The 144,179-nt window shown below is 35.8% G+C and overlaps 1 protein-coding gene and 4 non-coding genes across 5 annotated transcripts; 1 reads left to right on the top strand and 4 right to left on the bottom strand.

The window, feature by feature from the left end:
- Positions 1-37,956: 37,956 nt before the first annotated feature.
- TRNAC-GCA (transfer RNA cysteine (anticodon GCA)) lies at positions 37,957-38,028 on the bottom strand. Its single transcript has one exon. It is a non-coding gene; the product is annotated as a tRNA-Cys (tRNA).
- An 11,282-nt stretch (positions 38,029-49,310) lies between these two features.
- On the top strand, positions 49,311-49,382 carry TRNAC-GCA (transfer RNA cysteine (anticodon GCA)). Its single transcript has one exon. It is a non-coding gene; the product is annotated as a tRNA-Cys (tRNA).
- An 8,183-nt stretch (positions 49,383-57,565) lies between these two features.
- On the bottom strand, positions 57,566-57,647 carry TRNAS-CGA (transfer RNA serine (anticodon CGA)). Its single transcript has one exon. It is a non-coding gene; the product is annotated as a tRNA-Ser (tRNA).
- A 6,663-nt stretch (positions 57,648-64,310) lies between these two features.
- Positions 64,311-64,392, bottom strand: TRNAS-CGA (transfer RNA serine (anticodon CGA)). Its single transcript has one exon. It is a non-coding gene; the product is annotated as a tRNA-Ser (tRNA).
- A 1,246-nt stretch (positions 64,393-65,638) lies between these two features.
- On the bottom strand, positions 65,639-116,674 carry LOC141397730 (probable peptidoglycan muropeptide transporter SLC46). The gene is made up of 7 exons (XM_073974381.1): positions 115,969-116,674; positions 72,912-73,189; positions 72,445-72,846; positions 72,115-72,383; positions 71,943-72,044; positions 66,476-66,854; positions 65,639-66,408 (listed from the first exon to the last, which is right to left on the bottom strand). Exons 2-7 carry the CDS (start codon positions 73,178-73,180, stop codon positions 66,087-66,089), a joined length of 1,743 nt encoding a protein of 580 aa, XP_073830482.1. The 5' UTR covers positions 73,181-73,189; positions 115,969-116,674; the 3' UTR covers positions 65,639-66,086.
- Between the last annotated feature and the right edge of the window lie 27,505 nt (positions 116,675-144,179).

The following is a 144,179-nucleotide window of genomic DNA, read 5'->3' as shown; positions in this document are numbered from 1 at the left end:
AAATGAAAAAACATGTAGTTTCTGAGTTATGACCAAAAAACCAAAAAAAGTCCCAAAATTTGACCTTTGACCCCGAATAACTTTTTTTGCACACATGGGATCGATGGGGACTTTTAGGACGTTGCTTCTAATGGCCAACCCTAGCTCTCCACCAAAATTCAGCTTTGTGGGAATTTTTGCTATTTCCCCCTTATACGCATGTCTATTTTGACCGGACTATATGTACATTTCTACTTTTGTGAATGTGTGCAAGTCATGTATTGGCATGCGTCTATGTATGAATGTATGTATGGCTGTGTCCTTGTTTTAGATTGTGGTCATTTTTTATGATAATTGTTTTTTGGTTGTAATATCCTTTTGTTGACTGGATGGTTGGCTGGCTGACTGACTTGACTGTCTTGCGGAAATGTCTTTACATATGTCAGCATAAGTGCAAATGTACCGACAACATGATTATGGTGTGGAAGAAGTGTTTATTAGGGTGCTAAGACGAACAAACTTCGATATTTAAAAAATCTGGTATTGAATGCAAATGTAAATGTTTTGGTCTCTGGACAAATCTAGATGATTGGACAGATTTCCTGAAGATATTTCCTTTGGAATGCTCACGTTCCAATAAACGGGTACACTTTCCCTGGTTTAATAGATGTACTCAAGGTTATAGGCCTCTCATTAGCCCGCTTTTGGAAGGTCATAACCGACAGGTTTTAGGGATATTTAATGCTCATCGTGAGTTGTGGCCTTCGGTTTTAGGTAACAAGCAGTAGTGTAATTCTCTAACTCATTCTTTGAGTTACCGACAAAAATATGTAAAATAAATACTCAAAATTATGAATAAAAATTTCAAATAAAAGTTGACAACACTCTTGCTATCTGCAACTCCGATATCACCGATCGATCCGATTGTTCTGAACACCACAGTTTTATCAATTATGGGAAAGCTAATTGGCTTATTTTCAGAGATTTCTCCATATACCATTTCAGAGCTCAACCGATCTGATATTTGGGTAGCAGAAAGGACGTAACGGAACCTCATCACGGTCGCAACCACTCGAAATATATCTGCTGCAAGGCAGCGGGATTGACAAATGAGTGTAATGACTTTCGGTGAGCCACTAGGATAGGGAGTTATGGAACTGAAACCGGAAGTTAATAGGTTGGTCGGTGAGCGCAAGCGGATCATCTGAATTGTTGCAGCATTGGAGCCGAATCATCAGCATGTGTTCCGTAAGTAGCACAGCACGACAACTGCGCTGCAAGCGATCTAATAGCAAGCGACATAATACTAAACCAGAACAACCAGATAGAACAGTGTTGGTGCCGCTCGACTTATCGAAAGTCTTTGATACTGTCAAGCACTCCACGCTGTTTGAGGACATCGAGCAGACTATCCTGCGTAGAAGTTTGAAACATTGGCTAATCAATTAGATGTGTGGACACCAGTCGTATGTGGAATTTAGAAAAAGGAAGCCCCATTAGAGTAGAACAGAAAGTTCCCACTATCATGATCTAGCGAGAGGCCCAACCTTACGAGAGAGAACCCCTAGATCAGCAGATGTGAATATCATTCACACATATGTCATAAACAACAGCCGTCCTCGAAGTTCATCCCTCGTATATCGTAGGCAAAGAAAGTCCGCTGCCGCGAATAAAGCTCTACCAACCCATCGAAACAGCCACATTACTAGACCTGCAGATATGCTATTACCACAAAAACAAATTGTTGGTGTTGTAGCAACGCAAATATGTTCGTTCGTATATTTTGTTCAGCTATTTCGTTCAGGTTCCTCAGTATCCAAATTAAACAAGTAAAAAAGCATTAAGTTCGGCCGGGCCGAACTTTTCATACCCTCCACCATAAAATATTCTGAACTAAAATGGAATAATTACTTTTCATTCCTGTCCCCAACTTTAAGTGGGTACGTTAAAATGTCAGATAATGTTTATGTACATTTATGCTTCATTCGGGAGGCCCTTTTTTATGGTGCCTATATCTAACTATGTATGTTGACAATTTTTGGTGGGCTAGAAATTGGGAGGTACTGTTATATAGGGGTTATAATAAAACATGGGCCTATGTTGACAGTTTTTGATGGGAGCCTTTAATGTCAAATAACTCCTAATTCGGTTAAAAAATTTAGCTAGAATCTTCAAAATATCGAAAATCGGTACATAACGTGGGAACTTCAAATGTCATTAACAGCTAGTTCGGAGGTATCTGGGCTATACGAAAATATGAACTTAAATGAACCGTTATATGGGGGCTATACCAAAACGTGGACCTAAGTCCACAACTTTTGTCATATAAGTTTATTGACATTTAAGAACTTTAAATGTCAAAATATAGGTAAATCGGTCTGAAAATGTAGCTAAAACTGTCAAAATACCGTAAATCGGGGGGTACCGTTATATGGGGGCTATACCGAAACGTGGACCTATGTCCACAACCTTTGTTATATAAGTTTATTGACATTTAATAACCCTAAATGTCAAATTATAGCTACATCGGTCTGAAAATGTAGCTAAAAACGTCAAAATACCGCAAATTGGAGGGTGCCGTTATATGGGGGCTATACCAAAACGTGGACCTATGTCCACAACTTTTGTTATATAAGTTTTTTGACACTTAAGAACCCTAAGTGTCAAAATATAGCTAAATCGGTCTGAAAATGTAGCTAAAACTGTCAAAATACCGTAAATCGGGGGGTACCGTTATATGGGGGCTATACCAAAACGTGGACCTATGTCCACAACTTTTGTTATATAAGTTTATTGACACTTAAGAACACTAAATGTCAAATTATAGCTATATCGGTCTGAAAATGTAGCTAAAAACGTCAAAATACCGCAAATCGGGGGGTACCGTTATATGGGGGCTATACCAAAACGTGGACCTATGTCCACAAGTTTTGTTATATATGTTTATTGACACTGAAGAACCCTAAATGTCAAATTATAGCCAAATCGGTCTGAAAATGTAGCTGAAAACGTCAAAATACCGTAAATCGGGGGGTACCGTTATATGGGGGCTATACCAAAACGTGGACCGATATATCCCATCTTCAAACTTGATCTTCCGACGGCTAAAAAAATGGTATTCCCCAATTTTCAGCGAAATCGGTCAACAAATGCGACCTGTATGTTGCGAACGGACGGACGGACGGACATGCATAAATCGACTCAGAAAGTGATTCTATGTATATCCCTAGAAGAAACTATGGGTCTATCTCGCTTCCTTTTGTATGTAACATACAAATGCACTAACACATAATACCCCTTACCACATAGTGGTGTAGGGTATAAAAATTCTGCAACCTGGACTGGCTGCGTCCATAAAGATTCAAGTGATAGGTGATTAGCTGGGCAGTTAAACAAATGCAGCGTGTCGTGTGGTCCCAATCCACGTGCAGGGCATGTGTACCGGTAAAATCTTCGTATCCTCATGAAGATGGTTCATTTTTGCAGCTTTGAATATTCTTCTAAGCCGTAGTGCTAACATTGGCACACCACACTGGCGTCGATTAGCTTACTACACACTGGCATATTGTTTATAAGAGGCCAGCGACTTGAGAACCTTCGAATTTAACGTGCTGTCGAACGTTACAACCAATATCTTGGGGTAGTTAGTGGTTGGAATCAGGCCACCATCGACCAATATTTTAAAGTGGAGCCTCATTTCATCCGGCCACACGGTGAACAGTGTAGCAGTGAATTAAGCGGCTGATGTTTTTAAATTCCTCAGATGGAAGCTACCATATATGTATATTAGACTGGTGTAACGTGACAAGATGATCACGTACATAATACCAACAACAGCAACGCCCCACTACCCAACAACATCACAACTAGCCAACCAACAACAAGGCCCCCACTACCCAACAGCGTCACAGCCAGTCAACCAATACACACTGTTGGGTGTACATGTGTGTTATAGTGCGATTGGAGGTGATCGACAGGATATCGACCGAAAAACCGAACCGAGTGGTGAATCACAGAGTAGCCGAACCCCTACAACACGAGAGTCGAGGGCCCGAACAACCATACGAACACCGAGTGGCCGAACTCCGAACATGGAATCACCGAATGGCCGAAGACATACGGACACCGATTAGCCGAACACCGAATCACCGAGTGGGCGAACACATATCTCCGAGTAGCCGAACATCTACAACTCGAATCATAGAGATCCCGATTATCTTCAAATCGCCTATTACCGAACAGCAAATCTCAGAGTTCCCGATCATTTATTTACTGCAGCAACGAATCCCCAAGCCGGTCGTTGTTCCGTCTATTACTGAACACTGAGTCATCCAGCTCCAGGGCATCTGCGAATCGCCGCATCCGAACGTAATAACGAGCCGTTGAGCCTTACCACGCCATCAGCCAAGTACTTCGTATGAAGCTTCCAAACACAAGTACTGAATCCAAGTTGCCGATCCCCAGATAATTATCCGATATACCATTTGTTATCTAAACACTTCTTATCGTATTTAAACATCAGTAGATTATAAATTAGTTTATAGATCAATGATTTAACCCCCCAGGAAAGGGAGATTACCCGTCTTATTATTCCGTAAGGTTTAGTGGGCCCTTATGGCGACCCTGGATACGACTAAGTCTACTCCAGCCTACCACAAAACCACGGTATACTGGTTTTAACTCAAAGAAAAAAATCGATGTCGGATTTTTTTATGTTTAGTTTTGTTAAATTAATTAAGTTTGAGCACAATCGGAATATATTAACACGTGTTACTAGGGCCTCAAAATTTCCATAATGATTTCTATGGGACCAAAGGTGAATTTTCACGAAATTGCTCTAAAGGCCATATTTATTGTCCAAGAGAAAAGTTTACCAGTTCATTTCATTCATTCATCAAAATCTTACCAGATTTACATAAATTGTTGTAGTATTTTTTTCTAGCCACAGCAAAGAATTGGTAAAATGTTCTCATCGAATGTACAATAAATGTTGCTTTTAGGCATATTCCGCTTGTGCTCAAACTTTGGCAATCTTACAATCTATGAAAACAAAAAAAATCCGACATCGATTCTTAAAACCACCCTAATGTACATATGGCCACGACGCCAAGATTGAACAATCATCCGCATACATTACGATCTCTTTATAGTATGAAGGATGTGACATTTCAGAACGGTTGAGGTTAAGTATTTCCGCCTTGGGGAACTACCTTTTTCGGTTTTGGACTTCTTATTTCTGAATTCTACAAGCAACAGGCCTTCGCACATATAAGTAGTTGATTATCCAAATTTTCAAACATGGCTGGAGAGAAGTTTTTTCTATATCCTTTTCCCGTTTGGGATGACGTATGCAGCATCGCCCATCGTAAATTGTTGTGGTACTTCCTCGGCTGGGAAACCTCTTCTTATAAGGCGTAGCCCCATCACTAACGGGGTACTCATTAAACTGCCGGTTAAAATAACACGCGCACCTTTTCGGATAATTTACTATTACGCCGTTAAAAGTAAAAGCCATTCTATCATCCTTCTTTCCCGGATTCGAAAGCGATTTTACCGTTGCGCAGAATTTACTTATTCATGTGGCAATTTTACATTGCTTCAGGTGGTCTAGCCACTTTGTTCGCTTATGTTCGCCTACTGGCCTGTTAGTTTCAAGAGTAAATTCTCTAACTCGTTGGTCTTCAGGGTTCATGCGACGAAGCTCATCACACTCATTTGCTAGTCACGTCATCTCGGCTGGGAAGTTTGGAGTGATTTCGGCTATTCAACCAGCAGGTTTGTAGTGAGCAACAGCATTGATGATATCCCGGAAAATTATCTTACCTACCCGAGGATCTAAAGCGGTATTGGTAAATTCTCTGAACCCTTTCCAATCAACTTTTTAATGATTCAAGTATGGCGGCCAGAGGTTATGAAGTCGGGTGTTCTGTTTACGGAGACGATGACACACGTCGCCGGGTCCTACAATGGTGATGTCTGACGAGCTGTGGCAATCTCATAATATCTTCGTGCAAAATGTAGAGCTATATAATTGAAGTCCCCTAGCACCAGACGGTTATTGCCCACCTATAGCGAACTATTGGCGAGTATACAACGCCAGGTACAGCTATTTATTGTCGGTATGTACACTAGGGCGGCCTAAAAAACGAAACGTCTACCCCCTATTTTTTTCATTTGATCCAAAAACCTTTTATATGAAATTTTATGGCGATCGGTGGACGTTAATCCGTGCTACAAGAGGGATCTTTGTTTCCATAGTAATTTGTATAGGGCAAAGGTGCATTTTCACAAAAATTCTCTAAAATTCGCATTTATGCTCTAATCGATGAACATTTTTTACCAGTTGATGTTTAGCATCAACGAATCCTAGAAAAAATTGAGAAAATGGGATAATATTTTCGTATATCTCCGATAGACCTATTTTGGGAATTTTGGGCCCCATATAGCTATACCGAAATCTGATTTAATTTTCAAAATTTTTTGTTTGGCGTTGCAAATAAACTATCTTTTTTGGGCCGCCCTGATGTACACATTCAGCAACTCTATCTCGACAGTCTCACACTACGGCTACCCCCATACATTCCATGCATAGTTCCCTAGAGTCAAGCGGGATAGGTTTTGCACTGGACAGACTGATTAGGAAGGCAAATCCTCCTCCTCCGCTTCTTGTGTGATCCTTTCGCAAACCTTCCGTTGTAATCATCGCAAGCTACAGGTAACGGTTAGTTTCCTGGATCGCGGCGACCATTATATTCTTTCGACTCATAAAGTGTACTATTTCGCTGACTTTATTGTGGAGATCGTTGCAATTGAATGTCAGGAATGATGCATTTCCGGAGCGCTAAACACTAACATTGAATGTTAGATGCTTCGTTTGTTGTTTTTGGGGAAGTATCTCGTATTCCCAGGACGACAATGCTTCGAGACACGAAGGGAGATGCTCTGGCGTAGCAAGCAGAAACATAACTCCTTTCGCAGCAGTCCTGGAAGCGACTGAGACCTTAGCAGCCTCAAAGTACACCCATTCTCTACACCCATAACATTTCACCGAGAAATTACACCGTAGTTAATGGTGGATGCGGATCTGGCAAATGGAACAGATAGCTCCATGGCTGCGGGTTTTCACCTATCCCGACACGGACTAAATGGTCTAGGAGCAGGCATCCTGGAATATATTGCCGCTCCCATGTTGAAAAAAGTATACGAACACAAACACATGATTGATTCAAGCAGCTGCATAGAACCGGTCGCCGCCATCGAAGATTGTGGAACTGATAACTGATGTTGTTGGTTGTGTTGAAACTAAGAACGGGATTTGCGGATCGAGGAGTGTTTTCGTTAAGAAACTACACAAATTGAGTAGAATATGCTGAGGCTACGTAGGATCACACCAATATCCACTTAAAATGATAATGTTTATGCTAATCAAAACCGTATCTTCTGTCCTCTAAGCCACCCGATGGCACATTTTTATGATCACTTTAGATTGGGGACATCTGTAATGCATTTCACGTAAGTGGAGAGCTACTCCTCCTTCTTGGCTTTTGAATTTTTCAGATCTCTCGCTTTCTTAATTTTTCACGAATTTTATCTACGATCCATCCTTATAAATATCTTCATCGAATACATATTCAGCAATAGGGGTAATTTGTTCCTGTACGGCTGCGGAAATGTATGAACAATATACACACATGTCTACGTATATACATGTGTATGTTTATATACGTATTCAAGTCCCGTTCCGCAAATTTATTTTAAATAATTTATTTTGTTATTTTTGCTATTTTCGTTCGGACACACACACATACATAGATTGTTTGTTGCCAGTATTCTGGGCTAATGTTCCTGTTGCTGACTTTCTAATGGATTTTATGTTGTGGTCGGTGACTGACTTCTGGACTTTTTCAGCTTTCACTAAAATTGGGCCAAATATTTGTCCCAACACCACTATCCCACTAACTACGAACAACAGCAACAACAGTGTGAAGGCTTTTTAAAAAGTCCTTCCAATACCATTTACAATTGTTTTAACATTTTATGTTTGAAAACATTCTGCTTGTCCTCGTGTTGGGTTGGTTGTTTGGTCAAAACTGTTAACGATGCATGAAATTTCATGTCGTATTGGGTTATGTAATAACACATATTATTACAACTAGTTTTATTGTTGTGTTTTGTTATTTTTAATAATATGTAGTATGTAGTGGCTGTTGTTGTTTTTGACTTGTTGTTGTGTTTATGCCATTCGTTGTTAGTTTTAGCCATTAATTTTGTAATTTTGTAGTCCTGAATGTCCTCTCCTTGTTATGGTTGTAAAATAAAACTAACAACCCTCCCTTAAGTGGAGAACAATAACAACCACAATTACAACAAAATTATGGTAACACAATGACCTTTTTATTTGGTCAAGGATAAAATGTATTCTTGAAACTTGAAATCGGGGTTTAGTTTGTTAAATGAGACGGCAAATTGAAATGTTATCACTTGTCATTCCGTTACGAGGTAGTTTTTGAATGAACAAACATAATTGTCAAATTTTAAGCACAAGAATAAACAGAAGCGTGAATATAAATTAACTTTGTTTTAATCATCATCACCATCATCATAACATGGAGAGTATATTAAGTTAATTATTGCGATTGTATTTCCTCAGGAACGGTTCAGATTTACTATAGCATGGCAAAGTCAAAATTTAATATTTTTTCTTCTTTCATCTCGTGTGAACCATCGATCACATTGAAACATTAGATTCCTGTCTTTTATGAAAGACCGATTTCATTGAAAAAATTGCATGAAATTATGCGTCACCAGATCGAATTCCATAGTAGAGTAATATTATTAGAGTAATATTTTTCAATGAAATCGCTCTAGTGTTGATTGGGACAACTGGAAAAATTATTTTCCTCTCGTTGATGAAAGTACTAAGCTCTTCTGGGTTATTCCTAGGAGAAGTGGAATATACTAACTGGTATAATTTCAATGAGACATCGAAGTTTTCTACCCATTGAGGATCCGAAATAACCGGTTTAAGTCAATTCAGTGGAAAAATCCTTTAAAAGTCTTCATATCGGCTGGTATAGTTTACCTTTCAATCTGAGAACTCGCTACCAAAAACTGAACACAAAATTTCCGCCATTTCGGTTGAATATTGTGGTCAAAAGGGAGGCAGGTTCTATTGGGACATGTTCTGTATCAAAATGTAGATCTATATCGTCAATTCTCTGCAGGAATGTTTTAAGTTCCCAACGACGACTATTTACGGAATACCCTGAAGATACCGAAAATCAGGCGGCAGAAGAACAATCAAAAGCTAAATTTTTCAACATCAGTCTTATTTGCACCCACGAAAAAAACAAGCAGGTCATAGATATATTTACGAACGCTTTGGCGGTTTTAATGCCAAAATTGTAAAGCAGGATATGCCGAAATTGTAAAGCAGGTCCAACAATCTGAAAATTTAGTCTCCTCAATGAGACTAGTAGACTTCACAGTGGCATGGTTAGTAGCAGCACCAGATTTAGGATGAAAGAAACCAAGGAGCGACCCTGACCGGCTTTAACATGACAAAGCCCAGGCTTTTATTTGGGTCCCTCTCTCATCTCAAGTGGACACTGACCTCCTCGTGGTGTCACCTAGGGAACTGTCTTTAACATTCGTTAAAGGTAGTGAGCTAACATGTGCCGCGCGTTTACCCATAAGAACGTTAAAAACTTGGGTTTGGTCGAGTCCCGCAAACTTTTTAAGGACCATCATCTGCGAATCTGCACCTGGAATGTTTGCACTCTTTATGGGGAAGGTGCAGTTTACGCTGTCATGACACAAAGCATGAGTTTGGTTGGTTGGTAAAACATCTGGTCTCCAGCTTCACCCCAGTGTATGAACCACTTGCTACAATACGGATAAAAGCAAAACTCTTCAACATTAGCTTTATCTGCGCTCATGCTCCAACCGAAGACAAGGACGTACAGACCAAAGATATATTCTACAAGCGCCTAGAAGAAACATATGACCGTTGTCCTGCCCTGGACGTTAATATTTTTCTAGGCGATTTTAATGCCATAATTGGAAAGGCGAATACCTCTGGCACAACAGTCGGGAAATTCAGTCTGCACAGTGAAATATCTGGCAAAGTTATGAGGCTGATAGACTTTGCAGCTGCAAAAACATGGTAGTTAGCAGTACCAGATTTAAGCATCTCGATATTCATAAGGTCACCTGGCTTTCTCCAGATCAAAGAACAAGTAATCAAATTGATCATGTTGTGGTAGATGGAAAACATTCATCGAGCGTGTTGGATGTACGATCGTTCCGAGGAGCAAACATAGATTCGGACAATTACCTCGTTGCAGCAAAGGTACGTACCCATCTTAACGTTGCAAATAAAGCACGGACAGACACAACACGAAAGTTGGACATCGGTAAGCTGCAAAGACAATAGATAGCCACAGCATATTCCACTCAACTGGCCCAATTGCTTATGGAAAGCACTCCTCGTCCCGATAACATATCAGCGCAATGGCAAAATATTGCCCACTCCATGCAAACAGCCGCAAAATCCATACTTGGATACCAGAGACCTCCACCAAGGAACCCATGGTATGACCAGGAATGTCGTGCTACTACCAAATATAAAAATGCGGCATATACGGCTACTCTACAATCAGTAGCAACGCGTATCGCACGGGAGAGGTATCGGGAGAAAAGGAGAGAGGAAAAATGTCTTTTCCGCAGCAAAAAGAGAGAAATGGAAAAGCGGGAGTGTGAAAAAATGGAGATGTACAGGAGCCAGAATGAAGTCCGAAAATTCTACCAAAGAGTGAAGCATCAAACTGATGGCTTTTGTAAAGGCACCTCCTTTTGTAGGTAATTTGGTAACTGATACAAATAGTGTGCTCGCTATATGGAAAGAACATTTTTCCAAACTACAAACTAACGAAGACAATCCCAGAAGATGGTATTGCAAATATACCGCCCGGCCAAGATGAGGTAAAGACAGCAATAAACCGGCTGAAGAATAATAAGGCAGCAGGAGCCGATGGCCTGCTAGCCGAGCTGTTCAAATCCGAAGGTGACACGTTGATAAGGTGTATACATCAGCTAGTTAGCACCATCTGGCAGGAAGAACGAGTATACGACGATTGGAACGTGAACATCCTATGTCCAGGTCACAAGAAGGGAGATAAGACTGTGTGCTCCAATTACAGGGGCATAAGTCTGCTCCCTATTTCATATAAGATAGTATCTGGCATATTGTGTGAGCGAATAAAGCATATGGTCAGGACCGGGCTTTAGACCGGGCAAATCCACCATTGACCAGATATTTACCTTGAGACAAATCCTGACCCAGAAAATGCAGATCGACACCTTCCATCTTTTTGTCGATTATAAAGGTGTTTCAAGCCATGTCTGATTTTGGTATTCCTGCAAAGCTCATTCGGCTTTGTAAGATGACATTAAATGATACTCCATCCTCAGTTAAAGTAGGAAAAAAGCTCTCCGAAGAGTTTATTATCAAAAGAGGTTTCAGACAAGGAGACGGCCTGTCGTGTAATCTCTTGAACATCCTGCTATGTTGTTACCTACAATTTTGAGGTAGTAAAGGACTTCGTCTACCTCGGCGCCGCCATAAACGCAACAAACAACATCAGTAGTGCGATTCTCTAACTCATTTGTCGGTAACTCAAAAAATGAGTTAGAGAATCTCACTACAGTTATGGAATACGAAGAAGAATAGTGTTGGCCAACAGATGCTGATTTGGGCTGAGTAAGGAGTTTAGGAATAAATCCACATCTCGTCAAATAAATGTAACTCTTTACAAAACACTGATAATGCCCGTGTTAATGTATGGTTCCGAAGCATGGGTACTTGCGAAAGCAGATGAGGCAGTGCTTGGTGTGTTCGAGAGAAAAATTCTTCGAAAGATCTACGGGACAATCAGCGTTGACGACGAATATTGACGCCGTATGAACAAGGAGCTGTATCAACTATACAACGACATCAATATAGTTGAACGAATCAAGATACAACAATTGCGATGGCTAGGCCATGTCATAAGAATGAGTGATGATGAACCCGCTAAAAAGGCATATAAATACGAGCCACATGAAGGTTCACGCAGTTCTGGAAGGCCAAAGCTTCGTTGGAACGAGCAAGTGAAAGGAGACATCAGAAAGCTACATATCCCAGATTGGGAAAATACAGCAGCAAACAGAGATGATTGGAGATCTTTTCTTAGTTAGGCTTATGGAACAAATGTTCTGCAAAAAGGGAACCTGGCTGTCACCAGATCCAAAAACAAGAAATGAAATGGACCACGTTGTGGGAGACGTTCACCGAGTGAATTGGACGTATGACCTATCGAAGGGAGAAGCCATTCTTCCACTGGGCGCGTTTTCCCGTGTGGCGGATGGGAAAGGTGTTTTGTGATGTGTTGAATCAGAGCCCCCAACAAGCTGACTCAACATGTCTTTTTAACCTTGTCTTGGAACCTCCTTATGCTGGGATTAGAAAAGTGGCATCTAAAATAGAGTAATCTCCAAAGGATGTTCGCTCCTCTTCCCTATGCATACCGTGGATCCTATAGATCCCTCGTAGAACAGAAATGGGTCAGAGTAGTTCCCCCAAAATAAACAACTGCGATGGGGAAGAAAAATAAAAGGAAGAAAATTAATAAATAACCCAGTACTGGGCAGTAAGCGCTGGTGAGAGACGGTAAAGATACAAAGTACTACAAACGTGCCGTGATGTATCTTCGCAAATTCGTAGGACTAGATTCGAAGTTGCATTCTGGAAAAAAGGTGCGGTGTACAACTGACAGGAACGATGTTACGGGACTCTTAAGACTAGTGTAGATAGTTTAGAACGTCAAAGTAGAAAACTCTTCAATTTAGTGGAAAGTCTTGTTCCAGAAGAGTAGAACTCAAATGCCCAGAGTAAAATCAGATGCTCAACTGACAACAATCCCAGCTCCATCTGGTCCAATATCGGCACATACCGCAAATAAATTGCAAAAGCAGGATGTCACAGGGTCATTGACTGACAATGGAGAATACAAGGAGACTCCAACAGAAGTCAATGACTTTAAGGGCAAACCTACCAGAGAGATATCCGGACTAGATCCGGACCACCCTCATGTACCTCTGCGCGAACTGCAGGTGGACAACATCGTTCTTCCAGAAAAGAAGAAAAAAGAAGATAGAAAAGACGAAATCTACTGCCTCAAGCAAGTAGGTGGAGTCAATCTCTGTTCCGAAGGCGAACCCAACAAGGAAGGGAATGAAGAAGCCTAAAGAACCTACTCTTAAACCAAACGACATCCGTAAAGGAGATCCATTGATTAAAGGCAAGGGAAAAGCGACATTCGTAAAGGAGATCAATTGATTACAGGCAAGGGTTATCGTATAGTATACTTCAATAGGCTTCAAAAAATCAAGGTGACTAGACCGACTAAGATCTCTTCATCATCTGAGAAAACGAACAGAGTCTAAAAGCAGAAAACTGTGAAACTGATTCCTTCATCCTAAAGCCTACATACTCCGCTGAAGAAGACTATGGTTTCTCTAGAGATGGTATTAACCGGGTATTTATTTGGGTACCCCGATTTCGAATATTTACCCAAAAGTTGGGTAAAAACTCTTTAACTGTCGAATCACTTGACGTAGGCCAACAAAATTTGGATCAAATCATTCTTATATCAATAGAACGCTAGTTATTGAAAATTGATTCCTTGGGTCCATGTTTTGATTTAGCCCCCATATAGCCGTATCTCCCGATTTAAGATATTTTTCCCCTATTAGCCACATTTTACAATCATGCTGACTGTAATTTGGTACAGTGAGTTCCCAATATTTATCCTTGCAAAAAATTGTCGACGTAGGCCCATGTTTTCTTGTAGCCCCAATATGGGTTTCTGAAATCGGGAGGTACGATTATATGGGGGCTATATCAAAACATGGACCTAGGGACGCTTTATACTTGTTTGAATATTAAACTTTTCTTAAAGAGTTCAGGTTTTCACTAAAAAAAAAAAAAAAAAAAAAAAAAATCATCATTTCAAAAACTGAAAAGCCAATTGATAATTCCCTTCGCCGGGATGAAATCATGATATTGGTAGCGATCAGTATATTTTGCAAGCTGTCAGTGCGTTTTGTAAACATTTTTCTCTGCAAAGAGGAAAGTGATGAAGTTAAGCCAATGGGGGAAACTCCAGACTTAGCAATCTATTAAACTTTTCTCTAATATTTTTTTAATATTTTGCGGAGATTTATATAAAGAATCTGAGCTGCGACTTTTAAGGACCGTTCTATTGTAAGCTATATCATGGTTAGGTAATGGTCCCGCGAAATTTCATATATTTAGATGATGTACTTACAGTTGTCATCCAGTTTTAATTATTCTTTTTCTGATCATATTTCTGACTTTGTTCTTTTCCAGTTTGACCCATCCATAGATACTGATCCCGAGTTTTCAAGTAATCAAAAGGCGAAGTTGTTAAATGCTTCTTCAGTACACATTTTCCAGATGATTTGGATTTAAATGGAACCTCTTCAAATTGTAAAATTTTCCCAGTTTGTCAATAGATAAATTGAATAAAAAAATGTTTATAAAGACATAAAAGTCACATGCTATAGAAATGTTTTTGAAAATTTTATTTTATTGGGGTTTCCCAGCTATTTTTCATCGCATTTTATAGGGTTTTCACTTAAGAAAAAATAAAACCGCCATTCCGAGTGTCACTCAGTTTATGAACTATGACAAATTGTCACGTTTAATTATGTTCTCTCACTTTCCCTCCCTCTCCCCCTTTGTTCAACATTGTCATCTTTTGTTATTTGCCGCAGATGACATGCCGTGATGCCAATGGGAGGTCTCGTTAGGCTCGTGTTAAGCTGTGTAAAAAAACACAAGAAAATTAAACAAAATTGTTCATCGATGAAGAATTTCCATAAACACATCGTAAATGTGTCGTACATGTCTCGAACCACCGCTGTTTTCTGATTGGATAGACACAATGCAAATAAAAAATAGCTGTCAACCTCCTAAAGAGTGTTCATTCGTTGGTTATTATGTATGAAGAAACTTAGCTGCGTGGAAAACTTAAATATCTATTAAAAATTCAAAATTTCCAAAATTAAATGCGTGTGCTGGCCATATCTACATGACCATGTTAATATGTAAATGCCGACAGAAAGGACATGTAAAGCATGTCGGTTGTTTTGTTTTGTGGACAAGCCATTAAAACTGTTAACAAATTGCATGCTTCGTGGGCAACAAACACATGTTTTACATTGGAAATGCATTTTCCATTTTCTGTTAACTTTCTCTACTTGTTAATCATTGCATTGTAAAGCAAATCAACATTGGACACAAACGTTTACAGTCCTCAGTCAGTTGAAAGCAAGTCGCGTGCCACTGATGGATGTATGTAGAAATGCAACATGTTCTTAATTGCAATATGTTGAAGGTACAAACATAAAACGTTGCTTTTTTGTAAAAATGTTTAGATACTAAAATAAGATGTTTACAACATTCAATGAACATAAATCCAAATGTTGCGAGATGTTGTGCAAGATTGTTAACAGAGAATCGGGTAAACTTTAACATTGTTGTAATCCACAAAATGTTAAAAATGTTTATGGGGCATTTAAGAAATAAAGGCCTCGACACATAAGAAGCATGGCATTCTTGCTGAAGTCATATCTGATAAAAGACTAAAGGCCAAGTTCGACCTAATAAAAAGATTTCTGTATCACATTTGAATTAGGTCGAACTTGGTCTTTAGTCATTTACCAGATATGACTTAAGCAATAATGCCATGCTTTTTATGTGTTGGGGCCTTAACAAGTAATAAAGCATCAGTCGACTTTGCCAACCGAGATATGCCCTCAGTCAATCATATAAAGGAAAGAAGTGAGCCCAAATTATTTATTCCTGACAACTATAAAATAAGTATATTGATTTTAATTATTGAAGGGTTCCATGATTTTTATAGACACCGTAAGAGAACGGATATTCATCAGTTATTATTAGACAGCGGACTTTTATGCAACACCTATTTTTAGTCCGATTCATGTCAAATTTTTGGACTGGGCCTATTTCTGGCTTCTGATTAAATTGCAATCGAAACATATGAAATATGCAAAATTATGCAAAATGCATAAATTTTTGCATATGCAAAATGCATAAATTTTTACATATGCAAATTATGCAAAATGCATAAATTTTTGCATATGCAACAAATATTTCAATAATATGTACAAAAATGTTTGTATGTACAATTTTTCTGTTTAAAATTCTTTTCAGACAAGTCAATAAAATAGAGAAATGTATAAACACCAAACTTTACCAAATTTCACCCATTTCGGAGGGATATTGGGGCCACAACCTTCAAAATACCAGAAATCCGGTGGTACCGTTCCATGGGGGCTATATGAAGACGTGGACCCATATCGACAAATTTCAGGTGGAAAGTTTTATACCCCCAAAAAAGACTTTATAACAAATTTCACCCATTTCGGAGGGATATTGAGGCCACAATCTTCAAAATACCGAAAATCGGAAGGTACCGTTCTATGGGGGCTATATGAAAACGTGGACCTATACCGAGACATTTCAGGTGCAAAGTTTTATACCCCCAACGAAGACTAAATACCAAATTTCAGTCATTTCGTTGGGATATTGAGGCTACAACTTTCAAAATACCGAAAATCGGGAGGAACCATTCTTTGGGGGCTATGCGAAGACGTGGACCCATATCGACAAATTTCAGGTGGAAAGTTTTATACTCCCAACGAAGACTTTATACAAAATGTCAGCCATTTCAGTGTGAGGTTGAGGCCACAACTTCAAAACACCTAAAATCGGGAGGTACTGTTCTATGGGGACTATATGAAGACGTGGACCCATGCGGACAAATTTCAAGTGTAAAGTTTCATACCCCTAACGAAGACTTAATACCACATTTCAGCCACTTCGGTGCGATTTTAAGACTACAAATCCTTGCATATATTTTTGCATATGCTTATTTTATGCAAATATGTCAAAATATGCACGATATGCAAAAGTTTCTGGGCCTAGTACGTTTTATTTTGTGATAAAACTAGTTTCTATGCATATATGCAATTGCATAGGATTCCGCTGTCTAGTTATTATTTAAAGTCTACATTTTAGACAAAACTTATCCCAACCATCGCCGTATGAAACAGGTTTCTGCTAGAAATTAAGACTAAGATCGAATATTGGCTACATAACTTAATCATTCTTGCCCAAACATAATTTTTAGGAGTTTTCCAGAATTGTGTGGTCCATTTCAGGAAGTATGCACTTGACGAAAAATGTAGGGCGTTTGTGGGCGTTTTACTTGGCGATTGTTCATGTTCGAATAAATATGTACTATTGTCAATAGAGTTGATAGGGTTATTTCCCGTTCATAGGGAACTCGATATGCAAAATTGCAGGTAATTCGGCTGGAAAAATTGTCTAAGATATGTTGACAACTAAAACCGCTATTCAAATTTATTTATGCGGCTCTTATTTATGCGGTTCTTTGAGAGAAATTTTACTGAACACAGATAACTCTAACATCTGAATTAGAAGACCCTCAAAATACGTAAAATCAAAAGGTAATTTTATTGCTGATGTTTCCTGCCCCTAAACAACCCGAAATGCTAATTTACAGCTAATTCGGTTAGAAAACGTGATAAACCCATTAAAATCTTCGAGTACGGCCTTTACCTCCAAATTTCAGCTATTTCGGTGGGTTGTTGTGGCCTTCAAAACCTTCAAAATACCACCAAAAACTTCGATACCAAGTTAATAAGTACTATCTTAAAAATTGCAAGCTGTAAATATTTCCATTCCTCTCTATTTGTTGCTTTATTTCTCCAATTTGGAATATCGCGTTTTCCGATTTCGTCTTCGACATCCACGTCGACATCACCAAGGTAAAAGGAGAATTATGTGTAAAGGAGATTAGAAACTTTACAAACTACAAATTGAGAACAAAGACGGCAGACCTGCTGATGCCAATCACCCATTCAAGCGATGTAGGTTTGGAAGAACTCTTACGATGTTCAGTTTAGACTCCCGTCGAAGTTATCATCCGCACTAGACATTTTAGATGCTGCTAGGAGGGTTTTTAGAGCTTTTGAACCATTATCAAAATGTACTGCCGTAATAGGACACCATGCTATTAAAATTTAATAAAAACGATCCAAGACGTGTCCTTATTCAGCATTTTTGCGAACATTTTTGAAATTTTGTATGGGTTACCGATATATTCCACAATCGAACTTGATCTATATCCACGGTGCTCTTCAAGCAACTTTAAATGGAAGGTGCTTACACCTGGGAAGTTTTTGCGGATTCTGAAACTACAACGTTCATAAATGAGAAAAATCAAAAAAAAATCAAATAAAATAAAAAAATAAAAATGAATAACTCGCGATTCAAGTTAACATTATTAGTGGTTTTTAGGTTTTCACGATAATTTTGTAGGTATTGCCTTTATTGAGATATAAAAGTTCAAATTGGGACAATGCATTGAATGTATCGCTACCTTATAAAACAATGTCATACATGGTGCGCCTTAACTAAATTTAAGTGAAAACCGCTTACACCTGGGAATTTTTTGCGGATTTTGAAACAGTAATGTTCGTTCATATGTGAGAAAAATTAAAAAAAAAATCGCTGGAGGGGTTTTTAAATAAATCTCGATCAAAATTCACATTTTCAGGTTTATTTTAGGTTTTCGCGATCTTGCTTGACAACCGCCTATCGAAGTCCTATCGAAGTGGGGCTAATGTTGTAGCTGCTAAAATTCTCTAGAGGAGTGACCGTTATGATTTTTTCCTAGGTTTTACCATTTTTGAGATATATAGATGTTCAGATCACATTTTTAGCCTTTTTGTTAGGTTTGCACGATTTACTTGAAAACGGTAAGTCTTATCGAAATGGAACTAGAGAGAATCCTTTAGCTGTGAAAATTCTTCGGTAATTTTTCCTATTTTGTACCATTTTCGAGATATATAGATGTTCAGGTCACATTTTTAGCTTTTTGTTAGGTTTGCTTGAAAACTGTAAGTCTTATCGAAATGGGACTAGAGAAAATCTTTTAGCTGTGAAAATTCTCTACAAGATTGGCTTTCGTAATTTCTTCCTATTTTGTACCATTTTCGAGATATTTATGTTTATGTTGGGAAATTGCAATCATGACATTGTTTTATAAGGAGGCGATAAAGTCAATGCATTGTCCCAATTCGAACTTCCATATCTCAATAACGGTGACACCTGCGAAGTTATCATAAAGGCCATTCATGTAGTGAAATTTCATAGCTACAACATTTTCTTCAGTCCTATTTCGATATGAATTGTAGCTTCCAAGCAAAATCGTGAAAACTTAAAACCCCCTAAAAATGTCAATTTGAATCGCGATTTATTTAAAAAGCGCTCCGGCGATTTTTTTTCTACACTCAGCATTTATGCTAACGAGGGTATATGACCGCTGCGCTTTGCGGACATAACTCCCAAAATTCGTTGGGAGTTATTTCCGTGAAGCAAAGCGGACATAACACCCAAAAAATCGCCGACATAACTCCCAACGATTTTTTCTTAATTTATAAATTATTTCTTTGCTTAATTTTGAATATTATAGTTATACATTTTTTTAAATTTTAGAGTAGAAGTTAGAATAGAATGTAAGCGGAATAATACATTTGAGAAGGCCTAAGTGCCAAGCAATACCGAAGTATCCACAAAATCCTCCTGATTTCCTAAAATTATTTAAAAACGAAATTATGCCCGAAATTATGTAAGTAGCAGTTAGTAAAAGTTTTAAATTCTAAAAATATTTGTCAAAAAAATCGCACTATTTTTTCAAAAATATTTTCGTTTTTCAGAAAGTATTTGAATATTTGTACAAACACGTTTTATCTTCTTAAATTGTGAACATATATTTGTAAAAAATCGCGCGATTTTTTCAAAAATATTTTCGACTGCTGCGCTTTTAGTTTTTCAGAAAGTATTTGAATATTTTTGTACAAAATTTTAATCTTCTAAAATGGTGAAAATATTTTTGTAAAAAATCGCGCGATTTTATCAAAAATATTTTCGCTTGCGGCGCTTTTCGTTTTTCAGAAAGTATTTCAATATTTTTACAAAAACTTTTTATTTTCTTAAATTGTGAAAATATTTTTGTAAAAAATCGCGCGATTTTTTTTTTCAAAAAAATGTTCGCCTTCGGCGCTTTTCGTTTGTCAGAAAGTATTTGAATATTTTTACATAAACTTTTTATCTCCTTAAATTGTGAAAATATCGCGCGAAAGTATTTGAGAATTTTAACAAAAACTTTATATTTTCCTGTAGGCAGCATTTTTTGTTTAAAATAGGTTTGAAGGCAAATTTTGAATATACATAGTCCGATTTGAGATGGCTACTACTTAAGGTAAGGTCACATTAGGCAAATATTTGCTCCAGCGACCGGCATTGTGCGCTTACTGAGATCAAGTGAGTGTTAATAATACATTGAATTTATGTTACTTGCTCTCAGTAAGCGCACACTGCCGGTTGCTGGAGCAAATATTTGCCTAATGTAACTCGACCTTTATTTTGTACTTAATTTTCTTAAAAATTTTAAATCAATCATAAATTATTTTGTGAAATGAAAAATGCATATGAACTAAAGTTAATTTTTATTTTTTTTTCTTATACATTTGAAATAAAAATTGTATTTAAATAAAAATCACTTAAATTTTAAAAAAGGGCATAACTCCCATTGGCACTTATGTCCGGGGTCGGATATAGCTTCCAAAAAGATTGGGAGTTATGTCCGCCTTGGATTGCGGACATAACTCCAAAAATCGTTTTGGGAGTTATGTCCGTTGGGAGTTATGTCACGGCACCTCTTTTAAGTGGATTTCTAGTTGTTTCGCGGGGTAAATCGCAAAACTGAATATGAGGCATTAGTCATGGAATACTTAGCAATAGAATTCAACACGAATCTCCACTAAAGTTCCCATATTTCGCCCTGTGCTCCGCAAAACTTTTGAACTTTAATCCTAATTCACATATTTGTCGGAAAGTTCAAATGTCCGACTGATACTTCTTTACTTCTTTACTTTTTTTTTTTGTTTTTGAAAGTTTGACAGTTTTTAGCCTAATGCTAAGTTTACATTTACGAAATCCACTCGATTTCAACTGCCAATTCCATAGCTCAAACGTCAAATGAAATCTCATCTGAAATCTATTGGATTTCATTTGACGTTTAACCTATGGATTTGACAGTTGAAATCGAGTGGATTTCGTAAATGTAAACCAAGCATAAACGTAATCAGGACAGTTTGACATACGATTTTTACAGTGATTTAAAAAAATCACTATGCAAAAAAATAGAATTTACTTGTGAACATTACTTGTCAACATTCCGATCACTTTTCACAACTTTCGAGGTGGATAACCACGGCAAGAGTGCATCGAACAAACTAAATCGTTGTATGTTGATAAAGGACCATCCTATAGCGCTATGAAAAACTGGTTTAATTGTGCCAGAAGGAAACTAAGCCGAGCTTGAACGAATAATGCAAGATCGCCACGTTATATACCATAAGATAGAGGCATCCTTTGGAATTTCTTCCACCAACTAACATTTTATATTGCACGAGCACCTGTCCGCAAAAATGGATTTTTCTCGTTAGATCAAGCACAATTGGACAATCGCTCAAAAAAGACTATTGTCGATTGATGCAAAGGAATTTTAAATAAACACGATCATGGTGCTTCAAACAACGTTTATAAGATCGTCATAGACGACGAATCTTGGAACTATGCATACGAGCTCGAAACATACGAGCCTAGCACAAAAAGCGCGGTATAAACAGAAAAAAGTTAAGTGTTTTGGAAACTTCCATCTCTGTTATGAACACATGTTAAATTTTGTTTCGATCTGGCAACTCCTTCATACAGAAACACGTGTTCAAAAAAGACGCATCCGCAATTTTTTTACAATGGACAAATTAGAAATGCGTGCTGTCATTAAATATTTAGATAAAAAAGGTTTATCGCGACAAGAAATTCATAATGATATGGTGAATGTGTTATGTGAAAGTGCTCCTTCATATGCAATAGTAAATATTGGGTTGCTGAATTTAAACGTGGTCGTACAAGCATTGAAGATGAACCAGGCAGTGGACGTCCAAAAACAGCAACAACAACAGAAATTGTAGCCAAAGTGCATAATATGGTATTAAATGATCGATGAATAAAAGTGCGTGAAATTGCTAATATCATGGGCATCTCAAATGATCGAGTCCATTTAATTTTGCATGAAGAACTACAGATGAAAAAGCTTTCTGCAAGATGGGTGCCGCATTTGTTAACAGTCGATCAAAAACGCATAAGAATGAACATTTCTCAAGCTTGTTTGGATCGCTTTAAGCGAAATAAAATGGATTTTAAGCGTCGTTTCATAACTGTTGATGAGACATGGATCCACCACTATACTCCAGAGACAAAAGAACAATCCAAACGGACTGAATGGACTGAAGCTGGAGGAAGTGCCCCAAAGAAGGCAAAAACAATTCAATCAGCTGGTAAGGTTATGGCATCTGCAAAAGGGTAAAACAATAGATTCAGAGTACTATTGGAACCTTTTGGATCAATGAAATGTACAAATTCGAGAAAAACGTCCTGGCTTACAACACAAAAAAATAATTTTTCATCAAGACAACGCACCAGCGCACAAGAGTGTTTTAACAATGGCTAAAATCAACGAATTAAAGTACGAGTTGCTTGACCACCCACCTTATTCTCCTGATTTAGCTCCCAGTGACTTTTACTTGTTCCCAAATCTAAAAAAATTCCTTGCTGGCAAACGTTTTACCTCAAATGAAGATGCAATTACAGTTGTAAACCACTATTTTGAAGACTTTGAGGAAAACTATTTTAATCAAGGGATAGAATTGCTAGAAAAGCGTTGGACTAAGTGTATTGAAGTTTCAGGAGACTATATTGAAAAATAAAAATATTTTTGAAAAACTAACTATTCTCTTTCATTGATAGGCTAAGAAGTTTCCGAACCGCCCTCGTAACAGCAATCGACCGTGGGTGTCTTCGAAGAGGAGCCAAATCCAACGAAAGTTGTTTACGCAAAAAGCAATTCGAATCAAATGGTCGCCTCTTTCATCTGCTAAACTGACCATGTGGCAACTATACGGCCTGAGGAATTTAGGACGTATTATTCACCACAATTTGTTTGCCTGTAGTCTCATGATATTCAAAATAACTTAAATCGGGAGGTTCGGTCACATGGGGACTGTATCAAAACATGGACCTATGTCCACACTTTTTGTTGGAAATGTTATGTGACCACTAGGTTTTGTGACCCTAAGTACCAAATTACAGCGAATTTGCTACGATAGTGTGACTTAAATCCTCAAAATATCGAAATTCAGGAGGTACCGAACCAAAACATTAGCGATATTGTCCATATTCGGCCCTTTATTATTAATTTCGCGCCGTTAGATCAGTGGTTTCGACCACAGTGGTTTCGACCACTTGTCTTGAACAAGTCGACCAACTATTTTTTGCAAAAAAAAACCGACATTTAGAGACAAACTGTATATAGAAGTCCATTGTGCTTACACATCGAATACCGATCCCTTCAAAGTTAATGAATTTTAAGAATGTTGCACGGTCTTACAGCCCCATATATCACAGTTCTCTCCGGATCTAACTCTACACTGAATACTAGTCGACAAAAACTATTGTACTGCTGCCTACAAATTTGACCTTGCCGAAAAAGAAACTTGAGAAGAACCACGTTCCCATGTGTGATAAATAAAATAATCACATACTAGTGTAATTAATAAACACATGTCATAATTCATATCACCCAACGTGCGATCATTTTGTCACAAATTGACCACGTGCAAGCATTGCTCGTTACGTGAAGCAATCTGATAAATGACGCACCCTACTCCACCCGTGATTCATAGGCTTCCAGAAAACAACCAAAAGTATGTACGTGACAATACAGTGCAGACAAACCTAAAAACAACAAAATTCTGACAATAAATATTACATAACAACTCTTTTTGTAGAATTATTTAATTAAAAATTTATTATAAATTATGTTTGATAGTAGAATTTATTACACGTATCATTTAGTATTGTACCTCAGATTCTATAGTTTAGTCAAACTGGAACTTTAAAAGAATAGAATATGCAGTAACATTTTGGGATCCTCATCATCATGACTAAAGACTTTGATACAGTCAGCCATCCTAAGCTGTTTAAGTATGCCGAGAATACTATCTACTTTACTTCATCGTCCTCATCATCAGCCTCACACGCAACGCCAGTCCGCACCTTTTCAATTTCCCAGACTAGAGATAGGCAAGTCGACTTTCGATTAGTCGACTTTCTGCAGTCAAAAGTAGTTAATCGTAGTCAACTTTTGGCTGGAGTGAAAATCACACAATCGATTATTTTGTGATCGATTTTCGAGTTTTCCCATAGATTATTGCAGGGACGAGCTTCTTTGCTTAGATCATATAGTGAGGGCGCCCACTGAGTTGTTTTTGCATTTGCTTCTCTCTCTCACGTACAGTGTAAATGAATGAAAACAAACAAAAACATAATGTGGTTGTTGCTTTTTTCACTCATACGTTCATACATGTCTTCGCTTTGGTTGTATTTCTGTGGTCGTCGCTGGATTATTGACTTGGCGGTTTTACACATTTGGCTGTTTCGCAGTTTCAAAAGAAAACTCGATTATACTCGATTTTCTGTGGTTAAGAAAAAGTCGAGTTTTTAGACAATAATCGCCGAAAACTCGCATTTTAAGGTTTAGACCAAAATCGAAAAGTCGACTATTGCTTTTCATTACCTATCCCTAGCCCAGACAAACCAACTCACCTTACTTCACTCTCATTATGGTGGAAATTAAATTTTCCAATATGTTTTTTTTTCTCGAATCTTAAATCATAACCCCCTTAAAAATCCAATTTCGTAATCAATGACCACAAATACCTAATGATTCTAAGAAGAATCTAACTAGGAAAATCTTAAATGTCATTAATGTTGAAAACATAAATATTTAGAACGTTTAGATAAAATCAGCATCGACATTAAGATGTTTATCAAATTAAGAACAAAATACAAATGAAATCTTAACCTTTTCCTAACTTCAAAGAAAAAACCATTCCTAGTTGTCCTTTGTCATTGATTTTTATTTGTTAGTTAGTTTAACATTCTTGGAAAACATTAACAGCGTACCTAATGACTTAATTTTCATCGAATGATAACGAATAGAGAGGGAGATAGAAACTGCACGAGGAACATTTAAACTCCAATTTAATCTAAATACCCATCGTCATCTAGTCAACTATCCAACTATCTACCTAGTAATAGGAGCAGCATTATTGGTGGCTGTAGCGGTGGCGGTAACGAAGCCGACAAAATAATTGGCGGCGCTATGTCTATGAAATCGTTTCTAATTACACACTCTACCCCCAATATTGAGTCGAATGCCCCTGAAGTCAACGATGGTGCACAGGAGATGTGGATAAAAAACAACAATGTATCGCATACATATCGACCAAACTGACGTTTCGCCTGCCTGACTGTCTGCTGTCAGACCTGAATGTATGTACATATATGTTAAAGTTGAAACCAATTTACATCGAAAATAAACACATTTTACAAATTGAGATCAAACTCTTCTATTATAATCAAGAAAATAACTGAACAAAAACCTGACCATAACACACATGGTTCACGTACTGCGACACAGTGTTTCGAGAATGACTAAAGACTCTAGGTAGAAGACCTCCCAAATGTCTTCTACAGAAAGAAGACATCCTAAAATCTGCTGTAGATGTACGACCTCCTAAAGGTATATGGAAGCACCCTTTCCTACAGAAAGGGACTATAGAAGCACCCTTTCCTACAGAAAGGGACTATAGAAGCACCCTTTCCTACAGAAAGGGACTATAGAAGCACCCTTTCCTACAGAAAGGGACTATAGAAGCACCCTTTCCTACAGAAAGGGACTATAGAAGCACCCTTTCCTACAGAAAGGGACTATAGAAGCACCCTTTCCTACAGAAAGGGACTATAGAAGCACCCTTTCCTACAGAAAGGGACTATAGAAGCACCCTTTCCTACAGAAAGGGACTATAGAAGCACCCTTTCCTTCAGATAGGGTCTATAGAAGCACCCTTTCCTTCAGATAGGGTCTATAGTACCCTTTCCTTCAGATAGGGTCTATAGAAGTACCCTTTCCTTTAGAAAGGATCTATAGAAGTAGCCTTTCCTTTCGAAAGGGTCTATAGAAGTAGTCTTTCCTTTAGAAAGGGTCTATAGAAGTACACTTTCCTACAGAAAGGGTCTATAGAAGCACCCTTTCTTACAGAAGGGGTCTATAGAAGCACCCATTCTTACAGAAGGGGTCTACAGAAGCACCCTTTCCTACAGAAAGGGTCTATAGAAGCACCCTTTCCTACAGAAAGGGTCTATAGAAGCACCCTTTCCTACAGAAAGGGTCTATAGAAGCACCCCTAACTACAGAAAGGGTCTATGGAAGCACCCCTAACTACAGAAAGGGTCTATGGAAGCACCCTTTCCTATAGAAAGGGTCTATAGAAGTACCCTTTCCTATAGAATGGGTATATAGAAGTACCCTTTCCTACAGAAAGGGTCTATAGAAGCACCCTTTCCTACAGAAAAGGTCTAAAGGAGCGCCCTTTCTTACAGAAAGGGTCTATAGAAGCACCTTTTCCTACAGAAAGGGTCTACAGAAGCACCCTTTCCTAAAGAAAGGGTCTATAGAAGCACCCTTTCTTACAGAAAGGGTCTATAGAAGCACACTTTCCTACAGAAAGGGTCTATAGAAGCACCTTTTCCTACAGAAAGGGTCTATAGAAGCACCCTTTCTTACAGAAAGTGTGTACAGAAGCACCCTTTCCTACAGAAAGGGTCTATAGAAGCACCCTTTCCTACAGAAAAGGTCTAAAGGAGCGCCCTTTTTTACAGAAAGGGTCTACAGAAGCACCCTTTCCTAAAGAAAGGGTCTATAGAAGCACCCTTTCTTACAGATAGGGTTTATAGAAGCACACTTTCCTACAGAAAGGGTCTATAGAAGCACCTTTTCCTACAGAAAGGGTCTATAGAAGCACCCTTTCCTACAGAAAGGGTCTATAGAAGCACCCTTTCCTATAGAAAGGGTCTATAGTAGTACCCTTTCCTACAGAAAGGGTCTATAGAAGTACCCTTTCCTACAGAAAGGGTCTATAGAAGCACCCTTTCCTATAGAAAAGGTCTATAGAAGTACCCTTTCCTACAGAAAGGGTCTACAGAAGCACCCTTTCCTACAGAAAGGGTCTACAGAAGCACGCTTTTCTACAGAAAGGTTCTACAGAAGCACCCTTTCCTATAGAAAGGGTCTATAGAAGTACCCTTTCCTACAAAAAGGTTCTACAGAAGCACCCTTTCCTATAGAAAGGGTCTATAGAAGCACCCTTTCATACAGAAAGGGTCTATAGAAGCACCCTTTCCTACAAAAAGGGTCTATAGAAGCACCCTTTCTTACAGAAAGGGTCTATAGAAGTACCCTTTCCTACAGAAAGGGTCTATAGAAGCACCCTTTCCTACAGAAAGGGTCTACAGAAGCACCCTTTCCTATAGAAAGGGTCTATAGAAGCACCCTTTCCTACAGAAAGGGTCTATAGAAGCACCCTTTCTTACAGAAAGGGTCTATAGAAGCACCCTTTCCTATAGGAAGGGTCTATAGAAGTACCCTTTCCTACAGAAAGGGTCTACAGAAGCACCCTTTCCTATAGAATGGGTCTATAGAAGTACCCTTTCCTACAGAAAGGGTCTATAGAAGCACCCTTTCCTACAGAAAAGGTCTAAAGGAGCGCCCTTTCTTACAGAAAGGGTCTACAGAAGCACCCTTTCCTAAAGAAAGGGTCTATAGAAGCACCCTTTCTTACAGATAGGGTTTATAGAAGCACACTTTCCTGCAGAAAGGGTCTATAGAAGCACCTTTTCCTACAGAAAGGGTCTATAGAAGCACCCTTTCTTACAGAAAGTGTGTACAGAAGCACCTTTTCCTACAGAAAGGGTCTATAGAAGCACCCTTTCTTACAGAAAGGGCCTATAGAAGCACCCTTTCCTACAGAAAGGGTCTATAGAAGCACCATTTCCTACAAAAAGGTCTACAGAAGCACCCTTTCCTACAGAAAGGTCTACAGAAGCACCCTTTCCTACAGAAAGGGTCTAAAGAAGCACCCTTTCCTACACAAAGGGTCTACAGAAGCACCCTTTCCTACAGAAAGGGTCTATAGAAGCACCCTTTCCTACAGAAAGGGTCTATAGAAGCACCCTTTCCTACAGAAAGGGTCAATAGAAGCACCCTTTTCTACAGAAAGGGTCTATAGAAGCACCCTTTCCTACATAAAGGGTCTATAGAAGCACCCTCTCCTACAGAAAGGGTCTATAGAAGCACCCTTTCCTACAGAAAGGGTCTATAAAAGCGCCCTTTCCTACAGAAAGGATCTATGGAAGAACCCTTTCCTACAGAAAGGGTCTATAGAAGCATCTTTTCCTACAGAAAGGGCCTATAGAAGCACCCCTTCCTACAGAAAGGATCTATAGAAACACACTTTCTTCTTACAGAACGGGTCTATAGAAAAACCCTTTCTTACGGAAAGGGTCTACAGTAGTATCCTTTCTTACAGAAGAGGGTCTATATAGAAGCACACTTTCTTACAGAAGAGGGTATATACAGAAGCACCCTTTCTTTTAGAAAGGGTATATATAGAAGCACCCTTTCTTACAGAAAGGGTCTACAGTATTACCCTTTCTTACAGGAAGGGTCTACGGTCGTACCCTTTCTTACAGAAAGGGTCTACAGTAGTACCCCTTCCTACAGAAAGGATCTATAGAAACACACTTTCTTCTTACAGAACGGGTCTATAGAAAAACCCTTTCTTACAGAAGAGGGCCTATATAGAAGCACCCTTTCTTACAGAAGAGGGTCTATACAGAAGCACCCTTTCTTTTAGAAAGGGTATATATAGAAGCACCCTTTCTTACAGAAAGGGTCTACAGTAGTACCCTTTCTTACAGGAAGGGTCTACGGTAGTACCCTTTCTGACAGAAAGGGTCTACAGTAGTACCCTTTCTTATAGTAAGGGTCTATAGAAGCACCCTTTCATACAGAAGAGGATCTATATAGAAGCACCCGTTCTTACAGAAGAGGATCTATATAGAAGTACCATTTCTTACAGAAGGGGTCTATACAGAAGCACCCTTTCTTTCAGAAAGGGTCTACAGTAGTACCCTTTCTCACAGAAGAGGGTATATACAGAAGCACCCTTTCTTACAGAAGAGGGTCTATACAGAAGCACCCTTTCTTTTAGAAAGGGTATATATAGAAGCACCCTTTCTTACAGAAAGGAACTACAGTAGTACCCTTTCTTACAGAAAGGAACTACAGTAGTACCCTTTCTTACAGAAAGGGTCTATAGAAGCACCCTTTCTTACAGAAAGGAACTACAGTAGTACCCTTTCTTACAGAAAGGGTCTATAGAAGCACCCTTTCTTACAGAAGATGATCTATATAGAAGCACCCTTTCTTACAGAAGAGGATCTATATAGAAGCACCCGTTCATACAGAAAGGGTCTATAGAAGCACCCGTTCTTACAGAAGATGATCTATATAGAAGCACCCTTTCTTACAGAAGAGAATCTATATAGAAGCACCCTTTCTTACAGAAGAGGATCTATATAGAAGCACCATTTCTTACAGAAGGGGTTTATACAGAAGGGTATATATAGAAACACCCTTTCTTTCAGAAAGGGTCTATAGAAGAACCTTTCTTACAAAAGAGGGTCTATATAGAAGCACCCTTTCTTATAGGAAGTCTCTATCATAGAGGACCTCCTGAAGGTCTTCTGTAGATCGAAGGACTCAAAAACGGTCTTTTGTAGTCAAATTAGTCTAAGGGTCTTATATTAAGAGAAGACCTCCCAAAAGTCTTAAAGATTTTCTAAAAATTGGAGACCCCCAATGGTATTTAAAGATAGAGGACCTCCTAAAGGTTTTCTGTGGATAGAAGAACTCCTAAAGGTCTTTTATATAGGCCATAAGGGTTTTCTATACATTGAAGACATCTTGTATAGATTGAAGACCTGAATACCTGTATTTTATAGATGTAAGACCTCCTAAAGGTCTTTTATCGATAGAATATCTACTAGTGGTCTTCTGTAGATCGAATACCTCCTAAAAGTCTTCTATAGATAGCAAACATCCTAAACACTGTGACTCTACCACAAACGAACATCGAAACTAGGCACTGTGACTACGTAGTTAATCGCCAATCTGTATGCCGTGATAAATACTTACATTACCCATTAATACGTGAGGTTCACATCTATAATAAACGAGAGGATCTCCATAGAGTTGACTAGGCTATCCCCCTAGCCGTCTAACCAACTAAAATAACCACACACGTCACAATGAAAATTGCTGATACCGAAAGAAATAACAAAAAAAAAAAACAACGAAATGGTTAAATGACGGCTATTTAACATGTACCCATCCTGATGAGGTTGATTGCTGTATATGTGTGTCTATGTGTTGTTGCTGTTGTTTTTTTTTTTTCGAAACTTCCATGCGAACCGAGATCATTGGATAACGCATCGACACAACCTGTATTTAAACCTGTAACGATTGTGTTGCTCATGTTACTGATAATTGGCGTTTATGTCGCCAGCATTTAAACGAAAAACACACATACACAGATACACATGTGCCTATTTACACACACACACACATGAATAGTTACCCAGCAAACCAAATGTCTGATGTCCGACACGTCTGAACAATTTCGGAAGCAAAGTCGTTCAGATTTCGTTCCGATTTCTAAACGATTTTTCGGAGAGGAAATAGTTCAGATTTTGTACCGATTTCGTTCAGATTTCGGAACGAATGTCGGATAGAAATTTCCTTTCCGAATTTCTTAAGGATTTTCTTCAGATTTCGTTACGAAATCGGACCGAAATCGATCCGATGTCGCTGCGACATTTTGTTCCGAAATTATGTCAACCACTTCATACAACTTTCGTTAAGATATCGTTACGATTTCGGACGATACGTCCGACGTTTTGTTCCGATTTCGTTACGAAGTCGGTACGATTGGTTTGCTGGGTACTTTCATTGACTCGTGATAGCGTCTCGTGAAAAAAAAAATTCTAAAGAGTATTGCATGTTGTCCAGATGGTTTAGTTTGCCGTCCACCAAAGTCAGGACAGATTATTTGCTGCCCAACCCAAAATTTTTCAACAGCAATTGTAACAAAATCACGATTGGACGGAAAAAATAACAATTTTTGTGATAAGCAATCAAGCAGTGAATGTGAGGGAACCCTAGTACTACACGTAAATCACTTTGATACACTGGCAAAATATTCCATAACCGAAGGAAATTCTAAACTATTTGCATAGTTATATTACATTCATCGGAGAACCCATAAAGTATATACAACATATATTCTTGATCAGGGTCAAATTCAAAGTCGATATAATCATGTCCATCCGTCCGCCTGTTGAAATCAAGATACAGGTCGCAATTTTTATACCCTCAGCCTTTAGGCTAGAAAGGGTATATACACTTTCATACGGGCAAAATGTGCCTCATCGAAATAATGGTTTTAGACCCCAAGTATGTTTGGACGAAAAGTGTTTCAGACAATTTGGAGTTGATTTAGCAATGTCCGTCCGTCTGCCTGTCTGGCTGGCTGGTACGCACAATAACTCTCGAACGGATGAACCGATTCGGTTCAAATTTTGGCTTTTGTAATATTTTGTCCAAGCTTAGTTTAAGTTCGAAGATGAGCTATATCGGTCCACTCCTTCCGGTACCTCCCCCACAAAAGTTCCAAAATGTTTGGAAAATACATACTTTGCACATCGTGAAATTTCTACCAGACTTAGATGAGGTTCCAATATGGACTCAATCGGCCCACTCCTTTGGGTACCTCCTACACAAAATTTCGGATAAGTTCAGTTTAGGACCTGCTCTCGAATCGCTTTGATTTTTGTTGCAACCACTAGTATTCACTTCTCCCCATACGACGCTACAAGTTTCATCAGGGGCAAGTTCATACTTCCTGAGAAAATTGCCGGAAAGGTGCAAAAAGCCACTATGACACCTTATGTAGTGGATGGAGCGCAAAATAACTCTCGAACGGATCTGTCGATTCGGTCCAAAATTTGGTATTCGTAATATTTTATCAAAACATACTTTAAATTCGAAGATGGGCTATATCGGTCCACTCCTTCAGGTACCCCCCACAGAAATTCAAAAATGTTCGGAAAAATTTTGCGCACGATAACTTTTGAAGGGAGTAACCGATGTAATCTATACTTTGCACATCCTAATATATCTACCAGATATAGATGAGGTTCGAATATAGACTATATATGTCTACTCCTTCTAGTACCTCTTACACAAAATTTCGGATAAGTTCACTTTAAGACCTGCTCTCGAATCATATTGGTTTTTGTTGAAACGATTTGCATTCGCTACCTCCATTACGACGGTAAAGGTTTTTTCAGGGCAAGTCCATATTTCTTAGGAAAACAGCCCGGAAGGTGTTAAAAATCCCTATGTCACCATACGTGGCTGTCGGAGAGCACGATAACTCTCGAACTGTTCAACCGATTTGGTCCAACATTTGGTCTTCGTCATATTATATCCAAACTTAGTTTCATTGGCAATACCGGTCCACAACTTTCGGTACTTCTCCTCAATATTTAAAAAATGTCACTAAATCGCTAGGACGATATCACTTGAATGGGGCAACCAATTTGGTCCAAACTTTGGATCTCCTAATATTTTATCAAAATTTAGTTTAACTTCTAAAATGGCCCATATCGGTCCTCCCTAAGGGTACCTGCCCTACAAAAGTTCAACATTTGTGTCTTAGTGCAGTTAATTCCTAATCCACATTTTTGTCGGCAAGTTCAAACGTCCAAAAATGGCCACAAAATTCTGAAGAGACCTTAAATACATTCGATCTGTCCGGAGGTGAAAGTTTCGCTTCACATTGGCTTTAAATAGAAATTTGTAATTTGGTATAGAAGTTTCTATTCCTAGGATGTATGGTATTGCAAATGGGCTATATCGTTCCACGTTTTGATATAGCCCCTTTAGAACGATACCACCCGATTTTCAGTATTTTGAAGGTTTTAGCCTCATTATCACACGAAATGGCTGAAATTTGCTACTTAAACTTCATTGGGGGTATAAAACTTTCCGGCAGAAATTGGTCGGTAGAGGTCCACGCCTTCATACAGCCCCATCGAAATGGCTAAAATTTTGGTATTTAGTCTACGTTGGAGGTAAAAACATTTCCGACTGAAATTCATCGGTATAGGCCCACGTTTCGATGTAGCCCCCGTAGAACGGTACGGTGTGGCGTCAATATTAAGTCATCCATGTGGTTATAAAATATTCCAGAAGAGAATTATCAGTATAGGTCCACGTCTTCCTATGTCCCCCATAGATTTTCGGTATTTTGAAGGTTTTAGTCACATTATCCTACCGAAATATCGGAAATTTGGTATTTAGTCTTCTTGGAGTCTAAAAGCTTTCCGCCAGAAATTTGCAGGCCCAGATCGACGTCCTGATATTTTCGTTAGTTTGAAGGTTAGCCACATTATTCTACCAAATTTGCTGAAATTCGGTATTTAGTATTCTTCATAAACTAAACTTATTGTTCCATTTTATTTCAACACAACTTGTGGTGGAGTGTATAAAAAATTTGGCTCGGCCTACTTTAAAGCTGTTCTTACTTGTTTAATTTTCAATGCGGACAAAATTTGACATTCGACACTATTTTTGTACAAAAAATCAAGCCATTTTTAAATTGTTCCAAAAGTTTTAACAAGAGTCAAAACAACACCTACAACAGCCACACTATGGCTGTCATGATATAAAACACGAGTTTAGTTGCGGATTTGTAGTTAGTAGGAGATTAAAACATCTGGTCTCCATTTTCACCCCGGTGGGTGAAAGACTTGCCGCAATTCGCATAAAAGCTACATTTTTCAATATCAGTACTACTTGCGCCCATGCCCCCACCGAAGACTACGACGAGCAGGTCAAAAATATATTTTACGAGCGCTTAGAAAAAACATATGACCCTTGTCCTGCCCATGACATTAAAATTATTGTAGACGTTTGTTATGCCAAAAATGGAAAGGAGAAATATATTTGGTCCAACAGTCAGAAAATTTAGTCTGACAGGCTACTCCGCAGAAAAAACATGGTAGTTAGCAGCACCCCATTTAAGCATCTCGATATTCATAAGGGCACCTGGCTGTCACAAGATCAGAAAACACCAAACAAAATTGATCACGTTGTGATTGATGGAAGACATTCATCGAGCGTGTTGGAAGTACGATCGTTCCGAGGAGCAAAAATCGACTTGGATCACTACTTTGTCGTGCGCAGGCCAACGTAAAATAGTATATCTTTGGTCTGCTCGTCCTTGTCTTCGGTGTGGGCATGGGCGCAAGCAAGACTGATATTTAGGTGTTGTTGGGAAAACTTTCCCAAACCATCGCATTTCTTGTATGGCAGTAATATCGGTCTTGTACTTTACAAGTACATCCGCCTGTGCGTAAACTGCATTCAGATGCAGTTTCGCAGATCAGGGACCTTAAAACGTTTGCGGGAGTCGTCGACACTTTCCTTCGTTTTGCTCATAGTAGGATGTCTTTTTCTAGGGGAGGGTTCCTAACCCGACGCCCAAACCCAAGTTTTTATCGTTGTTATGGGTGAACCCTCGGCACATGTTTTCTCACCCCAGATGGCACCACGGGGAGGTCAGTGTCCACTTGAGACGAAAGAGGTGCCAAGATAAGTCCTGGCGTTTGCCATCCCATCAAAAAAACGTCATTACTAAGTAATGACTTTATTCAGTAACCCAGCAAAATGTTCGATGCCAAAGATGCTATTCAAGAATGGGTGCAAGTGAAATGGAATGTAATTTTTTACAAGAGCGTGGCCCCCAAAAGATGCAATTTATTTTCAGATCCTAAGCATGTCATCTTTACTAACTCGATGGAATGGCATCTTTAACAATTCTTTAGCATGGCATCTTAACCAATTCCCAAGAATAGCATTTTCACTAATCTTTGGCATGTCATTTTCACCAACCCTTTGGCATGTAATTTTCACGTCTTGTTCCAAAAATGAAAAATGCTGTATTGAAAAATGATTTTCATTGTTTTATTTTATTAATTCAAAGGAATTAATGAAATAACTATAATTTATTTATCATCATAAAGTTTACATCTATAATTGCAGTTTGTTCTCGTTGTTGTAACAGTAGTTAATATGTTTGTATTCTCATTTTTCTGCTTAATCTGAATCTGGGTCTATCAGTCGTAAGAATGTGGCTATTTCGCTATTTATATGGTTTGTAACCACAAAGCTGCAAACTTAAGTTTCTTAGCAGGATTGGTAGGGCAATTGAAAAGGAGCAGTGTGTCGTGGGAGCCTGTGCTGTATACTGGGCAGATGTTTTCACGGTGTCATCAGTACTTGCCCTATAGGAATTTTGACGGCTGCACCATCCCGAGCGTATTGACCCAAAACTACTCTGGTTTGTCCTGACAGCTGACGCTTCTCAGCTGCGATAGATGGTGGTGTTCTCCAAGGACCGCATTCACACGATAACTGTTTACTGCATCTGCGACTGCATTCGTGTGAATGCTACTTAAACCTGGTTGAAAGGCTTGTTGATCTCGAGGTTCTCTCTTGTAACGTTAGACTTCTCTTTCTAGATTATGAAGACCCCCTGGTTGTCTGGGTATGTGGTCTGAATTCTGCTATCATCGACCATGACATTCAACTCTATTGTTCCCAACTCGGCCGCCCAGGTAGTGAACAGAGTGGCCGTAGATTTATTGTCTTTCACAAATGTCGTCAGGGAAGGCACCTGACGCCAAGATAGTACAATCATTCTCATACGTTACGATCTCAATGCCGTCTGCAGCGTTTGAAATTCAGAAGAGGTTTTCTTCACTCTACAGGTCTTGGACTTCTTGATCCTAAATTCTACGTACTACTGTCATCCACACTTAAAATTTATCATCCAACGTTTCAAACTTGGACGGTGCGTAGTCTGCTTTGCTAAATCAAGTGTCACTATCACTGTTCTATCGTCTATCGAGTGAGTCCTCGACTAATATGGAGATGGAGATGGCCTTCAGCGCAGTTGTTGTGCTGCTTACGGATCCTATGCTATTGATCGGCAACTGGAAAGTTATTTCTGATGCTGGAAGAACTAAATCGGTTTGTAAGTTTCACCTTTTCTGGCATCCTTTTCGGGCTTCAGTAGCTGGCATATTTTCCAGACTTCGGGAACGATGTGTTTGGCAAGCGACAGGTTGTAAATTTAAGTGAGAAACTTGACTTCCGGCCGTCCCAGGTGTTGCAGTCTAAACACCGCCGCTGCACACAACAAAGTTTACTTCCTCCGCAACAGGTTTTGATTCATCTTACAAAAGGATTTTACTTCCCATCAGTGCAGTGCAGATTTCGACATTGACTCCAACTGCAGATTACTATTTCGTGAATTTTATTTTACAACGTTTTGAAAATTTTTGTTGTTTTGTAGGGATCTACAAATCGACTTGTTGAGCAGGGTTCTCTAGAGCAGGCAAGGAAACTTTTATAATTGGTCTGTTCCTTTACTTTTAAAAATGGTAATTGTTGCAAAAATGGTAAAAGTGGTGAACTGCTCTCATATAAATTGTATGCTTTTAAAAGTAAGGAAACACTTTGTGGGTAAAAACTAGTAACCTCAGGCACGTAAAGGAACACGACTAATACCAAAGAGGGCAATCCGACTCTAATTTTGATTGGGACTTCCTAGCATAATAAATCTTACATTGTTTTAAACGTACATATTTAGATAAATAAAAAAATATATACATGTGTAAAAATAAAAGCACAATATTCATCTCTATTGGATCGATGGAATGGGTTCAAATGCTAAGGAAAAGATCGGATCTATCACGACTTCCTTTGAATTGGTTCAAATGCTGATGAAACGATCGGATCTTTCACGACTTCATTTGAACCAATGCAAAATATCCAGTGAAATCATGGCATCTCATGGAACCACTTCCATAAAATTTTGCTGGGTAAAATTTGGCAGTGTAACTACTTCCAAATATACCGTAAAAGTCTTTATTTTTACATGGGGATGTCATATGAAGGAAGTACTTCCTTAAATATTTTTTTAAGTACATACTTAACCACATACAGGCAGTCGAAAAGAAGCTAAAAATCGTTGTTCTATTTTTAGAAAATATTAAGGTAAAATTATATTCAAATTCAACACTACACATTTTTTGTTTTGTTTTTCATTCGATACCTGACAGTTTTGAACACACGAACTTCTGATTTGTAGCCAAACACACTACACACTAGGCCACTCGCACGAACAATAACGCCTGGTTTAACTCATCCATGTACATCAACATGTTTTTGTAATTTTGTTAACAAAAAACACCCACACAACTCTAGAATTTGTAGTCGGACACACTAGCTCTGTGCTGGGATGTTAAATCCTGTCAGGGTCGTTGCTTGATATCTTTCATCCCCTACGCAACCCATTTTAATATACGCAATTTTATAAGTATTATAGTACGTTTATATATAAGAGGATTTAACAAACCCACTGGGTTTCAAATGTCAATTCCTTTACGTATATGTCAAGTAAATCCTAATAAAGAAGGTTAACCCGGCAAAATGCTACAATATAAACATGGCCTTATGAATATTAAATTTCCTTTCAAATTATAGGAGTAAGTTTTAATTTACTCAATGTACTTATTTGAATGCATTAGAACGTACATATTGCCTGTATAAAGAGAAAAAGTTGATATTTGACATAAAAATAAGGGGACACCCGGGTTTGAACCGGGGACCTCTCGATCTGCAGTCGAATGCTCTACCACTGAGCTATATCCCCTCTCGTATCTAGATTTCCTTTATTTTCAGTTTTGTAGTAAATTGTTCGGTTATTGTTTTTGTTACATTGTTTTGATTCCAAAATCACTTACCGACTTCCGACTTTTAAGATAAGATTTAAGACTACAAATGCAGTTTTCAGATTTGAAAAAACATTTTTTTATCAAAATATTTAATTTCAAAGTCTATTTTAAGAATAAAATGTGTGGGTTTGAAATGTAATTTGAAACAGTTTTTAATTAGGTTCTTGTTTTGATTTCGCACTATCATTGAAATTGTGTTGTTTGTTGGTTGATCTATGTTTGATTAACATCAACAAAACATACTCGTACACTATACTACAACAATATCGAGTTAGGCGAACTGGTAGTAGGGTAAGTGCACATGTAGTCGACACTTCAAACATTTGCCTAACTTCAATCATTCACCATTTCAAGTAAATTTTTCCAATTGAAATTTTGTATACTTTTCGATAAAATAAAAAAAATTTTGAATTATTTCTTATAAAAGTTGATAAAAATGTGAATTTTGTGAAATAGTGCGTTTTTGCTAGTAGTCGGCATCGTTTCCCAATTATCGACATGACATGTTCCAGGAGTCGGTATATTTTTTGTTCACATTCCAATTATTTTTGTATCAAAAAGTAAGAAAATTTAAAAATATTGCTTAAATAAATTAGTTATTTTTTAATTAATTAATTGGATTAATAATTAGTTATTGTCTATAGTCGGCAACTATAACCAAATTGTCGGCCTAAATGGCCTAAAATCGCAGTTTTTACAATTTCGAGCTAAAAATGCCAACTTCTGGCAAACTTTACATTTTGTTATCTCTAAAGTCGGCATCAATAATTATACCCTCCATGTTTCATCACGGGCAAGTCCATACTTCCTGAGAAAATCGGTCCACTCCTTCTGGTACTTCCCTCACAAAAGTTCTAAGCTTTTCGCTAAAATGGTGCGCACGGTAACTCTCGAAGGTAGTAACCGAGTTGGTCCATATGTGCATATCGTAATATTTCTACGAGACATAGATTAGGTTCGAATATGGACAATATATGTCAACTCCTTCGGGTACCTTTTACACAAAATTTCCGAAAAGTGCAGCTTAAGAGCTGCTCTGGAATCCCTTTGATTTCTGTTGTAGCAATTTGTATTCGTTGTCCCCATTACGACGGAACAAGGGTCAAGTCTATAGTTCCTGAGAAAATGATCCGAAAGCTGTAAAAACCCCTACGACATCAGTAGCTGGAGCGGACGGTAAGTTTCGAACGGATTAGCCGATTCGGTCCAAAGTTTGGCCTTCGTAATATTTTGTCCAAACTTGGTTTAAGTTCGAAGGTGAGCCATATCGGGCCACTCCTTCGGGTACCTCCCCCACAAAAGTTTTAAAAATGTCACTAAAATGGTAATATATCTCTAAAACGGGCATGCCGATTTGGTCCAAGGGGATCCAAAGATCTTCTAATATTTATTTTATCCAAATATAGTTTAACTTCCAAAGTGGTCCATATCGATCTTCTGTTTAGGGTACCTTCACACAGGCAGACTGAAACTTTTTTACTTGTTAAGATAGAGTTTTGCAATTTGGTGTAGTAGTTTTGATTGCTCCTAGGATGTTTGGTATTTGTATTGTTTGTACGTACTCTAGACATAACCCTTAATGATTTTTCATACTCATTTTTAGAAAAATAACTTCAAAAACTAGAAATGTCTATCGAAATTGCCTACAAAGGGACACTAAATACGATCATGTCAAAATTACGTCAGGAACATCATTCTTTCTGTCGGAATCAAGACAAAACTAATTAAAACGATAGGGAACCAATTATTCCACCATTCCTTTTATTAAACTGGCATAAAAAGCCAAATTATTAATCGATTATTGTAGTGCATCATTTTCAATGCTCAATTTAAAAATGCCCATTTTTTGCTTTCCAGTAAAATGTTAGTATAACGGTACTGTAAACGGAATATTTTTTGTATGTCATCTTAAAGACAACTTTCCAGCCTACAAAATTGTTTTTTGAATTGTTAAAAAAATCTCAACTAGTTTCCAAGTTATAGCCGTTTACATTTTTTATTTCAGGTTGCATCATTTTCAGTTACAGTCACAGTATGCTTACAGTGATTTCAAAAAATGTCCTAAAAATATAAACAAAACTGTAGAATCGACCATCTCCATCAAAATATGAGATTGAAATATGAAGATGTTAAGGCCTGGGTACATAAGCTGCCTCGCCTGATTGCCTTGCTTTCCTGCTTAATTTCTTTTATTAGAAGCAAGCAGGCAAGGTAGCTTATGTAGCTAGGCCTTAAGGTGTGAACAGAATGAAATACGCCGCTTTTTTCACGCTCAGTTTCATGTAAAAGATTAAATGCCAAGTATTACCTAATTAAAATGCTGACTAATTCATTTTAATTAGGTAGTACTTGGCCTTTAGTCTTTTACATGAAACTGAGCGTGAAAAAGCGGCGTATTTCATTGTGTTTCTACCTTTAAAGAAGTCATCAACCTAACCGATATATCTTTGTTAGCCTGAGGACTGAGGGTATAATTAGTTAAAGAAGGAGAATTTTTGTGATCGATGAAGATATCCGAGAACCAAAGTTAGGTCAGACTGCAATTAATAGACTGGTTGAAAACAAGTCAGCAGAAGCTTCTGTATTATAGACGAACTGTATATTACTTTCCGTAGCAAAAGAAAAATATACGACGATACGATTGTGTCGTCCCAAAACTAACATTTTAAGAACCATCGAAGCCCATAAAACTTTGATTATAAATCAATATGAGTAACTTATAAGTCAAGAATACTAGCAGTGGAATACGCCGTATCGAATATCATGTGATACAATACAATGTACCTTTGTATTAGAACAACACTTTAGCATGTCTATAGGTCATAAACCACCATTAATTAATCACACACTATGCTGTGGGAGGTTACAATAATTTATGGTTAGAGTTAATTTAGCCTTCCAAATTTTACAAGTTGGATTCATTGAAATAAATTTGTTTATAATGCAATAAATCTTTATGTTATTTCACTAATTAATTTCCATTGGAAATTTGATACTCTATTACAGTAATTTTTCGGTAAATTAATGTAAAATTTCTTTTCGGTGTCTATTTTTCCATTGGTAAGACAATAAAATATTTTCCTATAAAAATTATCCAATGGATAGGATAGGATGGATGCATGGTGCATGGTGGGTTATAAGAAATATGTTTACTAAGAAAATAAAAATAACCCTAAAATAACACTATGCAACACTGAAAATGCAAACAACTTCTGGTATGCGTTTTTTTGAAAATACATATTGAGACTACAAAAACCCTGGTAGGGTTTTGTCCTGTCAGATCCAGTTCGTATTTTATGGCCTCATTTAAACCAGGCTAAAATTACAGTTTTTTGCATTTATCGGACCTTTATCTCAGGAACGAAAAGGAATTTGGCCTTGCTGTCTTTGGCAATAATGTAGTCCTAGGCTAGTAGAACTAATCTTTTTTAAAGACCACATAAGAAAAATTCCATCTATGGCATCAAAATCCATAAAATATAGAAAATGTTACATAATTGCCGAAATTCTGATCTGTATCAGCTAAACTATTGCGAGTTGAACCAAGTAACCTTTTGCAAAAATCTTCCAAATAAAGTTCTCAGCAATTCTTCAGAACATTCTGAAACTTTAGAACGCTTACTTCATGTTGTTTCAGCGGTATATTGCATCATATCTTTTACAACACGTATTTCAACACAGTTCACACCAACAGTTTATTCTTACATTAGGGATTTCACCCAAATGTTGTACAGTGTAATCCAACCATTGAGTGAAGATAAAATATATAATATACACTGCACCCCTGTTATCTACCTTTCTGCTTAACTGCCTTTCCCGTTTAATTGCCTCACAACTTAAAACCCCTAAAGTTTTTTCATATAAATGAGTTCAAACTTTCCCGGTTAACTACTTTTCTATAAGTACCCAATTCGGATATTTGCCCCTCAAATATTTTCCCCAAAAGGAACATACAATAATACTTTTATCGGTTTATTACCCACGCTGGAGTATTTCTGAGATAATCAATTTCGATGTCTACCTGAATTGTGATAAAGGTGTCCAAAGATATGTTATGCTCACTGATGACTAAATTTCTTATGGGTTAAATAATATAACTTATATATTTTTAGACTTGAAATTAACTATTCTACTATACACCGTTTAGTTTTTTGATGATTATGTTCTAATTGTTGTCATTATTTGTAAGGTTGAGATGAGATTTTTATAACTACCCATATGAGGTAGCTATGCGGGATTTTCGTAACTGCCTTTCCCGCATAACTGCCTCATTTTTTTGGAATTTTATGAGAGTTAATTAACCGGGGTGAAGTTTATTTTTATAAATTACCGAAAAATAGATGGTAACCCTATGGAGGCTGTGGTCAAAAGTGGACCGATATCAAATTTCATTTATTAAAACACATTGGGTTGAATATTTTCTTAACATCTACCGCAATAAATCGAGACAAAAATTATGTGGGAGTATACCAAATCATGGACCAATATAGACAATTTTTCGCGGATAGGTTTACTATGCAATAAGAACTTCTGGCACCGGATTACAGCATATTCGATTGAACAATGTGTTGGTAATTTTAAAAATACTTCAATTCAGGATGGTTCGTTACATGGGAATCACGCGAAAACTTGGACCTAAGACTACAATATTTTTGTTAGTCCACTAGGACCCATTGATAAAAATTTCAGTTCGATATATTATCTAGAAGTATTTTTGTTACACCTTCCTATGTAAGTGCCACCACTGTACGTTGTCGTCATTTAAACTACGAATAAACTAAAAAAATACTTTCGACTAAAACAACATCCAATGCCTCCAAAAAGAAATTAAAAAAACACATATTAAAACATTTGGAAAAGCACATCCAGGAAAACCAAAAACCCACCAGCATAAGGTTGATGGTAACAACAATATGGGCAAATATAGCCGGTAACCGATACAACCACACTTTAAATGTTTGCAACATGACACAACCAGCGACGTCAAATACATTTATGTGGCCATTCGAGGAAGACAGACAAACCCAACATTTCATTCAAAAAAAAAAAAAAAAATTTATTCAATGGTCAACTGGCAGCCTTGCTGCCAATCAACGTAACAACATCATCAAACAGTTTTTGATGATATTTTTGGACAAAGAAGTATCGTACAAGGCCTTGGAGAAACTTTAATATGCAGAGAAAGAATAAATGTGAATGCTCATGATACGACCTGCTTATAGAAATGCTATGTTTACATTAATGAAATCCACTCTATTTGAACTGTCAATTCCTTTGCGTATACGTCAAATGAAAACTCATTTGAAATCGATTGGATTTCATTTGACATATGAGCAATGGTTGAAATCGAGTGGATTTCGCAAATGTAAACATAGTATAAGGTAGTAGATCAACTGTCTAAAAACAAAAGTGAATGAAGGAAAAATAAATAAATTTACGCTGCAGGGCCTAAATAACCCAGTACCCATGTACATAGGGTCGGTATATAAGTCGTTCAATGCGCCGGTCCATTCTACCTTCTTTAGAACAACTGTGGCTTATGTGGAGGTCAATTTACACTGGTAATGAATCACTATACAATAAGTAGTGATTCTAACTCACACCACATTTCGTGCGGTAGTACCAATAGAAGCCAATTCCTTTTAAATTATTTGAATACTATCAACCTAATAACACTTAACATAGGTAATATGGGCACCTCCGATAAGTTCCTAAATCAAATTAAAGAAAGGCTAGGGTAGGATAATTATGATTAAAACAGAATACAACTAAAGGACGTAGACTAAAGATCTTCCGAACGTCTTTTAAATCGTTTAAAGGGCTTATATTGGTTGGTTGCTTGGTTTACGTGGTGGCTATACTTTATAGCCTCAATTAGTATGTAAGAGATACCGTTTTGAAAACCACACCACTCGTTCAGAGATTGCTGTGTCGTTGTTGCGTGTTGGCAATTAAATCCAGCCTGATGAATTTAGGAATCGCAGAAGGTCTCCCAGACCTACTTCTGTTATCTCTGTGATATCATGAAGGAACGGTTGTCCAAGAGCTTTAAATCGTCGTTGCATTTGTGCAGGGCAGGAACAGAGGAGGTGCTCAACAGTTTCCTCCTCTTCTTCATTCCCGCAGTGGTCATTGTGTGGTAGATTTAAGCGTTTTGCATGGTTACCAATGTTAACACAGTGACCGGTTAACACTGCAATAATTCTTCCAAGGTTCCGTCGAGTTTGATTGATCAGGAACTTAGTGCGTTTGGCGTTGTAATGAGGCCATGTGGATTTTGATATCTGGCATGTTACCGTTTTGTCCTATCTACTTTCAGCCAGTGATAGATAGTGTTTGAAGATATCCCCTTTAACTACTCCCATTGGTATTGCGACTGACGCCTTTGGGAGTTCGTTAGAGGCGGATCCTGCTCTATCTAACTCGTCTGCTTTTTCGTTCCCAACAAGTCCCTTATGGCCCGGGATCCAAGCGATAACTACTCTTGACAGACGCCCTAGTTTAGCAAGTTCTTCTTTGCAATCTTTCACCAGCTTTGATGTGACAGAGTTAGATTTTAGTGCAAGGAGCTCCGCTTGACTGTCGAGTTTGCTGTGGGATGCTGTAATAGTTCAGTACAGACCTCCTTTATTGCCAGTAAGTTTGCTTCTTCCGACAACACACAGGATCCAACTCCACATATCATCTTGGAGCCGTCCGTGTATACTTTAGTGTCATAAGCCGTCACTGGTAATCCATTATTCCATTCTCTTCTGCTTGGAAATTTGACTACAAAAGGCTGATCAAAATTCATTGTAGGAAAGCAATAATCAGCAGTGGTTGCTATTTCTTTCGGAAGTTTTTGAAGCACGCACGCATGTCCGTAAGCCCTGTCTCTCCACATTCCTAGAGCTGTGAGTCTTACCGCATTACATGTTGCTGTTGCTTTGATGTGTAAATCAATTGGTAAAATGTGCATCATTATATTGAGGGCTTCGGCCGGACGCGTTCGTATCGCCCCTGTCACCCCGATGCAAGCAGATCTTTGTTTGCTGTATAGTTTTTTTTCTGTATTGTTTTCTTTTCCACTGTTGGCCAACATACTAGTGCTCCATATGTGAGAATTGGTCTAATTATGCTGGTGTACATCCATAACACCATTTTAGGTTTGAGGCCCCAACTGCTTCCAAACAATTTGCGATAACGGTTGCTTTGTGAGCAAGGTACTTGGCATGATCTGATAGGGGTATTACTCGACCTCGTAGTCATGGTAGACTGAGTATTGCATATTTGGTCTTTGTAGTGAATAGCACAATCTCAGTTTTCCCTGGGTTCACTCACAGACCACCTCTTGTGGCCCAAGTATCTAGTGATCTCAGGGCTCGACTCATAATGTCACATATTACGGTCGGAAACAAACCAGATACGAGTATTACCACATCGTCCGCATAGGCAACCACCTTAATCCTTTATTAAGAATTTCATTGATGACTAGGAGCCAAAGTAGTGGCGAGATAACTCCTCCCTGTGGAGTTCCTCTGTTTACGTGCTTTGATAGCGTACTGTTTCCCAGTGTGGCATTAATAACTCTGCTTCGCAGCATGGTGGTAATCGAACTACCGAGGAACGGTTCCACGCCGAAGTTATCTAGAGCTTGTTTTATCGCTGCTGTACTAACATTGTTAAAGGCGCCTTCTATATTTAGGAAAGCAGCTAAGGTAAATTGTTTGTGCTCTAAGGACTTCTCTATAGTCCTAACGACATGGTGTAGGGCTGTATCTGTTGAGCGCCCTTTTATGAAAGCGTGTTGGCTGGAAGATATGATGTTTGAGTTGTCTATCTTTTCTCGAATATACACGTAGATGAGTCTTTCGAGCGTCTTAAGTAGAAATGATGAAAGGCTTATTGGTCTGAAGTCTTTAGCATTTTCATGACTACGCTTTCCTGCTTTGGGTATGAAGACAACCTTTACATGTCTCCAGCTCGTTGCAACGTAGTTAAGGGATATATGTAGATGTATACTAGGCAAGGATTTATTTTTTTCTCTGCACATTGTAGCATTTTTGGTATGATTCCATCTGATCTTGGAGATTTGTAGGCAGAGAAGCTGTTTATAGCCCATGTGACTTTACTCGGACTTATTATCTTATCAACTTCAATGTTGTTTTTATCTGCAGCTATAATGGGTCGCATTTCGTCAGTTCCATCCGAGCAGCCGGGGAAGTGCGTCGTAAGAAGGATTTCAAGAGATTCGGCTGAGTTTTCTGACCAGTTGCCGTTGTTTTTCTTTATATAGGTAGGATTCGAATGTCATTTTGCCATAACTTTGTTTAGTTTGGCTGTATCTTTGGCGCTTTCTAAATATCAATCCATGACTGCTTTTTTGCTATGGCTATTTTGTACTCCTTTAGCTAATCCTTGTATGACTGCCAGGATCCGCTTTGGTAGCTGGCGTTGAAGGCTTTCCGTGACTCTTCACGCAGTTTAGAGAGCTCAGATGTCCACCATGGTGGATAGTGTCTTTTCGATCGTGTCATTGGACAGGATACTTTTAAGGCTATGTCTAGTGATTTCTCTAGAATAGATACAGCTTTTTCAATACATGTTGTAGTGTCGCCTTTGTGTGAAATGCTGGAAAGTTTATATTTTAAACCCTATTAAATTTCTCCCAGTTCGTTCTTTTGGGGTAACGAAAGTATTTTGTTGGCGTTTCTTTTTCAGATATATTAAATAGTATCCAATTGAGATCTGAAAAAGAAATCTTATCGGATACCACACAATTAGTTAGGTCAATGACGTCTTGCCATCTCCTAAAGTTATCCGAGCTTGGAAATACAAAAGTTGGGTTAGTACCTCTATTGCATATAGTGAGATTGTTAGTATTAATGAAATCTAAAACTGGGCGATTACAGACCATTCGTCCATTGGAACATCTTTGTTCATTTTCGCCAGACCTTGCAGTAATATAGGCCGTCGCAGTCTATCTTGGGCAACCAAACTCTGGCTTCTATAAACAAAAGATAATTGAGGGTGTTATATACACAATACAACTGTAAGATTTTCTATTGACAGAAGACCTTTAAACGGACTTCATAAACAAAGACTTTGAAAAGGCCCTCTTTTATGTTTTTAGAACATTATTACACCGCTGCTGTCTTTTGTTGAGCTAAAAAACTATTTTTGCTTGCTCTGCTTTGTATTCAATTGCTGTGATTTTCATTTAAAATTCAAACCAAAACACCTCCTATGTTTTGTTTTGCATAAACCCGACAATACTTTAATTAGTTTTTCCATTAATGGAGCTTTTATAATATAGTTTGGAGTGGTTAGAATATTGTTATAATTTATAACCAAGTATATAAACGTAAAAACATCTTTAATGCATTTATATACTTGATGGATGGTTTTAACTCATTTCACTTGTCACTACATACAAAAGACAAATTAGTTTATCAAAGTTAAGCTTTCAATTGAAAAAAAAAAAATAAGTAAAAGAAACCAAACCATATTATAAATGCATACGTTTCTTAAAAAGATAATCTAAACGATTAGCTAACGGCATCTACAGTCGATCTTCTCTATAACGTAGCACTTGGGGACCGACGAATTACTAGGTTATAGAAAGTGTATTTTGAGAGAAGTATAGAAGAAGTATATAGAAGTTACAGGAAGTACCTTGCAGAGAAGACGATTGTATATATACAAAACAGAAAAATGTTTCTTTGTTTTTCCCTTATGGACACAAGCACCACTGAACATCAGGGCGATTGGGTACCTTGAAAACTGTTGACGAGCAAATGCAATTTTCTCTGATTTGTTCATTCTTTTGAGAATATAGGTACGGACACCAGAGTGGTCTTGTTTGCGTTGGCTAAACTCTGCAATGACAAGTTTGATAATGCAAAAAGGTTTCAACTTAGAACTTCTTTTCACGTTGCATTTCACTATTTACTTTGGTGTCGTAAGGATCGAGAAACAAATAAAATTTCGATCTGCTTTTACATAGTTATTTTTAGCGAATTTTCGCAGAAATTCGATACATGCACATTGGCAGAGATGTATGTATGTATGTTTCTTTTGCCTTGCACACTGCTTACCATTTGCAATTTCTCCCAAAATTACGAAAATATTTTATTCTGAACCGTATAAAATATTAATAATTATTTCTTAGACCATTTCTTATATCGGAATTTAACTTTTTGTTAGTGAGTGTTTTTGGGTTAATAGGGGGTTTTGTAAGTAGTTTCGGCTGCCAAAAATCACTTACAAACCCCTTTTTTGGGAGGATTTTTTTTGCTGGGAAGTGTTAAACACCTAAGAAATCCTTTTTGTTTAATAAAAGCTTTATTCCTTTACGTTAAAGTTTCTTAAAGTTTTACCATTTTAACTCGGAAAGCGTTCCTTAACCCCAAAAAGTAGTAAAACTTGAAGCAAAATTTAAGAGAGAGCATGCTAAAATGACTTTCTCTTTTACTACTTTCTGCTCGACAAATTTCGGGGTGTAAAAAGTGGAAAATCTGCTGATTTGACATTTATTTGACAATTAAGGCAAAAGAAAAACGAAAACAACTCACATTGTCAAAGCAAAATAAAAAGAAATAAAATAAGTATGTATAAAAAACCAATGAAATAAAATATAAAAAAATCAGTGACATTTTGTTTGTGTTTATTTTTCTAAGCAGCCATGTTTGTTTTTTTGGCATTGCTGCAAGATCTACTATTTTTCCGTTCCTTTACTTTTGTGCAAAACTTTTACGTGAGAGCAATTTTGGCAGTTTTCTCTTTTGATACTTTTACTATTAAAAAAGTAAAGGAACAAAGCTAAAACTTTTAGCGTGGATACTTTTAACTGTGAGGTAGAAATCGATGTTATTTAACATTTTTATTTTTTATCTAAATTTACCTGAATTTTGCTAATTTTATTTAATTAATTTTAAGTTAAGACACTAATGTAAAAATACATACATATTAAAAACAAAAAAACTTTAATTAATTTACTCTTTGCAAGCGCAGTTTTAACGAAAGAAACTGAAGTGGATAATTTTGACTGTGACTCACTGTATTTTGATAAAAAATATTTTAAAATCTGAAAACTGCATTTGTAGTTTTAAATCTTATCTTAAAAGTTGGAAGTCGTAATGTGATTTTGGAATCTAAACAATGAAGCAATAACCGAACAATTTACTACAAAACTGAAAATAAATGAAACCTAAATACAGCGGGGGATATAGCTCAGTGGTAGAGCATTCGACTGCAGATCGAGAGGTCCCCGGTTCAAACCCGGGTGTCCCCTTATTTTTATGTCAAATATCTCTTTATACAGGCAATAAGTACGTTCTATATACATTGAAATAATTACATTAAGTAAATTAAAACTTACCTCGATAATTCGAAAGGAAATTAAATATTCATAATTTAAAATTGCGTATATTAAAACGGGTGACGTAGGGATTGAAAGATATCAAGCAATGACCCTGACAGGCTTTAACTTGGCAAACGCGAGGACTTATCTAGTGGACACTGACCTCCCCGTGGTGCCACCTGGGGAGCTGCGTTTAACACCCTTTAAAGGTAGTGAGAAAACATGTGCCGCGGGTTCACCCATTTGGCTACTTTTATTACCTGCCTGTTATATACATTTTCCCTGCAAACATTTTGAAGATTGTTGTACGATTTTTTGATCATATTATTCTTCTGCGCTTCTTTCCGGCGCTCTTTTAGCGAATTTTTATGTAAAATTCACCCACGCGAGTTGTTAGTGCAAGCGAATAATATATAATTCTTCCAAACCCCGATCACGCGATTGTTACTAATATTTTTGATTTGGTTGTATGTAATTCTCACATATACATTTTACATAACTTTGATATAACCCTGCAAACATTTTGAAGATTGTTGGACGATTTTTTGATCAAATTATTCTTCTGCGATTTTTCCGGCAATTTTTTAACGAATTTTTATATAAAATTCACCCACACGAGCAATTTGCCATTCGTAGACGATTTTCAAAAAATTTTTGTTTATAATCAATAGCTACGGCGAATCTTCTGCTCTGCTTATTGGCGATCTTTCAGCGAATTTGTATTACGTTTCGCTGTTGTTAGAGCAGGCGAATAATATATAATTCTTCCGAACCCCGATCACGCGATTGTTACTAAAATGTTTGATTTGGTTGCTATAATATTAGGAGTATTGACAAACACAACTCATGCCCGGGTTTTGACAAGTGAAATGAAGAAAGTGAATGAGAACCAGTATACAACCACTATAACATAAAGGAGTAATTAAAAATTATAACAAATCAGAAAAGAAAATAAGAGGGGTAAAAATCAAAGACAACAAATGAAAGAAACAAAAAACAATGAAGAATGGAAAATAAATTTCATTTAATTTTTTCTTTATATTTTCTTCTTCTTAAGATTTTCCATATGATTCGCGATTCGCATTGCATAAACACTTTAGGTTGGTAATTAATTAATCTTCCAGGAGAATCGCGAATTATTCTTACGCGATGGAAAATGTTTGCAGGGTTATGACTAAAGAAACAATAATAAATAGATTTTAAAAAATAAAAATTAGCTTTTGACTACTTTTATTGTTGTTGCTGCCATATTATGACCAAAGAAGCAACAATAACTAATAATAAATAAATTTAAAAAAATAAAAATTTGCGCTGAATCCCCCCTTCAGGGGATTTTTACACTTTCGATTTCACGCAGCCGGTAGGATTCCCCAGAGGGAATCTGATTTCGAGTCAGACGCCTTAACCACTCGGCCACGACTGCTTGTGGATGGCGCATGACTAAGATGTGATAACATTGCTATGCTGTTTACATTGTGTTAAGGTACATGTCCATGTTAACAAGCAAATTTTAACAGAATACCTTTGCTACTCTGCAAACAATTCTTTTGATTATTGATTTTATTAACATAGAAATGTAACTGTTTGGATTTTTTTGGTTTGCTTGTTTTACAGACTAGATGGGGGATTGTTGTTGGGCCGAAATAAGTGAGTACGTTTGGGTATAAAATCGCCGTACGTCGTGTTGTTATAATGGACATTGTTTATGTGGATTTTTATTGTCTATTTTTAGGCGTGTTGCTTTAATTATAATTTAATACAACGTGGAAAATGTGATGTAACAAGTAAAACAGTATCAATCGGCTTTGCCGACGTCCATCTATTGACAATATATCGAATCTACGAATTTCTGATTTTGTGACCATTTTAGGAATTTGCCGACAAAAATATATTCGGTTTGAAGCTCAAACGTGTTGCGGAGGATGTACTTGAAGAAATGGACAGAGAATTTGAAAGTGAATCTTATTTTGGGAGTCATTCCTTTTGATACCTAGATATTGTGCCCACCAATAATTTCAGTTGGTCTGAATGCATGGAATGGCACACGAAAAAAATAATATCGAGCGTTTTTACAGCTTTCGGGCTATGTTCTCAGGAAGTATGGACTTGCCCCTGAAAAAACTTGTATCGACATAATGACAGCGAATAAAAGTTGTTACAACAAAGAAACAAAGATCAAAACGATTCGATAGCATGCATTAAACTGCATTTTTCCGAAAATTTGTGTGAGAGGTATCCGAAGGAGTGACATATATAGCCGATATTCGAACCTATATGTCTCGTAGAAATATAACGATGTGCACCATTATAGTGAAAAGTGTTGAACTTTTGTGGGGTAGGTACCTAAAGGAGTGGACCAATATGGCTCATCTTCGAACATAAATTAAGTTCGGACAAAATATTACGATGGACAAATTCCGGACCCAATCTGCAGATCCGATATGACCCATCTTCGAAGTTAAACTAAATTTCGAAAAAATATTACGAAGGCCAAATTTTGGACCAAATCGGTTCATCCGTTCGAGAGTTATCGTGCGCACCAGACCGACAGGCAGACGGACGGACATCCATAGTGTCTGAAACGTATTTCGTCCAAACATACTTGGGGTCTAAAACCATTATTTCGAGGAGCACATTTCGCCCATATAAAAGTGTATGTATATACATACATACCCTCGTTAGCATAAATGCTGAGGGTATAAAAATTAAAACTACAGTCGAACTCATCTAAAACGACGTCACTATAACGAATTATTTATTCTCTTTAACGAATACAGATTTTCTATAAAAGCTATTTACAATAATAATATGCTCTGTTCCAGAAACTGCAAGAAGCTACTATTTTTTACTACGACAACATTTTTTCCTTTATAGTAAAAATTAGTATATTCTTGCAGTACTGGAACAGACCAATAGTTTTAATTATATTTTAGATAAATAAATCGAAACAAACCAAAAGCTTGATGACATTCGGATAACTTAAAACGAATACTTGTATTGTATAATTTTGTAACTATACAATATCTCCAGACAGCTGCGGGGAACATTTTTTAGAAAGTTAAAAAAAAGACAGAGACCCTTATTATTATACTCCCACGCTTTAGGTTATAGAGGGAATATACACTTTGATACGACCAAACATGTGTCTCATTGAAATAATGGCTTTAGGTCACAAGTATATTTGGACGAAATTCGCATGAGACAATTTCGATTCTATTTAGCCATGTCCGTCCCTATATCCGTCTGCCTGGCTGGTTGGCTTGCGCACACGAAAACTCTCGTACGGATCAACTGATTCGAACTAAATTTTGCACCTCGTAATATCTTTCCCCTCCTTTGCGTGATGTTTAAAAGCTCCTCCCAGATACTTTTGAGATTTTCAGCACGTTGTCCTTGAGGCTCCCTTCGGGTACCTACCACACCAAAAAAAATTTTTGGAGAGATATAAAACGATTACTTTGATACAGCGGTGGTTGGTAAAAGTTTAAATGCAATTATTAGAAAATTCATGAATTACCAAATGATATTATTTTATCTCTCCTGAATTTTATTTTTTAAGATACAAGGTCAAGTATACGTCAAATAGTATTATTTTAAAGTAAATATAATGCCATCAACCACAGGACGAAGAAGCATGAGATCAAAAAAAATATTTGTAATCATTGTAAATTGGAAATAAAAGAAGGAAAAGAGGATTTTATTGAGTGTGACAAGTGTTCTAAGAACTATCACGTAATTTGCACAAAACTTGATAAGAAACAATACCAACATCTTCTAAATGATGATGATGAAGAATATGTTTGTCATTTATGTAGTGAAAATGAATCTTCCATCCAAGAGCAATTGAAACTCATGAACGAGAAGTTTAACAAAATAGACCGTTTAGCAGATTCAGTCGATTTTATGACCTCTAAATTCGACGATCTAATGAAAAATGTAAACATAAATGCGAGAAGAATTGAAAAAGTGGAAAATGAAAACATAACACTTAAAAATGAAGTATCATCATTAAAACAAGAAATAAAAATGTTAAATGACCAACGAGTTAAAAACGATTGTGTTATCAATGGAGTTATAGCTGAAGAAAATAAAAGCGCCATAGAAACTGTCATTGAAATATCGAACAATGTTGGTGCTAAAATTAGCGCAGATCATATTGAAGACGCATATTTTGCAAAATCGAAAAATTTAAACAACAAAAACCAATCAGTTATTGTGAAGTTTACTTCAAAACTAGCAAAAGACCGTCTCATGGAAGCCAAGAAAAAATTAAAAGAAAATGTTGAAACACAAAATATATATATAAATGACTTTTTGTCTAAAGAATCTATGGAACTGTTTAATTATGCAAAATCACTTAAACCTGTGGGTTATATGTATATATACACACGTGGAAACAAAATCTTTGTGAAGAAAAATGCCATTAACAAGCCAAAATTAATCCGTAGAAAAGAAGACGTTGATGACATACTCATTGAAGCAACAACCAACAACAAACAATCCAGAAGATCAAAAAAGGTTGTACAACCGACAGAATCCGAAGATAGTGAGAAAGAAACTGAAGGTCAAGCTGATTATTTTTCCCCAGTAAATCATCGAAATTGAATACTATATTGCTTTTATTATAATTTAAACTTTTATAACAATATTTTTCAATGTCGAATAAAAACAATTATTTTGAAAATTTAGATTTATTCATTGAGAATTATGATCATAATAATCTTTAAAATTTTAACATAATGTCTGTAAACATCAGAAGCGTTTCGTCATTTAGTAAATTTAATAAATTTAAATCATTGGTAGCAATGTTGCCTAATCTACCGAATATTATAGCTATCCAAGAAACCTGGTTTCAACAAATGGTAACGCAATTATACAACATTCCCGGATATAACGCTATACATTGTTGTCGTAAAGACGGATATGGAGGTACATCTTTGTATATAAGAGATAATCTCACGTATACGTTAGAATTATGTGAAAGTACAGATTACGTTGAAGCTATTCGCATTTCTTTGGATGATGTTACAATTAGAGGATCGCCCCTTAAATTTACATCATTTTACCGCTCTCCCAAATGCAACATACATACATTTCTTGAGTTTTTAGAACATAGTTTGTGTGGACCTTGTCGCAGTGGATCGATAGTCGTTGGGGATGCAAATATTAATCAATTAGATTCTTGTAGCTCCTCTGACATTTTTTCTGTTCTGTCATGTGTTGACTATAAATCATGCCATGCTTTAATTACTCGTCCAAGTAGCATGAAATCACTTGATCATGTATATAGCAATATTGAAAATAGGCTATGTATAGATTCAGTTGAATGTCCAATGACGGATCACAACATAATATGGTGCGGATTGGAAAGCAAGGTTCGTAACGAACATAAAATACGAAGACGAATTAAACACCGCAGTTACAATAACATAGTTGCAACAATTCAGAATCACTTGTCAAATAACACTCATTCTGGAAATCCTTCGACTGATATGGATAATATTATTTCTTCTATTACGGAAATCACAAATAAAAACACAACTTATAGTGAAGTCAACATATTATCAAAATCGATGCTAACACCTTGGGAGAATGAAGAATTGCAGGCACTCAGAAGGTATAAGGAAAAAATATTGTTAAAAAGGAGGAAACGTGGAAAAAACACTCATACAGAATTCACATTGAAGCATATAAGCCGCATCACTAAAATAGCAAGCCGCATTAGTATGAACTCTTATTTTAGTTCCAATCTGGCAATATTTGACCAAAACCCAGGTAAATGTTTGGACTTTATAAATGAGTGTTTAGGACGAAAGGAGAAAAAGGTTATTCAATTAAGAAATGACGCCAAAGAAATCATTAATGATGACTTATTAAAGTCTAACTTGTTTAATGAATATTTTTTGAGTATCCCAAAGACCTTAAAAAATGATATTACATATAGAACAGGAGATAACATAAACAAATTAAATACACTTACTCAATCTGAGTTAAGATTTTCTGTTAATACTGTAGATAGATCAGATGTAATCGATGTGATAACAAACCTTGATACTGGCAAACGTCCTGGCCATGACGGAATCGTAGGCAAAGTTTTGATTGCAGTAAAAGACTCCATTAGTGAGCACCTGATGACAATTTTCAACAATATGTTAAATCTACCTGAGTATCCTGAAATTTTAAAAATAGCAAAAGTTGTACCGATACCCAAGTCGACTAATGCATGTAGTACGTGTGATTTTAGACCAATTTCTTTGTTGCCATTTTTTGATAAAGTGTTCGAGAAATTATTACACAAACAGCTCTCAGATTTTTTAGACCGAACTGGACAAATGTATCGGAAGCAGTTTGGGTTCAAAAAAGGAAGCGGCACACAGGAAGCTGTGGTAAATGTGGTCAACATAATATGCGAAGGTCTTGATGCAAATTTTGGTGGGGTAGGCGCAGCTTTGTATGACTTTTCAAAAGCTTTCGATTTAGTCGATCATCAAATATTGTTCTTGAAACTTTCATTCTATGGTATTCATGGTAAAGAATTAAAATTATTGAAGAGTTACCTAACAAACCGAAAGCAATTTGTTGAAATTAATGGTGTAAGAGGTGAAGTTGGTAGAGTGGAACATGGTGTACCACAGGGAAGTGTCCTGGGACCCTTGCTATTTACGTTATATTTAAATGACATATCGAATTTACCTCTTTATGGAAAATTGGTTATGTATGCAGATGACATTTCCCTTTTATATCCCTATAATCACAATGCTATATTAAAAGGACAAATGGAGCATGATGCTGAAGCTATTATTGAATATTGTAAAATAAATAAATTGGTAATAAACTCGGAAAAAAACAAAAATTATTCGGTTTCAACCACGCCGTCATCAAAGCGATACATCTTTCCATATAATGATTGGCGGAACACAGATTTTTGAGTGTCATTCGCTAAAATACTTAGGAATACATATGCAAAGTAACTTGGCTTGGAACGAACATATGGATTACTTAAAAAGTAAAGTCGCACCAGCAATTGGAATTCTTCATAAGTTTCAATATACATTCGATTTAAAAACATAGTTATTGTTATATACATCTTTAATACAAAGTCATTTCAGCTATTTGATTATGATTTTTGGCTATAAGAATAATACGAATTTGAAATCCCTGCAGAGGTTACAAAACAATGCACTAAAAACTGTATTTAATTTACCAAGATTATACCATACGTATGAGTTATATACTAATATTGCAAAAGATATCCTGCCGCTATATGGAATACACAAATTTCAGCTTCTAACATATATGTTCAAGGCTATTAAAAATTTGGGACCACATTCAGTGGAATTTGCTGTTAACCAAACTGCTATCGATACAAGAAGTAGTTCAAATTTAAAACTAAAGAGATGCCGATTGGAAATAACAGAGCAGCGAATAGAGTATCACGGATGTTTAGAATATAATAATATGCCTTCTCACTTAAAGACGTTGAATAGAGTATCTTCTTTTAAAAAGGAACTAAAATCATTTTTATTACAAAATGCCGATTTGCTTCTGATGTAAAACTAAATCTCCTTCATTATTATTTTTTTTTATTTTAAATATTTTGAAACACGTTCTTAAAAAAATGTTCTTATTTATGAATTCGTCCCAATAAAGCCTTGAAGGCGCTGGGACATCAAAATATAAATATTGTAAACTAATAACCACGAATAAATGAATTAATAAACATAAAAAAGGTCGAGGAAGTAAGGCATTGATATGTTCAAAAATAGTTTGGAAAATGAACGCAGCAAACACCGGAATATCGAAGCAACCACACGAATTCCGGATTAAATAAACTCAATCTTTAGAATTTCTGAAAAATATCGAAAATATTCATATTTTTCTTTTTCTTTCTTTTAGAGTTTTGCCCAAAATCTTTAAGAAAATATACATTTTCTTTCCGAACTCTGAAATAATACATTATATTAGTACACTCTGAGCTCGACTGTTTTTAGGTGGTTAGTGAGGTGATGATAAGTATGGTGGTTTGTTGTATGTGTTTCGCCAAATGGTTGCTCCAAGAAATTATAATGGGAAAAATGAAAATGCCAAACTTTTTAAATAATTGTGCATTATTACGCAGCCGGTAGGATTCGAACCTACGCTCCCAGAGGGAATCTGATTTCGAGTCAGACGCCTTAACCACTCGGCCACGACTGCTGTTTGAAAGAAATGGGAGAATACATTTGGGTGTGTAAACTTAAAGGAATTGAGAAATACAATGGGTAAAGTTAAGCAATTAAAAAGGCAATAAGTTCGGCAAGTTATACCTTCCAGGGAATCGTAAATCAATCTATAGCGGAGTTGGGGTGGAATTAACTTTCCAATATAAAATTACAAATGGAAAAAATCAAATAACAAATGGAATATTTTAAATAAAAAATAAAAAAAAATATAAACGAAATAATTAGAATTCTCAAATTACAAATTAAATAATCCGAAATTCAATTAAAATTCTCAAATTACAATTGAAATCTTTCGAATTACACCTAACTGATTGAAATAGGTGGGTAAAATTTTGTTCAAATGTATTGTAGGTCGGTAGAACTTTTGGTATTTAAAATGTGCTATATGGTTTTAATTTGGGATTTTGTTTTTTAGAGGATACAAAACAATATTTCAACCAAATATCGTTTATATGGGTCCATGTTTTGGTATGGCCCCCATACAGCGCAAGGCGTCTATTTTAGGTATTTCAAAGGTCTTGACCACATTTAACCACTGAATTGACTGGAATTTTGCATTTAGTCTTTGTGGAAATACAAAACTTTCCCTCAGTAATTTGGGCGTAAAGATTGTTGTTTGATATAGGCCCAATAGAGCGGTACCTCCCGATTTTCGATATTTTCAGAATTTCGCCCACATTCTACCGACATATCACAAATTTAGTATTTAGTCTTCGTTAGGGGTATAAAATATTCCGGCAGAGAATTATCAGTACAGAACCAAGTTTTTGGGAATTTCGGACACATTGTCCAACCGAAATGGTTAAAATTTTCAGCCACATCATCCAACCAAAATGGGTTAAATCTGGTTTCAATATAATTTAAGGTCGAGGGCACAGAAAGTTCGCCCGATTTGAGGTATTTGGTGCGACAAATAAGCAAATTCGATACATGGACAAATTCCGGACCCAATCTGCAGATCCGATATGACCCATCTTCGAAGTTAAACTAAATTTCGAAAAAATATTACGAAGGCCAAATTTTGGACCAAATCGGTTCATCCGTTCGAGAGTTATCGTGCGCACCAGACCGACAGGCAGACGGACGGACATCCATAGTGTCTGAAACGTATTTCGTCCAAACATACTTGGGGTCTAAAACCATTATTTCGAGGAGCACATTTCGCCCATATAAAAGTGTATGTATATACATACATACCCTCGTTAGCATAAATGCTGAGGGTATAAAAATTAAAACTACAGTCGAACTCATCTAAAACGACGTCACTATAACGAATTATTTATTCTCTTTAACGAATACAGATTTTCTATAAAAGCTATTTACAATAATAATATGCTCTGTTCCAGAAACTGCAAGAAGCTACTATTTTTTACTACGACAACATTTTTTCCTTTATAGTAAAAATTAGTATATTCTTGCAGTACTGGAACAGACCAATAGTTTTAATTATATTTTAGATAAATAAATCGAAACAAACCAAAAGCTTGATGACATTCGGATAACTTAAAACGAATACTTGTATTGTATAATTTTGTAACTATACAATATCTCCAGACAGCTGCGGGGAACATTTTTTAGAAAGTTAAAAAAAAGACAGAGACCCTTATTATTATACTCCCACGCTTTAGGTTATAGAGGGAATATACACTTTGATACGACCAAACATGTGTCTCATTGAAATAATGGCTTTAGGTCACAAGTATATTTGGACGAAATTCGCATGAGACAATTTCGATTCTATTTAGCCATGTCCGTCCCTATATCCGTCTGCCTGGCTGGTTGGCTTGCGCACACGAAAACTCTCGTACGGATCAACTGATTCGAACTAAATTTTGCACCTCGTAATATCTTTCCCCTCCTTTGCGTGATGTTTAAAAGCTCCTCCCAGATACTTTTGAGATTTTCAGCACGTTGTCCTTGAGGCTCCCTTCGGGTACCTACCACACCAAAAAAAATTTTTGGAGAGATATAAAACGATTACTTTGATACAGCGGTGGTTGGTAAAAGTTTAAATGCAATTATTAGAAAATTCATGAATTACCAAATGATATTATTTTATCTCTCCTGAATTTTATTTTTTAAGATACAAGGTCAAGTATACGTCAAATAGTATTATTTTAAAGTAAATATAATGCCATCAACCACAGGACGAAGAAGCATGAGATCAAAAAAAATATTTGTAATCATTGTAAATTGGAAATAAAAGAAGGAAAAGAGGATTTTATTGAGTGTGACAAGTGTTCTAAGAACTATCACGTAATTTGCACAAAACTTGATAAGAAACAATACCAACATCTTCTAAATGATGATGATGAAGAATATGTTTGTCATTTATGTAGTGAAAATGAATCTTCCATCCAAGAGCAATTGAAACTCATGAACGAGAAGTTTAACAAAATAGACCGTTTAGCAGATTCAGTCGATTTTATGACCTCTAAATTCGACGATCTAATGAAAAATGTAAACATAAATGCGAGAAGAATTGAAAAAGTGGAAAATGAAAACATAACACTTAAAAATGAAGTATCATCATTAAAACAAGAAATAAAAATGTTAAATGACCAACGAGTTAAAAACGATTGTGTTATCAATGGAGTTATAGCTGAAGAAAATAAAAGCGCCATAGAAACTGTCATTGAAATATCGAACAATGTTGGTGCTAAAATTAGCGCAGATCATATTGAAGACGCATATTTTGCAAAATCGAAAAATTTAAACAACAAAAACCAATCAGTTATTGTGAAGTTTACTTCAAAACTAGCAAAAGACCGTCTCATGGAAGCCAAGAAAAAATTAAAAGAAAATGTTGAAACACAAAATATATATATAAATGACTTTTTGTCTAAAGAATCTATGGAACTGTTTAATTATGCAAAATCACTTAAACCTGTGGGTTATATGTATATATACACACGTGGAAACAAAATCTTTGTGAAGAAAAATGCCATTAACAAGCCAAAATTAATCCGTAGAAAAGAAGACGTTGATGACATACTCATTGAAGCAACAACCAACAACAAACAATCCAGAAGATCAAAAAAGGTTGTACAACCGACAGAATCCGAAGATAGTGAGAAAGAAACTGAAGGTCAAGCTGATTATTTTTCCCCAGTAAATCATCGAAATTGAATACTATATTGCTTTTATTATAATTTAAACTTTTATAACAATATTTTTCAATGTCGAATAAAAACAATTATTTTGAAAATTTAGATTTATTCATTGAGAATTATGATCATAATAATCTTTAAAATTTTAACATAATGTCTGTAAACATCAGAAGCGTTTCGTCATTTAGTAAATTTAATAAATTTAAATCATTGGTAGCAATGTTGCCTAATCTACCGAATATTATAGCTATCCAAGAAACCTGGTTTCAACAAATGGTAACGCAATTATACAACATTCCCGGATATAACGCTATACATTGTTGTCGTAAAGACGGATATGGAGGTACATCTTTGTATATAAGAGATAATCTCACGTATACGTTAGAATTATGTGAAAGTACAGATTACGTTGAAGCTATTCGCATTTCTTTGGATGATGTTACAATTAGAGGATCGCCCCTTAAATTTACATCATTTTACCGCTCTCCCAAATGCAACATACATACATTTCTTGAGTTTTTAGAACATAGTTTGTGTGGACCTTGTCGCAGTGGATCGATAGTCGTTGGGGATGCAAATATTAATCAATTAGATTCTTGTAGCTCCTCTGACATTTTTTCTGTTCTGTCATGTGTTGACTATAAATCATGCCATGCTTTAATTACTCGTCCAAGTAGCATGAAATCACTTGATCATGTATATAGCAATATTGAAAATAGGCTATGTATAGATTCAGTTGAATGTCCAATGACGGATCACAACATAATATGGTGCGGATTGGAAAGCAAGGTTCGTAACGAACATAAAATACGAAGACGAATTAAACACCGCAGTTACAATAACATAGTTGCAACAATTCAGAATCACTTGTCAAATAACACTCATTCTGGAAATCCTTCGACTGATATGGATAATATTATTTCTTCTATTACGGAAATCACAAATAAAAACACAACTTATAGTGAAGTCAACATATTATCAAAATCGATGCTAACACCTTGGGAGAATGAAGAATTGCAGGCACTCAGAAGGTATAAGGAAAAAATATTGTTAAAAAGGAGGAAACGTGGAAAAAACACTCATACAGAATTCACATTGAAGCATATAAGCCGCATCACTAAAATAGCAAGCCGCATTAGTATGAACTCTTATTTTAGTTCCAATCTGGCAATATTTGACCAAAACCCACGTAAATGTTTGGACTTTATAAATGAGTGTTTAGGACGAAAGGAGAAAAAGGTTATTCAATTAAGAAATGACGCCAAAGAAATCATTAATGATGACTTATTAAAGTCTAACTTGTTTAATGAATATTTTTTGAGTATCCCAAAGACCTTAAAAAATGATATTACATATAGAACAGGAGATAACATAAACAAATTAAATACACTTACTCAATCTGAGTTAAGATTTTCTGTTAATACTGTAGATAGATCAGATGTAATCGATGTGATAACAAACCTTGATACTGGCAAACGTCCTGGCCATGACGGAATCGTAGGCAAAGTTTTGATTGCAGTAAAAGACTCCATTAGTGAGCACCTGATGACAATTTTCAACAATATGTTAAATCTACCTGAGTATCCTGAAATTTTAAAAATAGCAAAAGTTGTACCGATACCCAAGTCGACTAATGCATGTAGTACGTGTGATTTTAGACCAATTTCTTTGTTGCCATTTTTTGATAAAGTGTTCGAGAAATTATTACACAAACAGCTCTCAGATTTTTTAGACCGAACTGGACAAATGTATCGGAAGCAGTTTGGGTTCAAAAAAGGAAGCGGCACACAGGAAGCTGTGGTAAATGTGGTCAACATAATATGCGAAGGTCTTGATGCAAATTTTGGTGGGGTAGGCGCAGCTTTGTATGACTTTTCAAAAGCTTTCGATTTAGTCGATCATCAAATATTGTTCTTGAAACTTTCATTCTATGGTATTCATGGTAAAGAATTAAAATTATTGAAGAGTTACCTAACAAACCGAAAGCAATTTGTTGAAATTAATGGTGTAAGAGGTGAAGTTGGTAGAGTGGAACATGGTGTACCACAGGGAAGTGTCCTGGGACCCTTGCTATTTACGTTATATTTAAATGACATATCGAATTTACCTCTTTATGGAAAATTGGTTATGTATGCAGATGACATTTCCCTTTTATATCCCTATAATCACAATGCTATATTAAAAGGACAAATGGAGCATGATGCTGAAGCTATTATTGAATATTGTAAAATAAATAAATTGGTAATAAACTCGGAAAAAAACAAAAATTATTCGGTTTCAACCACGCCGTCATCAAAGCGATACATCTTTCCATATAATGATTGGCGGAACACAGATTTTTGAGTGTCATTCGCTAAAATACTTAGGAATACATATGCAAAGTAACTTGGCTTGGAACGAACATATGGATTACTTAAAAAGTAAAGTCGCACCAGCAATTGGAATTCTTCATAAGTTTCAATATACATTCGATTTAAAAACATAGTTATTGTTATATACATCTTTAATACAAAGTCATTTCAGCTATTTGATTATGATTTTTGGCTATAAGAATAATACGAATTTGAAATCCCTGCAGAGGTTACAAAACAATGCACTAAAAACTGTATTTAATTTACCAAGATTATACCATACGTATGAGTTATATACTAATATTGCAAAAGATATCCTGCCGCTATATGGAATACACAAATTTCAGCTTCTAACATATATGTTCAAGGCTATTAAAAATTTGGGACCACATTCAGTGGAATTTGCTGTTAACCAAACTGCTATCGATACAAGAAGTAGTTCAAATTTAAAACTAAAGAGATGCCGATTGGAAATAACAGAGCAGCGAATAGAGTATCACGGATGTTTAGAATATAATAATATGCCTTCTCACTTAAAGACGTTGAATAGAGTATCTTCTTTTAAAAAGGAACTAAAATCATTTTTATTACAAAATGCCGATTTGCTTCTGATGTAAAACTAAATCTCCTTCATTATTATTTTTTTTATTTTAAATATTTTGAAACACGTTCTTAAAAAAATGTTCTTATTTATGAATTCGTCCCAATAAAGCCTTGAAGGCGCTGGGACATCAAAATATAAATATTGTAAACTAATAACCACGAATAAATGAATTAATAAACATAAAAAAGGTCGAGGAAGTAAGGCATTGATATGTTCAAAAATAGTTTGGAAAATGAACGCAGCAAACACCGGAATATCGAAGCAACCACACGAATTCCGGATTAAATAAACTCAATCTTTAGAATTTCTGAAAAATATCGAAAATATTCATATTTTTCTTTTTCTTTCTTTTAGAGTTTTGCCCAAAATCTTTAAGAAAATATACATTTTCTTTCCGAACTCTGAAATAATACATTATATTAGTACACTCTGAGCTCGACTGTTTTTAGGTGGTTAGTGAGGTGATGATAAGTATGGTGGTTTGTTGTATGTGTTTCGCCAAATGGTTGCTCCAAGAAATTATAATGGGAAAAATGAAAATGCCAAACTTTTTAAATAATTGTGCATTATTACGCAGCCGGTAGGATTCGAACCTACGCTCCCAGAGGGAATCTGATTTCGAGTCAGACGCCTTAACCACTCGGCCACGACTGCTGTTTGAAAGAAATGGGAGAATACATTTGGGTGTGTAAACTTAAAGGAATTGAGAAATACAATGGGTAAAGTTAAGCAATTAAAAAGGCAATAAGTTCGGCAAGTTATACCTTCCAGGGAATCGTAAATCAATCTATAGCGGAGTTGGGGTGGAATTAACTTTCCAATATAAAATTACAAATGGAAAAAATCAAATAACAAATGGAATATTTTAAATAAAAAATAAAAAAAAATATAAACGAAATAATTAGAATTCTCAAATTACAAATTAAATAATCCGAAATTCAATTAAAATTCTCAAATTACAATTGAAATCTTTCGAATTACACCTAACTGATTGAAATAGGTGGGTAAAATTTTGTTCAAATGTATTGTAGGTCGGTAGAACTTTTGGTATTTAAAATGTGCTATATGGTTTTAATTTGGGATTTTGTTTTTTAGAGGATACAAAACAATATTTCAACCAAATATCGTTTATATGGGTCCATGTTTTGGTATGGCCCCCATACAGCGCAAGGCGTCTATTTTAGGTATTTCAAAGGTCTTGACCACATTTAACCACTGAATTGACTGGAATTTTGCATTTAGTCTTTGTGGAAATACAAAACTTTCCCTCAGTAATTTGGGCGTAAAGATTGTTGTTTGATATAGGCCCAATAGAGCGGTACCTCCCGATTTTCGATATTTTCAGAATTTCGCCCACATTCTACCGACATATCACAAATTTAGTATTTAGTCTTCGTTAGGGGTATAAAATATTCCGGCAGAGAATTATCAGTACAGAACCAAGTTTTTGGGAATTTCGGACACATTGTCCAACCGAAATGGTTAAAATTTTCAGCCACATCATCCAACCAAAATGGGTTAAATCTGGTTTCAATATAATTTAAGGTCGAGGGCACAGAAAGTTCGCCCGATTTGAGGTATTTGGTGCGACAAATAAGCAAATTCGATACAATTTTGATGCAATATGGGAAATTTATATTGAAATCGGTTCAGATTTGGATACAGCTCCTATATATATGTTCGCCCGATTTCATGTATTTGGTGCACCAAACACTCAAATGAACTGGTAAAATTTTTTCGTCGATTGCAGCCTTTAGAGAATTGTCTAGAAAATGCACCCTTGGCTCTGGTTAACGTTATCCGTTAAATGGAAAAATTTTTTGGGTCAGTCTAATGTACATCAGTCTCAAATAGATCGTGTCATGATCATTAACAGGATCTCAATTAAATGAAAAAATAGTTTTTAAAATTTTTATTCTTACAATTTATTTGCTTAGAACTAATATTTATTACGGTTGGTATGTAAAACAGATGAAAGTGCGATTTAATAAATTCTAACCTAAAAAGACGGCAACAGAAAACATTTAGGTTTTAACGAAATGATAGGTACAACAGAAGTGTAATACATATTTATTTTAAGATTATATTGTCAATTTAAAAAAGGAAGTCTGTTTTTAAGAGAGCCGGTGTTCTTATTCTCTATGGATTAAAATTATATTTTAATTTATAATTAAAAACATTAACAACATTCTGCATACAATCACATTATGTAATAAACAGCACAGCAATACCCCGAATAACTTTGTTAACAATACTTATATCACTCATGTTTTGAAATGGACTTCGTGGACTTGGTTCGTTTCTATATTCTAAAAAAAAAACTAAATATAAACTATGTACTAATGTGTTTATAAATGCGTATTATTTTCCGATTTGGCATCGGCGGCAGCACTTTCAACAACATCGGGCATGAATGCCTTATTATCCATGCCACCATTTTGACAGCTGCTTCCATCCACTCGACAACTATGATCACAGATATGTTCATGCAGAACGCTACTAACTATGCCATTCAAATGACCCTTGGCCTCGGAAGCCAAGGCTATGGCATCGATAGTACTTATATTGCCATTAGGATCCTTGCCAGTAGCTGCTGGTAGTTTACATGATTCAGCGGTATCCAAGGTTTTTTGTTTGCGGCTCTGTTGACGTTGGAAATTGTACATCCATCTAAAATTTAAAATAAAAGATTTATTTAGAGATTTCTTTTTAAAAATCAATTTCCATAAATACTCACAAAAATATTATCACAGCCAATATGGTAATGGCTCCACCAAGTATATAGAAAGCTCCGGGGAACACCTTAATTGTTGCCGCATACAACGTGCTGTACATGGGTGCATAAACCACCGGCATAAGGGCCTCAGCAACACCAAACAACGAATTCACCTTACCCAATTCATCTTTAGACACCAATTTAGTGGCCATGGAACGCATAGCAATGAACGAGGTCCCATTGAAAATTTCCACAATGGCACCCACGTACATATGCCACGGCAGGGTGGCAAAGGCATACACAAATCCGGATAGAATTTTCGATGTACTTGAAAGAACACCAATGAGGGCATCATCAAGTTTCAGCTTATGTGAGAGTATGCCAACACAGAACAGGACACCTGTAACGATGAGTGGATTTTTAGGATAATTTTTATAGGTTTAAAGGAATAAAAATTCCTTAGAGGAGATTTTTAAGAATATAAAACGTTAATATTTTAAATACAAGAACTGATCTCTGCTAAGTTGCAGATGGAGAAGGTAGTGGATATCGATCAACAGTTATGAGTAGCTTTTAAAGATGCTCCCGCGTGCACGCGTAGTATTGGCGACATTTCCTGAGTATTTCAGTCATATAAAACTTGTTACAAAGTGGTGTCCTAAGACATGACATTTAGCGATCCTTACGCGATATTTGTGGTAACATAACAAAAAAAGAATAATATTTATATGCAAGAATTAGAGATCTCCAAATGTCAGGGTGGCAGGCGATCACATACTCATCGGTATTCAAGGTGTGTTAAGCGTAGACCCCATTTTCGTCAAAAAGGAAATGTTGAACAAGAGGCGTGACAACGCATCAAGGACGTAAATTATGGGTGACGTCATCTTAATATCCCACGCTATAAACCTTCAAAATAAGTGACAGAGCACTGAAATGCTTAATATTTTGGACTTAGTGAGGATAGTGACCCTGATAACTAAGAGGACAATACTCCCCTATCAGACAAGGAAGCAGTGATATCGCAGAGAAGACTTATAATTTTTTTCCCGATTTCGGAACACAACCTATACTTCCAGGGAGAATACGACAGGCCCTGTGGCAGCGACAAGGTTAAAAACCATGCCGGAGCAAAAATTACAATGGTGTCAGGAACAGAGTGAACATGCAGATTGATGAGGTACCGAGAGCAGTGTGATGGCTGACAGTCTGATATATTTCTTCATTTAGAAACGCTATTGAATTCGTAACATACACTAACGTTCCATATACCATATAGCCTGAGGCAACAGTTCCGGACAGCGGCTACAAATGTTTGTATTGGCATCGTTTTACTCTGTTGAGAGCAGCATCTCCGGACTCGTTCATGTGAGGGACGAAAACAGGGATTATGTTGCTGCATGCTGCGAGAACACAGGCCCCAGAATACAAGTTCCCCCAAGGTGGAGTCTTATCCCAACTGCTTTTCAACCCACCCGAGAATGTGAATTTAATCTCCTACGCTGACGACTGCACAATCATGTCTACAGGCTGGAAAATCTCAGACTTAGAGTCAGACCTAAATGGTTACCTCCCTTCCCTTAAAGACTTCTTTGAAGGCAGAAACCTACAAGTATCTGCCCCTATGTCCGCAGCCACCATCCTCACATCGTGGACTAAAGAAGTTAATGCGCAACTAAACATACACATCCGCGGACAGACCATCCCGACGATCAATAACCCCAAAATCCTGCAAACACGCTGAAGTAGTAGCAGGGAACGTGGGCAAAAGAAATAAAATTCTCAAAGCGCTTGCCGGTAGTACCTGGGGCAAAGATAAAGAGACCATCTTAACCACTTACAAGGCCATAGGTCGCCCCCTCATGGACTACGCTGCCCCTATATGGTCACCTGGTCTAAGTGGCACACAATGGGGAAATCTTTAAAGGGTGCAAAACACCGCATTGCGTATCGCATCTGGATGCCACTCCAAGGCCCCTGAAAATCACCTTCACCGTGAAGCAAAATTTCTCCCGGTGCAAGCTCACTGTACCCTCTTCACAAGACAACATGCGATCAAATGCACTAAACGGGATCACCCAAACCACGCAAGCATCTCCAGACCTCCCAATGAAAGAGATGAACCAATCAGACTTGACTTCCGTAAGGAACTCCCAAACCTTCCGCAAATCGCCTCAGACCCAACAAACGAGGACATTCAAACAGCATTGAAACAGGCCCACACAAAAGTAGTAGAGGACCAAATATCATCCTACACAAGCAGTGTAGTGTTAGGTGGGCGACCCCCACCCATTCATGAAGATGAGGGGACACTACCTAGGGAGACCAGATCGATATTATCCCAACTTCCATCTGGTCTCTCTAGGTACCTCAACAGTTATCTCTCCGTCCTGAATCCTGAGATAACGGATACATTCCCTAAATGCGGCCAAGCACCGCACATCACTCGGCACCTCTTCGCGTCTCCTGCAAACCCGACAGACCTGACACCGGAGTCACTGTGGACCCATCCAGTCCTGGCGGCTCGCTTTCTAGGGCTGGATGTGGATGCCTAGATGCCAATCTAGTAATTTCAAATTTTCTTCTTTTCTTTCCACCGATACTACTTTCCCTGTAGGGGTTACAACAACAACTACAGCTTACAGCGTTGTGATGGTTACAGCGTACTGAGGAAGTATTGCACCAGAAGTGAAGGTGGGGGATTATCTAAGGTCACATAGCTTTACTCCAGGTCATAGACCCAACATTAGCACGCGTTTTGTAGGTAATGACTAGATGTGTATTAGCGCTGGCTCAGCATATTGATAGCTCTACGTTTTGCACGGTCAATGAGGACGGCCATACCAGAATTAGCGTTTCACAGTTCGCCAGATATAAGCATCGTGTCACCTGGTCTGACAAATGACGTCACCTGGCAACCCATCGTTTATCTTGGGTCCGATGACCCGACGTCATCAGCTCTGGACGTCAAAATTTCATAAATCATTGGAAAGCTGATTGGCGTAGTTTCAGAGAGTTCACTAATCAACGCCTCAGAGATCTGTCCAACCCTTCTGATGTTCGGGAAGCATAAAGAATGTACCGCTCGCTTTATAACTGCTGGTCGAATAACCGAAATGAGACCAAAATTCTGAACAGAAGCGACAGAACTAACAAATGAGCGTGATGAGTTTCGTCGTGCCAACCCCAGTGACCCCGGAGTCAGGGGGAAGTCAACAGTTTGGTGACGCTGGAAGTCAACAGGTTGTTCGGTGGTCATTGCGGAACAAGTGGTTAAATTATATGAAGAGTTGTAGAATTTGAGTCGGAATTAGTGAATTGTGGGCAACAGTTAAGTCACTCTCGAACCCTAGAAAGAGAAGATAGGACCTCAGTGACATTCAATCGACAATTTATCGAGCACCTAGATAGTGGAAGGGCGAAGATATGAGTACTACGTCGCATTAGACCTCTTCCTGCCAAGGATGAACCACCACAATTTACAATGCATGATGTTGCGAATGTCATCAGGAACGCGAAATCCTCCAAAGCGTTGGAAACTGATGGAATCTTCATGGTAATGCGGACTGAAACTGAAAGATCCGGGAGTTGAATATATTACGAAAGTTCTCAACCTGTCGCTAGCCACCCGTATCGTGCCCAAAGTCTAGAAAATAGGCTGGGTTGTCCCGCTATTGAAGCCAGTAGTGGAATTCTGTAACTCATTTTTCGAGTTACCGACAAAAATCGGTAAATTTATAACTTCGGTAATTAGCTACAATTTTCGGTAAGTTAACAACCAAATTAAAGTTGTCGCTATGTCCTACCGATATCAACAGTGTTGTCAACTTTTATTGATACTTTTTATTCATAATTTTGCGTTTCAATTTTAACGTTTTTAGTCGGTAACCCAAAAAATAAGTTACAGAATTCCACAACTGGTAAGGGTACCAGCAACGGTGAATCGTACATACCGTAGCTAGTATCAGAAATAGCTATCCAATTGACGATCATCAATATGGGTTCCCTAAGCAGCACATCAGTACAAGAGTGCTGCACGCCATCTGCACCAGAACAAGTCGTGTGATGGGAGAACACGGTTGCGAAAATAGTAACCTAATGGTAGAGAGCAAGTCGGGTCAGGGTTTTTTAAGTGTTTTTCAGGAATTATGGATTTGGCCCCGAACAAAAAATTGTACGGTTTTAACTAGGGCCGCATATTGCCAACATTTTGGAAAAAATTTCAAACGATCCGAGATGAGCTGCTAATCTGCAATTTTCCGAAATGTCCATATGGTCCATATTCAAACGTGATACATCACTAGATGAAATAATACGATGTGTAAAGTTTGGACTAATCAGAAACTCCATGCGAGAGTTATCTTTGCCATTTTAGTTGGTGCCGTCAAGTTTTCTTGGAGCGTTTAGGCCATCATCTCAGGAAGTATGAACTTGCCCCCGAAAAATTGGGACAATCTGCTGAAACACATTTCAAAACTATCTGAGAGGATTCGAACTTGTCCTCCCAAACTAGTTTGGAAGCAGTGGACCGATATGGTTCATATCTCGATCTATGCCTAAAAATAATATTGCCACACACAAAGTTATGACCAATTCGGTTTCTCCCTTCCAGAGTGATCGTGCGCACCATTTTTGAGAACATTTTTAAACTTTTGTGGGGGTACGGGTAGGAGTGGACTGATATGGCCCATCGAACTTAAACAAAATATAACGAATGCCAGCATTTGGACGTGATCTTTTCATTCGTTCAAGAGTTATCGTGCGCACCAGGCAGCTAGATAGACAGACGGACGGATATTGCACAATCGATTCCAAATTGTCTGAATCATATTTCGTCCAAACATAATTGGGGTCTAAACCCATTATTTCCATGAGACACATTTTTGTTTGTATCAAAGTGTATATACCCTCTTTAGCCTAAAGGCTGAGGCTATAAAAACGGCAACCCAAAGAAATATCTATTTGTGGCATCGTGCGAGTCAATGTTTTCAAATGTTATTATGAACGGCAATTCCCCGTGAATTTTTTTACTTTCTCCCTTAAGTTGCAACAGCGGAAAACCAAAACTCATGGGGAAATTTCATTCATGATAACCCCCAATGATTGTGGGTAGACTCACATAAACTTGTCACTAATGACGATGTAACATAGCAATTTGATATCACCTTTTATGGGGTCCCCTATTGAGACTAATAATGATATCAATGTCGCGAGGAACCGGGTGGGTACGCAGTCTGCTGTTGGAGTAATTAAGAGACTCTCGAAGAAAGCCACAAAATCCTTTTGCACCAAACAAGTCTTTAAAGGGATAAATCGTCGGTATCGAAGGGATCCATAGTTTAAGAGACTACCTATCTGTTCAGTCCCAATGACAGCTAAAAGCACCGGAGAGGCGGTGATGTTTAAGAGAAGATTCTTAGAAACATCTTTCGATACATATTTGACCGATTTTTAGCGAATATTGGGGGCATAGTCTTAAAAAGCTTACCTACTAAGCCGGTAACAACAGCAAAAGTATTGAAGACACTGAAATCAACTTCATTCCAATTGAAGCGATAGCGAGTAAACAGGTACATGACATTCATTTCACCTAAAGAGCGGCAAACAAAAAAATCGAAATTAACGGAGGAAGCAAAATACGGCACCACTCAACAACTCACCATAAATGGGACCAATGACAACCATCACCACAATCATGAGTAAAATAACACGGGCCCGCCGTTTATTTTCACCCTTCTTAAAGGCTACACGGAATGTCTCCACCACATGCTCCTTATCAAAGAAATCGGCCAAGAGATTTCTGGGTTTATGTTTATCTTCTGGTTGTATGCAACGTGGGCGGGGTTCAGGCAAAAAGAAGAAACCATAGACCAAAGAGACAACATATAAACTAGCCGAGATCGAGAAGACACCATAGAAGCCAATTTTTCTGGAAGAAAAAAGGAAATTATTATTGATCTTTTTATTTCATTAAAATTTTTATGACTTACTTCAACAACACCCCACTCAGGGCCGTTCCAATGGGCACACCCACCGAGAAGCACACATTCAATATACCAATTCTCAGCGTACGTTCCTCTTCCGTGGTAATATCAGCAATATAACTGAACACACCCATTAGCATGACAAACCAACCTCCACTCAGCGAGGGAAATATGGCCTCTGTCAAGCCGGCCACTTCCATTGGTGTATCCTTAAAGTAAACACACAATATCAGACCCACTGTACCCAAAAACTCGCCCACAATTGGTATAAGAATACAGGGTTTCCGACGATGATGACGATCACTCCATGAACCCCAAAATAAAATCAGTAAACACGGGAACAGGGATTGTATCACAGTTTTCCAGGCCACCATGTGAGCAACCATTTTTTGAATGGTTTCTTCTTCCCTGTAGCGATGATGGGGAATTTTGTTAGATTTGAACGAAATGATGGATCTTAAGTCTTTACTTACATGGTATAATTAGCTGTTTCTCTCCTTGTCAGTGCATCGCAGACATCATCGCCATAGTTCATGTTGACTCGACACGCCTTCTCCAAATTCAAATTTTGTGTTGCCAAATTCGATAAAACACTTGGCATAATGTAGGCTGCCACAATGGGTTCCACCGTTATGTGTTTGATGACTTTTTGCATTTTTTCTCGCCATGTTAGCGGGGGTTTTGTCGTCTCAGTTGTACAGATCTGGTCCTGAGCCTTTGACGGCTCATGTGTGGCGACCATTTTTTAAAACTATAAAAGAGTAAACAACGGAAGGAAATTAATACAGCAATTAAAAAAGTACAAAAATAACGAAGTTGATGGAACTGAAAAATTCTTTGGACTTCAGAGGATTTTGCATGGGCAAACGGTCCTTTAAATGAATTTTAACGCCAACTTGACATAACCCACAATGGTCATGGTCTCTAGATCATGAAGATCCCTCCTGACATGTCACCGGGGATGGGAGGTCGTTCTTTGCACCTGAGTAAGTACTGCAACAAGAGCATGACATTGTGTTGCTGTACTGGAAGAATCTTCATCTCCTCATGTATATCGTCCACCGAAGACATGAGGAGGCAACCTGTTGTAGTTCTCAGGCCGGCTTTCCGACAGGTTTGAATATTGCTCAATCGCTTTGCAGACTTATCTATGGTTTTATATGTGGTGAACAAGGTTTCTTTGTCTGCACTCCAAGTGCTACTGGCTCGTCGCAGATAGCTGTTGCATGCACGCACGATGTGAACATGATGTCGAATTTCGCCCCTAAAATCTTGGGGTAGTTAGTAGTCGGAAGCCTGCCCCTATCGACCATGATATTTAGCTCAGTGCTCACCCGCGTAGTCCACGTGGTGAACTTAGTGGCCATAGATTTACCGGAGCATATTTGCATATTCCTTACGTGGTGGTAAGATCAGTCAAATAGAAGTTCAGAAAAGTATTGGCCAACAGAAGCTACTTTGGCTTAGGTAAGCAGTTTAAAAACAAAGCTACAACTTGTCAAACAAAAATAACACTTTACAAACACTATGGGAGTTTGAGAGAAAAATCATGTCATATGTATACAGAAGATCTCTCAGAGCCTCTTTTGTGATCGACCAAATAAATACCTTTTAAAGGTCTCCTGTAGACATATCTGTTCTATGAAAAGGAAACCTTTTAGAGATCTTTTATGCACTGAAAACGTTTTTTTTTTTTTTGTATCAAGGACCTCTAAGAGTTTTTTAATGGACAAAGGACCTTCTAGACCTTCTAGAGGACTTCATTGTACAAAATAGCTTGTTAAGGTCTCTGGACAGAAGAGGTCTTCGAGAACAGAAAACCTTTCTATGGTCACCTATAGACAGAATACCTTTTATGTTTTGAATGCCTATTAGAGATGCTCTATGGACAGTATAGGTCTTCTAGGATGACAAATTTTCAGATGTATTCTAGTGTTAGACCAATTTCTAAAGTCTTCTTTGGACAGAACAAATTTGGAAGATCTTCTTCCAGGAGAGAGACATATTATACCTATTGGAGATTCTCTATGAAAATAAGAATGTTCTCAATGATATGAAGAGCCTTTTAGAGATCAGCTATTAGTTGAAGATTTTTTTAAAGGTCTTCAGATAACAGAAGGATGGGAAGTCATAGATGCAAATTTAGAACAAATTCTATCGTTACCGATTTTGTTTCATCTTTTTAATGGGAACTCACTCTAACTAAGCAATTCCAATTAAGTAAATTAATCATTCATATATATTTTTTGTTTTTAAAAAATAACAATTTTTAAATAATGTTAGCTTTGAATGTATTTTGACTTGCTTAAGTCAACCACACAAAAGTGCTATTTCATTGTATTGCTGCCTTCGCAACATTGTTTCAGCTATTAGATTTGTGAACAGTTGGAGGCGATAGAAATATTCCCAGAAAGAATTTAGTTACAGATAAATTACCATAATATAATAATTGTATTTAATAAAGGTATCAATACTTTGTTGCCTATTGATTGCATCTCAAATTATATCAGTTGAACGAACAGGTGTTAAACTGTATTTGTCTATCATAACAGAAAAAAATAAAGTCAATACAGATATGAATCTCTCTCATTTTTTTTTTTGAGACAAAATCTGGTTTAATGCTTCGATGTTTACTATCTACAACTTTATTCGCCTTATATCTAAATGATTTGCATGATGCGCCACCATCAAGGCTTATACATAGATTTTTTTATTTTTATTTATTTAATGCAACTATGTAGTTACATTTAACTAACAAGCAATTTAAAACAAATTTAAACAATACATAATATGTTTTTTTATGTGTTTGTATATAAAATTTACATCATAAATATTCTGGTTACATAGAACTTCTAACTAGGTCCAATGGCTTCCTTCTCTTAAGTCTTCGGTCCGAACCAATCTGATCAGCTAAGGTTGATGCTTCTGTGTTAGCATGGCCTCTTAATCGGATGTTATGTTTTATTGCTATATTTTCTATTTCTTCTTTTATAGTTTTTATCCCAAGATCCCGATGTAAATCTTGTGTACGGACACACCATGGTGCGTTTACAATGCATCTTAGCACTTTATTTTGAAATCGTTGGATCATATTTTTATGTTTTTCACTTGTGCACCCCCATAATTGAGCGCCATACGTCCATATCGGTTTCAAAGATTGATTATACATATATCATTATTTTGTTTGCCGTTGAAGGTTTGGATTTCCTGCCTATTAGCCAATTTAGTTTTTTCCATTTGAGTTGTAATTCCGTTAATTTTATTTTAACATGCTCACTCCAACGAAGCTTTCCATCGAGTGTCATTCCGAATTTTCATGAGGAATTTGAACGTGGTCAATAAATATTGGGCTGTTTGTGGTAGATTTGTTAGTTAAGTCCACGTGTATTGATTTGGAACTATTCAAATTGATACGCCATATTTTAGTCCATTCTACTAAAGAATTAACAGCACTTTGCAATTTCTGTTTGGCTTCATATTCTGTTCTGCCTACTGATAAGATTGTCGTATCGTCAGCAAATGTGGCCATAGTCGTTTGTGCATATTCCGGAACATCATTTGTATATAAGTCCCGGTCCACACTAACGTGAATTTCATTAAAAAATTTCATGAAATTAGGCGTTCTTAAATCGAATTCCCCACTACAGCAATTTTATGATTTTACTCTACTATGGAAGTCGATCTAGAGACGCATAATTTCGTGCAATTTTTTCAATGAAATCACTCTAGTGTGGAACGGGACTAAGAGATATAACATTTGGCCTAAGATACTTCCTTGTGGGACTCCTGCTTGAATTTCCTGTAGTTGAGAATACTCATTTTCGTATTTGACGCGGAACAAGCAATTTTTTAGATACGACTTTAGTAGTTTGCAATAATTTCTAGGCAACAATGATTCATGTTTTTTTCAGTAGACTTTCGTGGCATACTTTATCGAACGCTTGTGACCCGTCCAAAATTACGGCTGAGCAGACATGTTTTTCCTCTAGGGCTTTTTCAATAATATTAGTTATCCGAGCACTTGATCAATTGTGGAATGAGAATGGCTAGGTAGTATATTGTTGCTATCGATTAGGGGTTTAAGGCGAGCCAGAAGTAGTTTTTCATATAGCTTGGACAGTGTCTTAACTTCATGTGGTGTTACTTGTTGAATGGCGACATCATTGACATAATTTACATTTATATCGTGGGAAATATTTTAGCAAGATGGGTGGAGAATAATTCGGTTTTTTGAATATTGGATTTAGCCCAAGTGCCATCTGACATATGTAATGGAGAGACTAGTGATGTTGGTCTTCTTAGGTTTTTCATCGATTTCCATAGAGAATAATCCGTCGTTTTATCATTCATATATACATAGATGACATGAATATCAGAATATTAATGTATGCGGATGACATCGTAATCCTTGCAGATGATCCACTTGTACTACAAAATATGATAAATATTTTAGAGGTATATGTGACAAATTGGGTATGGAAGTCAACAAAGCTAAATCTGAGATAATGATTTTCAGAAAAGGAGGCAGAATATCAACAAGCAACAAATGGATATATAAAGGAGAAACCCTTCGAATAGTAAATGAGTATAAATATCTCGGAAAAATATTAACTCCCAAACTGTTCTTCACAAAACTCTTAATGATCAAAAATCAATCTGATAAATCTTGTCTTAATGTCACGTGGAAAATTTTGATCGGAAAGCCTAACATTTCTTTGAGCGCAAAGTGGAAAATGTTCTTGGCAGTATGTCGTTCCATACAGAGTTATGGTGCCCAAGTATGGAGTAGCAACTACTTTGAAGATGTAGGTATTTTATCAAACGTATGTATATTAAGGCTGCCAGATAATACTCCTAATTGCATATTAACCATAGAGACCGGATACGAACCTGGTTATATGTATATTTTTTGAATACCACCCCTGCAGGGAATAAAATTAGTTTAAAAGTAGTTTATAACTAGTTTAGAAATGACCACAAGTGGTTATTTTTGATTATTTTTCATTACGCCAACTAAATATTTAACATGGGGATTAGATAGGGAGTGGACAATTGTCCTTCTCTGCATTACTTTTAACTAGTTATACACCAACTATTTTTAACTAATTTATATCGAACTATTTTTTTACTTTTTATAGTCAGTTTAAAAATGATTTTTTGTTTGTCTTAAAGAGAGTGAAAAACATTTCTTATTTATATTTTATTTATTTTTGATTTCTTTTATTTTTCTCTTTTGCTTTTGTCTTTGACTTTTTATTTTGACACCAGTTGTTTCCACTATGACTCCTTGTTGTTCCACCTTTGGTATGTCGAGTCTATCAAAACTAGCTTGTATAATTGTATGTTGCATTTATATCGAAATAATTACGAAAGTGTATGTGAGAATTATGTGCGTCGAAAACACACTATTGAACATTCAACGTGTTCAACTGGTTGATCTCTACATGACTTTTCAACTAATTTATAGTTGGTTGTAGAATAATTGCATTGTAACTGACTATTTTCAAACTGGTTGATAACTAGTTGAAAAGTAATGCAGAGTTAGTAAGTTGTCCATTTTTTAGTTTTCAATCTGGTTGATCATAGATGACTTTTCAACCAATTTGTAGTTAGTGGTAGGTGGTTAGACAGAAGTTAAGACCAAGAAAGAAATTACATACATTTTTTATACCCTCCACCATAGTATGGAGGGTATATTAAGTTAGTTTTTTTGTTTGTAACATATAGAACTAATCATTTGCGACCATATAAAGTATATATATATATATATTCTTGATCAGTATAAAATTCTAAGACGATCTAGCTATGTCCGTCTGCCCGTCCGTTGTAATCACTATAGCTTTCGCAATAATTGAGCTAGAGCGCTATATTTTTGCACCCGAGTGTCTTTTTTTCCATAGGCAGGTCAAGTTCGAAGATGGGCTATATCGGACCTCTTTTTGGTATAGCCCTCATATAACGGTTCCTCCCGATTTTCGGTATTTTGAAGATTTTAGCTACAATTTTTGACCAAACTACCTGTAATTTGACAGTTGAGGTTCCTAGTAATCACAAAACATCTCCACCTTAAACTGTCAACATAGGTCCATGTTTTGGTGTAGCCCCCATATAACGGTACCTCCAGATTTTTGGTATTTTGAGGATTTTAGCTAAAAATTTTCACCGAACTACCTGTAATTTGACAGTTGTAGTTCCTAGTGATAACAAAATACCACATTCAAAAACTGTGAACAGAGGTCTACGTTTTGGAATAGCCCCCATATAACGTTATTTCGAGGATTGTAGCTATATTTTGCGACCGAACTACCTGTAATTTGCCGTTTGTCAATATTTTGAAGATTTTAGCTACAAATTTCGACCGAACTATTTGTAAGTCGACAGCATAGGTCCATGTTTTTGTATAGGATATTGGAAAACGACAAGAATGGAATAGGCGTACTGTACCCTATATCAACAACATAAGGAATATTTTTACTACACGAGTTTGTTCACCTTGAAAGAGAAGACTTCTCTCATATTTTATATTTAGCGCAATCGCCGAGTGCAAACGGTATTTCAAACGACAACAATTTTCCGTAAATTGACTGACATATGGTAAAAACCAAAAATGTTTTACAATCGATGAATCCTAGTTTCACCCTTTCAGAATTCGCGAAGTGTTAACATATTCTATATAGTATGACTGAAATTCTTTAAAATAAAGTGTTTTAGGAAGGATCTCATGCTGTCGGCCATTAAAATTAATTTACGTGGAAGCTGTGTTAGCATCAATGTAGAAAAATGGGTTGAAGCCAACAAGTTTTTGTATGTTCCCTTCCGATTTTTGGTTTAACCATACATTTTATAGACCTATACCAAAGAAAGAGTGACAGAATACTCCATGGGCAATATGATACTAGTGCATGATTTTTCGATATATCCCCTGAATCCACATAAAATTGATGCTGACAGTTTGAAGCCGGAATTTCGCGGTTTTTTAATTTTTTAATAATCCGGACGCGCAACAAGATAATATTCAAAACTCGTAATAGGATTATAGAACTCGTGATTTTACTTCGTTTAATGTATATCTCATGAGTGTGCTCCTTACAGTATCCTAGTAATTTGAGTCTAAAGGTCATAATTTGATGCGTGAATTTTCTTAAGAAACCTATTTTTTGCGGTTAAAATTTAGAAGTGTCATTAAATTTCCTTTGAACCCCGCGTGGATTTCGATCTAATCAATCCACTAAAATTGAATCCTTTATAAATTACGGAGATACTATGGGTCTTTTACGCAAAATAGAATATGGAGGCACATCCGCGTTTCTTGAAGAATCTATTTGAAATAGGTATATATTGACGTATTTTTGATGAGCGCTAATGAAACCCGATGCGCATGAACATCGTATGCACATTGCGCAACTTTTACTCACTTTAAGGTTTTTGGCATTGTGTGATGCACACGTTGACCGCAGAGTGAGATATCTAAATATGCATAGATATTGAAAGAGATTCATTCCCTGTATCCAAAATGGGATGCGCTCTCGCGATGGTAAACCATATTTCTTGATGAAGTTTTAGCAGTATAAATTAATTATTGTATGGGATTTTAGCGAAAAAGAAAATATTTGGAAGAATATTTTAACAATAAGTTTTTTCTCTTTTGTTATTGCTATAATATGAAATTTATAAGGCCAATGTTTATAATTTTGGTTTCATATTCTTTAAGCGTTGTCTAGATTCTGTACGTATTTTTAATTTATTTTTTAGAAGTTTATACGGACTCTGAGGTAGTATAATTTAGATTTGTTCCCAGATTAGTTTATTTTTTTATTTTCCGATCAATTAAAAACAAATTTTAGAAATTATGGTGCATGTACGGATGGATGTGAAATGCTGCTATGCATATATATGCATACATTTTCTCAATACAACAAATAATAAATTTTGAAATATTTTTTCTTTATAAGAGAATAAAAACCGCTATAAATTTCGCGCATCGGCCAATTTTGTGAACGCGAACAGATTTGAAACCAGAATTGTTCCCTTACCTCTATACCAAAAATCGAAGATGTGCACGCATTTTTTTTAATTTTTTCAAATGGAATTTTAAAGGAAATTTGGTTTTTACCATATATATATTTTTTGTTTAAAAAAATTTTAAATCATGTTGGTTTTGGATGTATTTTGACGAGGTTAAGTCAACCACATAAAAGTGCTACTTCATTGTATTGCTGCCTTCGCAACATTGTTTCAGCTATTAGATTTGTGAACAGTTGGAGGCGATAGAAATATTCGCAGAAAGCACTTAGTTACAGATAAATTACCATAATGTAATAATCGTATTTAAGAAAGTTAGCAATACTTTTTTTGTTGCCTATTGATTGCGTCTAAAATGCTATCAATTGAACGAACAGGTGTTAAACTGTATTTGTATTTAATAACAGAAATATTATTTAATAATTTAATTTAAAACGATGTTTGTGTATTTCATTAAATATTGTGGTCTGTATAGGTATTTATTAAAGGCATTAATTCATTACAAAATAAAGTGAATTTCTTTGTGGCTGTAAACATTTTTAAATAAGTTTATTAGTAGTTGTTGCAAATTATAGTCGTTAGATATTTATTTATATATGTTTCTAAACAAGTCCGTATGCATAAAAATAAAGTTTTTTTAGGTACAATAATGAAAATAAATTTAATTTAATAATTTATTTCATGAATATATGTATGTATCTCTCTCCCTTGTTCTAAAATTGCCCTCATTTATTCCATTAGCTAAGCACTTTCCTTTGGAAAATATTTCCTCCTAATACTAATTAAAGTGAACAATAAAAAATCCAACCCATTGTTTTTAATTATAACTCTTTTATTGCATTTTTTCATTCAAAACCTTACCTGTCCTAACAAATAACCAAAAAACTCTTTGCAACTTTGCAGCAAATTCATAAACAACTATGAAAAAAATAAAAAAAATTCCTGCATAATAAAAAAAAAAAATAATTTAAAAAATTAAGTTTCTGTGTTTTATTTAGAAATGCACTTAAAACTAAAAAATAATTTGTCGCTTAGCCTCAATATATATATTCTTTCTCATGATAGAATCTCTCAAATAAAACGCTTGCATTTAAATTATGAATGGTGGCAAAATTAAACGGCAAGCGTTTTATTTGAGAGATTCTATCATGAGAAAGAATATATTTATTGAGGCTAAGCGACAAATTATTTTTTAGTTTTAAGTGCATTTCTAAATAAAACACAGAAACTTAATTTTTTTAAATTATTTTTTATTTTTAACTTTTTAGTAAATAAATTTTTTGACCACTGCGATCCCCAAATGCCGAATTACAGTCCATTTGAGCAGAAAATGTAGATTAAAATGCTTGAAATTGGGTGGTACAGTTAAATGGATGCTATATTAAACCTTGACCTACGTCCACAATTTTTACTGGGGAAGTTCCTGGACTATTGAGAACTCCAAATGCCAAGTTACAGCAAATTCGGGCTAAAAATGAAGACAACATCCTCAAAATACCAGAAGTCGGGTGGTATCGTTATATGGAGGCTATAGGAAAAAATGGACCCATATTGGTTTTGGTTTCATATTCATGTATTGTCATCTAAATCTGAAAAATGTGCAAAGTGTTAGTTCGATTGGTCAACTGCAACCGTGCTAAAAATCAGTTACCAGATTTTAAAAGGGGGTCAAGTTAGACACCGTAAAAGCACTGTAAGAATGGACCAATATTAGTTTTGATTGCATATTCATGTATTGTCATCCAAATCTGAAAAGTGTGCAAAGTTTAAGTACGATTGGTCACCTGCAACTGCGTGAAAAACGAGTTACCAGATTTGAAAAGCAAAATACCGGAAATCGGGTGGTACCGTTATATGGGGGCTATAGGAAACAATTGACCCATATTTGTTTTGGTTTCATATTCATGTATTGTCATCTAAATCTGAAAAGTGTGCAAAGTTTTAGTTCGATTGGTCAACTGCAACCGTGCTAAAAATCAGTTACCAGATTTGAAAAGGGGGTCAAGTTAGACACCGTAAAAACACTGTAAGAATGGACCAATATTAGTTTTGATTTCATATTCATGTATTGTCATCCAAATCTAAAAAGTGTGCAAATTTTAAGTTCGATTGGTAAACTGCAACTATGTGAAAAATGAGTTACCAGATTTGAAAAGCAAATTAGATAAAACACTGTAAATCAGTGTAAAAATGGACCAATATTGGTTTTGATTTCATATTCGTGTATTGTCATCCAAATCTGAGAAGTGTGCAAAGTTTTAGTTCGATTGGTCAACTGCAACCGTGTTAAAAATGAGTTACCAGATTTGAACTAAACACACACCAAGGCAAGTTAAATAAAACACTGTAAAAAATCTAAAAATTTTACTCTTCACGGAACTGCCATCGAATCCAATGACGATGCTCTAATGTTGCTGACGTTTTGAACAAGCCAGTGATTATTTTATTTCAGTTTTTTCCACAGCATTTTATATAACACGTTTCTTAATTAAAAACTATGTAATTTACAATAGTGCCAGATAGTTGTGGTTTTTGTAGTTGTAGTTAGTTTCGTTTTTTGCTTTGTTTTTTAGCTGTAGTAGTAGTTCAATTGTTGGTTTTTTTGTGCTGGCGCCTATAAACATGCTTTTCATTTACGTTTTTTATAAAAAAAATTGTTTAATTTCATTGTTATTGTTTAGTGAAAAAATTTTACAATTGTAAATATTAAGCATGGTTGGATGAAGGTTTGGGAGGAGAAGCTGAGAAATGAAATAGGAATTATTTTAAAATGTAAAAAAGTGATCGTCATTTCATTTGCAATATATCGAAATCGTTTATGGGCACAGAAATTTATTTTAGTGCGGCCCACTAGACCGAATATGACATTTTAGATGTCAGATGTCCAAAAAATATGTGAACTATTTTTATTTCGTACGTTTTTGATCGAAATATACTGGTGACAATTCAAAAATTCCAATTCTAGTATTAGTATGAAATGATATTTACCCCTATTATTACAAGTCTTCTTTTGTTAATTTTTGGATTTTACGAACAGATTTATAACGTTCCGGTTAACTTAAGTGATGATTAAATTTCAAAGAGAACCTTTTTGCCATTAACTTCTAACGTGAAACTTATATTTTTAATGCCTCCAAATTTATTTATTTTGCGTTTTTAAATCCATCCAATAGTAAAAGAAAACATATAATAATGGCCCTTAGATTACTTTTGGGACCTGGTTTTTGGGTATTTTAAAAAATTTAACCACATTTCCTAAAAGATTAAGGTTTGGGTTGGCATTTCAATTTTTTATTTGGGTCTCCATAAACACCACAATTGGTTAATTGAATGTTCGAAAAGTATGTTATTACATTTCACCGCCCACCGGCAAACTCAACTCTCTATTTAAAAATCTGTGTGTAATTCATTAAAATCAACAAAAAATTATTTAAACTTGACATTGTCTCATCAAAGCAACGAATTAAAATCCACAAAAAACAGCTGAGTTGCATTCCCAATTGTTTTTAGTTGCGAACAAAAACACTTGACTTAAATGCTCGTAAACGTAATAGACAAAAAAGCAAACACACACATCTGTACACAGGTAAGCCTCAGTAATTGAAAAAAAAAACTCTTCAGAAAATGTGCATTAATCTCGTGAACCCTAATTTTAATAAAAATAGTGTTTTCACTGATGACAAAAGAAGTGTTGGATTGGTCCAACGCAAACAGTCCACACCAAGAACAAAACAATACATTGGTGAACACGACTGTTGTTTCATTATACCCTCAGTCTAACGAGTATATCGTCTGCTCCGTCGGAAAAGGTCGTAAGGCTCTCTCAATAAATTTTTCAGGAGGAAGAAAAAACATTCCAGCGCTTTCTGTATTAAAGATTTTATTATGGTGGTAAAGGCAGAATTCTTCGTTTATTTATTCCGCTTCAATGCCTGTACTTTGTTTGATAAAATTCCGTCGCGTTTGGTCCACAGGCTCCGCCAAATATCATCCGATTATCATCCAAAGGTGTAGGTTAGTTCTTTACATTGTACCCCAACCATGGATGACGTTAAACATTATATCTGAACTACATTAGCTGTAGTATTCTTTTAAAGTATACATTTTCATGTGGACTTACGACCTTTACGTACTCAAATTTGTACGTTTTTTGGACCTACGACCTTTTCCGAATAGGGCAAAACATATAGAAAAACACGACATACTACCATTTTCTTTGTATCATACGACGAGTTTTGACTTGTACTATCATCCTGTAACAAAAACGCGATTTAAAAAAAAAGTGGACTTACGACCTTTTCCGACGGAGCAGACGATATATGCTTTAGACCCAAAGAATGTTTGGACGAAATCCGTTTCAGACAATTTGGATTTGATTTAGTTGTCTGTTTGGCTAGAGCGCATGATTACTCTCGAACGGATCAATCGATTTGGGCCAATATTTGGCTTTCGTAATATTTTCTCCAAACTTAGTTTAAGTTTGGAGATGAGCCATATCGGTCCATTTCTTCATTTAAGTCCCACACAAAATTTTGGATTAGTTCAGTTTAAGACCTGGTCTCGAATCGCTTTGATTTGTATACCCTCAACCTTTAGGGGTATGTACACTTTAATACGACCAAAAATGTGCCTCATCGAAATAACGGTTTTAGACTCCAAGTATGTTTGGACGAAATTCGTTTCAGACAATTTGGATTCGATTTAGCCATGTCCGTTCGTCTGTCTGTCCGTCTGACTGGTTGGTGTGCACGATAACTCTCCAACTGACAACAAAATTTTTCTGTAAAATGGTGTGAAGGATAACTCTGAAGGAATCAATCGATTTGGTCCAAACTTTGCACATGATATTGTTCGGAAAAAGTGAAGCTTAAGAGCACCTTGGATCGTTTTGAAATTTTTTCGGTAGGTTGTCCTTGTTGCGGTACAATTTTTTCTTGCGCAAGTCAATACTTCCTGAGATATTGGCCTAAAAGCTCCAAGAAACCCTGACAGCACCAACCAAAATAACAAATCTGCAAGATAATTCTCGCAGGGAGTTTCTGATCGGTACAGACTTTGCACATCGTATTATTTCATCCAGTCATGTATTAGGTTAAAATATGGACTATATACATAGGTCCACTGTTTGGGGTATGGTGGAATGTGAAGGTGTTACACATGGCACAATAATACAGGTACAGCGGCAAAAACAGCTGGTTATCACACTAGTTGTCAAAAGTCATTATTGTGAATAAAAACACATACAAAATTTAAACAAGCAATTCACAATAAAACATTATTTTGGCCAAATTTGACGTTTGGTATGATTTGATGTAACACCTTCTTATTCCACCATGATGTTACATCAAATCATACAAAACGTCAAATTTGCTTACAATAATGAATAACTGTGAATTGCTTGTTTACATTTTGTATGTGATTTTATTCACAATAATGCATTTTGACAACTGGTATGAATATCAGCTGTTTTTGTCGCTGTACCTCTATTTTTGTGCCATGGTTGTACCTGTATTATTATGCCATGTCAGTGGCGGAGGGTATATCTCCGTCAGAACAGCTGACTGATACTTTCTTACTTGTTTTTTTCTTTTATTTTATCTTTGTTCTTTTTTGTGTATGTACACCATGAGATTCTTGTTGTTATTTGTTTCTTCTTTCTCATTCTTCTTGTGTTTTGATAGTTGAGTTACACTACAATCTGAGAAGTGTTTTTGACGTAATTTGATTTTTCTTTTCATATTTGTTGAGCGCAATGGAGTAGTTATGTTTCTTCATTCAATTTGTTGTCTTTTTAGTTAGACCTGACAAAACCTGGACATGTGTAGTGTTTGTCAATGCTCATAATATTATACATGGCATTTATACCAAAGTTATGTGGAAAGTGTATACGAGAATTATATATGTACGATCAAATCAAAAAATTCAGTAACAGGTTTTCTGGGCTGACAATAGTTTTTGTAAAAACTCTAGATTATGATAGTTCCTACCATAGGTATTGTCAATAATTTTTACTATATTGGGGAATTGAGGTTTACAATTGCAATGCTTTAACAAAACAAATGAATTGTTGGAACAATAATAGATATTGTTGTTCCAAAAAAAGCGAAAAATATTTTTCTCCGCGTGTATTAACGCTCAAAGGCAAAAACACAGAACTTCCGAAATTGGCGTTAAAAAAGTCACACTACTATTGAGGCGCTCGGTGCCAAAAGGGCTTAACTCACATGTCCCAACCCAACTAGGGCTTTTGTAGTCTCAATATGTACTTTCAAAAAATTCATACTAGAAGTTGCTTGCATTTTCAGTGTTGCATAGTGTTATTTTAGCAGGTAGTATAACCTAGTGTTATACAATGTAATATGGAATTTTTTTAGTAATTATTTCCAAAGGTTCCCGTTTGACCTTTATAGTCAGATTGATTTTTTGGGCAATGCAGTATAATACATAGACGATCTCTAAGGTGATGCCAAGAGAAGTCACACATTCGGTATCCCTGAAGTGGGAGAGTAACTACCAGCTTAACCGGTCACATAGCTTGGTGGATAATTTATAATTTTTTCATTTGCAAACTTCAACGCAAAAGCATTGGAACATGTTGACGATTTTTGACGATTTGATGATTTTTTTGACGATTTCCGATACAAAATTGTCGGAAACGCTTGTGTCTCATTGAGAAAACCATCAGCGAAAAATCGCATTAAACGGTAACAAAACCTAGTTTTGGAACATGTAAACGATTTTTGACTGTCGGCAATGCTGGGCTGGTGGCAGTCGGCGAAACTCACAAGTACGATACAAATTTCGTTGGATTTGGCTCGCCTTCGAAGACCCACGCAGTCGATTGCTGTTTTGTTTCGGGTTCATACGCATTGATCGTCGTTTGAAGCACCGACTTTACAAATATAATTCCTCCTATATGCGTATGATTTTACAAATATCGTGTTATACAAGTCATACCTGTAACAATGTGAGAAAAGATGTAGAACATTTTTTCTGTTCAGGTTATGTGATGGTATTATCACAATAATTAAGTACTGTAAATGGATATTATTTGTCTAAATTAACTAAAGCGGAAGCGAGTATAAATGAAAAATTCACTTTTAAGTACGTAACGAGAATGTTTGGGGATGGACGTCAACACACATTATTTACTACATAGTATAATAATGTAAAATGTTTTTAAATGAAAAATAAAAAATTACTGGGGAGGAGGGATGATGTAGCATTTTTAAGATGATTGTGATTTTTCTGGTATTTTGGAAATTTATATTTTATTTAATTTTATTTTATTAGAGTGAATCATTACTAAAGAAGTAGTGGCAAGCCTGCCTACGAAATAGAGGTTTTTATTAATGGTTCTCCAATGGAGGACATACATAAATACTGTTACAATAATGTTAAATGTAGATTTTAGTGGAAGAAATAAAAAAATATGACAACAATGTGTGTATTATATATGGGCATTTGATACCTCAAATTCGCAATTACATACTTATATAAAACAAATAAAAATACAACAACCTAATATGAGATAAATGCCCACGCGGAAAACATTGAATAGTCGTTGTTACCTCTTCAGTAGCGTCTGACAACTCACGACCTCACTTCACTCTCGAAATTCTAAACAATAGTTTAAAAAATGTTTGCAAACTCTGTTGGATTCGGTAGTCTCTTGTCATTTTGTTTAGTTTGAGTAATTTGTCAAATATTTTCGCAATTTATTTTGTACTAAATTAAAAGGAGACAGAGATAAATGAATGCACAAATTGATATAAAATGACATAAAATTACTATTATGTCATATAGCTAAAATTATATACGGAAATTCGAAAATAGTTTTAAAGCAGGGTGAAATATACAAAGGAACCTGTTTGTGATTGACTTTTCGTGGAATAAATAAGCGAAAAATATTGTTTTACTACCACAATAAAATATTTAATACAGGAAGCGCTGGAATGTTTTTTCTTCCTCGTGAAAAATTTCTAAAAATCGACTTACGACCTTTTCGTGCGTAGCAGACAATATGTTCTTTCATTTCATTTTATTTCTTTATTTCACCATACGATATAAAATACCAATCGAAGTAAATTGTGTTTAAACTCCTATCTCATTTTATTACTAACAATCTTCAGATGGGGGAATTGAATTAATTTGCAGAAATGTAAGAATATTTAAACTGTTATTAAATAAATAAATTCTCATCAATTCGCTCACGAATAATATGTCTTATCATTCACAAAACCAATAATTAATTTGTTCTATTAAACACCTTACAATAATTAATAATTCCGGCATGTTTTGCAATAGATACTCTATTCATTAAGTACTGATTGCCACCCTTTTTCTCTTCCATTTTCACATCTCATGCATGTGAACCCTTTGTAATTTCTATTTTTGCTTCACAAAATTATCTATTTAAAAACTACAAATTTCAAATATGATTCAAACTTTTGCACAGATACTATAATAATAATTCCCTAATCAAATTGCATGTAAGCAGCCCACCAATGTATTCGGTAAAATTCCGTAAGAAACACGTTGCAGCACATTCTCAATCAGCTGGAGGCAGGTACGTAATTATTGCAATTCTTTTAATATGTGATTCGTAAAAAAACGTAACAAATTCTTTAGATTAAACACCACGGAGAGTTTAGAATGGCAATTATTAAACAGACATCACGTACAACATATGTACAACAATGATGTACGATTTGTACGTACGTATGTATGTACGTTGTTTTTAATTGACGCAAATTGTGGTATTTTTAAACGTAGTTGCTTGCATTTGATCGATTTTAAATCGATTTAGAAATGAAACATATTGTTTAAATGTTACAATTACATGGAGCAACAAAAAATGAGGAAAAATCGTCTAGATTATGTAAGGGAGGCGACAGGCATGTGAATCGGGGTTTTGAATGTTTACCTTGGGAGGGTGACCTAAATGGAGGGGGGTCATTTTTTAGTCATTTTTATCCGCGTTGCTGGCCCGTCGTAATTAGTTTTAATGACAACTTTTTATGGACTTTATGCTTGACAATTCAAAAATAGGTATTTTCTACCTCACTTCTTCGGTCCATTGTCAAACCTAGGAGGATTTTAAATTTATCAACAGATTTTGTCTGTAACCTTTTTTTCTCTTACTGACTTTGTCGGATCCTAAAGCGATCTAATTATAAAAGTTAAAAAATATTATTAAGTCGAATTCTCCCGCTTATTGAGACTTATATGTTTTAGTTTTTCAAGGCTGGTGGCACCTTGATCCTCACCATTTAAGGAAATTTGTAAAAATATCGTTTTTCTTGATCGGGGGCGCAACCAACGTTGTCTCCAAAATTAATTTGCAAGCCGATCTACTTATAAGTTTAGCAAATATAGTCGCTGCTGGACTATTGTGTTAACAGACGACTTCCAGCAACAATTAGTACAAATCAGGGTTTCGGAGTCGGAGGCGGAGTCTACGAGTCGGAGTCGAGCAATTTTACTGGAGTCGGAGTCTGAGTCGAAAAAAATAAATCGACTCCGACTCCGGGCAAAATTTTTTCCACGTTATAGAAGTATAACATAAAATTTGGAACAAGAACATTTTTTTAAAAATCATTTTTTATTTTAAAAGAAATGTATAAGAAAACATATATACAAACGGTATATTATACTAAGTTAAGGGACGATTAACAGGATATTTACTATCCTCTGATTCTTTTGTTGATCCAATTGATTCTTTAAATTTTTGCAAACAAAAGTAATGCTCGATGACAATCGAATTAAGATTGGACCTGTAACCTCTTTCGTCAGAAGTTTTACTGCTCTTCTCACAAAGGTCTATTGGTATTCTCATCTAGTTTTTTATGATAAATCATCCTTGTCTTCTATTAAAGACAGTGTGGTCTCTATGGGAAATCTTACTGAATACCCTGTGGCACAAAATGGAATTCAAGATCTAGGGGTGGAAAAATTCCTTTTCGGAATGAAAGCCCCAATTGAGAACCCCAAAGGATCCCATAGCTGAAATTTCTGACTTATGACATAATGAATTATTTCATTGACCCCCATCCATCATTGAGAAAATAGCTTTATATCTCAGTTTGGAGACATTGTTTCATCATTTTTAGATGTCATGTTTTCAGTGAGGAACCTTTCTTTCTATATACTCGATGAGGGCTTTAGATGTAGACATTCAAATAAACGGATTTGTCCGCCAGGAACAGAGCGTTGGATTGGAACAATTTAATTTAATTTTGTTTGCAGCATAAACTGTGTTTTTCTCGAAATCGGCCACAAAAATATATGACAATTTGTTTATTAGTTGTCGAGCTAAAGTTGGCACCCCACAATGCTTTAGTAAAAACAGGGTTCCGGCCTCAAAACTTCGTAATATTTTTCTCTTTCAGATGAAGAAAACAAAACTGCCAAAAAGTTACGTAGTATTCTCGGAAAAAAATCAAGAAAAATGACTGTTATTGAACTTTACAACTGGGGGTCTCCTTTTGAGGCTAAGCACACTAAAGTGTTGGCTTACATCCAGTTTGAAAATTGGTCATGAATTGCCTATAATTGTTTTGCATGTTGTCCTTATGATTTGAATTGCTCCTTCATTTTCACTTATTTTGAAAGCTTAACGTTTTTCTCACGCGGAAGAATTCCATCCAGAATATGCTCGTGCAAAAAAGGAAAACCGACAAAAACGTTCTAACTTTGCTATTTTTCAATGTAATAATAAGCCGGCAGAAACCATATTGATATGTTCGAATGTATTCGAACGAATGTCCTTTCTAATGAATATGTAAGGAAAAACTAACACATTAGGCTATATAGGCCAAAATATAGGAAAAAGTTAACAATTTGTGCAAATTTTATTCATTTTTAGTGGTATAGGATTTTACTCTCGGAGTCGACCCGGAGTCGGAGTCGGAGCCGGAGTCGTGAAAAAAACTCGTCTGGAGTCGGAGTCGAGGTATTTTTGGTACAAATTGTTACAAATTTTAGGGTAACCAGACATACCTATTATTAATTATTTGAGATGGAATACAAAAATGACCAACTTTTGGTACTTGAAATTATGTTCAGTAGTTTTAGAAAAATAATGTGAGTAGGTTCAGTAGTTTTGGCGTGGTCATCATCGTGGTCAAGATACAACACATAAGATAAAAAAAGTGGTCGTGGTAGCGCACACACAACCACACAGAAAAAAATAAATCATTCAATATATGAATAGTGTTCAAAAAAATTTTCCAATGTTCAGATTTTTGTATTTTATGAACCTAGTTCATAAAGCAATAAATACCGGTTTCTTTTTTTAATGAATCATAAACATGTAATATATGTATTCTATTTTGCAAAATATGAACAAATTCATTTATTTCAAAATAATCTTCTTTAAAGAAAAAAAAAATTGCTTATATTCCAAAACTCTTTTTATATTTTTCAAAAATTTATTTTTTCTATACAAATTTTTGGTTTTTTTTCTTATTTTATTTTGAAACTATTTTTTATTATACCCTCAGCCTTTAGGCTAAAGAGGGTATTTACACTTTGATACGACCAAAAATGCGCCTCATCGAAATAATGGTTTTAGACCCCAAGTATGTTTGTACGATATCCGTTTCAGACAATTTTGAGTAGATCTAGCAATGTCCGTCCGTCTGTCTGTCTGTCTGTCTGGCAGGCTGGTGCGCACGATAACTCTCGTACGGATCAATCGATTCGATTCAAATTTTGGGTATCGAAATATTTTGTCCAGATTCGATTTAAGTTCAAAGATGGGCCATATAGGTCCACTCTTTCAGGTACCTCGCCCACAAATGTTAAAAAATTGTCGCAAAATTTGTGCGCACGATAACTCTTGTAGGGAATAACCGATTTGGTCCTTACTTTGCACATCGTGCAATTTCTACCAAACTTAGATGAGGTTCCAATATGGACTCAATCGGTCCACTCCTTCGGGTACCTCCCACACAAAATTTCGGAAAAGTTCAGTTTAGGACCTGGTCTCGAATCGCTTTGATTTTTGTTTACGCAAGTTGTATTCGCTGTCCTCTATACGACGCTGTAAGTTTCATTAGGGGCAAGTCCATACTTCCTGAGAAAATAGCCTGAAAGTTACAAAAAACCCAATCACACCATGTGTAGTGGTTGGAGCGCAAGATAACTCTCGAACGGATCTGCCGATTCGGTCCAAAATTTGGCTTTCGTAATATTTTGTCCAAACTTAGTTCAAGTTCAAAGATGAATTATATCGGTCCACTCCTTCCGGTACCTCCCCCACAAAAGTTCGAAAATGTTCGGAAAATTTGTGCGTACGATAACTCTTGAAGGGAGTAACCGATTTAGTCCATACTTAGCATATTATGAAATTTCTACCAGACTTAGATGAGGTTCCAATATGGACTCAATCGGTAAACTCCTTCGAGTACCTCCCACACAAAATGTCGGAAAAGTTCAGTTTAGGACCTGCTTTCGAATCGCCTTGGTTTTTGTTGTAGCATCTTGTATTCACTGTCCCCTATACGAAGGTACAAGTTTCCTCACGGGCAAGTCCATACATCCTGAAAAAATAGCCTGAAAGTTGAAAAACAAACCCTATGACACCATGTTTATGGGTGGAAGCGCAAGATAATTCTCGAACGGATATGCCGATTCCGGCCAAAATGTGTCCTTCGTAATATTGTTTCCAAACTTAGTTTAAGTTTGTAGATAAGCCATATCGGTCCACTCCTTCAGGTACCTACCCCACAAAAGTTCAAAAATATTCGGAAAAATTGTGCGCACGATAACTCTTGATTGGAGTGACTGATTTGGTCCATACGTTACACATTCTCATAATATCTACCAGATATAGATCAGGTTCGAACATGGACTATATTTGTACACTCCATCCGGCACCTAACACACAAAAATTTTGATAGGTTCACTTTAAGACCTGCTATTAAATCACTTTGATTTTTGTTGAAGCAACTTACATTCGCTGCCTCAATTACGATGGTAAAAGTTGTTTCAGGGGCAAGTCCATACTTCTTGAGAAAACAGCCCGAAGGGTGTAAAAACCCCCTATGGCACCCCCATGGTACATGTCGGTCCATTCCTTTAAGTACCTATTCCGCAAAATTTTTGAACTTTAATCCTAATCAACATTTTTGTCGGTTCAGGCGACTAAAATTTTAAAAACCCCTAAATACATAAGTTTTTTGTGAAAAAATGTTTCAATTTTCACAGGCTGAGGGTATATCTCTGTCGGCAAAGCCGACTGATACTTTTTTACTTGTTTTATTTTCAAATTAGTTGTTTTTTATTTAATTTTGTAATTCCTGTTCTTTTAAAGGGTTCTCTTCTAATTGATTTTCCTAATTAATTAATTATGTATCTTGTAAACCAGAACAATGTGAACCATACGTACATACATACTGAGTCCATCAGCACTACCTTGAATTTATAGATGTTGCATTTATATTAAAGTAATTCAAAAATTGTATTTGCGAATTAATGCTATTGATATGGTGAGTGTCTTCCGAAAACAAACGAAATCGATGGTGGTTAGTTAGTGTGGTAGCGGTGAGTAGTGGTGGTTGTTTAGGCTGTTGTGCTTTGTTGACACGCAGTCAATGTGCGTGTAGATACGATGGAGGGGAGGAAAGACAAAAACAATAGAATTGCTTCTACCATATCTTTGTAGGCAAAGCACAAAAACCGGTTTTGCCAGAAAATAGTGGTTAACGTAGGAGAAACTATGAAATTTATTTTTGTATTTTAGAAAAGTATTCATACTTTTGCAAAAATAGTATTGTGTGCATGAGTAAAAAAATTTGTCCATTCACTTTAAAAGAGGTACGTTCAAATTATGGACAGCAAAAATTATGAACGGAATTAGTAAAAAAATTCATACTTTTGTTTTTTCTGTGCACAGTGCCTCCCAAAATGTATTACTGAAACCGATATAATCATAAGTTAGGCTTAGACATATAGCGTTTAAAAGAAAGGAATGGGAAGGTACCCCACCTCCTCCGAAATTCATAAAATAAACATAACAACGGCAAACATTGAGCTTTTGCTGCAAATTCGATGGAAATCGGTTCAGTAGTATTGGAGATATAACATATTTAAAAAAACAGGCGTGGTCGGGTTTTAGGCCCCAAAGAAGTACCTAGATTGTAGACTAATCCGTAAATTTTTAATCCGATACATGCGTAATTTTTGCAAATATAGCGTTATTTTTTAAATATCTCATAGGGGGGTACCTCCCCAAAACAGCCAAAACAGGGTAAATGTAAAAAATGACCATAAAAACGCGACAAAATCGATTAGTTGTCAATGAGAGTCGTGTCTAAAATTTTCTGAGCGACATTTGTGCAGAACATTTCGAAGCTGAAATGCATATTATTGCATATTATTTCCAATATTTGGATATTACATTGAATTACATCTTCAGGGATTTTTCTGTCGATTACTCTTTGAATTGTATTTTGGGAAGTACTTTCAATGGATGCACATTTCTAGAATTGTTCCTTTTTCCTTCTTTGGCAGAGGACCTTATAACGACAAACGAAATCAAACAAGTAAAAAGTCGTTAAGTTCGGCCGGGCCGAACTTTTTATACCCTCCACTATAAAATAGTCCTAATTAAAATGGAATAATTAGGGTCCTTTCAAAATTTTCGGTGGAAGAACTTTTCGACTATGGATAGACTGCTACTGCCTCCCACTATTGCTTAAATTACACTGTGAACACAAATGTTGGGGCAGAGATAATTCCTTTTGGAAATGAAAGCCCTTGGTGTGTGTACATTAAAAACCCCGAAGGACAGATGCGCCGTGAGTCGTACTTCCGCGTTATGGCGTGATGAAGTTTTTACAAGAGACCCTGTAAGCCATCATGAATTAGCATTATATCTTTGTTTGTTGTTTCTGTAGAGCACTTAAACAACAGTGAACAAAGATATAACGCTAATTCCTGATGGCCCACAGGGTCTCTAACAAAAATTTTATCACGCCATAACGCAGAAGTTCGACTCACGGCGGATCTGTCCTTCGGGGTTCATAATATACTCACCAAGGCCTTTCTTTCCCAATAGGAATTTTCCGTGCTCAAGACTTTCACCTCAATTTTGCTGCACAGTGTTATCTAATCTAATCTAAAAAAATGTGTTCAGCTAGGTTCTATATCAAAGAGTCAACCTATCTTTAAATTTGTTTGGCGGAAAAGTGTTATAACTGCAGGGAACTTCAAGAGTCAAATTGAGGGTAGCTTCATCAAAACAATGTAGACCCTTAAAATGGACCCATATTGACGAATTTTAGTGAAGAAATTTCGTGACCACTGAAAATTCCCGAAAATCGGGAGGTACAGTTATATGGGGGAATATACCAAAACATGGACCTATATTGACGATTATTTTTGAATAGACAAAATTGTAGCTAAAATTCTCAAAATATCAATCATTACAGCTAGTTCGGTTAAAAATTGCAGCTAAAATTCTCAAAATACCGAAAATCGGGAGATACCGTTATATGGGGGCTATACCAAAACATGGACCTATGTTGACGATGTTTCATTGGACATGTTTTATGACCACTGAGAACTTCAAATGTCAAATTACAGCTATTTCGGTTAAAATTGTAGCTAAAATTCTCAAAATACCGAAAATCGGGAGGTACCCGATATATGGGGGCTATACCAAACCATGGACCTATGTTGACGATGTTTCGTGGAGATGTTTCATGACCACTGAGAACCTAAAATGTCAAATTACAAAAATTGTAATCAAAATGTTCAAAATACGGAAAATCGGGAGGTACGGTTATAAGGGGGCCATACCAAAACATTGACCTATGTTGACGATGTTTGGTGGAGATATTTCATGACCGCTGAGAACCTCAAATGACAAATTACAGCTAGTTCGGTTAAAAATTTTAGCTAAAATTCTCAAAATACCGAAAATCGGGAGGTACCGATATATGGGGGCTATACCAAAACATGGACCTATGTTGACGATGTTTCGTGGAGATGTTTCATGACCACTGAGAACCTGCAATGTCAAATTGCAGATAGTTCGGTTAAAAATTGTGGATAAAATTCTCAAAATACCGAAAATCCGGAGGTACCGTTATATGGGGACTATACCAAAACATGGACCTATGCCCATATCCTTTGGAATATAAGTTTTTTGATCACTAGGAACCCTAAGTGCCAAATTATAGCTAATTCGGTCTGTAAATGTGGCGAAGAACGTCAAAATATCTCAAATCCGGAGGTACCCTTATATGGGGACTATACCAAATAGTGGACCGATATAGCCCATCTTCGAAGCTGACCTGCCTATAGAAAAAAGACCCTCGGGTGCAAAATTTCAGCACTCTATCTCAATTATTGCGGACGCTAGAGTGATTACAACAGACGGACGGACAGACGGACATGGCTAGATCGTCTTAGAATTTTATCCTGATCAAGAATATATATACTTTATAGGATCGCAAATGATTAGTTCGATGTGTTACAAACTGAATGACAAACTTAATATACCCTCCATACTATGGTGGAGGGTATAAAAAGAAAAAAATGATCGGAAACAGTTTCAGATTCGTCAAGATCTCAATAAGTATCAGTCCGCTTTGCGGACAGGAATATACCCTAAGCCTGTGTGAACTGAAACTTTAATCTATGGACAGATCGAATAGCGACTACACAACCAAAATCATTTAATCCAAAGCTATGTATTAGGAGATTTTCAGAATTGTGTAGCCATTTTCGGACGTATGAACTCACCAACAAAATATGGATTTTATCATTGATACAAGAAGGAGTAGACCGAAAATCACCATCTACGAAATTTATATAAGGCCCGCAGAAATATTGCTATAAACAATGTTTGGACCAAAGCCATATCCGGTTCGAAAGTTGTCGTGCGCACCAGCCACTACACATGACAGCCGTAGGTGTTCCTTACAGCTTTCGGCCCATTTTCTCTGGAAGTATGGACTTGTCCCTGACAAAAACTTGTATTGTAGTAATAGGAGCCCCGAGAACAATTATTGCAAAAAAAAGCAAAGCGTTTCCAGGGATGTCTTTTTATACCCTCAGCCTTTAGGCTAAAGAGGGTATTTACACTTTGATACGACCAAAAATGTGCCTCATCGAAATAATGGTTTTAGACCCCAAGTATGTTTATACGATATCCGTTTCAGACAATTTTGAGTAGATCTAGCAATGTCCGTCCGTCTGTCTGTCTGTCCGTCTGTCTGTCTGTCTGGCTGGCTGGTGCGCACGATAACTCTCGAACGGATCAATCGATTCGGTTCAAATTTTGGGTACCGAAATATTTTGTCCAGATTCGATTTAAGTTCGAAGATGGGCCATATAGGTCCACTCCTTCAGGTACCTCCCCCACAAATGTTCAAAAATCGTCGCAAAACTTGGGCGCACGATAACTCTTGTAGGGAATAACCGATTTGGTCCATACTTTGCACATCGTGTAGTTTCTACCAAACTTAGATGAGGTTCCAATATGGACTCAATCGGTCCACTCCTTCGGGTACCTCCCACACAAAATTTCGGAAAAGTTCAGTTTAGGACCTGGTCTCGAATCGCTTTGATTTTTGTTTACTCAAGTTGTATTCGCTGTCCTCTATACGACGCGGTAAGTTTCATTAGGGGCAAGTCCATACTTCCTCAGAAAATAGACTCAAAGTTACAAAAAACCCTATGACACCGTGTGTAGTGGTTGGAGCGCATGATAACTCTCGAACGGACCTGCCGATTCGGTCCAAAATTTGGGTTTCGTAATATTTTGTCCAAACTTAGTTCAAGTTCAAAGATGGATTATATCGGTCCACTCCTTCCGGTACCTCCCCCACAAAAGTTCGAAAATGTTCGGAAAATTTGTGCGTGCGATAACTCTTGAAGGAAGTAACCGATTTGGTCCATACATTGTACATTATGAAATTTCTACCAGACTTAGATGAGGTTACAATATGGACTCAATCGGTAAACTCCTTCGAGTACCTCCCACACAAAATTTCGGAAAAGTTCAGTTTAGGACCTGCTCTCGAATCGCCTTGGTTTTTGTTGTAACATTTTGTATTCACTGTCCCCTATACGAAGGTACAAGTTTCCTCAGGGGCAAGTCCATACTTCCTGAAAAAAATAGCCTGAAAGTTGAAAAACAAATCCTATGACACCATGTTTATGGGTGGAAGCGCAAGATAATTCTCGAACGAAAATGCCGATTCCGGCCAAAATTTGGCCTTCGTAATATTGTTTCCAAACTTAGTTTAAGTTCGTAGATATGCCATATCGGTCCACTCCTTCAGGTACCTATCCCACAAAAGTTCAAAAACATTCGGAAAAATTGTGCGCACGATAACTCTTGATGGGAGTGACCGATTTGGTCCATACTTTACACATTCTCATAATATCTACCAGATATATATCAGGTTCGAATATGGAATATGGAGTGGACAAATATCCACTCCATTCCGTACCTCCCACACAAAATGTTGGATAAGTTCACTTTAAGACCTGCTATTAAATCACTTTGATTTTTGTTGAAGCAACTTACATTCGCTGCCTCAATTACGATGGTAAAAGTTGTTTCAGGGGCAAGTCCATACTTCTTGAGAAAACAGTCCGAAGGGTGTAAAAACCCCCTATGGCACCCCGACCGACATAGACGGTCCATTCCTTTAAGTACCTTTTCCGCAAAATTTTTGAACTTTAATCCTAATCAACATACGACTTAAATTTTGAAACCCCCTAAATACATAAGTTTTTTTTTGTGAAAAAAGTGTTTCAATTTGCACAGGCTGAGGGTATATCTCTGTCGGCAAAGCCGACTGATACTTTTTAACTTGTTATTTAATTTATTTATTTCATATTTTTACTTATAACTAAATTATAAGCATAAATGAAGTGAAGCCATGACTACTGAGGTCTTAAGCTTACACAGGTATATTTACTAATTATCCAGAGAGGTCTTAAACGGCGATTCTCTGAAAATTTTTGAAATACTCTGTGGAAGGTTATTGAAAGAGTGGATCGATATTTGGACAAAATATCACGGAGACCAAATTTTGGACCGAATCGGTTGATCTTTTCGAGAATTATCGTGTTCTCCAGGCAGCTATCCAGACGGACGAAAATAGCTAAGTCAACTCCCAATTTTCTGAAACAGAATTCTTCCAAACACACTTTGGCACTAAAAACATTATTTTGATGAGAGTATAAAAAATGTAGATTGGGAAAAATTGGGTCTATGGATTTTTGCTAAAATTTTGAACGCCAGAATTTCATTTAAAAATTATTCAAGACTGACAAGAGTTTTCCTAGTTCCTGATCAATTTCTATAAGAGGAGTCCGACGATTGGACGCCAAAATAGTCTATTGACAGATGCACGATTGGGCTACATAAATCTGCATAAATCAATTTTCTACTAATCCCATTTTCCTTTCATAAATTACTCAATAAAATTGAAGTGGCAAATTGAAGTCGTGATTTTGAACTCATGTGAAGTAGTAAACAAAGGGAAGGTCCTCAACATTCCATGTAAACAACAAAATTAAATGTTAAGATATTTCTAAGGTTTTCCGATTGTATACTCTTTCTTTTGGTCTTACCGAAGTGATATCACTGAATTACATAACATTCACTGTAGATGTGAGTTACTTGATAAATGATACACCCAAAAGTATATGTGATTATCAATATATTCATTGTTTTGAACATATATTAACTCGGATATATTGTCAAAAACAGTTCTGAAAACAAGGGGAAATTGTCCAAGAAGTCTTATGCCATTTCAATTAAAAATAGTAATGAAAATTGTTTCATCAATAATATAAGTATAAAATAAGGTTTGCATCATTGCTAAATAAGGCATTTTCGCTAACATGAACTTTGAAAAAAATTGGTCGCCCTAATATACGTAATTTTAATACCTTTTAAGGGTACATTTTGTTTAACTATATAGTAGAATATTAAAATGTAAATGTTAATTAATTAATTCTCTTTCGAGTTGAGCTTTTATGACCTAAGAGGTACATTGAAAACTTAGGAGTCTACAGAAGTCCACACATCATCCAACCATTATGCTACGTTTCGCGGGTGGTTAAGTCCGATCATCAGGCATATTCGGATATTTTTTTTTTTTTTTTTTTGAGGCAGACGAAGGCTAAGCTTGTTAACTAGTATATATATATATTTCATTTTGATAAATGCAAATTCGAAATTATGTTAGTTAATTGAAAATCCAAACTTCTCCTATAGTCCAAATTGGTAATCCCATTTTTCAATGTTCACAAATACTATGTTAAGTTTTAATAATTATAACATTGTAATGAGTTGTAACTACAATATATATTTGAAGTCTAATTTAAATAAAAATAATTTGATTTCAAATCAATGATTTGAGTCTTTATTATTATTTTTTTATGATCAACAATTTGAATAAAATTTGTAAACATTTATTTATATACAAACATTTGTATGGTAATGTGCGTGAGTGAATAATTGAAATTGTTTTAATTGCCATTCACAGATAATTTTATTTTCATTTTTCGCAGAAAAACTTTGTTGACATGCAATTTTTTTTTTGCCTAAAAAACCGGGGAAAATGGCAAATAAAAAGATGTTTAAACAAATTATTTGTACTTTTGATTGTGAACAAAATTACATGTTTCATGTATGTATGTATATGAGGATGGCGTTTAATTGTTATATCTAATCAAATTAATGTTTATTGCTAATTTAAAGACTCTTTATAATCTTTACACTAAACACGAAATAATGGGACATGTGTTTATTGTTTACCTAAGATAGTAGCACATCAAGTGGATCATCTATTGCTTTTGTCGTTAAAATAAAATGATCAATATCTATACATCGAATCAATTATGTATATATGACACCAATAAACCCCAGTGTTTTAATGGAATAACTGGCCTAGTACAATATTTACTATCTACACCACTATATTAGATAGGGTGGTATGTAGCAGGGGTATAACAACAATAATAATAACACTGTGCGACAACCAAAAAAAATGACAAGGAAACCTGAGTATATAATGAAAGTAGATCTAAAAATATGAGGCACGTGTATTGGCGTTTTTAAAGTTTATGTCGGAAAGTAACCAAAGTAGGCTGGACAAGTTCCGCCCATTTCTAGTTAGTGTCCCTAAATGTCACCAAAGCAGCAGTTACTCCCATCATTGTATTATTTTGGACTACGCCAAATCGTATATGTGATATCCCATATGACACCTATGTATATTTTCAGTGAACCATAGCCGTAGACCTCTCATATATTTTCACGTAATTTGAGTTAAAAGTACTAAAAACAGTACAATTTTACAGAACCCGATCAGCGGTTTCTCTATTTTCAAATATGTATTCACCACAAATATTTCAAAAAATTGTTTATATGGAGCCCACAACATCTTTTGTATGAGTTCATAACGAAAAACCATCAATAAGATATTTATAGTGTCCAATCACAACGACAGTCTGGATAAAAACTGTAAAATATGGCCCTAAACCCTATGTCAAATATAAGGGCTGATAAGAATGTTATATGTTATGGTTACAGATTTCTTTCACTCAGAGACTCATAGTGAAATTTGATTTGGAACATTTATTTTTTTAAAAATATCCCCAAAAAGTGAAGGATTTTGTGAGATTTTGTTCCAGCACGGAATTATGTAAAATTAACAGTACAAAATTAAAACAAATAATTTCACCCTAAAATATAAAAAAATGTAATCTAATTTTCTTATGGAAATAGTATACCTAGATATACGGTTTATTCTGAAACTCATATTGGAATTTTGTGTAGAATTTTTCTATTTTTGGCACTTTTCACCTATAACCAATTTTCATATTACTTTCATTCATCAGATCGAAAAAGATGGGAAAATTTTACATCAAAAAAATTCGGAAATATTTTCATGTTTTTTTCAGCAAACTTGATACTGATATTTTCATAATATATATTGTAAATAGACATGTCATCTCTCTAAATGTATGTTTTGTGGGACAGCTTTGAACAATCTCAGATAAAGTTCGACTTTAACCCTAAAACGTGTTTTTCATTTTTAGAGATTCCTGGCCTGAGACCTGTAGTAAAATTGTATAACGAATAATTTTGTAGAATATTTGATCACATTTTAAAGTAGTTTTTGAAAGATTTTCGAAAAAGGACCAAAAAGAACCTTTTGATGAACCACATGAGGGTTAAAAATATTCCCCATATCCTCCTCAGCAAAGTTGCCAAAGACACTATATACCTAAAATGCGAGGACTCCAAGATATCTTAACTCCAACATTTTGAAAAAAAAAACTAGAAATGAGCGGAACTTGTCCGCGTACTGATATTTTTAGCTCTACTTTCATCATCTAATCGGCTTTTCCCATAATTTTGACAAAAATTGAATTTTGTTGCACATTGTAACTAACACATCGTATACCAACAAATAATAATAGTCGTTAAGTTCGGTTGGGCCGAACTTTTTATACCCTCCACCATAAAATATTCTTAATTAAAATTTCACAATTTTAGGTGGAAAATTTTTCGATCGTGGATACCCCAAAAATTCCTAAATTATCTAATGTCACCTAAAAAGGTGTTCAGCCAGATGAAAGGTACCCCCTACCAGGCAATATCAAAAATTAAACTATGGGTAGTTCCGTCAAACAATGTAGCTAAGACCCTCAAAATACCGAAAATCGTGAGGTACCGTTATATGGGAGCTATACCAAAACATAAACCTATGTTGACGATTTTTTGTAAAGAAGTTTCGTGACCACTGAGAACCTCAAATGTAAAATTACACCGAGTACGGTTAGAAATTGTAGCTAAAATCATCAAAATACCGAAAATCGGGAGGTACCGTTATATGGGGGCTATACTCAAATATGGACCAATGTTGATGATTTTTGGTGGAGAACTTTCGTGGCCACTGAGAACCACAAATGTCAAATTACAGCTAGTACGGTTAAAAATGTAACTAAATTCCTCAAAATACCGAAATACATTTTCGGTTATGGCCACAATAATCTATTGAAATTGCTGAAATTTGGTAGTATTTAGTCTTCGTTGGTGGTATTCAACTTTCCCCAGAAATTTGTTGGTACAGGTCCACGCCTTCATATAGCCCCCAAAGAACGGTACCTCCCGGTATTTTGAAGTTTGTGTCCTCAATATTCCTCCGAAATTGCTGAAATTTGGTATTTAGTCCTCATTGGAGGTATAAAGCTTTCCGGTATTTTGAAGGTTGCGGCCACAACAACCCACCGAAATGGCTGAGATTTGGTATTTAGTCTACGTTGGAAGTAAAACCCTTTCCGACTGAATTTCGTCGGTATAGATCCACGTTCCGATACAGCCCCCATAGAACGGTACCTCCCGATTTTCGTAATTGTGAAATATATGATGTCAATATCCCTCCGAAATGACTGAAGTTTGTTATTTAGTTTTTAATGGGGTTATAAAATGTTCTAGAAAATAATTATCAGTATAGGTCTACGTCTTCCTATATCCCCCATAGAAGCGTACCCCTTGATTTACGGTATTTTTAGGTTTTAACCATATTATCTTACTGAAATATCGGCAATTTCGTATTTAGTCTTCTTTGAGTCTAAAAACTTTACTCCCGAAATTTGTCGGTATAGATCGACGTTTTGATATAGCCCCCATAGAACGGTACCTCCTGAATTTCGGTATTTTGAAGGTTAGCAACATTGTTTTACCGAAATTGCTGAAATTTGGTATTAAGTCTTCTTCATAAACGAAAGGAAACTAATTGTTCCATTTTACTTCAATACCACTCGTGGAGGAGGGTACTACAAGTAAAGCCGTTCTTACGTGTTTTTGGAATATACATTTTTTAATCACTAAGAACCCTACAAAAATATAGCTAATTCGGTTTGAAAATGTGACTAAAAACGTCAAAATACCTGAAATCGGGCGGTACGGTTATATGGGGCCTATACCAAAACGTGGACCAGTATTGCCCATCATCGAACTTGACCTGCATGCAAACAAAAGACGCATCTTCCCAAAATTTCAGCGTCTTATCTCCATTGTTATGGATTCTAGAGTGATTACCACAGACGGACAGACGGATATGCATAGATCGACTCAGAATTTTACCCTGATCAAGCGTATATATACGTTATATGGTCGCAAATGATTACTTCAAAGCGTTACAAACGGAAAAACAAACTTAATATACCCTCCATACTTTGGAGGGTATAAAAATCCAATTCCACACAACTATTTGAAGTACCTCAAACAACAGCAACAATGGGAATTTGAAAATTTATTATCATCAACAATCACTGCTGAAGCAACAACAACAAAATAAATAAATATTATGATGCCAACAACAATACAAAAATACACGTAATAAAAATAAAATACTATAAAAGAAAATACATTGTAAATAAATAATTGTAGGTTTAATGTTGCTGCTGATGAGTCCGGTTGAAGTTTTTATTTTTTATTATTATAATTCTTTTTTTTTTTTTTTTGTTTGATGTTTGGTAATTGGTTTTGGGGTTTTTTTATAGTTCACACATACGACGATGTTATGACTTATTGTATTGTTATTAATTATCTTCAAATGCATAATTAAGTTTTATTAGAATTATTAATTTTTATTAATTAATTATTAGCTGTCAGTTGAACAAAAAGTTTGTCACACAATTTGATTAAAATAAATCGATAAGGTTATATTTAAAACTAATAATGGGAATATCTTGTTGAAAATTTTTTTCCGCCTAGGAAGTTTAGTTTTTATTGATGACTTGTACGGGAGATGTAGAATAAGGTAAAATGTTTGTTAAAGAATGAATAAATTGTTTATTGGCAAATTGTTTCCTGAATAAAGCTCTAGAGCTTTTTGTCGGGTTATTCTTATTATTAGGATTTGGCGTATATGTAATGGAATTGACATTTGATTTATAAAGTCCGGTTATACATATGTAAACTTACTTTAAACTGAAGATATTTATATAGCATGGTAAATGTTTCAATCTTGTTTTTTTAACAAAACTTTCCCCGTAACATATGTATGTACATTGTACATACTTCTTTTTTGAAGTAAAACGCCCAGAATGTTGTGTACATTGACCATTGATAACCTTTTTTAACACCAATAAATTTCATAAACAACAATTTGACATCACCAACCAGTTGCCAAACCGTTGGCCAATCGAAATTTGTTATTTTTTACATTTTTGTTTTGATTTCAAATGTTATTATTAACAAATATTAACATAATTTTGCAAGAGAAAATAATGTTTAATTCATGTCGACTCCAGTTCCAAGAAAGATGAATTGGCTAAAATTTATTTTTAATTAGATGAAACAAAATTAATGGCGTTTAATTCGTGTATGGGGACTTCATTCGCCAACCAACCACAAACGCAGACCATCGAATATATTTATTTATTATCAACAACACGTTTTTTCAGCTGTCACGAAAATAAAACTAGTTTGGACTATATTTATTGTTATTACTGTGCAAATTATTTATTTAACCCACGACACAGTTATGCAAAATAGTTAAAATTTATTGAATCCCATGAAGTTCGAAACTCAATGACATTTTATGAGATCGGGAAGTATCACATAATCGCATACAGGTGCAGAATTTAAACGCGACTTAAGCAGAAGAACATTTGGCTATTAATTAAAATGTGCTTCACAGTCATTTCCTTAGGTATTAAGGAAACTTTTTATTTTTGTGCTCCTATAATGACAACCCACATACATTCATAGGTACATACATATGAACATATTTATATATAAAATGTACCTATTTGTTGAAGGCCATGGCCGAGGTATTCAACAATAGTAACAATTGAACTTTATTTTGAATATTTTCTGATATATTCATCAAAATACCAAAATAACTATCACATTTTCATTAGAGTTTTCAAAATATGTCTTGTATTCTATCTAAAGATTATTTAATGTTGCGATAACATCGATTCGATACGACACAAATTGTATGCATGTCAGTCAACATACTCGTATGTAATGATAAATGTCGTGTTGTGTATGACAGAAGGGATGGCGCAATTATTTTGCTTATCATCGAATGTCATAATTTTGAGTTTTTTTTATCAAAAATGCGTTAATTAACAAGAGAGCAATGGCTATAGCGACGACTATGTGATAATTTACACAGCTTCCCCTGAACATAGCTTTTCATCTGTAAACATTCCTTTTAGGGAGATTCTAAAGTTCTCGCCAACCTGACTTTTAAACCAAATGTCTTAGGGCTAACTGAACCAATTGGGATAGCTAAGCGCCTTTTTCTCTGATATTTTACCACCAATTTGTTATTTATTTAAAGCTCAAATGGTCTATTTCATTAAGAAGATCTCCCCTGGGCATATGTCCAATAGGGTTATGACTTTTTCATATTTTTTCTCAAAAATGATTTTCTGTTTTGAGAATGAATGAACTTTTGCCTACTAAATCCTAAAATAACATTCATTCCATTTTATTATAAAAAATGTTCCGCACATACCACTTTGATTTTTTTTTGAGGAAATACTATAAAACGAAAAAAAAAATTCTCCTAAAAAATATTTCCTGTTGCACGAATGGTCACTCATTTTGCCTATTAATGACTTAAATAATAGCTTTTATTTCACATAAATATTGAAAAAGGTCTGCTCCGTCGGAAAAGGTCGTAAGTACACATTTTTTGGAAATCGCGTTTTTGTTACAGAATGATAGTACAAGTCAAAACACGTCGTATGGTACAAAGAAAATGGTAGATGTTGCGTTTTTCTATATTTTTTGCCCTTGTCGGAAAAGGTCGTAAGTTCACAAAATGTACAAATTTGAGTACGAAAAGGTCCTAAGTCTACAGGAAAATGTATACTTTAAAAGAATACTACAGCTAATGTAGTTCAGATATAATGTTTAACTTTTATTTTGAAAATTTTGCCTATTAGGCGAAGGTCATTTTTTATTAATTTTTAATTAATTTCTCGTTAGAGACGAGCTTACTGACCAAGATGCTTTTTGAAAAAGGAAAGCCGACGATACGAACCCACACAATCACCACTGTGTGACATGCATGTTTCGCCTTTGGTTTAGGAAGGCTCCTCAGACACATCGACTGTGGGGCGGCTTCGCTATCCTCTAACTTATTTCCTCTTTCAAATGCAAGTTGTTTTTTTACAAAGTTGAATTTTTTTGTTCAAATCTTTGTATGGCTTTCATGACAAACGCTTAGCGTAGCCTTTGAAAGTTATGAGTTTGGTTCTAAACACTAACACGCCGTGACAACACTTTTTTCCATGTGTGTTTTCAAGGACGTGGGTTCGATCCCCAGTCTGGCTCAAGCTGATTTTTATTTTTATTTTTATTTTGAAAATTTTGCCTATTAGGCGAAGGTCATTTTTTATTAATTTTTAATTAATTTCTCGTTAGGGACGAGCTTACTGACCAAGATGCTTTTTGAAAAAGGAAAGCCGACGATACGAACGTCATCCATGGTTGGGGTACAATGTAAAGAACTAGCCTACACCTTTGGATGATAATCGGATGATATTTGGCGGAGCCTGTGGACCAAACTTTTGAACAAAAATGTGATAATTTCTATATTGCAACGAAAATTTACATTTGAAATCTATTTTCCCCTATAAGCGAACTGATTATGAAAGATGGACTTCTGGCCTTTTCATTGAAACAAATTGGGATGCTGTATGTGTTCAAATACCTCATATATTGAAAAAATTTTGTTAAAAAAAGTCAGCATTTTTACTGTTTTTACTGTCGTATATCTTACTTAACTTTATCAACTTGTAATTTGTGGTTTCTCTAGGGACATTTATTCACATAACAAGATTAGTTTGTATTCTGAATTCAATAAAGTAATACCTTCTAACGAACGGGTAAATGCAATGTTTATATTATTAAAAGATTCTTAAATAATAATTGATTGAAATGTTATTAAACTAAGAAGACACAATGGTTCTTGCTAACAAAGAGCAGTATGAATTTGGAATGGAATCAGACGATGGTGTCATGGGTATAGTTCCCCATGGTTTTCACGGTGATTCTGAAAGCTCTGATGATAAACTTCCTAAACTCAGGAAGACATTACATGCTGAAGATTCGACATGGTTTGCAGACAAAAACAAAAAATGCAGTGAGTTGGGGCAGAAATACTTTGGAAGACAAAAAAGGACACTATTTGGGATTACAATGTAGATAAGAAACTATGTACATTAACGGAATTAATCATGAAATTTAATTGAAGGAAAAGGTTGCAAAGCAAAAATACAAGGTCGTAAGTACAACGTGTCATGTTTTATATTAAATATTAGCTGAACCGGTCCACGTTGCTGGCCCTTGAAACAGTTTATGTTACCTTTTCTTATGTCAATTATTTTTTTTTGCATCGCAAATTAGTTGGTATATGCAAGTGAATATCTATAACAAGTAAAAACGTCGTTAAATTCGGCCAGGCCGAACTTGTTATACCCTCCACCATGAGTTGTATTGAATTTTACTTCAATTAGTTTCCTTTCGTTTATGAAGTGGACTAAATACCAAATTTCAGTAATTTCGGTAAAACAATGTGGCTAACCTTCAAAATACCGAAATTCGGGAGGCACCGTTCTATGGGGCTATATGAAGGCGTGGACCTATATAGACAAATTTATGAGAGAAAGTTTTATACCCGAAACGAAGAATAAATACCAAATTTCAGCCATTTCGGAGGAATATTGAGGCCACACCTTCAAAATACCGGAATTCGGGAGGTACCATTCTATGGGGGCTATATGAAGGCGTCAATACCAAACATCCTAAAAGTAATAGAAACTTGTATACCAAATCACGAAGATCAATCCTAAAAATTGCGAGCTGTATTTTAATTTCAAAAGACGGACAGGTCATGGTTATACCGACTTAGATTTTTACTCTGGTCGGGTCTTATTGCTAAAATATGTACCCAAGATTGGGGAAACGGAATCGTTCGTAAGTTTTATACAACGCACTTAAAAAATAGGGCACAGGTGTAACCCGCTCCTCCGAAATTCAACAAAATATATAGCCTACTTCCACCAAGGGACATCCCTGTGTATAATCTGAAAATTACATGGAATAAGTACTTAGGGTCGGAGATTCAACAACCGTTGCCTCGCAAAATTAATTTTCTGACCGATACTTTCATAACTTTTGCAAAAAGGCGTTTTTTTAAAAATAGGGCCTCCCCCACCCCCTCCGAAATTCAAAAAATATAAAGCCTATTTTTACCTCGGTTGTTCCTTGTATATTCTCTGAAATTTTCAAAAAACATCGGTTTAGCCGTTTTTGGGTCTATGCGGAACATACAAATATACACACATTGTCTTTTATATATTAGATTTCACACAAAAGTTTTGGTCCATTAAACCCGCTAATAATTATCTCATCACCATGTTAAATTGCAAGCTTATCCATTGTCTTAAACTCAATTCATTCTTAAAATTTCGCGCCGATCGGAATACGACTGCGATCTACAGGACAGCTACAAAGTCGGGTAAAAATTGTGGGTTTGGTCCATTTCCCACCTTTCGATCATAACTAGCATCTAATGGGGTCACTTCTGGTCGGAACCCGACCGACCTCTCCACAAAATTTCGTGATGATCGGTCCAAAATTGAGGCCTGGAGTTTTATAACAATTGTTAATGGATGGAAGGACACACATAGCTAGATCGCTTTACCTCGTCAAGATATGAAAAAATAGCAAGGGGAGGGGGTCTACGACGAATACTTTTCGATGTTGCACGATATTGGACAAAACAAACTTATAATACCATTTCCACATTGTTTTGTAAAGTATAAATATTTTATTTTAAAAACGCCCGTAAATTGTAGGAAAAGGTCGTAAGTCCCTACAAAAATACAAAACTGTACAAGGAAAAGGTCGTAAGTCCAAAGACATCCAATTATCTCCCAAACGCGACGGAATTTTATCAAACAAAGTACAGGTATTGAAGCGGAATAAATAAACCAAAAATACTGCCTTTACCACCATAATAAAATCTTTAATACAGAAAGTGCTGGAATGTTTTTTCTTCCTCCTGAAAAATTTATTGAGAGGGACTTACGACCTTTGCCGACGGAGCAGACGATATATGAAATAAAGTTATACACAGAAAAAAATTTTAGCCATTTGATAAAAAAAACTCAAAGATTCAATCAAAAATTTATCGATTTTCCGGCGATAAAAAAATTGTTATATTGACGAAATTCAATAAAAATATTTGATGGCAAAGTAAATATACAACAGATAAAGTATTTCACATATTGACAAAAATATACCACATTGTGCTTGATAAAACTAAATATTTTCTTGATGAAAAAAATTGTTGAATATTTTTTTTCAATCGATAAAAAAATGTTCATATTTACAATTATTTTGTTGTTTTTTATTAAATACAACCCCAAAAGCCAAATTGGTAGAGAATGGTGCGATATTGATTTTAAATTAAATTAAAACTATTAATAAGTTATTACGGAAAGCGTATATGTCATTTTAACAAATAAAAATAAATAATGCATTACTGAACTTCAATGCATTTGGTGCGGAAACTTTTTTCGCGATAGAGAAAAAATGACACCGTAGTTCATAGTAGTTGTTCATGCTCTACGCTGCTATGCGGTGGTATTTTTAATATTTGCAAAAATTGCAAAAAAGTTATAACCCTAATGTTTATTGGTAGCTATTCTAACAACCACTGAATGCTGATACAAAATTTGGAATATTTTGATACATATTTTTGTCAATATGTGAAATATTTTATCAGTTCAATATAAAAAATCGATAAATATTTCAGTCAATATGTGAAATATTTTATCAGTTGTATTTTTACTTTGTGATCAAATAATTTTATCGAATTTCGTCAATATTACATTTTTTATCGCCGGATTTTTTTCTGTGTATATAATATAAAGTGATATATATGTAATAATACGATGATAAAATATTGAGAAACGAACGGTTATGTAATTTCGGTTATGCCGTGTGCCCCTGTACCTTGTTTTCAGTTAAATATCTGCTTACAGTGACTTCCAAAAATGGTCAAAAGTTCTGAAAAATAAAACCTTTTAAAGCTTTTTGTGCGCAACCTTTTTTATCGAATCACTTTATAATTAAGATTTTATGTAATCTTACGTAGATACTCATCACGCACTGATATAGGGATATGAGGTTGTTAAATGTCATAACCCTAATGTCATGGAAATAAAATCCCACAAATTGGAAACTGCGATATTTGAGTGTATTTTCCTATATATCTAGTATTTGATCACTTTTGGTAACGCAATTGGGATCAATGGCCGCTGCACCAATTGCTTCTCCAATCGCTATTGCGATATCTCAGTTGTTTGACCACCTACGCCAACCTATTGTACTTTACATAATTGTAGAGGTAATATTCTCTTCATTCGTTGGAATACAACTACTAGAAGCGGAGATATTCGCATATTATCCGACCAAATCAATAGACTTCTTCCTACCACATAAACGACCAAAATTGTGTTACGATCCTATCAGAATTGCGAACTGCATTGTGATAAGAAGGTTTAGTTGGACCGACGGGCGGACGGACGGACGCACATAGCCAGATCGACTCAGCTCGTCAAGAAATTAATTTTTGTATACAAAAATATATAGATCTACGACCATTATTTCGATGTGTTGGAAACTTTTGGGCCAAAACCACATAGTGGTGTAGGCTATAAAAATAAAACAAGAAAAAACTTTCTCAGGCTAGAAGTTGAGAATTTCAGCTATGTGCTGATCGAATAAAGGCTACGCAACCGAAATCCGTTTTGACCAAAAATTATTTGATTAGGGCGTTTCACAATTTTGTGGTCTTTTTCCGAACAAATAAAAAAATCTTTGGAACTATTGTGCCCTTTATCTTGACAAATGTTGGTATTCCGAATTAACGTGAACCTTTGTCAAAAGTGGTTACAGGAATTGGAAGAACTATTACGATGTGAAGAGAGTTATCTTGGGCACTACCCACGAAATGTTTCTGGGATTAGGAATGAAACACCACATTCTTCCTTCTGCATCTTTATAAACGGTTTATTTATTTCATTACTTTTCATTCATCTTTTTCTTTTTTTTTTGCAGAAAAATTTTCAACAAATTTTTAAATTTTGAATTTAAACAAGTCACAATTTATTTTTTCGATAAATTCTCTCCTTTGTTAGGGATGGGACATATTTATTCGTCGTTCCCATAATATTTCTACTCGAACAACAATTTTGTATAGGGACATAAGTAATTTATTCGTAGTTATGGGTCGAACAACGAACGTACCGTGGAAACGGCACATTACGGTAATTATCTCCAGAAATATGGACTTGGGCCACGAGGACTACCAGCTGTAAAAAATTCTAAATGATCAGAGAGTTAGCCTTAAACTGGTCTTTTGCTAATAATTTTGTGTGGGAGGTACACGAAGAAGTGGACCGAAATATTCCATATTCGCACCTGATATATGTATAGAAGAAAAATTACCATGTGCCAAGTTTGAACCAAATCGATTATTCCCTTCGAGAGTGGGCACTATTTTTATACCCTCAGCATTTATGCTAACGAGGGTAAAAACCAACCAGTAAGGATGGGATCATAGTCGGGCGGGGCCGACTACCTACACCACTGTGAATATGTAAAATATATATGTATATGCGATATATATCAACTTGAACTGATTTCTATATAATTACCTTATTACTAGACAAAAATCCGTCACACATTCCAAATTTCTCAAAATTAAACGGTGTTTGGTGCTGCAAATACGTGAAATCGGGCCAAAATATATATGGGAGCTATATCCAAATCTGAACCGATTTCGATATAATTTGGCACACTTATTTCTTAACCTAATTCAGTCGCACATTCCAAGTTTCATCAAAATCGGACGTACACATATAGCTTGTTTGATGCAGCTAATACGTCAAATCGGCCGAAAATATACATATATGGGAGCTATATCCAAATCCGAACCGATTTCCATGTAATTTGGCACATTTATTTTTAGACAAAATTCAGTGACAAATTTTATATTTCATGGAAATCAATCATATGTAGAGCGTTTGGTGCAGGAAATACGTGAAATCGGGCCAAAATATATATGGGAGCTATATCCAAATCTGAACCGATTTCGATATAATTTGACACACTTATTTCTAAACCTAATTCAGTCACACATTCCAAGTTTCATCAAAATCGGACGTATATAGCTTGTTTGATGCAGCAAATACGTCAAATCGGTCGAAAATTTATATGGAAGCTATATCCAAATCTGAACCGATTTCGATTTAATTAGGCACATTTATTTCTAGACCGCATTCAGTCACACATTTCAAATTTCATCAAAATCGGATCTACATAGCGTGTTTGGTGCAGCAAATACGTCAAATTGGGCTAAAATATATGTGGGAGCTATATCCAAATCTGAACCGATTTCGATGCTATTTGGCACATTTCTTTATAGACCGAATTCAGTCACACATTCCAAATTTCATTAAAATAGGATTTATATAGCGTGTTTGGTGCAGCAAATAGGTCAAATTGGCCGAAAATGTACATATATGGGAGCTATATTCAAATCTGAACCGATTTTCACCAAAAGCAATAGCGTTCTTCCTATGGCTAACAAAATTATATTCCCCAATTTTCAGCTGAATCGGACAAAAAATACGACCTGTACGTTGTGAACAAAAATACATGGACAAACGGAAGAACGAACATGCATAAATCGACTCAGAAAGTGATTATATGTATATCCCCAAAAGGAACTATGGGTCTATTTCGTTTAATTTTGTATGTTACATACAAATGCACAAAGACATAATACCACTTACCACAGTGTGGTGTAGGGTATAATTATAAATATTCTCTTCTTAGTTGTTGATCAAACACCCTTCAACAAGAACCGATATAGGTCCACGTTTTGGTATAGTCCCCGTATAAAGGTGCCGCTCGATTTTCATCATTTTGTATAGTTTAACCACCTTTCTTAAACCAATTGGCATTTCTTTTAGATTAGCTCTACTAAATCTGAAAATTGTCTACTTATGTTTTCAGGGAATTTGTCACATTTAGGGTTCTAATTAAATTTAATAGATTCTACCAGAACTGCGCGCAGAGAAAAAATATGATTGATCCAACAATATTCGAAGAACAAAATATGTATTGTAAAGATATTGTTAAATTCCAAATGTAGTATTGTGATTCCAACAATTGGGTTTTGTTAAATCCAAAAATAGTTTTTGTCAACTGGACAATAGTTCTCTCTTTTCTTCGACAATTTTTTCTCTTCCCTCGCTATTCGATGCCGTGTTGAAAAAAAATTATGGTGAGTTTTGCTTGTATGACATGATGTCTTTATCTTTGTTTTTGTGTGTATGTATACCAACAATGAGATTCTTGTTTTTGTTTGTTTCTGTTTTGTTTCATTCTTCTATCTTCATTGTGCTTTGAGGTTTGGTGTTATACCGGAGTTTGTTATGGTGTTTAATTATTCCTTATGTTGTGGTGGGTTCTTGTGGCTATTTGTTTGTCTTTGTTGTCAGCCAATGCAGCAAACCATGTATTGTGTTCATCAATGATTGCAATATTATACGCGACATTTATATCCAAGTTATGCGAAAAGTGTATATGAGAAGTATATACACTCAAATCAAAAATTTCTGGGCTGGTTTTCTGGGTTGGCAATACTTTTTGTAAACAAAATTAGATTATGATAGTTCCTACAATCGGTATTGTTAACGATTTTTACAATATTGCGGAAATTCAAAATTTGTTTTTGTTTTCTATGTTTGGAACAAAAGATGGTATTTTTGGATTTGGATTACAATGTTTGAACAAAATAAATACATTTTTGGAACCAAAACAGATATTTTTGTTCCAACAAAAGCGAAAGATATTTTTTCTCTGCGTGTGTGTCAATATATTAAAACATGCTGGTATAGCCACCATATCGTCCGATTTTCGCATTTCCAATTGAAATTTTCTAGTTCTTATTCGGTAGAGAACATTTATGCAGTAAGTAATGGTCCTCATTGGGTCCTCCAACAAATCTGATAAAAATTCAATTTTCTTCAAGCTAAAGTTGTATTAAAATTCCACGTGAGAATATGCGTATTTTAAGTTCTACAAAAAATTTTAAAGCCTAAGCTTTGATTTAATGTCGATCAAAGAATTTAGAAAAACAAACTGAGAACGTTATTTTTTCTTGAAATTGAATCTCAAAATATTGTTGAATGTAAATTGTCAATATAACATTTCTCTTTGGAAAAAAGACGTACATAAGTTGAAATATTCACGTAAAATAATATGTAGTATAACTACTTAGGGTTCAAAATCATTTAACTTCAATGTTAAAATTTGCGAGATTTTCGTTTTCTTTGCCATAAAAAAATAATTATAAGTGATGTGAATACTAAATGGTAGGTACATAGTTAAAATTTGAATATTTAATTAGTTACTTTTAAAATTGCTGTTGGGGTGCTTCTTAAAACTCTGCTTTTAAAGCTCCGCTTCTCCTTCTTGTTTTTAGAATATTTTAAATTATTTAATTTTTCTATTGAATTTTCACATTTGTTTTTTACAGTTGCATGATAATCGAATTTTTTGCCTTTTTTCGTTTGATATTTGTTTTGTTTACAATTTCTTTTTTTTTAATTTTTATTTCCGTCGTTCAAAATTGCATGACAAACTGAAGTAGGTATACATCACTTGTGACAAAAGACCACAATAAACAATTGATTTTATTTTTGTTTTTATTTATTTTTTGAGTTTGCGAATTCGGATTTTATTTTGAGTTTGATTATTTTCTTTCTTTCGAGTTTTGTTTCCACCGCCTTTGGTCTATGCCATCGAAGAAGACCAGAGATCAACTGTTGGTGTCGGCTTAAAGTCAGTGACTAAAATTTGCAATATGTCGCTTAGCTTCAGCTACCGTTAGCTCTAAGTCAAGTTTAGTCTACCGGCCAGCAGCAATGATTCGGATGATGGCGTTACTGGCGGCGTAGATGTTATGTGAGGTCTAGCCAGCTAGTTGCTTACTAGCTGGGTGGCTGACTGGGGCTTTATCTCCAGAAATGCTGTCGACGTTTACGTTCATCAACTGCCAGCTAGAGCGCGAGCTACTGGCGTAAATTAAACTTGCAATAAACGCTTCTTCAATACAACAACAGCAGCAGTAATATGTAGTCAAATCCACTGCTATGTGACAATAAAACGAAACAACGAAACTTCCGCAAATGTTTCTCTGCCTCGTCATGTGTACTCGTATGCGCCATGTAGGTGGGTGGAGAATTTGAAAAAAATCGGCGTTTTTTTATTTTGATTTTTTTCGGTGCGTTTTCATTTTGTTTTCATTTATTGTTTGTTGTAATTTTTTTCTTGTTGTTGTTTTTTGGTTTTCTGTTCAATAGCCCATTATCATTTCTTTAACTTCGTAGCGTCGTCATGCAGAGTATTTACTCTCTATGCAAAGGTAAAATATCTGAGTACAACAACAGCAATATATTGTTATTATCGTACATTGCCGCCCTCTTTATCATCCCCCCGGGCCTAAACGAAAATTGAAAGCTGTGACGCGAATCAAACACCCCCAGTAATCCATACCTCCATTCATCCGTCCATCAAACCGACCATCCATTCTAACTCTCCATTGTAATGTGATTGCGAGTGTGGTTTGAATTGATTTGATTTCAGAGAACAACAAAAAGTAAGTCAAGTTTAACATCAACAACCGCGACAGACGGATAGATCATCGAAATCGAAAACAGTGTTTTCCGAATGGATAACAAGTGAATTAAAGACATTTTCGAGGTCTTGATGCAATTGAACATTGATTATTTTATGTATCAAGGCTGAAATTGCCAAAGCCTAACAAAAATGGACCCGTTGGTGATTAAAGTTGGAGATGTAAAAACCAAATCCAAAGAAACAAACAACAAAGTATTAGTTAAATTTGGCGACAGAGATATATTCTCACAACGATAACAGGAGCGGTCACCCTATTTTTAAAAATAAAATTTTAGCATTTTAACAAAAACTACTAAATCTTTAGTGCGATAAATGTGTACGGAAAAAACACCTCTCTAACATACATATGTCCCAAACAGAACATATGTTTGGGTCCTGCAAACAAATATATGTTGGGGGCAAACAAATTATATGTTGGGTGCAAACAAGTACAAACCCAAAAGCCTCAAAAAAAAAACAAACACATGCACCAGTGGGTGCTTTCTGAGAGCAAGGGAGCGTATATTTCAATGTAAAACACAATGCAATTTATGCTCACTTGCTCTCAGTAAGCGCTCACTGGCTATCTCTATCATATACACAGATTTATAAATGGTGGTGATTTATTGAATAGCAAAAACAAAACTGACACACAGGTACATACAAAATTCCAAAGACATAGTCCCAATTTACATTAGGCGAGTTTACTTGCGGCAATTGTCAGTTTGTAGGTGAGAGAGGGGGCTGAGAGGCAAAAGGTTACCATATGCCTCACCTCTCTCTCCATCAAACTGACAATTGCCGCAAGTAAACTCGCCTAATGTAAATTGGGACATACATAACAGACTTTAATAAAAGAAAAACTGAATGAAATAATTTGTAAAAAGTCTAACTTTTAAAAAGAAAAAATTATATAGAAACATTAGCTCTGTTCCTTTACGTGCAAGAATCTTCAAGTTTTACAACATTTTACTCGAAAAGCGTTCCTTTACTTCCGGCACCATACAATTCATATGGAAGTAGATTACAACTTTTGCTACTTTTGCCAGTTTTACCAATTTCAAAAGTAAAGGAACAGACCAATTGTTGAACCCTTCTCCTTAGTTGTGAAATAAAACACATTTTCCTCAAAGTTGAAATCATCAGCGGGAGATCGGCATCTGGAATGAAATGATTATATAATGTAATAAAAAGGTACATCCATATTTCAAATACACATATCACGGTGCTCTTGAATCAAATTTAAATGGAAGGTGCTTACACCGGAAAGTTTTTGCGGATTCTGAAACAACAATGTTCATAGATGAGAAAAATAAAAAAGAACAAAAAATATCGCCGGAGCGCTTTTAAATAAATCGCGACATTTTTAGGGGTTCTTTAGGTTTTTGCGATTTTGCTTGGAAACCGCAAGTCCTATCAAAATAGGAATAAAGAAAATGTTGTAGCTATCAAAATTCTCAACAAGATTGACTTTAATGATATTTTCGTAGGTTTTACAACTTTTGAGAATATTGGGACAATTCAAATTCAATTCAATTCTGTATCGTCTCCTTATAAAACAATGTCATGACTGCAATTTCCCACTTAAACTTATATATCTAAAAAAATGGTACAACCTAGGAAAAATTACATAAGCCAGTCTTGTAGAGAATTTTCACAGCTATAAGATTTTCTCAGGTCCCATGCCGATAAGACTTGCCGCATTCAAGCAAAATCGCGAAACCCTAACAAAAAACCTAATAATGTAAACTGAGCTTCTTTATCTCAAAAATGGTACATCCTGAGAACAAATCATAAATGTCAATCCTGTAGAGAATTTTCACAGCTACAACATTTTCTTTAGCTCCATTTCGATTGGACTTGCGGTTCCCAAGCAAAATCGTGGAAACACCTAAAAATGTGAATTTTGACCGCGATTTATTTAAAAATCCCTACAACGATTTTTTCTTGTTTTTGGATTTTTCTCATCTATGAACATTGCTGTTTCAGAATTCACAAAATATTTCCCTGTGTAAGGGGTTTTCATTAAAAGTAAGTTAAGGCGCACCCTTCATGACATTGTTTTATAAGGGGGCGATACAGTCAGTGCATTTTCCCAATTTGAACTTCAATATCTCAAAAATGGTAAAACCTACAAAAATACCGTAAAGATCAATATTGTAGAAAATTTTCATAGCTACAACATTTTCCTTAGTCTCATTGTGATGGGACTTGCGGTTTCTAAGCAAAATCGTGAAAACCTAAACAACCCCTAAAAATGTCAACTTGATTCGTTATTTATTAAAAAGGGGTCCGGCGATTTTTTGTTTTTTGATTTTTCTCATCTATGAACATTGTAGTTTCAGAATCCGCAAAAACGTCCTAGGTGTAAGCACCTTCCATTTAAATTTGATTTGTATTGTTGTAATTACCAATATTAAATGCGACTTCTTCCTTGTGCAATAAAAAATTTCTATTCACCTTTTTGATTCAATTGTAAAATGTATTGAACATTTAATTTACTAAACAGCACAATTTCTTTAAGGAAAGACAAAACATTGATTTATACACTCACTTTACCGTCTTTACTCAACGATTGCATTTAGACAACTGAAGAAAAAAGAACAACATAAATAACACAATTTTTTTCTTTCCTCTTCGTTTGCTACGTTGGTTAACAACAACAAAGCACGAAACACACGAGTTTTACCGCATACACACTTCCAAAGCTTCTGAGTCTCCTATTACACCATACATACAACTCTTTATTATAAACCAGCATTCCGCGGCCACGAGAGCCCTGTTGTTACTCTCTTTGACAAAAATTCTCTCTACACCCATAAAAAATATGTTCTAACATAAAAAATACGTTGGTACCCAAACAAATAAAATTGAGATATGTTACAAAATGTTGCAAACATATATTTGTTTGGACACAAACAAACTATGTTTGGATCCAAACATATATTTGTTTGCAACCAGTCCCAATATTTGTTTGGATCCAAACCTATTTCTAACATATATTTTTCTGCTTGTATGAAGGTGTGGCTCTAAATATTGTATCATTTCGGAAGTATTGCCTTTCCCAAGCTAAAAAAGTATATTGTACTTATGATTACGATGCCTACCCGTTAATAAAAATGCCACACCAACGGAGAAATAAATAGTCTTAAAATAAATTATCACTCCTCGGACCAGTCTTATACAACCTGTTCATCAGCGACTTATCAAGGCCACCTAAAGGAGAATTGCTGACGACAGATGACGTCCTGTTAGCGCTAGGAAGCCGGCTTGGATATACTGTGGAGATACTGCTAAATACCTACATGGAAACACTCGAAGAATATTTCAGCAAATGGGGTCTTAACGTAAATGTTGAAAAGTGAACGTCAGTGGTATTCAAGGTCAGATCAAAATCCACTGCAAAATTCTTTAGAAGACATATTCCAACCACAAAGTCGGAAGCATCATCATCGGAATCTCAGATAGGATGGAGTACCTACATAGGTATTGTATTTCACGATAAGTTCGATTTTTGTTGACTTGTGGATTACACTGTGCAAAATGTTTGAGCCAATCGCGTGCAAACAACTTCTGTCCAGAATTTTATGAAAGTAGAGGACCAATAGGCAAAACCCCTATTTGGGTATTGTTTTCTTAGATCGGGTTCGGTTTTTATGGCCTCATCTAAAAATGGTTAAAGATCGAATTTAAAAAAAAATCGGGGCTGTATCTCTGAAACCAATACTAATCTTGTTTTGACATCTGTAGCAAACTTGTACACGCAGAGAAAAAATATTTTTCGCTTTTGTTGGAACAAAAATATCTGTTTTGGTTCCAAAAATATATTTGTTTTGTTCAAACATTGTAATCCAAATCCAAAAATACCATCTTTTGTTCCAAACATAGAAAACAAAAACAACTTTCGAATTTCCGCAATATTGTTAAAATCGTTAACAATACCGATTGTAGGAACTATCATAATCTAATTTTGTTTACAAAAAGTATTGTCAATACAGAAAACCAGCCCAGAAATTTTTGATTTGAGTGCATATACTTCTCATATACACTTTTCGCATAACTTGGATATAAATGTCGCGTATAATATTGCAATCATTGATGAACACAATACATGGTTTGCTGCATTGGCTGACAACAAAGACAAACAAATAGCCACAAGAACCCACCACAACATAAGGAATAATTAAACACCATAACAAACATGAAAAGGAAAGAAGAATGAAACAAAACAGAAACAAATAAAAACAAGAGTCTCACAAGTACATACACACAAAATCAAAGGTAAAGGCAGCATGTCATACAAACACACCACAACTCACCAAAATTGTTTTTTCAACACGGCATCGAATAGCGAGAGAAGAGAAACAAATTTTCGAAGAAAAGAGAGAAATGTTGTTCAGTTGACACAAACTATTTTTGGATTTACAATACTACATGAGGAATCCAACAATATGTTAACAATACATATTTTGCTCTTGGAATATTGTTGGATCAAACATATTTTTTTCTCTGCGTGTAGATAAAAGCAAGAAGAAAATATTTGGAAGAATAGTGAACTCGAAAAACTGCATTTATTGCCTCAAATTTTATAATATATCTAAAAATTCTATAAATTGTGTATATTTCGCAGCGTATCTCCCAAAATGTTAAATTCTTCTTAATGTTACCTTTTGGGGAAATATTCTTTGGAATGTAATACATAACTCTTCAGAACATTATATTTTCAACGACAATTTGGTAAATATTTCAATAATTCATTGAAATCCCCAACATGAGAATAAACAGCCTGTGTGAACATTGTTTGAAATAAGTTTTGTAAAAGGTATGTTATGAAACACCCCTTAAACAACGAGAAATAACCATTTTAGAGTTTCAGAATGTTCTTAAGAATTGATGGTCACATTATTTTGAAAATTTTTAGAATGGTTACTTGTTTCAACTCCCAACAGTTTAGTTGTTACTGACCAGAATTTCACAAATTATGTAAACTTTTCTATATTTTAACGAGTTTGATGCGCTAGATGCAACTTTTCCTAGTTCATCTGTTTGACACATAAGTTCTACTACTTTAGAGCTACAATGTTGCTGAAGACTGCAAAGCAAAATTCGTATAACTTTCGGAGATAAAGGTCCGATCACTGGAAAAAAGTCTCATTTTAGGTCGGTTTAGATGAGGCCATAAAATCTAAACCCGATCTAAGAACACAAAACCCAATTAAGGTTTTTGTATTCTCAATATGTACTTTCTGAAAATGCCCATTAGAAGTTGTTTGCATTTTTAGTGTTGCACAGTGTTATGTACTATGAAAAGCAAAGAAGTTTAAGGGGTATCCGTAGTTGTGTAGACCAAAAAACTAATTTTTCCTGAATCAGCTTTTATGCTAACGAGGGTATATGGACAAAATGTGCCTAATCGAAATAATGGTTTTAGACCCCAAATATGTTTGTACGAAATCCGTTTTAGGCAATTTTGAGTCGATTTAGCAATGTCCGTCCGGTCTGTCTGGCTGGCTGGAGCGTACGATAACTCTTGAACGGATTTGGTCCAAAATTTGGCTTTCGTAATATTTTGTCCAAACTTAGTTTAGGTTCGAACATGAACAAGATCGGTCCACTCCCTCGGGTACATCTCCCACAATTTTTTCATAAAAATTATGCGTACGCTACATCTCAAAGGGACTAACTGGTCCATACTTTACACATCGAAATATTTCTACCACCTATATATCAGGTTCGAATATGGACTATATCGGTCCACTCCCTCGGGTACCTCCCCCACAACATTTCGAAAAAGTGCAGTTAAGACCTCCTCTCGAATCATTTTGATTTTTGTTGTTGCAAATTGTATTAGCTGCCCCCTTTACGACGGTACAAGTTTTTTCTGGGGGCAAGTCCATATTTCCTGAGAAAATGACCCGAAAGCTGTAAACACCCCCAAGGATGCAGCACACGATAACTCTCCAACGGATAAACCAATTCGATCCAGTCGATGGCAGTCGTAATTTTTTGCGCAAACTTGAATACAACTTGTTACAAAAAATATCAAAGCGATTCGAGAGCTGGCCCTAAACTGAAGGAGTGGACCGATTGAGTCCATATTGGAAGCTCATCTAAGTCTGGTAAAAAAATTCAGGATTTGCAAAGCATGGACTAAATCGGTTACTCCCTTCAAGAGTTATCATGCGCACACTTACAAACTTTTGGGGGGGTTACCCGAGGGAGTGGGCCCATATCTTCTAACTTAAACTAAGTTTAGGCAATATATTACGATACCCAAAATTTGGTTGGAATCGGTTAATCCGTTCGAGAGTTATCGTGCGCACCTGCCAGCCAGACAGACCGACAAACAGGCGAACGGACATTGCTAAATCGACTCCAAATTGTCTGAAACGGATTTCGTCCCAACATACTTGGGGTCTAAAACCATTATTTCGATGAGGCACATTTTGCCCGTATGAAAGTGTATATCACCAATATTTTTGAAAATTTAACATAGATGAAGCCAAGGTTTACCCTATCAGAACACGCGACTTGTGATTGTATATTATACAAATTAAATATTTTTGGATAAAATGAAATGTTTTTGGACGTGGCAAAAAATATTGGCCTTAAAAGATAATTTGCGTGGAAGCTGTGGTTATATTTATGTTAAAAAATGGGTAAAAATGGGTTGAAGCCAACATGTCTTTTTTTTGTTTTCTCTCGATTTGTGAGTAAACCACACTTCTCTCGATTTTCCTGTCAAAGTAAAAGTAGAAGCCAACTAAATAAGGAACATCCCATCAATGTATAACTTTTCAAAATTTGAACTGCTTCTACCATTAAATGATGCTGACATTTTAAAGCCAGATTTACAGTGTTTTTTGAAATTTTCTTCTAATTTCATTCCGCAAACAGGTTTTTCAAAAAATCATATATAGGATTGTAGTACTTGCGATTCTGAGGTATTTGATACGTATATTGTGAATGTAGTCTGCACAGCTTCATAGAAATCTGCATCCAAATGCGGAAATTTTGTGCGAACATTTTTCTAAAAATCATATTTTTCGGGTCTAATATTTGCAATTGTCATTCGATTGCCTCGTACTCTATTGCACATTTTACTTTTTCACGTCCCGGATCTAACAAATCTTTCCCCGCGAGTTACGAGAAATTCCAAAGTAGAAAAATCACCTAAAATTGGTTTTGAAAATATCGCGTTTTTCATCGCGTTTCTGCGGATCGTTTCCACTGCAATGAAAAAACTAGTGCAGCATCTTCGTTTTAGCGGAAACAGAGATTTGAAAACTTCACTGATAAGGAAGCTACATTCATTTTATCCCAAAAAATTGTGTGTGATGCTACATCCACGGTCCTTGATTGATCGTCTTCAAATAGATATATGTATGTCGATGTAGATTTTCATGGTCGACACTGAAATCGGATGCGGACAAAAATTTTATGCACTTTGCGCAAATTATCGATATTTTATAGGTTTTTTAATGTCCAAATTATATTTCGAAAAATATATACAACTTAATAGATATGGTCTTGCTGTACATGAAAATCGCATGCGGACAAAATGATTTTGATAATTACGCGATTTACACGTATTTTAAAATGCATATAAATTAAAATGGTAAAGAAGAACAAAACAACAAAATTAATTTAAAATTGTACTTGACTCTCCATTTAGCTATTATTTTCAGCAAAACATCTAGGTCCATCAACTTGGGCAAGCGTGGTATTGATGTTAAGCCTTCAACTCTAGCTAAAGAATGAGAGCGATTTTATTGAAACTTCGATTTACTTAAGTGCTTAGGATGAGACGCGAATAGTATTAGTTGTACAAAATGGTATTAATATCAAAGATGTAATTAATTGTACTATTTACAAAATATGTACATGGTTGCATTTTTAGCTGTTAAATTCAAATATTTAAACATATGTTGCGTAATATTAATTGAATTAGTGAAAACGTATACGTAAAGTATTAAAATAAAATATGTACATAAGATAAATTATAATAATTAAAGTTGATCCGCTTCAGTCTCCCCCTTCTGATGCTCCAATCGTCCCGATTAAGCATCAGAAACAATGAGTTGTTGAATCTGCTGCGGTAAACTGCATGATTTTTATGGGTTGTTGAATCGGGTATGTCCTCAATACCACTGCAATAATGATGTGTAGAGGAAGTTGTTGTTGCATTTCCAAACTATATAACGGACTGTCATCGAAATCTCCCCCTGGAGTAAAACTGCGCAAGTCTTGTTGGTTCTCCAAACAAGCTGATAAACTCCTCATAATCTCCTTCTAGAGTTATTTTGCTCCACGAATTGTTGGTTCTCCAAACAACCTGGTAAAACTCGTCGGAAAAAGCTATGATATGTTAAGGTCATCGGTTGGCAGTCAACAGAATCTTGAATAACAACTGCGAATCTTCTGGCTGCTAAGCAAGCGTTGATTTTATCAGCAGATTACGCACATTTTGAGCTGACGTGTGCGAACGTTGTTGTTGTTCTTGCTTGTGCGTTTTCTTCTTGCTGTTTTGTGTGTGGTTGTTGTAGTACATCATCACAATGTTGTTTTTCAACCCTCATTTTCATACAGATGAATGTGCCTGCGTCGTCTTTGCTGCTTGCATTCATACTTGTGCGTAAATGTGTTTTTGATCAATGCCTTTGCTTGATCGAAGGAGTTGACGTTCCTGTTTACGCCAATCCACAAATTTGCTGCGTAATCCGGATGATTGTCGATGGATGTTGTTCAAAACTGATACACAACAGAGACATCTCTATGTTTCTGGGATCGCCTAGTACAAAACGCATGGGATTGCCATCATAACGCATTGCCTGGATAAGTTTTGTAAACGTTGCCAACTGATCTTCACCAGATACGTACGCTTCGCATTCAATGTTGTTGTTGTCCTCGGCTGTTGATGATAGAGTGGTCGTGTTACATGGCCACGAGTTGGGCGTCAATAAAGAAGCTTGTTGTTGTGCTCCACGTTGGTGCGCCAATAAAGCAGGACAAAACAAAAAAATTAATTTAAAATGGTAATTGACTCTCCATTTAGCTATTATTTCCAGCAAAACATCTAGGTCCATCAACTTGGGCAAGCGTGGTATTGATGTTAAGCCTTCAACTCTAGCTAAAGAATGAGAGCGATTTTATTGAAACTTCGATTTACTTAAGTGCTTAGGATGAGACGCGAATAGTATTAGTTGTACAAAATGGTATTAATATCAAAGATGTAATTAATTGTACTATTTACAAAATATGTACATGGTTGCATTTTTAGCTGTTAAATTCAAATATTTAAACATATGTTGCGTAATATTAATTGAATTAGTGAAAACGTATACGTAAAGTATTAAAATAAAATATGTACATAAGATAAATTATAATAATTAAAGTTGATCCGCTTCAATGGGTTATTTGACCTCTATTTCCATTTCAGAAGCTTCGAGATATATCCTCATCAACGCAATTACCTTCCCTAATGGGAATGCTTTAATACGAATGTCAATAAAGCAAAATCCGTCTATTTTATTTTGAGATTTAAGCAATATGAAGGAAGTATTCCTATAGATTTTTACAATATATTCTACTATACATAATGCATGTGAAAAAATATATTTTCAAACAAAAACTTTTTTTTGGCCAAAATATTTGCTTATTTTGGCTGTAACATCGAAATTGTAACACCAATCTGTATGATTGTAGTCTTATTTGGTTCGCCGTGAAGTTTTGATCCACAAAAAATTTTTATGTAATTTTAAGACCACTAAATGTGCCTTAATTTTGAAAAAAGTTGACTTATATTCAATGATTTATCAATTTTATGTACATTCCGCAAATTCTGTATAACATTTTGCAGTTATTATGCAATCTACTCGCTGAAGTCACTTCGAGAGAACTTTTTTGGAACAATTGTGCTCATTAAAATAATAAGCGTTTTTATAATATTTTCTTTCTTAGAAAGCGAAATAAAATGGAATATGAAATAATCGACAATATTCCTGATATACCCTCGTTAGCATAAATGCTAAGGGTATAAAAATAATTGGTCTTACTTTTATTTCCCCACATTATCTGAATTGTATTTAATAATATTTGTGTCAGTGTGTTTCACATCTTCTATTTTATTTCAGCTATTTTATATAGTAACAAACATTTGTAGATTTGATATGTTTAATATGGGAAATATTATGACATTTAAAATGTATTAGAAATGTAAATTTGATACTTTTGAATTAAGTAATATCATTTATAATACTTGCACACATACATAGATAGATTTGCATTGGGAAATTGGCATTTTCCAAGTATTGGAAATTCATTATATCAAATATCAAAATTAACAAAAACAAAAAAAGTTATTAAATGCATGGTTCAATGAATAGACAACATGTAGCCTTTAGCATTTAGATTTTATTTCATAATAATCAACAGCTGATTTTATTTTTTTAATTTAAATAACAAAAACAATAAACAAATATTTTTACTTCATTAAAAAAATATACTGCATTTAAGCTTGCGGAAAATCATGGGCGGCAAATTTAAAGAAGATAAACTAAAACGATTAATTAAAATCATTGTTTTAAGTAATTGAAATGATTTAAATAAACACAGTTTATAGGTTTTAAGTAGATTAGATTGTCATGTTTCCAAGTTAATGATTAAGCATTGCATTTTCGTGACACAATAAGGAAATGGGACTTAAGGAAATCGGTTTAGGATTAATTAATTATGTTATAAGGAGAAGTATACATTTGGATTATTCCAAAGTAAAATTTTTGCAATAATGTATTTAAGCGAATCCAAATATAATACGACCTTAAAGGCAAGAAATTTAATCCATTAAAGAAAAAACAATTGGGTGACGTAGGGGATGGAAGATACCAAGGAACGGTCCTGACCGGCATTAACATGGCAAAGCCCAGGATTTATCTTGGTCCCTCTTTCATCTCCCCGTGTTGTCACCTGGGGAACTGCCTTTAACACCCGTTAAAGGTAGTGAGCAAACATGTGCCGCGCCTTCACCCACAAGAACGTTAATAACTTGGGTTTGGGCGTCGGGTTAGTAACCCTCCCCTAGACAAAAAACAGCCTACTATGAAAAAACGAAAAGAAAAACAAACCCCTCTAAAGTTGACGAACCCCGCAAACGTTTTAAGGACCATGATCTGCGAATCTGCAACTGGAATGTTCGCACTCTTTATAGAGAAGGTGCAGTTTACGCACTGGCAGATGTACTTGAAAAGTACAAGGCCGACATTACTGCCATATAGGAAATACGATGGAACGGGAAAGGCGTCACAACAAAACCTAAAGGTGACGCACTGAATTATAGCTGCCATGACACAAGGCATGAGTTGGGTTGCGGATTTGTAGTTGGTCGGAGGTTAAAACACCTGGTCTCTAGCTTCACCCCAGTGAATGAAAGACTCGCTGCAATTCGATTAAAAGCAAAATTCTTTAACATCAGCTTTATTTGCGCTCATGCTCCCACTGAAGACAAGGACGAACAGACCAAAGATGTATTTTACGAGCGCTTAGAAGATACTTATGACCGTTGCTCTGCCCATGACATTAAAATCATTCTAGGCGATTTTAATGCCAAAATTGGAAAGGAGAATATCTTTGGGCCAACAGTCGGGAAATTCAGTCTCCACAGTGAGACCTGGCTGTCGCCAGATCAAAGAACAAGAAATCAAATTGATCACGTTGTGATAGATGGAAGACATGCATCAAGCTTGTTGGATGTACGATCGTTCCGAGATGCAAACATAGACTCGCACCACTACTTTCTTGCAGCAAAGGTACGCACCTGGTTAAACGTAGCAAACAAAGTACGAACAGACACAACACGGAAGTTGGTCATCGGTAAGCTGCAATCACAACAGATAGCCACAGCATAATTCCACTCAACTGGTCCAACTGCATAATCAAAGCACTCCTCCTCCCGATAAGATATCAGGATAATGGCAAAACATTGCTCACTCGATGTAAACAGCCGCAAAATCAGTACCAGAGACCTCCACCAAGGAATCCATGGTATGACCAGGAGTGTCGTGCTGCTACCGTAGAGAAAAATGCGGCAGATAAGGCTACTTTACAATCAGTACCAACGCGTAGCGCACGAGATAGGTTTCGGGAGAAAAGGAGAGAGGAGAAACGTCTTTTCCGCAGGAAAAAGAGAGAGATGGAAAAGCGGGAGTGTGAACAAATCGAGAATGAAGTCCGAAAATTGTACCAAAGAGTGAAACATCAAACTGATGGCTTTGGCACATCCTCCTGCTGAGACCAGCAAGGTAATCTGGTAACTGAAACAGATAGTGTGCTAAGGATATGGAAAGAGCATTTCCCAAACTGGTAGCATCCAATATTAGCGAAGTCGACGAAGATAACAGATCCAATATGTGCGAACGACTAAAGCCCATGGTCAACGAAATAATTGGACCATACCAATGCGGCTTTAGACCTGGCAAGTCCACCATTGACCAGATATTTACCCTGCGGCAAATCCTGGAGAAGACCCAACAGATGCAGATTAAAAGCCGCCTTCGACAGCCCGCTACGTTCAAAGGTATTCCAAGCAATGTCTGAATTTGGTATCCCCGCAAAGCTCATTCGGCTTTGTAAAATAACTAACACAAGAACTTCAGTTAAAATAGGAAATAACCCCTCCGAAGAGTTTTGCAGCAAAATAGGTTTCAGGCAAGGAGACAGCCTTTCGTGTGATCTTTTCAACATCTTGCTAGAAAAGGTTATACGAGAGGCAAACGTCAAAAGAAGTGGCACAATCTACCAATAGCCACATGTTACTTGCTTATGCTGATGATATACACGCAGAGAAAAAATATTTGTCGCTTTTGTTGGAACAAAAATATCTGTTTTGATTCCAAAAATGTATTTATTTTGTTCAAGCATTGTAATCCCAATCCAAAAATACCATCTTTTGTTCCCAAAAAAAGAAAACAAAAACAACTTTCGAATTTCCGCAATATTGTAAAAATCGTTAACAATACCGATTGTAGGAACTATCATAATCTAATTTTGTTTACAAAAAATATTGTCAACCCAGAAAACCAGCCCAGAAATTTTTGATTTGAGTGTATATACTTCTCATATACACTTTTCACATAACTTGGATATAAATGTCGCGTATTATACTGCAATCATTGATGAACACAATACATGGTTTGCTGCATTGGCTGACAACAAAGACAAACAAAAAGCCACAAGCACCCACCATAACATAAGGAATAATTAAACACCATAACAAACTCCGGTATAACACCAAACCCCAAAGCACAATGAACCCCAAAGCACACAAGAGTCTCATTGTTGGTATACGTACACACAAAAACAAAGTTAAAGGCATCATGTCATACAAACAAAACTCACCATAATTGTTTTTTTCAACACGGCATCGAATAGCGAGAGAAGAGAAATAATTGTCGAAGAAAAGAGAGAACTATTGTCCAGTTGACAAAAACTATTTTTGGATTTAACAAAACCCAATTGTTGGAATCACAATACTACATTTGGAATTTAACAATATCTTTACAATACATATTTTGCTCTTCGAATATTGTTGGATCAATCATATTTTTTCTCTGCGTGTAGACATCATGGGACGATCAGTAAAAGAAGTAACTGATACCTTTATAAAGGTCGAAAGAGAATCTGCTAAAGTGGGTCTGGCGGTAAACGGTGAGAAGACCAAGTTGATGGTGTCGACGCGCAATGCGTCCATTGAGATCGGACCAACTGTTGAAGTTGGTTCCTATAATTTTGAGGTAGCAAAAGACATCGTCTACCTCGGCACCGTCGTAAACACAACAAATGACATCAGTTGTGAAATAAAAAGAAGAATTGTATTGGCCAACATATGCTACTTTGGCTTAAGTAAGCATTTTAAAAACAAAACCACAACTCGTCAAACAAAAATAAGGCTTTACAAAACACTGATACTACCCGTGCTGATGTATGGTTCCGAAGCCTGGGAACTTGCGGTACTTGCACCAGCAGATAAGGCAGTGCTTGGCGTGTTTGAGAGATAAATTCTTCGAAAGATCTACGGACCGATCTGCGTTGACGGTGAATATCGACGTCGTATGAACCACGAGCTGTATCTGCTATACAACGACATCAATATAGTCAAACGTATCGAGATGCAGCGATTGCGTTGGCTAGGCCATATAATAAGAATGAGCGATGATGAACCCGCTAAAAAGGCGTATAAATTCGATCCACATGGCAGTGCACGCAGAATTGGCAGGCCGAAGAATAGATGGCGCAAACAAGTGGATGAACAGATGACAAGGCGCGGTATTCCAAAAAGCGAAGCACGAAACAGAGATCTTTTCTTAGTTCGGTCTTTGGAACAAATGTTCTGTAATGGGCCAGCTAAGTAAGTAAGAAAAAACGATAAGCGGTCGCAAAGAAGACCATATTCGTGGAAATTTTAATTATGTCTAGAATGATCCAATGCAGGACAAAACATCACATATCCAAATTTAACACATCGAAGGAAAGTCTAGGCGCTTTTAACGGCCAATGTAAAAGTACCACATTAAAATGTTTAACAATGTAATATTTTAACATTTGAAAGTTCAAGGTTCTTGATTTCTAAGTACATTGACCAACAAAAAAAAAACTACTAACCACGAATTGATTTGGCCGCAACTACTTCAGTATTTTTGGCTTTATAACTAAATTGCCATCTAGCAAAAAACCACCAAGATAAGTCGTTCCGTCGTTGTAGCCACTACATGTGCCGACAAGTACAACAATCGTTCCACTCAAATGAAATTTAGTCAATCGGTCGTGTGTCCGTCCGTCTCTCTGTGTTGCTACAAAACTATTTGACGAAACAGATGACGATTATTGTTCAATGGTAATTTATTTAAGCTGTTTTAAGTGCAAAAATAAATGAATAATGCATTTGGAAAAATAAAAACTAAGCAAAAAGAAAGAAACAAATTGAATTGTTTTTGGTTTCACTTTTGTGAGTTATTTGAAAAATTAACTTTTTTTTTTGCTACAACTGCTGCCACTGAAGTCATCGCTATTCCCTTTGTATTTTAAAATGTTATCAGTATTTCTCATGATTTATTTTTTGAGAATAATTTACAAAAAACACCACAGCAACAACAAACAGTTCCCATCTGTTCGCCTGCATTATTATAATTATTTTACAATTACTAGGTGAATCTTTTGCTGCACCTTCTTCTTCGTATTCGTCTACTTCATTAAGTGTTCGTACAAATGATTGCAGTGGGAAGGAAAAACGTGCATGCGAATTTTTCGCGTATAATGCGACAGGTGTCAATGTACTATTTAGAGTAGTTGCCAGCCAGCAAGCGTTATTGTTTCAGAATTGTCTCAGTAGAAGTGATTAAACAAATGATGGCAAAGTACTGTTTTAATTATAATTTCTGTTTTTATTTCCCTTTCATATTTAAATATTTGTTTTAACGTTTCAATTAGTTTCGAAAAATAAATATCCGCAGGAAAAGATCAATTGTCAATGATTCATCGTAAAAAATGGAATATTAAGGAAATGTAGACACGATTTTGCTAGACCAGAAAAAGTCTGCTTATGAACACTATAGTTTAAACTTTGTTATCACTATAGAGGTTGAGTTTTACTAAAATTAACATTGAATTTAGCATAAATTAAATAATTATCAAAGAAATGGGTCATACCTTATATAAGCATACGAACAGAAAAGGAATATGTTCAAATCAAACATATTTTTAAATAAAACTAAAGTAATGTGACTGTTAAAATATATACATTGTTGCTGCAATAATGTACATACTTGTGCCCGAAAAGACTTTGCTTTGTAATGTAATGACCTATGTATAATGTAATGTACTCACATGTTTTCAAAAAACTATATTGTTAACAAATATAAATAGTATTTAATATAGACCAACAGAAGCACTTCCTAGAAAAGGTCAAAACTTCTTATGAAAGACTATAAAGTATTTCTATATACGACCTAACAGTCTTCACAAAGAAGCAGAATATGTTTCCATAGTTTTCTCCAAGAGAGTTTCAACAAAGTTTCCAATAGAAGAATACATGGGTTTCTTTTAGAAATCAGCGTTTTTTATACCCTCAGCTAACGAGGGTATATACACTTTCATACTGGCAAAACGTGTCACATCGAAATAATGGTTTTGGACCCCAAGTATGTTTGGACGAAATCCGTTTCAGACAATTTGGAGTCCATTTAGCCATGTCCGCATGTCTGGCTGGCTGGTGCGCACGATAACTCTAGAACGGATCAACCGATTCGAACGAAAATTTTCGTAATATTTTGCCTAAACATAGTTTAAGTTCGAAGATGGGCCGTATCGGTCCACTCCTTCGGTACCTCCCCCACAAAAGTTCGAAAATGTTCGGAAAATTTGTGCGCACTATAACTCTTGAACGGAGTAACCAATTTAGTCCATGCTTTGCACATCTTGAAATTTCTACCAGACCTAGATGAGGATCCAATATGGACTCAATCGGTCCAACCCTGCGGTTCCCTCCAACACAAAATTTCGGAAAGGCTCAGTTTAGGACCAGCTCTCGAATCGCTTTGATTTTTATTGTAACAACTTGTATTCACTGCCTTTAATACGACACACAGTGTTGCCGCGTGGACAAAAATCAAAAAATGTGATGTTAACTTTTATATATGTTTATGTTTTTTTCTTACAGTAAACACATCCAATACAACGAATCTGAAAGAATTTTGTCGATATGTGCATCCATAGACGACATTTAAAATAACATTTTCTGAAAAGTTTGTTGATAATATTAAAAGTTTTGGATGGGGATTTGATGGATGGGTTATAAATAACAAATTTTAGTACAAAAAGTTGACATCAACTGCATATGCGCAAAGTACCGTTATCAAGAACTAAAAAATTAAATTTGATAAAAAAGTATAAATTCTTAATATTTTGTAGAGTATATCTTTTAATTGCCAACTATTGCCACCTTGGCTCTTGATTTCCGTTAATTGGACATCTCTTCCGAAGCGAAATGTTTAAAAACATTCTGCCCACCCCTGCAACCTTCTGAGATATATTGGTTCAGATTTTGTATAGCCCCCATATATATATTTTCCCGATTTTGCTACACACAGCTACAAAATTTTCACAAAAATTAGTTCAGATTTGGATATAGCCCCCATATATATCTTTCCCCGATTTTGCTATTAATCCGTCAATTTTAATCGAATAGCCTTCAAATTTGATATGTGTAACTTTCTTAGGTCTCTGAATAGGTTCAACGATTTTCGTAAAAATCGGTTCAGATTCGGATATAGCCCCCATTTATATCTTTCCCCGATTTTGCTATAATTCGTTCAATTTTTGATGAATATCCTTCAAATTTAACATGGGAGGTTCCTCCGGCCCTGCTCAGTTATACCGTTGACATAGGTTGATGCATGTTTGCACAAGTACTTATGAGGGCACAGGAATGAAAAATATCAACTTTGGTCCATATCGGTTCAGGTTTGAATATGGCTTCCATATATAATTTCGACCGATGTCACTCAATTACGGATAATTACGTCATATTTTCCTAATTTAATCAATATCTCACATACAGCTGTGTTCAAAATAATAGGAGTGCTTATTCACGCCAAGGGAATGGTCGAATAAACATGGTTAAACTTACCCATTTTGGTTTATTTTGAATTTATTTAACATTGTTGACATACCAACAGTTAATTCATCAGCAGAAATGTGGTAATCTGTTTTAAATTAGTTACTGTTTACACCAACATTATAAATCGCCTTCAAATTTGTTGTTCAAAAAAATAGGAGTGCGGAAGAAAAAAGGACAATAAAAATATTTTTAGCTGTGTTTAGGATCAAACTTGTCTATATTTTAGCTGACAGTAGTGAATCCAATAGATTTTATGAGAATTGATGGCTGCTTGAAAACAAAAGTTCTTTTGGAGGTAGCCTAAAAACAGGTGATTGTCCTTGCACCGATTTTTTCCATAAATTAAGCAATTATTGGGTAACTCAACCGATTCTGTAGACAGAACTTTAGTGATTAGAGCTTTTTGATGCTCTGGCTGTTATCTCGAACAATATATAATGATCGGTATCCCGGAAATTCGTGTATTTTGATCCTTGGCGTAAGGATCGGTTAAAAAAGCGTATCTATAAGACATTAATTTCTCGATCAAGTGATGTTTCGAGGTCCTTAGCATCTTAACTGCACGCAGAATTCATTATATGGTTAATTTTTATACCCTCAGCCTTTAGGCTAAAGAGGGTATTTACACTTTGATACGGCCAAAAATGTGCCTCATCGAAACAATGGTTTTAGACCCCAAGTATGTTTGTACGATATCCGTTTCAGACAATTTTGAGTCGATCTAGCAATGTCCGTCCGTCCGTCTGTCTGTCTGTCCGTCTGTCTGCCAGACGGCTGGTGCGCACGATAACTCTCGAACGGATCAATCGATTCGGTTCAAATTTTGGGTATCGAAATATTTTGTCCAGATTTGATTTAAGTTCGAAGATGGGCCATATCGGTCCACTCCTTCAGGTACCTCCCCCACAAAAGTTCAAAAATGTTCGGAAATATTGTCCGCACGATAACTCTTGAAGGGAGTAACCGAATTAGCCCATACCTTGCACATCGTGACATTTCTACCAGACATAGATGAGGTTCCAATATGGATCCTATTGATTCACTCTTTCGGGTACCTCCCACACAAAATTTAGCTTAAGTGCAGTTTAAGGCCTGCTCTCGAATCGCTTTGATTTTTGTTGCAGCCACTTGTATTCACTACCCCCATTTCGACGATATAATTTTTTTCAGGAGCAAGTCCATATATCCTCAGAAATCAGCACGAAAACTGCAAACAACCCATATAATACCATGTGTCGTAGTTGGAGTGCACGATAACTCTCGAACGGAGCAACATATTTTGTTAAAATTTTGGGTCTTTCAATATTTTGTCCAAACTTAGTTTAAATTCGAAGATAGACCATATCGGTCCACTCCTTCCGGTACCTCCCCCACAAAGGTTCAAAATTGTTCGCCAAGATTGTGGGCATGATAACTCTAGGAGGGAATAACCTGCATAGATCGAGTTCTAATATGGACTATATCGGTCTACTCATTTGAGTACCTCTCACACAAAATTTGGAATAAGTATAGTTTAACAACTCCTCCCAGATCTTATTAATTTGTGACGCAGCAGGTTGCACTTGTGGCCCCTGTTACGACGTTGTATTTTTTTTTTTCGTGGGAAAGTCCATACTTCCTGAGGTAATGACCCAAAAAGGTCCATAAAATCCTAAATCCGAAATCGATTTAGCACAAACTTTGTAAATTGAAAAGTAAAATTGTAATATATTTAAATTTAGAAAATTAAGTACAACATATTTAATTATATAGTCTGTAAGGAAAATATCCATAGACTAATAAAGAAAAAAAATATTTTCTACAGATTTGTATTAGGTCCGAATATGTACTACATCGGATCACTCCTATGGGTACATCCTACCCAAAGTTTGGAAAAAATGCACTCGTCTTGGATCATTCTGAATTTTGTTGCAACATGTTGTTTGTTGCGGCCCTTTCCATCCTGGAAAATTTTCCTAACAGCTAAAAAACCTACAGAAGTATTGTGTTAACTTTTTTTCTTCGGGTACGTGGCTGAGGTTATATCTCTGTCGGCTCAGCTGACTGATACTTTCTTACTTGTTGAATAATTGGATGATTGGCACATATGAGACATTTTTCAAAACGCTTTGTTGAGAAGGAAACTTTAAAGACAAACTTTTGAAGCTGGCCTAAGATTATTTTTATCAGGTTTTGCATCGTATAATAAACAGTTTTCTAATGAAACTAACCTAAATAAAGTAGAAAACATATCATGTTAATTTTAAAGGCTATTTGCCAAAAATTGACAGATTTATAGCAAAATCGGAGAAAGATATATGGAGGCTATATCCAAATCTGTACCGATTTTTGCGAAATGAGATCAAAATCGGTAAAACTGAACAGTGGCCTGAGGAAACATCCCATGTCAAATTTGAAGGCTATTCATCAAAAATTCAGCGATTTATAGCAAATTTGGGGAAAGATATATATAGATATATATCCAAAACTGTACTGTAACTGAAACTACTCAGGGGCCTAAGAAAATGTCACATATAAAATTTGAAAGCTATTCGATTAAAATTGACCGATTTATAGCCAAATCGGGGAAAGATATATATGGGGGCTATATCCAAATCTGAACCGATTTTTGTGAAAATCGGTAGAGCTACTCAGGGGCTTAAGAAAATATTACATATTTCATTGACATAGGTCAACTCCTGTTTTTGTCCACTTTTGTATGGGAGCGGCAACATTGTGCGACGGCACAAGTTTCATCAGGGGCAAGCCCATACTTCCTGACAAAATATTCTGGAAGTTGTAAAAAAACCCCTATGACACCGTGTTTAGTTGTTGGAGCGTAAGATAACTCTCGAACGTTCACTCTTTCGTGTACCTCCCAAACAACATTTCGGATAAGTTCACTTGCTCTCGAATTACTTTGATTTTTGTTGAAGCCACTTGCATTCACTTACCCCCTTTACGGTGGTACGAGTTTTTCCAAGGGCAAGTAAATACTTCCTGAGAAAATAGCCCGAAGGTTGTAAAAATCCCTATGGCACCATGTGTAGTGGCTGGAGTGCACTATAGCATTCGAACTGGTCAACCGATTTGGTCGGTAATTTGGCCTTCGACATATTTTGTCCAAACTTAGTTTCAGTTCGAAGATGGGCAATACCGGTCCAAAAACTCCAGTACTTCCCCTCAACATTTAAAAAAATTCACTAAAATGGTATGCACCATACTCTTTCTTGAACGGTTTAACCATTTGGTCCAAACTTTGGATTTTCTAATATTTTGTCCAAATTTAGTTTAACTTCCAAAAATGGCCCATATTGGTCCTCTACTTAAGGTACCTTGCCTGCAAAAGTTCAACATTTTTGTTTAAGTGCAGTTTAGGGTCTGTTCGAAGATCCTTTGGAAATGTATACCGATGCTGTTCGTTGTGGTTTTCCGTGGACCAGTTCATGCTTCCTGGCATACTGGTCCAAATGCTATACGAAATGACTAGTGGGTGCGATAACTATCGAAAATACATGACTCCCAAAATAAGATCCACTTTCATAATGGACTATGTCGGACCATTCCTTGAAGTACCTCCTCCGCAACACTTTTGAACTTTAATCCTAATCCACATTTTCGTCTGTTCAAATTTTCAAAATTCTGAAGAGACATTCGATCTGTCCGTAGATGAAAGTTTCAATTCACATAGGCTAAGGGTATATCTCTGTCGGCAAATCCGACTGATACTTTTTTTTCTTGTTTTATATGACAAAAATGTGTTCCTTAACAAGATTAGAACTCCTTGTTATCTATAATGAAACGATATTTTTATCGAAAGTCAGACTCAAACCAAAGGTGTTACAGCATAAATACAAAGATCGTCTTTTAATATACCCTCGGGTTTCCTATAAGTCCAAAAGGTATGTCTATAGGAGACCAGAAGGTCTTCCTACAGAAAGCAAAAAGGTCTTGTTCTATACGGTCAAAGGCCTTCATCTATCAGACAGGAAGGTCTTCTTCTAGAAGAATGGGAGGCCGTCATATGGAAGACCAGAAGTTTTTATTAAATAAGGCAAAATGTAAATATAGCAGACCGCAAAATTCTCATATAGAAGACAAAAAGTTCTTCTTATAGAAGTGCAGAAGGTGTTCTTGAAGGAGCCCACAAGTTTCTATTATGAAAGATAAAATATTCGTATAAACAACAATAAGGTCTGCTTATAGGAGACACAAATCCTAATATAGAATACCAAATGTAATTTTTATAGGAGACCAAGAAATCTTCTTATAGAAGACCAAGAAGAGGACAAGGTCTTCATATACCAAGATCTTCTTTTAATAGACCTTTTTATAGAAGACCCGTAGGTCCTTCTTATTGAAGACCACAGCAGAAGGTCTTCTTACAAATGGCCGTTTTAAGGAAAACAAAAAGGTATTCTTATTGAAGACAAGAAATAGAGACCGAAAATCCTCATATAAAAGACCAGATCATTCTATAGAAGATCAAGAGGTTCTACTTATAGATGACCACAAGCTCTTCTTTATATAGAAGAACAAAAGGTCTTCTTCCTTTCAAAAGTTTCACAAAGTCTTCTTATAGAAGATCAGAAGACCTTCTTATACGAGACCAAAAAGTCTTCTTATAGAATACCCGAAGGTCTTCTTATATTGTTATAGAAGACCACTAAATCTTTTTATAGACGATCATGAGATGGTCTGAAGACAAGAAGGTCCTCTTCTAGAAGACTAGAAAAATCTTCTTGTAGAAGACAAGAAGGTTTGCTGAATACAAGAAGCTCTTCTTGTAGAATATATGAAGGTTTTTTGTAGAAGATAAGAATGTCTTCTTGTAGAAGACAAGGAGGTCTTCTTGTAGAAGACAAGAAGGTCTTCTTGTAGATGATAAGAAGGTCTTAGAAAAGAAGGTCTTCTTATAGAAGATCCTCAAAAGATCTGATAGAATGCAAGAAGGCGTACTAGCAGAAGACAAGAAGGTCTTCTTGTAGAAAACAAGAAGGTCGTCTTGTAGAACATAAAATGGTCTTCTTGTAGAAGACAAGAAAGTCTTCTTGTTGAAGACAAGAAGGTCTTCTTGTAGAAGATAAGGTCTTATTTTAGAAGACCAGAAGATCTTCTTATAGAAGACCCGAAGGTCTTCTTATAGAATATCCCCAAAAGGCCTGATAGAATGCAAGAAGGCGTTCTTGCAGAAGACAAGAAGGTCTTCTTGTAGAAGACAAGAAGGTCTTCATGTAGAAAACAAGAATATCTTATTGTAGAATACAAGCAGTTGTTCATGTAGAAGCCAATTAAGTGAGAACAGAAGGTCCTCTTATACAAGACCTGGGGGTCCTCCTATACGAGACCAGCAGGTCTATTTAAAGGCGACCAGGAGGTCTTCTTTTAGAAGACCACAAGGTCTTCTTATAGAAGACCAGATGGCCTCCTAATAGAATACCACACAGTCTTCTTATTAAATACCAGACTGTCTTTTTAAAGAAGACAGACTGTCTTCTTGAAGAAAACCAGGATGTCTTCTTAAAGAAAGCCATACTGTCTTCTTACAGAAGACAAGACGGTCGTCTTATACATAGAAGACCAGTAGTGCGATTCCGTAACTTTTTTAAATAACGAACCGACATCGGTAGTTAACGAAAATATTCGGTTGAATTAACGATTGTGTTATTCTGTAACTTTATGTTACCGATAGTAGAAATCGTTAACTCATACCGACGAATATCGATGTGAAGAAAAATGTCAATTATTATATTTTAATATTAAATAAATATATTTTGAAGCTGAAACCTTATTTCGTGGCGAATACAAAACACAAATCATTTAAGGAGAAAACAATTTCTGCTTTTTGAAAGAGTCTGGCTCAAATAAGTGGTGTCTTCAAGCATTTCAGCATGCATAACCAAAGATAACCTTCAATTTCAAAAGTGTCAAATATGTACATATGTATTGCTAGAAGTTAAATGACCAATACATTCATGCCATAGATGTTGGTGGTTTTATTTCAGGGTATGAATAAACATGTCATTAGCCATCACGTAATATCTCTGGAAGCAAAATAGCCAGAATAATATTGGTAGCCAAAAAAGGAGTTGAATAATGAGTGCAAGTGAATTGAGCTTACATCTTGTTAAGTAAAAGAAGTTATTATCTTTACAAGGGTATTGTGGTGCAGCTAGGATGCTGTCAATTTAGCAAGGCCACTTCTTTTGCATGACTACGGATGCCAGTGAAGAAGCATTTCTTAAGATGCTTTTGAGAAATACAACCGAATTTTCTAGGATAATAAGTAAATAATATGTAACCATTCCGGATCATCGGCCTGAAGGTCACTTTGTGTGTGTGATTTAAAAACAATAAAAGTGATAAAACACTTATACCTTTATTTAAAGCGCAGTTGTATTTTTTTCTAATTGAATTTTGGGATCATATTTTGATTTGTGGCGCTTTGTAAGGAAATTCAAAGCAGTGCAAAAAGAGCTAGCTTCGCTATATGATTATTGAGCTTTGAAATTAGACATGACTTAAGCCCCTTCAATATTGTTTGTGGACCCACGTTACCGTCATTTGAGTTTATATATTCGCATATTCAATTCTCGCTCACGTTAAATGGAATTTCTCTTAGCGGAGAGTATGAAAAGTTCGGAAATCCAAGTTTAAACGCAATTTTTGCATTCTGCTTGTTAGTGATGCTGAGTCTAAATGTATAAGATTACCACAGAACAAAGTAGGTTACAGAAATACTATACACGTTTTGGCCTCAGTACGGCATTACCCCAACGAAAGCATCCTAAAAAGATAGTGTTAAGGACATTGATATATGTAGGCAGTATCATACTTGAGTTCTTGAAGCATTAGGCCATGTTTATATTATAGCCTTTTGCAGAGTTAACCTTCTTAACGAGGATTTATTTGACGTATACGCAAAGGAATTGGCATTTGAAATCCAGTGGGTTTGTTAAATCCGGTTATATATAAACGTACTATTAGCTAACGTTTTCCCTGTTTAATAATTAAAACAAAGGATAGTGCAGCGTTCATATGTGGGGTAGCATGGGGCAACTTCGCCACTGTTGCGCCTTCGCAAGCGCCGATTTAATTGATGCTACATAATTATCATCCAAAGGAAAGTTATGAGTTAATCGAAGTTCTATAACTTTTTCTTTAGCGATCTTTATGCAGGTTCAATAAAATCGGCGCTGGTATAAGCACAACAATGGCGAAGCTGCTCCATGTTATCCCACATAGTTAACACTTATGTAAATGCCTTTAGAACATTTTTCTCAATAAGGCGGAATTTACCTTGTGTACCCTCCTTATTAACTTAACATATCTTCATATAAAAACGCTGTTTTTAAAGGAAATCAGCAAAATATTGCAATAATGTACTGTCGTTAAGACTTAACAACTACCTTTTTTTGGTTGTTAACTTAACAATAATTTTCGGTAATTAACGACAAAATTTACCGACAAAAATCGTTAAAATTTGTATACAGAATAGCACTTACCGAAAATTATCGTTAACTACCGACATTCTTCGTTAATTCTGTCGTTAAGGAGTTACAGAATCGCACTACAGAAAGTATTCTTTTAGAAGACCAGTAGTGGGATTCTCTAACTCATATTTTGAGTTACCGACAAATGTCGGTAAAATTAAAATGCTTATAATATCGGTAAATAACGATGTTTGTCGGTAAGTTAGCGACGAATAATTAGTAGTCGTAAAGTTCTACCGATAGCAAGAGTGTTGTCAACTTTAATTTGAATTTTTCACTCATAATTTTGCGTTTTAATTTTATCGATTTTTGTCGGTAACTCAAAAAATGTGTTAGAGAATCCCACTACAGACTTTCTTCTTATAAATGAATAAACTATCTTCTCATAGAAGGCCATGCTGTTCTCTTATAGAATACCACGCTCTCTACTTATAAAAGACATATGAAAGACCATACTATGTTCTTACAGAAGACCAAACTTTTTCTTATAGTACGTTTATATATAACCAGATTTAACAAACCCACTGGGTTTCAAATGTCAATTCCATTGCTTATATTTCAAATAAATCCTCATAAAGAAGGTTAACACTGCAAAAGGCTATAATATAAACATGGCCTTATAGATGCTAATACTTTTAATAGAAGACCAAAATGTCTTTCTATAGAATACCAAAAGTTTTCTTTTAAAATATCTGAAGTTTAAAGAATTTCAAAAAATTTTGATACTCTCAGCCTTTGAGATAACTTAAATAGGATCAAATATGTGCCTCTTTAAGTATGTTTGGACGAAATCCGTTTCAGAAAAGTTTTAGTCGACTTAGCGACGTCCACCGCTCTGTCCGTCTATCTGGAAGTCACGCTACCTCTAGAATGAATCAACCGATTTGGTCCTCTTAACCCTTTGAACCCCGAATTTTTTTTTCCGTAGAGATTAAATATATTTCATATTTATTATGATTACTATTCGCAAAAATAAGTTATTTATGCAAAAAATTCGTATAAATTGCTTGGGGTTACCAAATGTTGCCTGTGGGCAACATCGGGCAATTGTGGTTATAAAAATGAACAAAGTTTTTTTCTTAAGTCTTTGTATTATCGTTACATTTTTTGTTATTCATGATGTGGAAAAGCATAAACTGGTGAGTTTGTTTAATTCTAGAGGAAAATTGATGGAAATTTAATGGAAAATTGGTCTATATTTATCATATATAGTTTACAAATTAGCCAATTTTGACGTATATGATGGTGTTCATAAATCTTGAAATGCTCCTAAAACACGTAAAATACATTCGCAAAGCATTCGTAGTTTATGAGTAAAATTTTAAAAAGCTGAAAATGATAGTGTATGTTATTGACAATGTTTTTTTATACCCTCCACCATAGGATGGGGGTATATTAAGTTCGTCACTACGTTTGTAACTACTCGAAATAATCATTGTAGACCCCACAAACTATATATATTCCTGATCAGCGTGCAATTCTACATCGATATAGCCATATCCGTCCGTCTGTGGAAATCACTCTAGCGTCCGAACGGATTGACGTAGGTGGATGAAACTTTGGGAAAGTCTATTATATGTACGTAGGACTTTTGGTATTAAAAGCGGGCTATGTAGGTCCACGCTTTCGTATAGCCCCCATACAAAATGACGCGTGACTCGTCGTCGTTTTAAGGCATTTTTAAGATATTTGTCCAATTTTACCACCGAATTGGTTCTAGTTTGGTATTTTGTGTCTCCAGAGACCAAAAAACATTCCTACCAAAGTTGGGTTATATAGGTCCACGTTTTGGTATAGCCCCCAT

The sequence above is a fragment of the Musca autumnalis genome, unplaced genomic scaffold, assembly GCF_047663935.1.
Source record: "Musca autumnalis isolate F117 unplaced genomic scaffold, ASM4766393v1 scaffold_3, whole genome shotgun sequence".
Taxonomy (NCBI): domain Eukaryota; kingdom Metazoa; phylum Arthropoda; class Insecta; order Diptera; family Muscidae; genus Musca; species Musca autumnalis.
The sequence above is the reverse complement of the archived record's forward strand: the minus strand, read 5'-3'. Positions and strand labels throughout refer to the sequence as shown.

Coding starts and splice junctions, on each gene's coding strand:
- LOC141397730 (XM_073974381.1), bottom strand. CDS start 73,180: ATGGTCGCCACACATGAGCCGTCAAAGGCTCAGGACCAGATCTGTACA. Junction 72,847..72,911: donor GAAACAGCTAATTATACCAT/GTAAGTAAAGAC, acceptor TCATCGCTACAG/GGAAGAAGAAACCATTCAAA. Junction 72,045..72,114: donor TGTCATTGGTCCCATTTATG/GTGAGTTGTTGA, acceptor GCCGCTCTTTAG/GTGAAATGAATGTCATGTAC.